At 49.0% G+C, this 127,751-nt stretch overlaps 6 protein-coding genes across 6 annotated transcripts in view; all 6 read right to left on the bottom strand.

The window, feature by feature from the left end:
- Positions 1 to 16,127: 16,127 nt before the first annotated feature.
- LOC140846466 (ral guanine nucleotide dissociation stimulator-like) lies at positions 16,128 to 22,448 on the bottom strand. The gene is made up of 9 exons (XM_073222835.1): positions 22,246 to 22,448; positions 21,805 to 21,908; positions 21,250 to 21,319; positions 20,426 to 20,491; positions 20,009 to 20,089; positions 19,432 to 19,476; positions 19,004 to 19,128; positions 18,793 to 18,896; positions 16,128 to 18,426 (listed from the first exon to the last, which is right to left on the bottom strand). Exons 1-8 carry the CDS (start codon positions 22,399 to 22,401, stop codon positions 18,812 to 18,814), a joined length of 732 nt encoding a protein of 243 aa, XP_073078936.1. The 5' UTR covers positions 22,402 to 22,448; the 3' UTR covers positions 16,128 to 18,426; positions 18,793 to 18,811.
- A 775-nt stretch (positions 22,449 to 23,223) lies between these two features.
- Positions 23,224 to 26,845, bottom strand: LOC140846388 (uncharacterized). Its single transcript, XM_073222403.1, has 7 exons — positions 26,698 to 26,845; positions 25,773 to 25,963; positions 25,102 to 25,191; positions 24,612 to 24,778; positions 24,115 to 24,472; positions 23,727 to 23,893; positions 23,224 to 23,588 (listed from the first exon to the last, which is right to left on the bottom strand). The coding sequence occupies exons 1-7, from the start codon at positions 26,833 to 26,835 to the stop codon at positions 23,224 to 23,226; spliced, it is 1,476 nt and encodes a 491-aa protein (XP_073078504.1). The 5' UTR covers positions 26,836 to 26,845.
- Positions 26,846 to 58,232: 31,387 nt separating this feature from the next.
- LOC140846557 (ral-GDS-related protein-like) lies at positions 58,233 to 63,771 on the bottom strand. Its single transcript, XM_073223424.1, has 10 exons — positions 63,546 to 63,771; positions 62,582 to 62,797; positions 62,141 to 62,244; positions 61,586 to 61,655; positions 60,762 to 60,827; positions 60,345 to 60,425; positions 59,768 to 59,812; positions 59,340 to 59,464; positions 59,129 to 59,232; positions 58,233 to 58,762 (listed from the first exon to the last, which is right to left on the bottom strand). Exons 1-9 carry the CDS (start codon positions 63,717 to 63,719, stop codon positions 59,148 to 59,150), a joined length of 966 nt encoding a protein of 321 aa, XP_073079525.1. The 5' UTR covers positions 63,720 to 63,771; the 3' UTR covers positions 58,233 to 58,762; positions 59,129 to 59,147.
- A 575-nt stretch (positions 63,772 to 64,346) lies between these two features.
- Positions 64,347 to 67,174, bottom strand: LOC140846387 (uncharacterized). Its single transcript, XM_073222402.1, has 5 exons — positions 67,037 to 67,174; positions 66,112 to 66,302; positions 65,440 to 65,529; positions 64,950 to 65,116; positions 64,347 to 64,807 (listed from the first exon to the last, which is right to left on the bottom strand). Exons 1-5 carry the CDS (start codon positions 67,172 to 67,174, stop codon positions 64,347 to 64,349), a joined length of 1,047 nt encoding a protein of 348 aa, XP_073078503.1.
- Positions 67,175 to 89,869: 22,695 nt separating this feature from the next.
- On the bottom strand, positions 89,870 to 95,217 carry LOC140846386 (ral-GDS-related protein-like). Its single transcript, XM_073222401.1, has 10 exons — positions 95,002 to 95,217; positions 94,614 to 94,780; positions 94,099 to 94,475; positions 93,125 to 93,287; positions 92,678 to 92,783; positions 92,123 to 92,192; positions 91,297 to 91,362; positions 90,880 to 90,960; positions 90,302 to 90,346; positions 89,870 to 89,998 (listed from the first exon to the last, which is right to left on the bottom strand). The coding sequence occupies exons 1-10, from the start codon at positions 95,130 to 95,132 to the stop codon at positions 89,870 to 89,872; spliced, it is 1,335 nt and encodes a 444-aa protein (XP_073078502.1). The 5' UTR covers positions 95,133 to 95,217.
- Positions 95,218 to 116,971: 21,754 nt separating this feature from the next.
- LOC140846385 (uncharacterized) overlaps positions 116,972 to 127,751 on the bottom strand; it is an 11,738-nt gene continuing 958 nt past the window's right edge. The window contains exons 2-16 of the mRNA XM_073222400.1: positions 127,647 to 127,751; positions 126,976 to 127,065; positions 126,486 to 126,652; positions 125,989 to 126,346; positions 125,601 to 125,767; positions 125,086 to 125,462; positions 124,122 to 124,337; positions 123,681 to 123,784; positions 123,126 to 123,195; positions 122,302 to 122,367; positions 121,885 to 121,965; positions 121,308 to 121,352; positions 120,880 to 121,004; positions 120,669 to 120,772; positions 116,972 to 120,302 (exon numbers count right to left, since the gene is read on the bottom strand). The exon at positions 127,647 to 127,751 is cut by the window's right edge and continues 86 nt beyond it. Coding sequence (XP_073078501.1) covers positions 120,688 to 120,772; positions 120,880 to 121,004; positions 121,308 to 121,352; positions 121,885 to 121,965; positions 122,302 to 122,367; positions 123,126 to 123,195; positions 123,681 to 123,784; positions 124,122 to 124,337; positions 125,086 to 125,462; positions 125,601 to 125,767; positions 125,989 to 126,346; positions 126,486 to 126,652; positions 126,976 to 127,065; positions 127,647 to 127,751 — 2,056 coding nt within the window. The 3' untranslated portion in view covers positions 116,972 to 120,302; positions 120,669 to 120,687. The remainder of the gene's footprint in view (positions 120,303 to 120,668; positions 120,773 to 120,879; positions 121,005 to 121,307; positions 121,353 to 121,884; positions 121,966 to 122,301; positions 122,368 to 123,125; positions 123,196 to 123,680; positions 123,785 to 124,121; positions 124,338 to 125,085; positions 125,463 to 125,600; positions 125,768 to 125,988; positions 126,347 to 126,485; positions 126,653 to 126,975; positions 127,066 to 127,646) is intronic.

Below are 127,751 nucleotides of genomic sequence, written 5' to 3'. Positions count from 1 at the left end.
GTAATCTCATTTATGAACTATAGTCATGCTAAGATCCTTCCTGCCTAATGATAATCAAATTAGTAACATTCATTGAGTACTTACTGTGTACAGGCACTTTGCTAAAAGCTTTACATGCACTATTTCAATCAGTCTTCACAAGAACCCTATAAGGTAGGTGCTGTCATCTCCTAGAAAGAGAAATTATGGTGTTTTCTCTAGAGTTTTCTCTTTTCTCTTTTTTTTTTTTTTTGTCTAGTGTTTTCTAAATGCACCCTCCTAATTTGATGCAGATATGTTTTGTTGATGTGTGCACCCTGAATGTGGAAGATGAAAATTCCAAGGTCGGTGTTCTTTGCCCCCGAGTTGGGATGGGTGGGAACCTGCAGGAGGGCCATCAGTGGCAGCATGAGGAAAGGGAAAGGCTGTGGCAGAGGGTGGACAGGTGGACGGGACTCAGGCGGAGAGCCGTCATTCTCATGAGCTCGGGATCCCTGATTCAGAATTTACTGTCACTCTTGAAAGCAAGCCTCATTTTAGAAGCCACTGAAGGTGCTGGCAGGGCAGAAAGAATTAAAGCATGGAAGACACCAAGTTAGGAAAGCGAAGGGGAAAAACCCAACCCTGTCCAAAAGTTTGATTAATGGAATATGGTTCCTGGGACTGATGAGGGCTTCGGGAATACCTTGGGGGGAGGGGTGGGCAGGGGAGGAGAAGGGGAGTAATTCTGCAGGGAGATTGGCGGCCTCAGCGGCCGGAGGGAGTGGAGGTCAGCGGTGGAAGGGGGCGGCAGGCGACGGAGTGGGGATGCGGCGGGGGCCGGACGGCCAATTTGATGATCACCTGCCATAAATTTGCTTTCTTATGTCCTGGTTACAAAAATAACAAGTTGACAAAGGTTTTAGTTTCAATGTACCAAATTGATTCTAGCTTGCAAGAGTTAATTTTCACACTGCATTGCTTCATCCACAATTTTTTTTATATACTAATTCTGAGTTCTCTTTTTGTTGCTGCACACTTGTTACCGTTTCTTGAATGAATTTTGTTTTCAGTATAACATTGGATACCTTTCAGTTTAATAAACATTAAAAAAAAAAAAACGCCGGGAAAATCAAACAGGAATGAGTTTCTTTCACTGAACCCAAAGATAAAGCCCAGGAGAAAAGATCACTGGAGTCAAGGCAGAAGAAAGGATGTATATACACCTTTGTGTTTCATGAGCCGGAATAAATGGCAAAGTTCTCTGTGATTTCACTGAGATTATGTGTCATAAACATGCATACCTAAGTAGGTCGGGTGTACATCAATCATATTGTCAAAATTGGAAAATATACCCGTGAGGCAGAAATCGTTAGAGCTTCTATGGAGTCATGCAAAGTGCTTGCCAGAGCGGAAGGCTCACCTAGCTGTTTCTTTGCCTCTCCCACTTGTTGATCTTGGCATGCCAGTTGTTTCAATGTTTCGAGAAGCCAGGAAGATAAAAGTTTATGACTCATTTCCCTTCCCATCCGTTCCCTTCCCTCCCCCTTCTCTTTCTTTCCCTTTTTTCCCCCCTTCCCTACTTTTCCCTTCCTTGTTTTCATTGTCTTCCCTTCTGTTCCCTTTGCTTCCTTCCTCTCTCTCTCTCTCTCTCTCTCTCTCTCTCTTCTCTCTCTCTCTCTCTCTCTCTCTCTCTCTTCTCTCTCTCTCTCTCTCTCTTCTCTCTCTCTCTCTCTCTCCTCTCTCTCTCTCTCTCTCTCTCTCTGTCTCTCTGTCTCTCTCTCTCTCTCTCTTCTCTCCCTCCCCCTCTGTCTTATCATGTATTCTAAGACTGTCGAGGGCAGACATAATGTAGACCAGAAAGGTAGAAGGACTAAATACCCTTTTCCTTATGTTCTGAATTTAAGCATCATGATAAAATAGAACCAACAAGCATAGGTTTTAAGACTCATGTGGCTCTGAGTCCTAGATAAGTTTATGTGACCTTGGATCTGCCACTTACATGCTGAGACTTGTATATTCTCTATTTGTGTACTTTGAAGATTCATGAGAAATAGTGATTGTGTTTACAATGTCTACCATAGGGTTCCATTTGGCAGACAGATACGAGCCAAGAGCATATGGAAATGGAAGCCACCCACACAAACAGCCCGGGGTGCTCAGAGCATCCTGCCCCTTCGCCCACACTAGCCAGACATGCGCAGATGAAGGTACGGGCGGCGGGACATTGACCACGATATGACCTTCCTTTTGGGCGCTCGGCCCTTGAGGACAAAACATCCACATTGGGCATGCGCATGACCTCAGAACTCCAACGGCGGCGCGTGCGCAGCCGCCCACTTACTGCCAAGGAGCCTCGGACGCAGCCGTTAAACGGTCGCGAGCCCTGGGCAGAGTCTTGGAGAGTCAGGGGTGGAGCCTCCTAGAGAGCAGACGTTACAGCCCTATAAAATTCCCGCATCTAGACCCATGCGGGGCACTCAGACCCTCGGGAGTTGGGCGCTTGGACCACTTTCCAGGCGTACTTTCATTTTTCTTATTAAACTCCTGGCTGATTCCACTCACTACTTGGTCTCTGGACTGAATTCTTTCCTCAGGGAAGATGAGAACTGAGAACAAGCGGGAAACCAGTAACATGAGCCACTGGCTCAGGCTGGAGTTAAAGAAATGGTAGCTGGAGGTTGGGACGAAGATGACCGTGGTGGCGGTGGGGATGAAGGTGATGATTGTTACTTGACTTGCCTACAGGGGTTTTAAAATCTTTTGATGACAAATTCAAAGTTGCAAATTCATTGATACCTACGTAGTTGCAAAGGGCTTTTACACATAAAGTAGCCAGCATCTCAGACTTGGAGAAACAAGTCAGAGATGTGGGGGTGGGGTGAGTGTCAGATCAGAACATTATTTAGCTGAGGAAAGAGCCCTAAAACACACTAAAATTAAGTCAGGTCACATTTGAAGAAGAAAGTCACTTAAAGCCAGAATTAGAGACCATGGTGGGGTCACGTTATATTCTTGACATAAGGAGATTAGAAAAATGAAAGAAAGCTGTGAACATTGTCTCCAGGAATCAAAGTCAGAATGAGGGACTGGAGGGGGGCGGTGGCGGGGCGGGGAATTAATTCATTTTCCTTAAATACCTGCTATACAAAAATGGTTTAAAAGATTCCCGGGGAAATCTAGCAGGGAGAAATACGTGACCCTTGATTTGAAGAACTTTCACCATAATACAGAAGAAAGGCTGGATCAAATTCTTTGGCGTATAGTTTGAGAGATACAGAGGCAGAGACTGGGGCTGACTGTTAAAATAACAAGAGTCAGACTTGGGAAAATGAATTGCGTAAAGGGCAGGGAACACCCGTGACCAGTAGAGCACAGCATTAAGCCAGTTGTTCTGCCAACCTTGCCCATGAAGAATTGTAAATTAGGGGAGTCTTAGGCTGAGTAAACTTATGAGTAGGTTAGAAAAAAGACAGCATCTTTTCCCAAAGAAAGCAATTGTTAACAATAGTTTTCATCTTGTTTCTTGTATACACATTAACCAGCATATATATAGCTAATATCTTCAGATACATTGTCTCATTCATTCTTGAGTTCCAGAGTTTTTGAGATTTTATTGAAAACCTTACAACAGTGTCTTCAAAGTTAAATCTCTTCAAAGAAGAGTTTTCACAGTTACATTACCAAACTGAGTTAAATGTGTACCTGTGCAATCATTTATACCATCATAAGTTTCCTCCATCTGAAAATTTCCTCTATCCCCATTCTGAAAAATGAGTATATACTCCAAAGGAATCCATGGTTCAATTAAAATAAAGTAAAACTTAAGTTAATCATATTATTGTTTTTCCTTTAAGGAAACAGATTCTCCTCTGCCATTCTACTTTTTTTCCAGAAAATTTTCTAAAATATTAAATATATTCTGAATATTATGTGTACTTGGAGGCTTATTTTCTGAGATTCACCTTGTTTATGAATTTGCTTTAAAGGTTTGTGTTTTTGTCTTCAGAATACCATGTGTAAGAAAATGACAGTGACTTCTGCCTTCTCTGAATTCTTTGCTCTCTGTGTCCCAGACTCAAATACTAGTTGGGTAGTCTCCTACTTCTTTTTCTATTAATCACATTCTGAGAGTATTATCAGCCGTTCAAGCTGTATTAGTCTAGTAATTCTCCAAAGAGAGGTAAAAAAAACAGTTTAAAATCTTATTTAAAACTTCCTATTCAGCTATACCATTGACTTTTTTATTGAAACATAAATATAGAATCATACTATAAAGTATTGATAGGCTGTATTAACTTCAAGACTGCAGTGAACTATGTCTAATTATAAATCAAGCCTTTTGTTAACAATATGTGCCAGTGAGAAATCACTGCTTGATTTTGGTTTCATAGATTTTTCTATACCATCTTTAATGTTAAAATATAAAAAATTCCCAATCCCAGCCATCCAAATTCAATGCCTGTTATATTTTTTTCACAATCTTTTGTCAAATCACAAGGTACATATGTTAAAACATACAGAATCTAATTAGCTTTTGAAAGAATAAGTGTGATACAAATGTCTTCAACCAACCATAATCCACTCTATTTTTTTAACTCAATTTTAAATGCACTTGTAGTTAAATCTATATAAATAGACATATACTGAGTTATCAAGATGAATATACATTTAGTAATTTCATATGTCTATAATGTAGCTGCATTTCTGCTGGGTCAATATTTAACATATTTAGTCATGCATAGTCTATGGGTGTCTGTCAAATCTTTGTATCCATATTTATCTTCTCTTGGTCATCACCAATTTTCACAACACGTGCTTGTAACAAAAGTGCTGATCAGCTGTGACCACTTTTTCACTGAGGAAAGCTCTGGAGAGGGGAGAGCCACGATGAGGAACATTCTGTTTTCTGAGGAAGATTACAATTGGATTCTTAAGCTTGTGGAATCTGTACTCCTTGGAAGGTTTCAGAATATAATTTAAATTCCTACTTATTTTAATAAATGCTCTACTGTCCTAGAAATGGCAACCATCTGTATTTTTATACTTGGTATATACAGGTACCCCTGCTTTTTGACAGTTTTGGCATGCCACTTCATTTTCACAAAAGACCTACGTTAGTACCTGTTTTTGCTAACCGAAAGAAATCCTAAGATGACTTTTGCATTTACAAAACAGCGAAAAGTGAAAATAGCATTCAGTGTTTGTTGTGCACTGAGCTGCTGCAGAGGCAGCATGTGCCGCAAGCCTGGAGAGCGCCCGCCAGCTCCTTCCCAGGAACTCGGCTCAGTGTCTCAGCATCAAGCTGCCAGGACTTTGAGCTGTGTCTGCGGAGCATCATGCGCTTTATCTCAACTTCTTTTTTGCATCAGTTAGCAAAATGTGTCCAAAGGTACCAGAAAAGCCCAACAGAGGTTATTTTTGGGGTCTGGTAATATTCATAAAATTTTCCATATGAATGAATGGTAATTGCTCCTTCACTTTATGCTGTTTTGGCTTATGAAAGATTTTACAGTGATGCTGTACTTCCCGGTAGCGGGGAAACCTGTATATTGTTCATAGACACCATTTCCTTGGGCCTCTTCATAATGTGGTTGGGCAGGAAACTGGAAGAGTATTTTGGGTATTTTTAAGGTGATACATTGAAAAGCAGCAAGGATCTGCCATAAGGACATAAGCTAGTTTTAGAGCAGGACCTAGAAATAAGTTTTGGGTAAGTGATGAGTGACCTTTCCATTTCTTAGGATCTTAAAGGAGAAAAAAAAATTCGCAAACAAAAAAATAATTCACTTCCCGAATTGTTCCTGATGAGAACTAAAATAATATTCTTTCCCTCCAACTCCGCTTCCCTTTTAATCTTGCTTTATGGCTGACTGACTATTGGATCCACATACTTCACCCCAATTCCACTCTTCTCACTCCATCCTCTGGAATTAAATGTTGCAATGTCCTCATGACCTGACCCTGGTAGTAATTTCCCCCCTTTCTTTAATCTGTTCTCCATATTCCACACAGTTGTTTTTTTCATATGTTAATCACATGGATGTTCCTCATAACTGTTATGATAAAATCCAACCACTCCCTGAATTTCTGAAAACGGATCTGCTATTCACTTTAAAAGAGATCAAATGTCAACTGCATACACACACACACACACACACACACACACACACACACACAGTGTTCCATCTCACAGTAGCAGTGCTACGGAATGAAATGTTTTTTCAGCAAATTTCAATGGGCAAGCCATACACCTGAAGATAATTCAAATTTTATTTTCTAAGACTAGGAAAAAAGAATTTAGAAAAGACAGACCACTATGGTTTTATATTAAATCTTTGATTTGCCAACACTGAATAATAACACCTCATGGTTATTAATTTTAATTACCTGTTACATTAATTATCTAACTTTGATTTATAGAATACATTATGGCTGTTCCATAGTGCTAAATATAAACAATATATTACAAATCTTTTAAATGGCAATTATAAATACTTGACTATTTTCTTGCACATACAAGTACAGTTAACACTATGACAGACTGATAAATCTTTACAGCAACTGCATTTACTGTGCTTAAAACAATAACTTGACTATTTAAAAAATATAGAGCAAACCACGAAGATCAATAAATTAGGTTCAACTGCAAAAGAAACATAATAAATCTTTGTTGAATGATATGTACTATTCCGCATTGTTTTCCTCTTAGAGACTCAAGTCTAAGGGACACAAATGAACAATGAGCTATTCTAAAGCATCTTTCTTCTAGCGGCCAAAATATTACTCCAGCTATTAATTTGTGCATCGACAGAGTACACCAAAAAGGTGTATTAAGTTTCAAAAAATGAGACCAAATTAAACTATTCCTCGTGCCCTTTATGAAATGAAATAATGTGCAAAGAAACAGAAATGGATAATTACATGATTGACTTCTCAACAGAAGAATTTTTTTTATTATGTCTATCCAAAATGAGCCTTGTTTGAGTTTGGGCTGTGGAATAAATGGATCAACAATCTCAAGATTGAGAGAAAACCATCTGGGTTGCCCCTCCTGTCCCCTTTCCCTGGGAAACTAAACTGTCCCATAAACTTTGTAGTGAAAATGTGATGCATCACCCGGATCTCAGCTCAGGAATGACGCACACCTGCTGCCTGGGCAGCCCCCACATTAGCCTACTTCACATACAGGGGTAGAAAAGTCCCTTGCCCACCCTGGTGTTCCTCCCGGGAATGGCCAGCACCCACTGGGTGACTGACAGGGTGCGAACACCCAGCCCACTCAACCAGTGTGAGAGAGCTCTGCAGGGCCACAGCAGCCGCAGAATCCCAGCAAGGGCAGCTGAGGCTTCATATGTATGGGCTGCAGCCATAATTCTCCCCATTGCCAATACTGCTTCCTGCCTGTCCCTTCCAGAGGTGTTTACAAGAACACCTAATTAACTGTGTGCATATTAACCCCCATCATATAGGCTGCTTCCCAGGAACCCAAACAAGAAAACCTATTTGTTATTATTGCATTACACCACAGCCTTATTATGTATAATTCAAAGAATATGTATTTTGAAGTAAGCTATTCCTTCACAATTTTCACTCTGTAGGGCCCTGCAGTTGTAGGTAGTTGCCCCAGGGATACTAAAAGTATTTTTTCTTTCAAAGACAAATTGCCAAAGGAACCATTATTATTATTATTATTCTCCAATACATTGTAGATCTGCTATTAAGTACAGTTGACCCTTGAATAAATAACACAGGATGCCGACCCCTCTGCAGTCAAACATCCATACACAACCGAGTTGTATCTGATTCTAGTTATGGGATTGCTGGTGTATGGGTTCTAGTTATGGGATTGTTACTAACTAAATAAGCACCAAGCTGCTTAATTTATCTGGATTTCCATATTGCCTTCAATAAAAAGAACATTGGAAAACGAAAATAGTGTAAGTCCCCTTTTAAGAAAGGTGTAGCAGGAGAATGATAATTCAGAAAAAAAGAGGTAAATGCACAAAACATGGCCAGATGTCCAATGAAATAATAGTATGTTTCCCTGAATGTCATACAAAGAGGACTGGAGAGTGGTGGGGACAATGGACGCTCCCCTGTGAACGCTGTGACTGACATCTGTCACACAGCATCATCACTGGGAAGCGCTGGGAGCCTTGCCCACTCTCTGGACCAAGTTCCCCAGGCCAAGGGTATCTAGGTTACCTTTGGACATGAGGATCCTTTGAAGGAACGTGGATATTGCACTTGCGGGACCAGGTTTTAAGAAGTGGTGGCCCTTTGGCTAGTGCTCCCTTCCCTCCTGGCTAGATGAAGAGAACAGCGAGGCGCTGGGAGGACATGGGCTCCAGGATGAAAAGGCCCGCGGCCCCTGCACCACGGTGTGGATCCAGGCAGGCTCCCGGCTAGAGGCACTGCCGTCACTCTGTTCTGTGTGTGTGGCAAAGATATTTTTTCTTCTTTTTTTAAATTGAAGGACAGTTGACCTTCAATATTATGTTGTTGTCAGGCATACAACATAGTGATTCTGCAATTAAATGCATTATGAAATGCTCACCAGGATAAGTACAGTTACTGTCACCATACAAAGTTATTATAATGTTATTGACTAAATTCTCTATTCTGTACTTTTTATCCCTGTGACTTACTTATTTTACTTCTGTTGTCACTAATCCACTGTTATTTTATTCTCGTTGGTGATTGCTCCAGTAACAATTATTACTCAAAGTTTAAAACTAATTCATTTCAAATTATTACCCATTTAACTCCTACTCTTCTTTATATTATACCCAGAGACAATCAATTATGTAAAAAACTCAATAATTACCTATAAGCTGCCAAAATAATGCTTTCTTTTTTCTTTTTCATTTGATAATACTCTTTTTATTTCTTTGCTATCATGGCAAGTACTGGAGCCTTGTTGATTTGATTGTATCACTTTTAAAACGTATAGCTCTATAAAAAATTTTGTAACAGTCTTCAGATTATTTCATAAATAATTTTCTATGTCAATACATAAACGACAAAATAAAGTATTGGCACATTTTTCTATTCTGTACATTTGTCATAATTTTTTAAATAAGTCTTCTGAAAATGAATTTTTAAGCTATTTTAAATTTCTAGCTATTATATATATTACCTTAGATTAAGTTTCTTGAACAGCTCTTAAACAATGTTTGGTCAAAGATGATCAGCAGGTTGAATAATAATTAAAATATTAGATAAATTTCACAAAGTTGATTTTGCTTTGAAATCAGAACACTCAACTACATAAATGAAACTGTCTTTAGATAAGTTCTCTAACCAAAGTATCTCTTTTCCTAAGTATGCAGTTGTGTTTTAACTACTCATACGGTGGGCCAATAACATACAAAGTTGTTCAACACTTAAACGTAACTGACCTACAGTTAGAGGCAAAACTGTATCCAATGTATTTTACTCAATGGACTTATATTATTAATTAATAGATGTGTTTATAATCTATGGAATGCCATTAATGAAAAAGACTTAGGAAACTTGCAATTGTGACATCTATAAGAAAAATCTATATCGGAAAACAACTTGTGGGCCTAAATATTTAGAACCAAATTAATAATCTCTCAAGGAATAAACGGTGCGGGATGCGGGCTGTTCTCCCAGAGGTGCGGCCGCCGGCAGCCTCCTCAGACGGGGTGCGGGCTGTTCTCCTCCCAGGGGCGCGACCCCCGGCAGCCTCCTCAGACCGGGTGCGGGCTGTTCTCCTCCCAGGGGCGCGACCCCCGGCAGCCTCCTCAGACGGGGTGCGGGCTGTTCTCCTCCCAGGGGCGCGACCCCCGGCAGCCTCCTCAGACGGGGTGCGGGCTGTTCTCCCAGAGGCGCGACCCCCGGCAGCCTCCTCAGACAGGGTGCGGGCTGTTCTCCCAGAGGCGCGACCCCCAGCAGCCTCCTCAGACGGGGTGCGGGCTGTTCTCCTCCCAGGGGCGCGACCCCCGGCAGCCTCCTCAGACGGGGTGCGGGCTGTTCTCCTCCCAGGGGCGCGACCCCCGGCAGCCTCCTCAGACGGGGTGCGGGCTGTTCTCCTCCCAGGGACGCGGCCGCCGGCAGCCTCCTCAGACGGGGTGCGGGCTGTAATCCCAGGGACGCGGCCGCCGGCAGCCTCCTCAGACGGGGTGCGGGCTGCTGTCTTCCCAGGGGCGCGACCCCCGGCAGCCTCCTCAGACGGGGTGCGGGCTGTTCTCCTCCCAGGGGCGCGACCCCCGGCAGCCTCCTCAGACGGGGTGCGGGCTGTTCTCCTCCCAGGGACGCGGCCGCCGGCAGCCTCCTCAGACGGGGTGCGGGCTGTAATCCCAGGGACGCGGCCGCCGGCAGCCTCCTCAGACGGGGTGCGGGCTGCTGTCTTCCCAGGGGCGCGACCCCCGGCAGCCTCCTCAGACGGGGTGCGGGCTGTTCTCCTCCCAGGGGCGCGACCCCCGGCAGCCTCCTCAGACGGGGTGCGGGCTGTTCTCCCAGGGACGCGGCCGCCGGCAGCCTCCTCAGACGGGGTGCGGACTGTTGTCTTCCCAGGGGCGCGGCCACCCGCAGCCTCCTCAGACGGGGTGCGGGCTGTTCTCCTCCCAGGGGTCCCTACGGCCCCACCGCCTTGTGAGCCTACTCGGCGGACAGGGAAGCAACGTAGCAGCCATACTGGCTGCTGCGCACCGAGCCCCCGGGAGGACCTGCGTCGGCGCTGTGGAAGCGCCGCCTGAGTCCGCGAGGCCGCGCGTACCTCTGAGGAGTGAGGCCCGCGGTGGAAGACGCTGCAAGCGGGCCTGTGACTGCGGCGGCCTCGGCCAACAGCCCCTCGGGCCTGGAGTGGACGCCCCGGGCGGCCCTCAGGCCGAGGCGGGGCGCCGGGTGTGCGCGGTCCCCCGGGACTCGCTTCCAGAGGAGCGCCTGGCGCGCGGCGCCGCGGGCAGGGCCTGCGGAGGCGCAGGGCGGAGGTCGGGCGCAGACCGCGCGCCCGCGGACGCAGGGCCGGATCCCGAGGCTGTGGGGGCAGCTCCGGCAGGTGGGGTCCGGAGGGCGGGCCTAGGCCCCAGCGGAAAGCCCGAGCCCGCCGCCTTCATCCTGCCTTTGACCCACTCGGACTGGCGGAGGGCAGACCGTGTGCCGGACCTGGTATTAATTAGGTCGGGTCTGCAGCTTGTCTGCCTCCCTGGAGGTGGCAGAAGCAGTTTACAGGGGCGCATAAAATAAATGCACACACTTAGCACGCAGCTGTCAGTTTTGACGTGTACGCACGCATGTAACTGTTGTCAGGCAGCTGTCCGGGGAGGTCTCCCTGAGCACTAGGTGAAATCCCCCTGGACAGGGGAGGGCTCTTGACTGAGCAGAAAGAATTCTCAGCAGCTGCACAAGTGCAGGAAGGGAAGGAATTTATTAAAGTGATAGTAATGGTAAATGGCAGCTGCTGAGCAGTCGTTACCGCTCATTGAACTGCTCAAGCATAGGGCAGATCCTTCACCTGCTCCCAAGATGACTTGGCATCCAGTGTCCGCTTGAATTTGCAGGGCGTGGGAACTCAGCCTCTACAGTCCCGGGATTTAGAGGAGCTGTGGCGCCCTGCCTGGATAGAGTGAGATTGTGTTCTGACAACTCTCCAAAGGCAAAGGAAGGAGATTTTCAGGGAGGCTCCTAAAGAGCATAATCCTACAGCCACAGTCCTGTCCGCGTCACCCAGGCAGGCCACAGGAACTTGCGAGCCCAAATCAGAGCTCTCAGTAGTCCCTCCCTGCTTGTCTGTAGTAGAACAGAGAGGGAAGACTTGTGCTTAAGTCTAGAAAATAGAAAGAAATAGCCAGGAACAAAGACACCACTGGAAGAGCAGAGTCTTTAAGGCACAAAGTACACACTCTAAGAAAGGGGAGTGCCGGCAATCTCAGAGAGAAGGCACACTTAGAGGCTTAGGATTCTGTCTTTTAAGGAGTTCAAGAATGGGATAAAGGACAGGACAAGGGGTGGACAGGCTAGACTGTGATCTCATGATGTCTGTCTCTGGTGAGAGATGTCATGTCACCATTCACCATCGGTCCTCTAGATATTCCCTAAGATAAACTTAACACAAGAAATTTCTTGGTCCTGCTCTTCTCCAAGATAGTGGTTACCCTCAAGCAGTGAGGACATATTATTTAGGACTGCTTGCCCAGCCTTAAGATAGGGTTGGTTACTGGCTGATTACCATAAAATATGTTGGGAATCTTAACCTCCTAACTCCCTGGTGTTTAACATGAAATCTTAGCCTTAAGATGGATTTCCTCCTGTTCTTACTAGACTATTTATATCTCAGCATTTTTCATCATAGGCAGGAAAAATTAATCATGACGCTTGTCCCATGTCTTTGCCCCACTCATAATCATTACCCAGAACAAGATAGTAAACATAATTTTTTTTCCTTTTCACCTATTTCACCCAACCCCTCACCCCCCTCCCCTGTAGCTACCATCAGTCTCTCCTCTGTGTCTGTTTTGTCTGTTCATTATGGCATCATATGGCATCATATGGCATTTTGTCTTTCTCTGACTTCACTGAGCATAATACCCTTTTAAGTCCATCCATGTTTTTGCAAATGGCAAGATTCCATTTTTTTTATGGCTGAGTAATATCCCATTGAATATAGGTAGCACATCTTCTTTATCCATTCATCAACAGGACACTTAGGTTGCTTCCATATTTCCACTATTGTAAAGAATGCTTCAATAAACATAGGGATGCATGTGTTACCAAGCACAGCTTGTACCACTCACAGCATGACATGCCGATAAATCAAGAGACAAGGTGTTGGGGAAAGGAAAGCAACTTTATTTGAAGAGCCAGCAGACCAAGAAGATGGTGAACTCGTGTCTTTAAGCTCCATCTTAACTAAGGGTTGTTTGCAAGCTGCTTCTACGCTCATGGAAGGGGGAACAGGAGGGGGAACAGGTTTGGGGGTGAGAAGCCTGCAGACATCTAGGTGCCTGCGACGGTCCAAGGAAAGCTGAGAAACTCTGCATCCTTGGGTAGGGGACTCTTGCTGACTTTGATCTGGTCGGATATTCCTAAAACTCTTTGACAAGACAGTCATTATTTTCATACATATTTCGCTATATCCTGTAGGAGGCAAGCTTCAGGTAAGGGGCTGTTGACAGAAATCTCACCCTGTAAGCCGAATTGCTTTTAAAGATCAGCAAGGCTGTGTGCAGGGCTGCAGCCTGAGCAGAAGCCTTTTTCCTTCTTTTTCCTTTTGGCCCAAAGGTTAAGGCAGCAGAGGAGACAAATACAGTGTGGAGGCAGAGGGGCCACATTGTCACTCGGTTGCACAAATATGATTTCACGAATTACTGATTTTGTTTTCTTTGAGTAAATTCCCCGAAGCGGAATTACTGGGTTGTATGGTATTTCTTTGCAGATTTTTGAGGAATCTAAATACTCTTTTCCATAGCGGATGCGCCAGTTTACATTCCCACCAGCAGTGCACAAGGGTTCCCTTTTCTCCACACCCTCACCAACACTTGTTATTTCTTGTCTTTTGGATAGTGGCCATTCTGACTGGTGGGAAGTGATACCTCGGTGCGGCTTTCATTTGCATTTCCCTGATGATGAGCCATGCGGAGCATCCTTTCATGTGTCTGTTGGCCACCTGTATGTCTCCTTTGGAAAAATGTCTATTCAGGTCCTCTGGCCATTTTTTAATAGGATTATTTGTTGTTGTTATGTTGCTGAGTTGTCTGAGTTCTTTACATATTGGATATTAGCCCTTTGTTTGATATGTCATTTGCAAATATGTCCTTCCATACAGTAAGTTACCTTTTCATTTTGTTGTTGAGGAAACACGTTTTTAAGGCTCTGTTGAGATATAATTCATATACCATATAGTTTGCTTAAAGTATACAGTTCAATGGATATTAGTGTATTTACAGAGTTGCACAGTCATCATCAATATCTAATTTTAGGACTTCATCACCCCAAAAATAAATCCAATCCCTGTTATTAGTCTTCCCCAGTTCTTCTCCCCACCTCCCCACCTACTTTCTATCCATAAGATATGCCTACTCTTGACATTTCATATAAGAGAGCCTTACAGTCTGTGATCCTTTAAGCATGGTTTCTTTCACTTAACATGATGCTTTCAAGGTTCATGCAACTTGGAGCACATGTCAGTACTTCCTTCCCTTTTATTGCTGAATAATATTACATTGTATGGCTATCCTGCATTTTAAATAACTATTTGAATAAACATTTGGGTTGTTTGTACTTTTTGGCTATTGTGAATGAACATTCCTGTACAAGTGTGTGTGTGGATGTATGTTTTCATTTTTCTTGGGTATATGCTTAGGAGTTGCTGGGTCACATGGTAGCTCTGTGTTTAACCTTCAGGAACTGCCAAGCCATTTTCCAAAATGGTTGCACCATTTTTCATCTCTGCTAGCAATTTATGGGGGTCACAGTTTCTCCTGTCCTCGCCAACACTTGCACTGTCTCTTTTTCATTATAGCCACCCTACTGTGTGTGAGGTGTCATCTCGTAGTGGGAAAATGTATTCTTAACGGTTGTTTCCCCATTATAAAAATATTATGGGGATAGTTTGAAATAATCTGAAAAATTACTTTTAATATATTTAAAATGTTATGCATATTGTTAACATTTACACAAGACATAGTCTTAAAAATAAAGGTAAAAACCTTTTGACATTTAATCATAAACATGATATGTTTATGCAAACTCTTCCTACACATCATTTAAAATAGCCAACATTCTCGGAGGTGGATATATCATATTAAGTCGACCATTCCATTTTTCTCTGACATTTAGATGGCTCTCAGGATTTGGTAAGAGACCTGCTTTACATTTTCCTGTATAATTGTTTTTGCTTATGAATTTATTGTATACCAAAAAGCATCAAGATTTTCCTGAATTTTGGGAAAACCCAAGGATGTACTACCCATGGACTGCTGCTCTGTTCTTCCTACAGCCTCCTTAGGTGAGCTATCTGCTCAAGTGCTTAGTTGTCCGTGCTGACTCTTCTGACCTTCAAACTCATAAATTCAAATTATTGTTAAATATTACCAACCTCAGTTACCCACAAGTATCCCAAACCTAAAATCTTGCAAACTTAGTCCGTTATCTTCCTGTGCCCACAACTTGTTTACCAGTATCGTTAACTGACCCCAGCCATCCCAGGAAGAAACCCGGGAGACGCCTTCCCCTTCCATCTTGCACACAGCAAGTCAGGCCCATGCTCCGCTGACTTTGCTCTTTCTCACGTCTGTCTCCTCTCAGTTCTCACCACCACACTGGGCTTCCAAGCCCTCACCGCCTCTCACCTAAGCTGTGCAGTGGCCTCCTACTTGATCTCTCATCCTTCAGTACTACCCACTTAAATTCTTTCCCCTCACTACCGCTAGATGACCTACCTATAAACAAAGTGATCATGGTATTTCCCTGCTCAAAATCATTTTCTGTCCCTGTATTGCCTATGAAATAGAGTCTGCACTTCTTAATAAGGTGCACAGGGCTCTTTTGCACGTTCTGCTTGTCCCTTCTCTAGGGTAAAAATAGCAAACTTAGAATATAGGCATTCTTCAGTGAGATCAGTTAAAGTTCAAGAAGCCAGGAGTAACTGGCCTGGAATGTTTGAATATTCCCCAGATAAAGGAAAGTCACTCAGCACACCCTTGTCTTTATTGCGTTAATGAAATCATGTCATTGTAAGATTCACTTAGCCTGCTAAAAGGCCCAGCTTATTTTTTTAACTTTACCTATATGCTGTTTTTCCATTTCCATCCCCTAATCAAGTAATTTGCAGACTGGACAGTTCATTTAGCAAGCTAGCCCAGCCATAAACACAGCATAGTAAAGACAAGAAAGATTCCATCTTAAAGCTAAGATTGTATTTTAAAACCCAGGAAGTTAAGAAGATTCTTGTCTTGCCAATGGGTTTCATCCCTGGGCAAGTTCACTATGGATTCACTGTGACCAAAGAAGTGACAGTAAAATGTTCTTGGGGTGAAAGGATTATACCCAACTTTATTTTCACGGTGTCAGATCAGTCACTAACATCCTGTTCATTCAGAGCGAGTCTGCATGCAGCAAGCCAGTCTCTGCCTGTAGAGATGGTTTGTGGGAGGTAAATGCTCTCAGCTTTTGCTTATCTGGAAATTTTTTAATCCCTCCTTCAAATTTAAATGATAATCTTGCCAGATAAAGTATTCTTGGTTCAAGGCCCTGTTGCTTCATTGAATTAAATATATCATACCACTCCCTTCTGGCCTCTAAGGTTTCTGCTGAGAAGTCTGATGATAGCCGAAGGGTTTTCCTTTGCATGTGATCTAATTTCTCTCTCTGGCTGCTTTTAGTCTGTTGTTATCTTTGATGTTTGCCACTTTAATTATGTGTCTTGGTGTTGTCCTCCTTGGGTCCCTTGTGTTGGGAGATCTGTGCGCTACCAAGGCCTGAGAGACTATCTTCTTCCCCAGACTGGGGAAGTTTACAGCAATTACTTCCTCAAAGACATTTTCTATCCCTTTTTCTCTCTCCTTTCTCTTATACCCCTATAATACGAATATTGTTCCGTTTGGATTGGGCCACACATTTCCCTCTGTATTCTTTCATTCCTTGAGGGCCTTTTTTCTCTCTGTTCCCCAGCTTCTTTGTATTCCTCTTCCCTAATTTCCATTTCCTTTTTCACATCCTCCGCCGTATCTAACCTTAAAACCTCTGTTGTGCTCTTCAACAATTGGGTCTCTGTCCCAAAATCATTCCTGAGTTCTTGAATATTTTTCTGTACCTTCATGAGTATGTTTATCATTTTCATTTTGAAATCACTTTGAGGAAAATTTATTAATTCAGTCTCACTCGATCCTTTCTCTGGTGTTGAGATTTGGCTTTGTACCAGGTTCCTTTGACATTTCATATTTGTATGTGGTGCCTTCTAGTGCCCAGAAGCTCTACTCTGTGGGGCTGCTCAGCCCCTGGAGTGATGTCGGGCGTCAAAGGGGAGTGGTGCTGGTGCCTGGGGGGAGGAAAGGGCTGTTTCCTGTTTCCTGGTTGACATGCCTGTCTCACCTGCCAGAACCGCTGGCCGAACACACAGGTGTAAGCCTCTGTGCTTTGTGATTGTAGCTGCTGTAGGCAGGGGCTTACCTCTGGCTGGCCTGACGCCAGGGCAGGGGCTGCCGGTTTTCGAGCCAGGTGCAGGCTAGCCGGGAGGAAGACACTGACTGCATATCGCAATGGGGGGCTGTGGAGTTGTGGAGCCAGCCAGTGGGAAGGAGCGCCTGAAGATTGTTTAAATTCCCAACCTGCTGGGCAGAGTGCACCCAGACAATTTTGTCTACCCGTCCTTTTTCCTGAGCAGTAAGCTCTGTGCAATCCTTGCCCCTTTAGCAGCCCTCTTGCTTTTCGGAGGTCTTTCAGACTGCCCGCCCAGATTAGCCAGATATGAATCCGTTTCCCACAAGTATCTGGAATCTCCATCTCTCCAGGTATTGGGCCTGTCTTAGCTTTCCAACCCCACTAATCACCAGGGCACCATGCAATGTAGGTTCGTGCTCCCTGAACAGGTCTCCAGGGCTAGGTGTTCAGCAGTCCCAGGCCTACACTCCCTCCCCGGTCTGTGTCCCTTCCTCCCTCTGATGAGCTGTGGTGGAGGAAAGCCTTGGGTCTGCCACGTCACAGCTTTGGTTTCCATTTCCATGAGATCTGCCCTTTTCTCCAGGTGTACGCAGTCTGGGGCAGTCTTCTTTCCTGGTACTCTTTCAGGATAAGTTCTTTTACTTATATTTTCATAAAATACGTGCTTTCAGGAGGAGGTCTCTATGTCACCTCTCACACCATCTTTAATACCTGGGAGGCTATTCCTCAGGGATGAGGGGAGGAAGTTGCACAGAGGGCTCCCTTGGGAGCAAGCATACCATGAGAACCTATGGCTGCCAGCCACCCGAATCCTCAGAAGCCTCCACTGGGCACACAGGAGGCAGTGGTTCCAGGCAGCACTGTGCCGTGTCTGTGTCCATCCCAGGATAGGCTGGGCCTGGTGAAGACGGCCCCACCTCTCCCTGGAACCCTATGGCTACAACACAGTGGCTGATGGCACCCAGGCAGCACATGGCATCAAACACGGAGGAGGACACATGCACGAATGGTGACATCCAACGCATGGTGGGGCACCTTGCCTCTCTGTGCAGCGGGACACGAGTAGAGGGGGCGACACAGCACAAAGGTAGCCAGGTTGGCCGCAGCTTTGTACAGGTCCTTGAGGATGCAGCGGGATGCTGGAGAGCTGCCCGAGTCTGTCAACAGAGGAGGTACCAGAGCACCTGCCCCGGCAGAGGGTCTGGGATGAGCAGGTAGAGCAAGAGGAGCAGGAAGCAGACTAGGGTCTTGGGGTGCCAGGTGCTGCCTGCCTGAAGCAGAAGCTCTCCTCTGCACGTAGCCAGGGCAGCAGCAGTGTTGCGGGCCCGATGACAGCAGCTGCAGGGCCACACAGGTGAACAGAAGAGGCAGGTTATCCCGGGTTCCCCCCATTATCCTGCTTCCACCCCATCCCCTCTGCCCTCTGTGTTCCTGGCCCTGTACAGAAGGGTCTGGCCATCAGCAGCACCCATGGGTTCCCTGTCACGGAAAGGCTCATGAGCATCGCCTACTCACAGAGAAGGAAACTGGGTCCCAGAGGTGGAGGGGAATCAACCTTCACTCTGAGAGGTCTGGACTGGCAGTGGAGCTGGGATGCCAGCCCCACCTGTCTTTAGGACTCCCCCACACCCAACAGAGCCCAAAGCTTCCCGCAGACTGGGGAACAGCCCACCCCTTGCCAATGGCACCAAGCCAGAAACTCACCTGGCCCTGGCCAGTAAGTTTAACTCTTGTGGGACCTGAAGAAAAACAGTCCCTTTCTGCCAGCCCTCTGGCGTGGGGGCTCCAGCTGGCAGGACAGGCTGTAGCTGCAGGACAGAGGGCCACCTGTGAGCCTCTGGAGCCACACGTCTGGGGCCCTTCTCCAAGAGCCTGCTGGCAGCTGGAGCCCACACCCGCCTCCTGGCAGCCTCACCTCTCCTCTTCATCCATGGGCTCCACGGCCTGGAAAAAGGACTTGAAAAAGTGCTCATCGGGCTCCAGGTAGTACAGCGCGGCCATGCGCTTGTGCATCAAGATCTCACCCAGGACGAGAGTGACCTGGGGCAGAGGAAGGGCAGGATGCAGACAAGGAGGGGAGTGAGGAGTGGGGCAGTGGGATGGTCCTGGATCTTTGCTCACAAAGGAAACCACCTTCCCTCCAATGCCTACCAGCCCTGCCTGTTCCTACTGTTGGGTCTCCAGCTCCTCCTCCAGGAAGGCGGCCTTGATGCCACCCCATCCCCCACTTGACAAAGCCTTCAGTGCCCCCAGCTCTGCATATCTTAACTCTGTCAAGACACGTTAGACCCAGGGAATGGGCCAGACGGGGTCCTGCCCAGGGATCTTGACTCCATTTCTCACCTTATGTGGTACTACACTCAACACTCTCTTGCTCGTCTTGTCACCCTGGAAGGCAGGAAGGCAAACAAAGTGCATCAGTAGCAGTCCCCTGGGCCCAGAACAGGGCCAGAATGTCCCCACTCTTTCTCAAGTTGGAGGACTGCCAGGGCCCTCCAAGGGGCAGGCCTGCCCAGAAATAGCACCCAGACCTACCCCAGCATCGGGGTTACCAAGAACGGGGACTGGACTAGGGAGCTGAGGCCTCAGGCGGGAAGGCACTGCCAGCCCCATGATGTGCTTCCTGCCCTGAAGGAGCAACATCCCCTCGCTAGGGCAGCGCCTGAGCAGGAGGCCAGTCCTGCTCAGATGCTGCCCCCTGTAGCCCTCAGCCCCACCTGCCCAGGGACAGGACCAGGGCTTAGGGGGATCCTTCTGGCAGTCCTCTCCAAGCAGCCCAGCTCGTGAGATGGATGGGAGACTCTCAGGAGAGGGCTGGCCGGGTGCTGCGAGCTCCGGGCTCACTGGGGCCTCTCTCCTCTCTAAAGCTCACCATCCTGCCCCACCCCCCCACCACCCATGCCCCTCTGGGCTCACTCACATCCTCATTATGTTCCGGGAGTTTGTCTACGAGCAGGTCATCCAAGAACAGTCCGAGGAAGGGGACCATGCCCTGTGCCACCTGGGTGTGGAGGTGATGAGTACCCACCTGCCTCACGGGCACCCACAGAGCCTCCCCTGAACCCCACACCTGCAGCCCCCAGCTCCCTTGGACCACCCTTGTGCTGCCTCCCTCCCCTCCCTTCGCCCTGCGCTGCTCTCCTGGTCCCTCCCAGGGCTGGCTTGTGGCCAATCCCAGGACCTGTGGTCCCTGCACCTGTCCTCCAACTTCCCCCTGTACCCAGCTGCTCTCGCCCTCCTCCTGGTCACCCCAGTGCTGGCAGCTCAGGGCTGCTGGCACCAGGAGCAGGTACAAGGTCGCCCCCACCACCCAGGACCCGCGCCACGCCACTCTCACCTGCTGCTTCCTACCCTGGGATCCCCTGGTGGCCCACAGCAGTTTCGTCGCGATGGACTTCGCCTCCTGCAAGGTCCAGGACACTCAAGTGCTCATGCTTCCCTCCCACATGGCCTCCCACCACCAGACCTTGCTTGATGGATGCATTGCCCTCTGAGTCTCCTAGTACCTATGCTGTCCCCACCTCCAACAGGCTCTCAGCCTAGGGCGATCCCAGCTCAAGCACTCACTAATACTCACAGGTGTCTGTGGGCCATGGCTGGACGCCCTAAGGGGTTTCGTCACCTACAGAGTGCCAGGGGAGATCCCTCTGCCTCCCAGGGTGCCCTGAGGACTTACTGTCTGTCACCTGGCTCTCACCAGAGCTCCCCTCACACGAACAGGTGGGATGGGCACAAAGCTGAAGCCCATTTTGTGCTCCCTGGACCCTGCTCACCTGGGAGGCCCACACCCCAAGGTGACAATCCTTGATGACCAGATGAGATGCCCAAGGCTTCAGTGGGGCAGTGACCAGCTCAGGGGACCCAGGGGAGAGGCCGACATTGCTCAGCCATAGGCCCTACCCGTGCTGCTGACCACATGCCAGCCCCAGCCCTGACTGGGGTACCATCCTCTGGTCCTCACTGGTTGTCAGGTCCCCAGTCAAGTGGAGCAAGGGAGGGAGACAAGCAGGACCCTCGGGGTCCTGCTGGACCCTACTTTCCCCATCAGCTACCCCCTCTCACCCCACACACACCTCGAGTCTGCCCCAAGTATGGGCCACAGCACAACAGAGGACTTGCCCCAAGGACCCCCTCCCTTCCAGACCTCTAGCCTCCATTTACCTCGAGGAGCCACTTCCTGTTAATGCCCTTGTCCCTCTTTTTAAGGTTTTTATATATCCTGGAGCTCTTCCTAAGGGGAGGGGAGAGGAAGAGGGAGACACATGGCCAGTAGGTGGAGAGTTGGGGGCAGACCCTTTTCCTGGGGCACCCAGGAGATCCACAAGCCTGCATGAGGCTTTCCACCACAGCCCTGAGCCCTGGGGAATCCGTGGCCTGCGGAGGGGGCTGCATGTTTCCACCCTGGGCCTCCATTCCCAGTCCTCATGGGGGCAAATCTGCTTTGGGCCAGGTCACTGTCCTTGGGGCAGAGACCTCCTGCTGAAGAGCACATGCTCAAAATCTCCAATTGGTTTCAACCCACACCTGACATTGCAGGAAACCGATTCTTCCAGGAGAACCCCTGGCCTAACCCCACAGGGGAATCCGAGAGCCCACGATCCCTGTCCCTAGGCTCTGCTGCCTCCCGGGAAGTCCCAGCCGACTGACGGAAACTACCAAACCTAGGGGTGACCTTATCCTCTTAGGTGCCCTAGTCCTGGGGACAGGACAACCCACCAGGGAACATGTCGCCAGGTGCTCTCCAGACGACGTACAGCTGGGCTCTGCAGGGCCAAGAGAATGGCACGAAGGGACGCGAAATTTTTGAGGGCCAGACACTCCTGGGAGGGAAGACAGAGCTGAGAGAGGGGCCTGCCTCTCTGCTCTGTCACCCCATGTACTCCTTTCCTTAAGGAGACAGACACCCAGGGAGTCCAGCACACCTGGTACCAGGAGAGCAGCCATCCTGGGTGGAAGACTGTAGCTCAACTCAAGAAAGGGGCCAGGTACGGTTGTCCCACCGCTGAGGCCTACAAGTGCAGGTCTGCACACCCCTGGCTCGAGGGACCCAGGGACTGTGCTGGGTCAGATGGCAGCCATCCATCATGATGGCTGGCAAAGGAGGGGAGCAGTTCCCAAGATGCCAGGATGGACCCCATTGGCTGTCCAATGACATACCTTGGCCACCTGGATCCAGAACTTCACCACTCGGGCCCTGTCCCGGGATGTCATGCTCGGGGCACCGAGGCAGGAAGAGGTGACCAAATTAGCCGTGTCACCGCATTGCCTGATGATGCGATGGATGGTGGGGGCCAGGAGCTCAAGGCCTCCCATCTGTGACTGGTGCCAAAAGTAGGCCTGGCATTCAGCATATGCCACCTCGGTGAACAGCACCTGGGGATGACAAGGGGTGTCATCCTGCTGTGCCCCTGGTGCCCATATGCCCAGGCAGAGTTTCTGGTCAGAGCTGGAGCCCACGCAGCTGAGGATGTGCTGTAGGCCTTGTGGCCAACTGGCCTTCGGACCCCATCCACTGAGGCTCCCAGGACCAGATACACAGGACGCCACAGTGGCGAGGAACAGAGGGGCTTTGCTCGCAGACACCCTCACACACCTCCTCCCTGCCACACAAGGCAGCTCACCCTGCCCATCCTGGGGCATCTGCCTTCCATTCTGCAACCCCGTAGATCCAGCTGCCCACTCAGGTGCAGTTTTCCCCAAAACAATTCCACCCAGGGCCTTTCTTGGTGTCTGTGTCTCCCATGCAGTCAGGTCCATGGCAGGGGCCTCTGAAGTGGAGAGTCTGTGGAGGCCTGCCAGGCCAATGGCCTAAGGACCTAAGGCCCTGGCGGCACCTCCCAGAGCATGCCTCCCATTTCCTGCCCCTCCCATCCCAGCCAGGCCCTGCCCACCTTCCCTCCATTCCTCCTCATTGGTCTGCAAGTATCCCTAAGTGCTAGCCATACTGTCCCTGTATGGTCACTGAAGGCTTGTGGGTGAGGAGAGTCTCTCATGACACGGGGTGAGTCCGTGGGGAAGCTGTGGGGACTTGGGCCCAGATCACATGAGTCCATAGCAGGTCTGAGGCAGCCCGTGACACAGGGAAGGCCCACGCCTGACCCAGAGAGCCCGCTCTGCTCACCGCACACATCAGGGTCAGCTGCTCGGCCACCAGGCGAGGGGGGGAAACGCCAGGATGGTCGGCTCCTCCTCCCTCGGCACATCCCAGGTGTTCACGGCACAGGGGCTGGTGGGCTCCAGTACTGCCTCGGGCTCTGCCAGGCCTGGTGCCATTCCATCAAGTGGTCCGGGCACCATGCCTGAGGGCTCATGGGGCTGCAGCTCAGGGCCTGGCACCGGGGTTGCGGCCACAGCTGGGACATCCTCCGGCTCTGCAGGGCCTGAAGCAGGTGACACCGGCCGTAGCTCCAGCACAGGGGTCTCACGGGGATCCTCAACAGGCTCTAGCGATGAATCCGGCCCTCCCTGTGCCTCTGGAGCCATCTGCATCTGCCGTGGTTCTGGAGCAGGACACAGGGACATGGTCACCCCGGGGCTGATTCACCATGCCTTACAATGACAGAAATCCCTCACTGCCTTGAAGGGAACCCCAGTCTGGAAAGCCCACCCTAGATGGTTCCCTGGCTGCAGGCCCTCACCTTCCATCTCTGCCACCGTGGGCCCCACGTGCTCCTCCTGGACCAAGTGGTGAAGGACTCGGCCCTCTGGGATGGATGAAAGCTGGCTGCCATGGAGGACGCTGGGCACATGCTTGGGCTCCCAGGTATGGCACCCAGCCAGTCGCATCCCGGGACTGGGGGTAGGCCTGTGTGTGGAAGTGTTAGAAGCCTGGTCTTTCCAGCTCCACTGCCTTCCCAGCCCAACCTTCTGTAGGACTGGCCACTGGGCATTCCCCTGCCTGTCGAAGCAACTGCTCCTTCCCCTTCAGACACTGTGTGTCTCTCCTGGGACCCCATCCTTTCCCAATCTCCCAAATAGGATGTCCCCAGTCATCAGCCTGCCCATGGGAATCCAAAGATCGCTGACCTGCTGCATTCTGATGGCACATCGGACTCCAGCTCGGGGCATGAGACCACTCCTGGGATATCCCAGGTGTTCACACCACAGGGGCTGATGGACTCTGGACATGGCTCTGGCTCGGCCAGGATCAGTGCCATTCTGGGAAGTACTCCAGGTACCGTGCCTGACGGCTCATGGGGCTCGAGCTCAGGGCCTGGCACCAGGGCTGAGGCCACTGCTGGGATATTCTGCGGCTCTGCAGGGCCTGAAGCAGGTGACACCGGCCGTAGCTCCAGCACAGGGGTCTCACAGGGATCCTCAACAGGCTCTAGTGATGAATCCGGCCCTCCCTGTGCCTCTGGAGCCAGCTGCATCTGCCGTGGTTCTGGAGCAGGACACAGGGACACGGTCACCCCGGGGCTGATTCCCCACACCTTACGATGACAGAAAAGCCCTCACTGCCTTGAAGGGAACCCCAGTCTGGAAAGCCCACCCTAGACGGTCCCCTGGCTGCAGCCCCTCACCTTCCAGCTCAGCCACCGTGGGCCCCAGGTGCTCCTCCTGGACCAAGTGGTGGAGGACTCGGCCCTCTGGGATGGATGAAGGCTGGATGCCATGGAGGACGCTGGGCACATGAGCTGGCTCCCAGGCATGGCGCCTAGCCCGTCGGATACCGGGGTGGGGCTTGGGCCTGGGGGTAGAAGAGTGAGAAGCCTGGTCTTTCCAGCCACACTGCCCTCCCAGCCCACCGTTTTGCGGGCGTGGCCACTGTGCGTTCCCCTGCCTGTCCAGGCACCTGCCCTTCACCTTACAGACCCTGTGTGTCTGTCCTGGGATCCCATCCTTTCCCATCCTCCCAAATAGGACATCCCCTGTCATCAGCTCTCCTGTGGCAATCCAAAGATCGGTGACCTGCTGGGTTCTGCTGAGCTCCCCTGCCCCAAGCCCCAAACTCCTCCTCCGCCGTTTCTGAGCAGATGGACCGTGCCCCCTCTGGACCCAGTGAATGCTCACATTTTCAGATCCTCCTCAGGCCTCTTGTCATGCCCCCTGTTACATGAGGAGGCCATGAGGGCATCGCCCGTGACGCTCTCCGGCCGTGACCTGCGGATGATGCCTGAAGTGACTGCCCGACTCCACATGGGACAGGGTCCCAGTATTCTGTCTGCTTCCTTCACTCAGTTATGCTAAGTGTCCCCAAAGGGCCTGCACAAAGTGAGTGCTTCATACCTATTGTTGCTGAAGGAAGTCCTAACAGAACCTTGCCAGGTACCCCTCTGCTGCCCCCAGGGGTCCTTCATCTGGCCACGGTGAGGACAAGGACCAGGACCAGCCACAGGGAATTGCGAGCCCCCACCTCCCCGTTCCCAAGGCTTCTTTCCATGTGCTTTTCCAAATTGAAGTGCCTGATAGGTAAGGCCAAAGGCTTTTCATCGAGTACAAAAGAGTAATAGCACCAAAGTGGCCCAGCTTGGCCAGGAGTCCTTTCTGCACTGCCCAGGACCAGGGGAGCCCATCTAAGACTCCTCTCGTAATCCCCATGGGCAACCTAACAGGCTGATCACCAGCCACCCTGCCTGTCAGAGGAGCATGTGGCAGCTCAGACACGTGTGGAGACACTCAAGACACACAGCGGGCTGTGGGCAGAGGCCTGACTGTGCCGAGGAGGTGGGGTGGAGGCTCACCGGGGGGGCCGCTGGCCCGTGGTCGGCTGGTCAGCGTCCTCGGGAGGGAGTGTGAACTCAGGAGTGCTCCGGCTGATGTTTATAGCTGGATCCACTCGGGAGGTGCACCTCCTCCACTTCCTCCTCTCACCCGTCCGGGGAGCCGTGCGCTTGGGAACCTCACTCCCATTGACAGTTGACTCATGTTCACGCTGAGGGGGTCAGCAGGGATATAGTCAGTGGGGAACCCAGGAACCTCCAAGACGAGGGAGGTTTGCAACTCACCTGAGAGTCCCCAGACCCCTGGGGTGCGATCAAGAAGAGGGAAGGGGTGCCCCAGGGAATGAGATTCTAGGCCTTCTGGAATGGGACTGTCCTGGGACACTCTCATGGGGAAGCCCTGGGAGGGCCCTGGCAGGTTGCCAGGTTTTGAACAAGGTCCTGGGAGATGGAGTAGGGGAATCCATCCACCAGCTCCAACACGCTCCCCAGGGTGGAGCTCTGAAAAGCCAGCGCCCAGTAGCTTGGGAGGGGCCACCCGGGGCTGCCTGGACCTCCCCTCAGGGGGAGATGTGGGCCTCAAATCCTGCCCCCGACATCAGGCACACAGGGCCATCTGCAATAGAAATCCACTCCGTGAGGGAAGGAGAGGACACCCCCCAGGCTCAGGATTAACAATGTGGGTGGAAGTGCCTGGTCCCTACACTCACCTCCACATCCTGAATGATGAGACCAGAGCTGTGACACTGACTACCCCGCCGGGGGGCCACCACCTCACAACATGCTGCCACCCAGGAATGGCCACCCTCCTCCCCAGACTTCCATCCCACCCATGCCCCACACCCACCACACACACACGGAAGGGGCCGGTGGGAAGGTCAGCCCGGGATGGGTCACACTTGGGGCCTGGCCCTGGAGTGGCCTGCTCTGGGCTGCCCTGTGTTACCTCGGGGCTCCTCGGGAAACACGGACAGAAGCGTTGGAGGTGGGTGCTGAGCCAGCGCCCGCAGCGAGCAGAAAGACTGCTCCTCTTGGCTTCCCTGACTCCCACACCTTCAGAAGGCTCTGCACAACAAGACCGCATGTTGCTCTGTCGAGCGCCTCCGGTCAAGTGAGCAGGACTGGGGTCTGTGACCAGTAAATGGGCACCGGATCACAATTCAGGTTCTACTGGGCGTGTCATCAGAGACATCACTTCCTGAAGGTTCCATTTCCTGGGCCCCTCCCTGCACTCAGACACACCCACATGCCCCTCTGGGCTGCTGACTGCCCACCTTCCTGGCCCTTGCCATGCATGACTACACAAATCTACACCAGAGCCCTCCCCTCGCTCTTTGGCAATGTCACCAGGGTCCCAGCTCTGAGGAGACAAGAGCTGAGCTCAGGCCTCTTTGTCTCACCACTTCTCTGTCCTGCTGAAGCCACGGTACCTCCCAGGAGCTGCCCAACGTCCCAACCTGCACAGGCAGGGTAATGTCAGACATTCCTCCCTGGGGACATCCTCACGATATATGGACGACACCTCCAGCTGTTGGGGCTGCTTGGCATGGAGCGTGGAACACCACGCAAGTCAGACCCAGGTCCGGGCCTTGTGATCTTGGGCAAGTCACTTCCCCTCTACGCCAGTTTCAGTTGTGCACCTTGAAGGGGTGGCAATGAGAGGAGATCCAGGTGGTGTCATCTACTGGCATCCACCTTCCAAAGGTCCAGGCTGCTCTCAAACTAGGTGCTTTTCAGACCAATCAGTGAATGAGTCAGAGTAGCACACTGGAAATGAAGTCTATGCTGCCTCTGAAATCCGAGGTGGTCCACCAGGCTGCTGTGCTCTTTCTTTCTTTGTGAGTAGGGGGAAGCGGAGACCAGATACAGCCTCTTATTCATCACCTTGGAAGTGAGAGCTTGGCAGGTCCACACGATAGACTTCTAGAAACTTCTCTAAGGCAAAAGGCCCCTGAATTTTTGTTGGATTTATTTCCCACCTTCTGACACGTGACTGTGCTATCAATATGCTTAGACAAGTTGTACTTCCTGATCACTGGGTCTAATACGCATAATACCATCAATGGGATGGGCCAGTGTGACATCTTCTGGAAGAGAAAAAGAGATGAAGATTCCTTCTGACTAAATTAGAACCTAAGTTTGGAAATTTGATATACCTCTGAGATAGTTTGTCTCCTTGCTGGCTGAAAGCTAACTGCTCTGCTGGTCTTTCCTAACAGGAAGAGAACAAAGAGCATTTTCCTGATCAATAGTTACACACTAGTTCTTGGGGGTCAAGTGATGAAGCCCCATGTGCAGCAGTAACTGCAATTTGAGACACTGTGATTACATTGACAATCATGCACTGTCATCTCCAAGATTCACCTGTTTTCTGAGTAGGCCAAATGAGTGACTTCTATAAGAGTATGTGGAAATCACCACCCCTACATCTTTCAAATCCCTGGCGGTGACACCGGTTTCTGTAACCTCTCCTGGAATGCATTACTGCTTTCAATACACACTTTAGAGGGAGTCCTAGAGGCTTGTGCTTGACCTGCCACACAGCATGAATTCCTTGCCAGTACAGTCCCCTGTGGCTAGCAAGGAGGAAGGCAGGAGCTCTGCATTCTTCCAGGGCAACTGGGCCCCGTGGCCTCTGGCGCTGAAGGAGCGACACTGAGGGCACTCAGTCGGGGGGCGGATTGGGGGGTGCTACTCCTGATACCTAAACTGGGTCCTCCCTGAAGGCAAATCACAAAACACAATGACAAGGTTTTGGGGTGGGAAAGAACAGTTTACTGACTTGCTGGCAAATGAGGGAGTGAAAAGCTCCTGCCTTAAAAAACTACCGTCCTCCTGACACACAAGCGGTTAGGGCTTTTGGAGGGGAAATCGTGGGAGAGGCTGGGGTGCAGACACATAAAGTAGCAGCTTGCAAGGGGCCAAGCAGACATTCCTGCACGGATTCACTAGCTTTTTGTTTTTCTTTTCTGCTTCTCCTCAGTCCCTGGGGACTGGATGCTTGGGCTTGAAACAAATGAGCTTTCAGCATTATCTCTGACCCTCAGACTCAGAAAACCTGAAGAACAATTAGAAACTGCCCCCCACCCCCACCCCACCACCCCGCCACCCCTGTTAGTGCTTACAAAGTTTCTGGGACTACTTGGGTTCACTTTCCAGTGAATGTTAGTGTTCAGTTTTCAACAAAGATTGGATTCCCCTTTTCTTCTAGTACAAATTCACTTATTCCTGTTTCCCCTGCTGCTGCTGCTGCTGCTGCTGCTGCTGCTGCTGCTGCTGCTGCTGCTGCTGCTGCTGCTGCTGCTGCTACACTTGTTACCACTTTCAGAAATCTACAAGAAAAACACAAAGGCAACTTGGGCCTTACTGACGTTTCTGTTTAGTAAACAGGTGAGGCTACAGATCCTAGGAGTCAGCCTTTCCTGGCCATGGCCCATGGCCCCGCCAGTCCTTCGGGTTATTCTGGGCTGTGAGTACCAGAGCTGGCCCTTCCTGCTGGGAACCTTTCAGCTGATGCTGTTGCCAAGTGCCTATTGCCCTGTGCAGCGGGCTGTGTATGCAGCGGGCTGTGTATGGATCCCACTATGCTGCCCCCTCTCCACACAATACCCTTGGACTCTGATACCACCTTCATGTCTTCTCTCACTCACATTTTTTATTTTAGCCATTCTAATGTGCAGGATCTCATTATGTTTTCCACCTACATTTCACTTCCATTTCCCTCATGAGTCATGTTGTTAAAGAAAAGAAAAGTCAAGCCACACATGGACTTGGGGGCAAATACTTGCAAATCATACCTTCAACAAAGGACATGTACTTACACTATATAAAGGCCTGCTACAGCCCAATAGCAAGAAGACAAGTAACCATTCCTTGTTCCCTGGGAAATGGTAGAAAAGTCAAGTGATGTGTCCCAGGAGTCCCACCAAGCAGGTGAGGGTGATGGCCCCCATCACCACCATTGTCAGCGTGACCTCCATTTCTGCCCTGCCCTGGCCATCCTTCCCTGGACTCCCAAAGTGTCCCCAGCCTGCAGCACAAAGGGGTTGCGTCCCACTCTGATGTAAACCTTTGTGTGGCCTCACCACTCTCAAAGGAAAGAATTGGTGTATGGGTATAGATGTCCTAGAGCCCAGGACAGACTAATGGATGGTGATACTGGGATTTCCTTGCACAAGCAAGCTCACTAAGGTCTGTGCAGGGACCAGCGTACTTATACATCACCTGGGGACAGATCAATGGAGGGGCAGGATGAGCAGTGAGGTAAAAGCTAGGGGAGGGAAGGCCAGGGAGCCGACTGAGGGGAGGGGGCAGTGGTGGTTGCCTGGTTACCAGCCTCTATGACCTCACACCGCTGAAATCATCAGGGTGTCACCTCGCTGCCTGTAAGGTGCACTAAAGTGGGATCCCCCCTCAGGGGGGCAAATATATCAGGCTCTGTTTCCCAAATGTCAAGTGCTTTGCATAGCACTTCACAGTTTTTACTATGTTCGAGTGCCTCTCATACTATTATTTACTTAATATTATTGATCAATAATAGGATATTTATACCCATACAGCAATTCTTTACTTTCCTTGGGAGGAATCATTTTGTATCTTACCACTTTCCTCTCGTGATCTTACTGTCCTTTGGGGCTGTACAAATCTACCTTGCACACATGCCTGCGGCCGCATAACCAATGTTTAAACAATGGTTTAAAATGCACTTAACATTTAAATACATTTGACAATTACCATCACCCTAAGCAATATTGTCCATCACAATTTTGATGTTCTAGTATGTTTTTCCTAATGATCAATAAAAAATGCACCTATTAAACACAGAAATATTTATCCATGTACCACTTAAAATCTTCTGTATCTTCAATAGTTTAAAAAAAAGGAATACCACCTTTTGAGACACAAGTGTAGAAAGTGCTCTAAACTGAGAGCCAGGGGAATCAAGTGCCAATACAAGTTCTACCTTTGAGCTTGTGTTTCTTGGACAGGCCACTTCTCTTCTCAGTTTTCTCAAAAAATGTGAATATTGTATTTTCATCCTCTCTCTTGCAGTTAGGTAATCTCATTTATGAACTATAGTCATGCTAAGATCCTTCCTGCCTAATGATAATCAAATTAGTAACATTCATTGAGTACTTACTGTGTACAGGCACTTTGCTAAAAGCTTTACATGCACTATTTCAATCAGTCTTCACAAGAACCCTATAAGGTAGGTGCTGTCATCTCCTAGAAAGAGAAATTATGGTGTTTTCTCTAGAGTTTTCTCTTTTCTCTTTTTTTTTTTTGTCTAGTGTTTTCTAAATGCACCCTCCTAATTTGATGCAGATATGTTTTGTTGATGTGTGCACCCTGAATGTGGAAGATGAAAATTCCAAGGTCGGTGTTCTTTGCCCCCGAGTTGGGATGGGTGGGAACCTGCAGGAGGGCCATCAGTGGCAGCATGAGGAAAGGGAAAGGCTGTGGCAGAGGGTGGACAGGTGGACGGGACTCAGGCGGAGAGCCGTCATTCTCATGAGCTCGGGATCCCTGATTCAGAATTTACTGTCACTCTTGAAAGCAAGCCTCATTTTAGAAGCCACTGAAGGTGCTGGCAGGGCAGAAAGAATTAAAGCATGGAAGACACCAAGTTAGGAAAGCGAAGGGGAAAAACCCAACCCTGTCCAAAAGTTTGATTAATGGAATATGGTTCCTGGGACTGATGAGGGCTTCGGGAATACCTTGGGGGGAGGGGTGGGCAGGGGAGGAGAAGGGGAGTAATTCTGCAGGGAGATTGGCGGCCTCAGCGGCCGGAGGGAGTGGAGGTCAGCGGTGGAAGGGGGCGGCAGGCGACGGAGTGGGGATGCGGCGGGGGCCGGACGGCCAATTTGATGATCACCTGCCATAAATTTGCTTTCTTATGTCCTGGTTACAAAAATAACAAGTTGACAAAGGTTTTAGTTTCAATGTACCAAATTGATTCTAGCTTGCAAGAGTTAATTTTCACACTGCATTGCTTCATCCACAATTTTTTTTATATACTAATTCTGAGTTCTCTTTTTGTTGCTGCACACTTGTTACCGTTTCTTGAATGAATTTTGTTTTCAGTATAACATTGGATACCTTTCAGTTTAATAAACATTAAAAAAAAAAAAAAACGCCGGGAAAATCAAACAGGAATGAGTTTCTTTCACTGAACCCAAAGATAAAGCCCAGGAGAAAAGATCACTGGAGTCAAGGCAGAAGAAAGGATGTATATACACCTTTGTGTTTCATGAGCCGGAATAAATGGCAAAGTTCTCTGTGATTTCACTGAGATTATGTGTCATAAACATGCATACCTAAGTAGGTCGGGTGTACATCAATCATATTGTCAAAATTGGAAAATATACCCGTGAGGCAGAAATCGTTAGAGCTTCTATGGAGTCATGCAAAGTGCTTGCCAGAGCGGAAGGCTCACCTAGCTGTTTCTTTGCCTCTCCCACTTGTTGATCTTGGCATGCCAGTTGTTTCAATGTTTCGAGAAGCCAGGAAGATAAAAGTTTATGACTCATTTCCCTTCCCATCCGTTCCCTTCCCTCCCCCTTCTCTTTCTTTCCCTTTTTTCCCCCCTTCCCTACTTTTCCCTTCCTTGTTTTCATTGTCTTCCCTTCTGTTCCCTTTGCTTCCTTCCTCTCTCTCTCTCTCTCTCTCTCTCCTCTCTCTCTCTCTCTCTCTCTTCTCTCTCTCTCTCTCCCCCCTCTCTCTCTCTCTCTCCCCTCTCTCTCTCTCTCTCCTCTCTCTCTCTCTCTTCTCTCTCTCTCTCTCTCCCCTCTCTCTCTCTCTCTCTCTCTCTCTCTCTCTCTTCTCTCCCTCCCCCTCTGTCTTATCATGTATTCTAAGACTGTCGAGGGCAGACATAATGTAGACCAGAAAGGTAGAAGGACTAAATACCCTTTTCCTTATGTTCTGAATTTAAGCATCATGATAAAATAGAACCAACAAGCATAGGTTTTAAGACTCATGTGGCTCTGAGTCCTAGATAAGTTTATGTGACCTTGGATCTGCCACTTACATGCTGAGACTTGTATATTCTCTATTTGTGTACTTTGAAGATTCATGAGAAATAGTGATTGTGTTTACAATGTCTACCATAGGGTTCCATTTGGCAGACAGATACGAGCCAAGAGCATATGGAAATGGAAGCCACCCACACAAACAGCCCGGGGTTGCTCAGAGCATCCTGCCCCTTCGCCCACACTAGCCAGACATGCGCAGATGAAGGTACGGGCGGCGGGACATTGACCACGATATGACCTTCCTTTTGGGCGCTCGGCCCTTGAGGACAAAACATCCACATTGGGCATGCGCATGACCTCAGAACTCCAACGGCGGCGCGTGCGCAGCCGCCCACTTACTGCCAAGGAGCCTCGGACGCAGCCGTTAAACGGTCGCGAGCCCTGGGCAGAGTCTTGGAGAGTCAGGGGTGGAGCCTCCTAGAGAGCAGACGTTACAGCCCTATAAAATTCCCGCATCTAGACCCATGCGGGGCACTCAGACCCTCGGGAGTTGGGCGCTTGGACCACTTTCCAGGCGTACTTTCATTTTTCTTATTAAACTCCTGGCTGATTCCACTCACTACTTGGTCTCTGGACTGAATTCTTTCCTCAGGGAAGATGAGAACTGAGAACAAGCGGGAAACCAGTAACATGAGCCACTGGCTCAGGCTGGAGTTAAAGAAATGGTAGCTGGAGGTTGGGACGAAGATGTCCGTGGTGGCGGTGGGGATGAAGGTGATGATTGTTACTTGACTTGCCTACAGGGGTTTTAAAATCTTTTGATGACAAATTCAAAGTTGCAAATTCATTGATACCTACGTAGTTGCAAAGGGCTTTTACACATAAAGTAGCCAGCATCTCAGACTTGGAGAAACAAGTCAGAGATGTGGGGGTGGGGTGAGTGTCAGATCAGAACATTATTTAGCTGAGGAAAGAGCCCTAAAACACACTAAAATTAAGTCAGGTCACATTTGAAGAAGAAAGTCACTTAAAGCCAGAATTAGAGACCATGGTGGGGTCACGTTATATTCTTGACATAAGGAGATTAGAAAAATGAAAGAAAGCTGTGAACATTGTCTCCAGGAATCAAAGTCAGAATGAGGGACTGGAGGGGGGCGGTGGCGGGGCGGGGAATTAATTCATTTTCCTTAAATACCTGCTATACAAAAATGGTTTAAAAGATTCCCGGGGAGGGGCGGAGCCAAGATGGCGGCGTGAGTAGAGCAGTGGAAATCTCCTCTCAAAAACACATAGAGCTATGAAAATATAATAAAGAAAAATCTTCCTAAAATAGAGACCCCAGGACACAGGACAACATCCAGACCACATCCACACCTGCAAGAACCCAGCGCCTTGTGAAGGGGGTAAGATACAAGCCCCAGCCCGGCGGGACCCGAGCGCCCCTCCCCCCGGCTCCCGGCGGGTGGAGAGAAACCGTAGCGGTTTTTTTTTTGGCGAGCGCTTTTTGGAAGCCTTAGAGGGACGGGCCCCCGTTGCTGGGGAAGCAGGGTGGCGGGACCGGTGAGGAGGTGCCTGGGAACGGCGCCGGAGGACAAAGAATATCCCGCGTTTCTCCCTGCGAGACCTGGGGGTGGGTGCCTGAGACCGGTGCCTGAGGACGGAGGAGGTCGCGCGTTTTTCCCCTTTTTTTTTTTTCTCTTTTGGGTGAGCGCTTTTTGGAAGCCTTGAAGGGACGGGGACCCCAGTGCTAGGGAGGCACGGTGGCGGGACTGGTGAGCGGGTGGCTGGGACTGGCGCCTGAGGACAAAGAATATCCCCCGTTTTTCCCTGCGGGACCGGTGGGCGGGTGCCTGAGACCGGCACTTGAGGACAGAGGAAATCGCGCGTTTTTCCCCTTTTTTTTTTCTCTTTTCTGCGAGTGCTTTTTGGAAGCCTAAAAGGGACAGGGACCCCGGTGCTAGGGAGGCAGGGCGGCGGGACTGGTGAGCGGGTGGCTGGGACTGGCGCCTGAGGACAAAGAATATCCCCCGTTTTTCCCTGCGGGACCGGTGGGCGGGTGCCTGAGACCGGCACTTGAGGACAGAGGAAATCGCGCGTTTTTCCCCTTTTTTTTTTCTCTTTTCTGCGAGTGCTTTTTGGAAGCCTAAAAGGGACAGGGACCCCGGTGCTAGGGAGGCAGGGCGGCGGGACTGGTGAGCGGGTGGCTGGGACTGGCGCCTGAGGACAAAGAATATCCCCCGTTTTTCCCTGCGGGACCGGTGGGCGGGTGCCTGAGACCGGCACTTGAGGACAGAGGAAATCGCGCGTTTTTCCCCTTTTTTTTTTCTCTTTTCTGCGAGTGCTTTTTGGAAGCCTAAAAGGGACAGGGACCCCGGTGCTAGGGAGGCAGGGCGGCGGGACTGGTGAGCGGGTGCCTGGGACCGGCACCTGAGGACAAAGAATATCCCGCATTTTTCCCTGAGGGACCGGTGGGTGGGTGCCTGAGACCAGCACCTGAGGACGGAAGAAATCGCGCGTTTTTCCCCTTTTTTTTCTCTCTTTTTGCCGAGTGCTTTTTGGAAGCCTTGAAGGGACAGGGACCCCGGTGCTAGGGAGGCAGGGCGGCGGGACTGGTGAGCGGGTGCGTGGGACCAGTGCCTGAGGACAAAGAATATTGAGCGTTCCTTCCCTGCGGGACCGGTGGGTGGGTGCTTTTTGGAAGCCTTGAAAGGACAGGGACCCTGGTGCTAGGGAGACAGGGCAGCAGGACCAGTGAGCGGGTGCCTGGGACCGGCACCTGAGGACAAAAAAAAAAAAACAAAAAAAATCGCTTGTTTTTTCCTTTTTTTTTCCTTTTTTTTTTTTTCTCTTTCTTTCAGTTCCCTCTCTCATTGTTGCTGTTGTTGTTTTGGTTTGGAGAGTGCTTTTTGGAAATCTTAAAGGGGCAGGACAGGTCACTTAGACCAGAAGCAGGGAATCTGGGGATCTCTGGGCACTCTAACCCCCTGGGCAGCAGGGAGCACAGAGGCCCCTTATGGAGATAAATAGTCTCCTGGCTGCTCCCCCTCCAACGGGGCTCCACCATTTTGGAGGAACAGCCCCAGCCAGGCCAAGCCCACAGCAACAGCGGAGATAAACCCCAAAGCAACTGGGCAGGAAGCAGAAGCCCTGTCTGCGCACAGCTGCCCAGCACAAGCCACTAGAGGTCGCTATTCTCCCAGGAAAAGGCTACAAACCAACAAGAAGGGAAGCTCTTCCAGCGGTCACTTGTACCAGCTCTGCAAACTATCTCTATCACCATGAAAAGGCAAAACTACAGGCAGACAAAGATCACAGAGACAACACCTGAGAAGGAGACAGACCTAACTAGTCCTCCTGAAAAAGAATTCAAAATAAAAATCATGAACATGCTGACAGAGATGCAGAAAAAAATGCAAGAGCAATGGGATGAGATGCAGAGAAAAATGCAAGAGCAGTGGGATGAGATGCAGAGAAAAATGCAAGAGCAGTGGGATGAAGTCCGGAAGGAGATCACAGATGTCAGGAAAGAGATCACAGAAGTGAAACAATCCCTGGAAGGATTTATAAGCAGAATGGATAAGATGCAAGAGGCCATTGAAGGAATAGAAGCCAGAGAACAGGAACGTATAGAAGCTGACAGAGAGAGAGATAAAAGGATCTCCAGGAATGAAACAACACTAAGAGAAATATGTGACCAATACAAAAGGAAAAACATTCGTATTATAGGGATACCAGAAGAGGAAGAAAGAGGAAAAGGGATAGAAAGTGTCTTTGAAGAAATAATTGCTGAAAACTTCCCCAAACTGGGGGAGGAAATAATCGAACAGACCATGGAATTATACAGAACCCCCAACAGAAAGGATCCAAGGAGGACAACACCAAGACACATAATAATTAAAATGGCAAGGATCAAGGACAAGGAAAGAGTTTTAAAGGCAGCTAGAGAGAAAAAGGTCACCTATAAAGGAAAACCCATCAGGCTAACATCAGACTTCTCGACAGAAACCCTACAGGCCAGAAGAGAATGGCATGATATACTTAATGCAATGAAACAGAAGGGCCTTGAACCAAGGATACTGTATCCAGCACGACTATCATTTAAATATGATGGCGGGATTAAACAATTCCCAGACAAGCAAAAGCTGAGGGAATTTGCTTCCCACAAACCACCTCTACAGGGCATCCTACAAGGACTGCTCTAGATGGGAGCACCCCTAAAAAGAGCACAGAACAAAACACACAACATATGAAGAATGGAGGAGGAGGAATAAGAAGGGAGAGAAGAAAAGACTCTCCAGACAGTGTATATAACAGCTCAATAAGCGAGCTAAGTTAGGCAGTAAGATACTAAAGAAGCTAACCTTGAACCTTTGGTAACCACGAATCTAAAGCCTGCAATGGCAATAAGTACATATCTTTCAATAGTCACCCTAAATGTAAATGGACTTAATGCACCAATCAAAAGACATAGAGTAATAGAATGGATAAAAAAGCAAGACCCATCTATATGCTGCTTACAAGAAACTCACCTTAAACCCAAAGATAAGCATAGACTAAAAGTCAAGGGATGGAAAAACATATTTCAGGCAAACAACAGTGAGAAGAAAGCAGGGGTTGCAGTACTAATATCAGACAAAATAGACTTCAAAACAAAGAAAGTAACAAGAGATAAAGAAGGCCACTACATAATGATAAAGGGCTCAGTCCAACAAGAGGATATAACCATTCTAAATATATATGCACCCAATACAGGAGCACCAGCATATGTGAAGCAAATACTAACAGAACTAAAGAGGGAAATAGACTGCAATGCATTCATTGTAGGAGACTTCAACACACCACTCACCCCAAAGGATAGATCCACCGGGCAGAAAATAAGTAAAGACACACAGGCACTGAACAACACACTAGAACAGATGGACCTAATAGACATCTATAGAACTTTACATCCAAAAGCAACAGGATATACATTCTTCTCAAGTGCACATGGAACATTCTCCAGAATAGACCACATACTAGCTCACAAAAAGAGCCTCAGTAAATTCCACAATATTGAAATTCTACCAACCAATTTTTCAGACCACAAAGGTATGAAAGTAGAAATAAATTCTACAAAGAAAACAAAAAGGCTCACAAACACATGGAGGCTTAACAACATGCTACTAAATAATCAATGGATCAATGAACAAATCAAAATAGAGATCAAGGAATATATAGAAACAAATGACAACAACAACACTAAGCCCCAACTTCTGTGGGATGCAGCGAAAGCAGTCTTAAGAGGAAAGTATATAGCAATCCAGGCACACTTGAAGAAGGAAGAACAATCCCAAATGAATAGTCTAACATCACAATTATTTAAACTGGAAAAAGAAGAACAAATGAGGCCTAAAGTCAGCAGAAGGAGGGACATAATAAAGATCAGAGAAGAAATAAACAAAATTGAGAAGAATAAAACAATAGCAAAAATCAACGAAACCAAGAGCTGGTTCTTTGAGAAAATAAACAAAATAGATAAGCCTCTAGCCCAACTTATTAAGAGAAAAAGAGAGTCAACACAAATCAACATAATCAGAAATGAGAATGGAAAAATCACGACAGACTCCACAGAAATACAAAGAATTATTAAAGACTACTATGAAAACCTATATGCCAACAAGCTGGAAAACCTAGAAGAAATGGACAACTTCCTAGAAAAATACAACCTCCCAAGACTGACCAAGGAAGAAACACAAAAGTTAAACAAACCAATTACAAGCAAAGAAATTGAAACAGTAATCAAAAAACTACCCAAGAACAAAACCCCGGGGCCGGACGGATTTACCTCGGAATTTTATCAGACACACAGAGAAGACATAATACCCATTCTCCTTAAAGTGTTCCACAAAATAGAAGAAGAGGGAATACTCCCAAACTCATTCTATGAAGCCAACATCACCCTAATACCAAAACCAGGAAAAGACCCCACCAAAAAAGAAAATTACAGACCAATATCCCTGATGAATGTAGATGCAAAAATACTCAATAAAATATTAGCAAACAGAATTCAACAGTATATAAAAAGGATCATACACCATGACCAAGTGGGGTTCATCCCAGGGATGCAAGGATGGTACAACATTCGAAAATCCATCAACATCATCCACCACATCAACAAAAAGAAAGACAAAAACCACATGATCATCTCCATAGATGCTGAAAAAGCATTTGACAAAATTCAACATCCATTCATGATAAAAACTCTCAGCAAAATGGGAATAGAGGGCAAGTACCTCAACATAATAAAGGCCATATATGATAAACCCACAGCCAGCATTATACTGAACAGCGAGAAGCTTAAAGCATTTCCACTGAGATCGGGAACCAGACAGGGATGCCCACTCTCCCCACTGTTATTCAACATAGTACTGGAGGTCCTAGCCACGGCAATCAGACAAAACAAAGAAATACAAGGAATCCAGATTGGTAAAGAAGAAGTTAAACTGTCACTATTTGCAGATGATATGATACTGTACATAAAAAACCCTAAAGACTCCACTCCAAAACTACTAGAACTGATATCGGAATACAGCAAAGTTGCAGGATACAAAATCAACACACAGAAATCTGTAGCTTTCCTATACACTAACAACGAATCAATAGAAAGAGAAATCAGGAAAACAATTCCATTCACCATTGCATCAAAAAGAATAAAATACCTAGGAATAAACCTAACCAAGGAAGTGAAAGACTTATACTCTGAAAACTACAAGTCACTCTTAAGAGAAATTAAAGGGGACACTAATAAATGGAAACTCATCCCATGCTCATGGCTAGGAAGAATTAATATCGTCAAAATGGCCATCCTGCCGAAAGCAATATACAAATTTGATGCAATCCCTCTCAAATTACCAGCAACATTCTTCAATGAATTGGAACAAATAATTCAAAAATTCATATGGAAACACCAAAGACCCCGAATAGCCAAAGCAATCCTGAAAAAGAAGAATAAAGTAGGGGGGATCTCACTCCCCAACTTCAAGCTCTACTACAAAGCCATAGTAATCAAGACAATTTGGTACTGGCACAAGAACAGAGCCACAGACCAGTGGAACAGATTAGAGACCCCAGAAATTAACCCAAACATATATGGTCAATTAATATTTGATAAAGGAGCCATGGACATACAATGGCAAAATGACAGTCTCTTCAACAGATGGTGCTGGCAAAACTGGACAGCTACATGTAGGAGAATGAAACTGGACCATTGTCTAACCCCATATACAAAGGTAAACTCAAAATGGATCAAAGACCTGAATGTAAGTCACGAAACCATTAAACTCTTGGAAAAAAACATAGGCAAAAACCTCTTAGACATAAACATGAGTGATCTCTTCTTGAACATATCTCCCCGGGCAAGGAAAACAACAGCAAAAATGAGCAAGTGGGACTACATTAAGCTGAAAAGCTTCTGTACAGCGAAAGACACCATCAATAGAACAAAAAGGAACCCTACAGTATGGGAGAATATATTTGAAAATGACAGATCTGATAAAGGCTTGACGTCCAGAATATATAAAGAGCTCACACGCCTCAACAAACAAAAAACAAATAACCCAATTAAAAAATGGGCAGAGGAACTGAACAGACAGTTCTCCAAAAAAGAAATACAGATGGCCAAGAGACACATGAAAAGATGCTCCACATCGCTAATTATCAGAGAAATGCAAATTAAAACTACAATGAGGTATCACCTCACACCAGTAAGGATAGCTGCCATCCAAAAGACAAACAACAACAAATGTTGGCGAGGCTGTGGAGAAAGGGGAACCCTCCTACACTGCTGGTGGGAATGTAAATTAGTACAACCATTGTGGAAAGCAGTATGGAGGTGCATCAAAATGCTCAAAACAGACCTACCATTTGACCCAGGAATTCCACTCCTAGGAATTTACCCTAAGAACGCAGCAATCAAGTTTGAGAAAGACAGATGCACTCCTATGTTTATTGCAGCACTATTTACAATAGCCAAGAATTGGAAGCAACCTAAATGTCCATCTGTAGATGAATGGATAAAGAAGATGTGGTACATATACACAATGGAATACTACTCAGCCATAAGAAGTGGAAAAATCCAACCATTTGCAGCAACATGGATGGAGCTGGAGAGTATTATGCTCAGTGAAATAAGCCAAGCGGAGAAAGAGAAATACCAAATGATTTCACTCATCTGAGGAGTATAGGAACAAAGGAAAAACTGAAGGAACAAAACAGCAGCAGAATTACAGAACCCAAAAATGGACTAACAGGTACCAAAGGGAAAGGAACTGGGGAGGACGGGTGGGCAGGGAGGGATAAGGGGGGAGAAGAAGAAGAGGGGTATTAAGATTAGCATGCATGGGGGGGAGGGAGAAAGGGGAGGGTGGGCTGCACAACACAGAGAGGACAAGTAGTGACTCTACCACATTTTGCTAAGCTGATGGACAGTAACCGTAATGGGGTTGTTAGGGGGGACCTGATATAGGGGAGAGCATAGTAAACATAGTATTCTTCATGTAAGGGTAGATTAAAAATTTAAAAAAAAAAAAAAAAGAAAGAAAGAAAGAAAGAAAAGGGGATTACTCGTTAACAGGATAAAACTATTGGTAAATCAAAGATCAACGCATGCTTTAAATATCCTTAATGTTGATCACTTAAAGGGTGTCAGATGATCAGCTATGGAGGTACTCTTTTCTGATAATATTCCTTTCTCTTAATTAAAAAAAAAAAAAAAAAAAGCAGTTACTGTGTGCTGACCTCCAATGAGTTCTGCACAGTGGTATAGAGGGCATGTCAAAGTGTGGGCAAAGGGTCTGTTTGTTTCTACGCAGAAGATCAAGGCCTAGCTTGGATACCCAGAAAATGAAATAAGATACGATATGAGGAGGAGCTTCCGGCATCAGCACTCTCTGGAGGACTAGTGCCGGGGGATGATCATCAAAAAGCCTCCCCAGGGATCCGGACGATGCTGGGGTTGTGGCTGCATCCAGCCCACCGTCTCCTGGACTTGCCATTAGAAGGAGGAGGGAGATGTCTAGGCTGGCATGTGCATACAGTGAGACAACGAATTTGACTGGATCTGTACTGTTGGAACTCAACCAGGAGTTGGGAGGGGTGCAAGTTGTAGCACTCCAAAATCTTATGGCTATAGACTATCTATGGTTAAAAGAACATATGGGATGTGAACAGATCCCAGAAATGGGCTGCTTTAATTTGTCTGATGGTTCAAGTACAGTTGGAAAATATCCATCATATTATAGATAAATTTTCACAAATGCCTAGGGTGCCTAAATGGTTTTCTTGGTTCACTGGAGATGGCTGGTAATTATAGATTTGCTTTGTTTATGTCACCGTATTCCTATTATGTTAATATGTGTGTGCAAATTAGTTAGTAGTTTAAAACCTATACATACTTAAGGTACTATACAAGAAGATATGTCAAAGAAATAATCAATCCTCCCAAGTTTCCTTCATATGCTACATCTATAGCTTTTCTTCTTCCTTCCTAATTACAAACCTTAAATAGAATTCGTGCCTCATATCGAATTTACCGAGTATCATAATTCCTCCAGGTGGTAAAGATACCTCGAGACAAGTGCTGGGCATAGAAGCCACAGGGCATAAATCTGCAAAGAAGTAAAAAGCTAACCTTTGCAAACAATATGGCTTCTCTCTCACTTACCAACTTTACATTTCCCTGTATGGCCCCGGAAGATGACTGGTTAGCCAGAGACGGGTAAGATTCCTCAAGGGAGGAACAACCTAAGACAGGCACAGTCGCAGGGGGGCCATCAGGTGAGAATTTGGGGATCAACAGAGGTGAGGCTCAGAACCTCACCCCCCCTGCTTTGAGAGAAATCTTCTGCATCCGTGGATGTCTTGCTGCCCTTGTCTAGCCTGGATTAATACTTAGTCCACAGGCACACACCTGATCATCTGATCATCTACATTTGCCTTCTTACAGCACTAAACTATGTTTTCTACCTTTATCTTGCATCTACCTACCACTTCAGCATTTTATTAAAAATAAAAATAATAATAATAATAGGAGAAATGTGGGATCAACATATAAATCAAGTACAAAAATCAAATGAATATTCATATTTGACCTGATGGTTTATAGGTCATATTGCATGATCAAAACCGAAAGTTTCTGTGATGAATGCCCTTGTACTGTTCACCATGTAAGAATTTATTCACTCTGTAAGAATTCGTTCACCATGTAAGAACTTGTTCGTTATGCTTCAGAAGATTGGAGACTGACGAGAATTAGGCTTGAGATGGATTAATGATTGTACATTGAGCATTGACCCCCCTATACTGAATTTTATTGTTGTTAACAACCATTTGATCAATAAATATGAGAGATGCACTCTCAAAAAAAAAAAAAAAAAAAAAAAAGATTCCCAGGGAAATCTAGCAGGGAGAAATACGTGACCCTTGATTTGAAGAACTTTCACCATAATACAGAAGAAAGGCTGGATCAAATTCTTTGGCGTATAGTTTGAGAGATACAGAGGCAGAGACTGGGGCTGACTGTTAAAATAACAAGAGTCAGACTTGGGAAAATGAATTGCGTAAAGGGCAGGGAACACCCGTGACCAGTAGAGCACAGCATTAAGCCAGTTGTTCTGCCAACCTTGCCCATGAAGAATTGTAAATTAGGGGAGTCTTAGGCTGAGTAAACTTATGAGTAGGTTAGAAAAAAGACAGCATCTTTTCCCAAAGAAAGCAATTGTTAACAATAGTTTTCATCTTGTTTCTTGTATACACATTAACCAGCATATATATAGCTAATATCTTCAGATACATTGTCTCATTCATTCTTGAGTTCCAGAGTTTTTGAGATTTTATTGAAAACCTTACAACAGTGTCTTCAAAGTTAAATCTCTTCAAAGAAGAGTTTTCACAGTTACATTACCAAACTGAGTTAAATGTGTACCTGTGCAATCATTTATACCATCATAAGTTTCCTCCATCTGAAAATTTCCTCTATCCCCATTCTGAAAAATGAGTATATACTCCAAAGGAATCCATGGTTCAATTAAAATAAAGTAAAACTTAAGTTAATCATATTATTGTTTTTCCTTTAAGGAAACAGATTCTCCTCTGCCATTCTACTTTTTTTCCAGAAAATTTTCTAAAATATTAAATATATTCTGAATATTATGTGTACTTGGAGGCTTATCTTCTGAGATTCACCTTGTTTATGAATTTGCTTTAAAGGTTTGTGTTTTTGTCTTCAGAATACCATGTGTAAGAAGATGACAGTGACTTCTGCCTTCTCTGAATTCTTTGCTCTCTGTGTCCCAGACTCAAATACTAGTTGGGTAGTCTCCTACTTCTTTTTCTATTAATCACATTCTGAGAGTATTATCAGCCGTTCAAGCTGTATTAGTCTAGTAATTCTCCAAAGAGAGGTTAAAAAAAACAGTTTAAAATCTTATTTAAAACTTCCTATTCAGCTATACCATTGACTTTTTTATTGAAACATAAATATAGAATCATACTATAAAGTATTGATAGGCTGTATTAACTTCAAGACTGCAGTGAACTATGTCTAATTATAAATCAAGTCTTTTGTTAACAATATGTGCCAGTGAGAAATCACTGCTTGATTTTGGTTTCATAGATTTTTCTATACCATCTTTAATGTTAAAATATAAAAAATTCCCAATCCCAGCCATCCAAATTCAATGCCTGTTATATTTTTTTCACAGTCTTTTGTCAAATCACAAGGTACATATGTTAAAACATACAGAATCTAATTAGCTTTTGAAAGAATAAGTGTGATACAAATGTCTTCAACCAACCATAATCCACTCTATTTTTTTAACTCAATTTTAAATGCACTTGTAGTTAAATCTATATAAATAGACATATACTGAGTTATCAAGATGAATATACATTTAGTAATTTCATATGTCTATAATGTAGCTGCATTTCTGCTGGGTCAATATTTAACATATTTAGTCATGCACAGTCTATGGGTGTCTGTCAAATCTTTGTATCCATATTTATCTTCTCTTGGTCATCACCAATTTTCACAACACGTGCTTGTAACAAAAGTGCTGATCAGCTGTGACCACTTTTTCACTGAGGAAAGCTCTGGAGAGGGGAGAGCCACGATGAGGAACATTCTGTTTTCTGAGGAAGATTACAATTGGATTCTTAAGCTTGTGGAATCTGTACTCCTTGGAAGGTTTCAGAATATAATTTAAATTCCTACTTATTTTAATAAATGCTCTACTGTCCTAGAAATGGCAACCATCTGTATTTTTATACTTGGTATATACAGGTACCCCTGCTTTTTGACAGTTTTGGCATGCCACTTCATTTTCACAAAAGACCTACGTTAGTACCTGTTTTTGCTAACCGAAAGAAATCCTAAGATGACTTTTGCATTTACAAAACAGCGAAAAGTGAAAATAGCATTCAGTGTTTGTTGTGCACTGAGCTGCTGCAGAGGCAGCATGTGCTGCAAGCCTGGAGAGCGCCCGCCAGCTCCTTCCCAGGAACTCGGCTCAGTGTCTCAGCATCAAGCTGCCAGGACTTTGAGCTGTGTCTGCGGAGCATCATGCGCTTTATCTCAACTTCTTTTTTGCATCAGTTAGCAAAATGTGTCCAAAGGTACCAGAAAAGCCCAACAGAGGTTATTTTTGGGGTCTGGTAATATTCATAAAATTTTCCATATGAATGAATGGTAATTGCTCCTTCACTTTATGCTGTTTTGGCTTATGAAAGATTTTACAGTGATGCTGTACTTCCCGGTAGCGGGGAAACCTGTATATTGTTCATAGACACCATTTCCTTGGGCCTCTTCATAATGTGGTTGGGCAGGAAACTGGAAGAGTATTTTGGGTATTTTTAAGGTGATACATTGAAAAGCAGCAAGGATCTGCCATAAGGACATAAGCTAGTTTTAGAGCAGGACCTAGAAATAAGTTTTGGGTAAGTGATGAGTGACCTTTCCATTTCTTAGGATCTTAAAGGAGAAAAAAAAATTCGCAAACAAAAAAATAATTCACTTCCCGAATTGTTCCTGATGAGAACTAAAATAATATTCTTTCCCTCCAACTCCGCTTCCCTTTTAATCTTGCTTTATGGCTGACTGACTATTGGATCCACATACTTCACCCCAATTCCACTCTTCTCACTCCATCCTCTGGAATTAAATGTTGCAATGTCCTCATGACCTGACCCTGGTAGTAATTTCCCCCCTTTCTTTAATCTGTTCTCCATATTCCACACAGTTGTTTTTTTCATATGTTAATCACATGGATGTTCCTCATAACTGTTATGATAAAATCCAACCACTCCCTGAATTTCTGAAAACGGATCTGCTATTCACTTTAAAAGAGATCAAATGTCAACTGCATACACACACACACACACACACACACACACACACACACAGTGTTCCATCTCACAGTAGCAGTGCTACGGAATGAAATGTTTTTTCAGCAAATTTCAATGGGCAAGCCATACACCTGAAGATAATTCAAATTTTATTTTCTAAGACTAGGAAAAAAGAATTTAGAAAAGACAGACCACTATGGTTTTATATTAAATCTTTGATTTGCCAACACTGAATAATAACACCTCATGGTTATTAATTTTAATTACCTGTTACATTAATTATCTAACTTTGATTTATAGAATACATTATGGCTGTTCCATAGTGCTAAATATAAACAATATATTACAAATCTTTTAAATGGCAATTATAAATACTTGACTATTTTCTTGCACATACAAGTACAGTTAACACTATGACAGACTGATAAATCTTTACAGCAACTGCATTTACTGTGCTTAAAACAATAACTTGACTATTTAAAAAATATAGAGCAAACCACGAAGATCAATAAATTAGGTTCAACTGCAAAAGAAACATAATAAATCTTTGTTGAATGATATGTACTATTCCGCATTGTTTTCCTCTTAGAGACTCAAGTCTAAGGGACACAAATGAACAATGAGCTATTCTAAAGCATCTTTCTTCTAGCGGCCAAAATATTACTCCAGCTATTAATTTGTGCATCGACAGAGTACACCAAAAAGGTGTATTAAGTTTCAAAAAATGAGACCAAATTAAACTATTCCTCGTGCCCTTTATGAAATGAAATAATGTGCAAAGAAACAGAAATGGATAATTACATGATTGACTTCTCAACAGAAGAATTTCTTTTATTATGTCTATCCAAAATGAGCCTTGTTTGAGTTTGGGCTGTGGAATAAATGGATCAACAATCTCAAGATTGAGAGAAAACCATCTGGGTTGCCCCTCCTGTCCCCTTTCCCTGGGAAACTAAACTGTCCCATAAACTTTGTAGTGAAAATGTGATGCATCACCCGGATCTCAGCTCAGGAATGACGCACACCTGCTGCCTGGGCAGCCCCCACATTAGCCTACTTCACATACAGGGGTAGAAAAGTCCCTTGCCCACCCTGGTGTTCCTCCCGGGAATGGCCAGCACCCACTGGGTGACTGACAGGGTGCGAACACCCAGCCCACTCAACCAGTGTGAGAGAGCTCTGCAGGGCCACAGCACCCGCAGAATCCCAGCAAGGGCAGCTGAGGCTTCATATGTATGGGCTGCAGCCATAATTCTCCCCATTGCCAATACTGCTTCCTGCCTGTCCCTTCCAGAGGTGTTTACAAGAACACCTAATTAACTGTGTGCATATTAACCCCCATCATATAGGCTGCTTCCCAGGAACCCAAACAAGAAAACCTATTTTGTATTATTGCATTACACCACAGCCTTATTATGTATAATTCAAAGAATATGTATTTTGAAGTAAGCTACTCCTTCACAATTTTCACTCTGTAGGGCCCTGCAGTTGTAGGTAGTTGCCCCAGGGATACTAAAAGTATTTTTTCTTTCAAAGACAAATTGCCAAAGGAACCATTATTATTATTATTATTCTCCAATACATTGTAGATCTGCTATTAAGTACAGTTGACCCTTGAATAAATAACACAGGATGCCGACCCCTCTGCAGTCAAACATCCATACACAACCGAGTTGTATCTGATTCTAGTTATGGGATTGCTGGTGTATGGGTTCTAGTTATGGGATTGTTACTAACTAAATAAGCACCAAGCTGCTTAATTTATCTGGATTTCCATATTGCCTTCAATAAAAAGAACATTGGAAAACGAAAATAGTGTAAGTCCCCTTTTAAGAAAGGTGTAGCAGGAGAATGATAATTCAGAAAAAAAGAGGTAAATGCACAAAACATGGCCAGATGTCCAATGAAATAATAGTATGTTTCCCTGAATGTCATACAAAGAGGACTGGAGAGTGGTGGGGACAATGGACGCTCCCCTGTGAACGCTGTGACTGACATCTGTCACACAGCATCATCACTGGGAAGCGCTGGGAGCCTTGCCCACTCTCTGGACCAAGTTCCCCAGGCCAAGGGTATCTAGGTTACCTTTGGACATGAGGATCCTTTGAAGGAACGTGGATATTGCACTTGCGGGACCAGGTTTTAAGAAGTGGTGGCCCTTTGGCTAGTGCTCCCTTCCCTCCTGGCTAGATGAAGAGAACAGCGAGGCGCTGGGAGGACATGGGCTCCAGGATGAAAAGGCCCGCGGCCCCTGCACCACGGTGTGGATCCAGGCAGGCTCCCGGCTAGAGGCACTGCCGTCACTCTGTTCTGTGTGTGTGGCAAAGATATTTTTTCTTCTTTTTTTAAATTGAAGGACAGTTGACCTTCAATATTATGTTGTTGTCAGGCATACAACATAGTGATTCTGCAATTAAATGCATTATGAAATGCTCACCAGGATAAGTACAGTTACTGTCACCATACAAAGTTATTATAATGTTATTGACTAAATTCTCTATTCTGTACTTTTTATCCCTGTGACTTACTTATTTTACTTCTGTTGTCACTAATCCACTGTTATTTTATTCTCGTTGGTGATTGCTCCAGTAACAATTATTACTCAAAGTTTAAAACTAATTCATTTCAAATTATTACCCATTTAACTCCTACTCTTCTTTATATTATACCCAGAGACAATCAATTATGTAAAAAACTCAATAATTACCTATAAGCTGCCAAAATAATGCTTTCTTTTTTCTTTTTCATTTGATAATACTCTTTTTATTTCTTTGCTATCATGGCAAGTACTGGAGCCTTGTTGATTTGATTGTATCACTTTTAAAACGTATAGCTCTATAAAAAATTTTGTAACAGTCTTCAGATTATTTCATAAATAATTTTCTATGTCAATACATAAACGACAAAATAAAGTATTGGCACATTTTTCTATTCTGTACATTTGTCATAATTTTTTAAATAAGTCTTCTGAAAATGAATTTTTAAGCTATTTTAAATTTCTAGCTATTATATATATTACCTTAGATTAAGTTTCTTGAACAGCTCTTAAACAATGTTTGGTCAAAGATGATCAGCAGGTTGAATAATAATTAAAATATTAGATAAATTTCACAAAGTTGATTTTGCTTTGAAATCAGAACACTCAACTACATAAATGAAACTGTCTTTAGATAAGTTCTCTAACCAAAGTATCTCTTTTCCTAAGTATGCAGTTGTGTTTTAACTACTCATACGGTGGGCCAATAACATACAAAGTTGTTCAACACTTAAACGTAACTGACCTACAGTTAGAGGCAAAACTGTATCCAATGTATTTTACTCAATGGACTTATATTATTAATTAATAGATGTGTTTATAATCTATGGAATGCCATTAATGAAAAAGACTTAGGAAACTTGCAATTGTGACATCTATAAGAAAAATCTATATCGGAAAACAACTTGTGGGCCTAAATATTTAGAACCAAATTAATAATCTCTCAAGGAATAAACGGTGCGGGATGCGGGCTGTTCTCCCAGAGGCGCGGCCGCCGGCAGCCTCCTCAGACGGGGTGCGGGCTGTTCTCCTCCCAGGGGCGCGACCCCCGGCAGCCTCCTCAGACGGGGTGCGGGCTGTTCTCCCAGAGGCGCGACCCCCGGCAGCCTCCTCAGACGGGGTGCGGGCTGTTCTCCTCCCAGGGGCGCGACCCCCGGCAGCCTCCTCAGACGGGGTGCGGGCTGTTCTCCTCCCAGGGGCGCGACCCCCGGCAGCCTCCTCAGACGGGGTGCGGGCTGTTCTCCTCCCAGGGACGCGGCCGCCGGCAGCCTCCTCAGACGGGGTGCGGGCTGTAATCCCAGGGACGCGGCCGCCGGCAGCCTCCTCAGACGGGGTGCGGGCTGCTGTCTTCCCAGGGGCGCGACCCCCGGCAGCCTCCTCAGACGGGGTGCGGGCTGTTCTCCTCCCAGGGGCGCGACCCCCGGCAGCCTCCTCAGACGGGGTGCGGGCTGTTCTCCCAGGGACGCGGCCGCCGGCAGCCTCCTCAGACGGGGTGCGGGCTGTTCTCCCAGAGGCGCGACCCCCAGCAGCCTCCTCAGACGGGGTGCGGGCTGTTCTCCTCCCAGGGGCGCGACCCCCGGCAGCCTCCTCAGACGGGGTGCGGGCTGTTCTCCTCCCAGGGGCGCGACCCCCGGCAGCCTCCTCAGACGGGGTGCGGGCTGTTCTCCTCCCAGGGGCGCGACCCCCGGCAGCCTCCTCAGACGGGGTGCGGGCTGTTCTCCTCCCAGGGACGCGGCCGCCGGCAGCCTCCTCAGACGGGGTGCGGGCTGTAATCCCAGGGACGCGGCCGCCGCAGCCTCCTCAGACGGGGTGCGGGCTGCTGTCTTCCCAGGGGCGCGACCCCCGGCAGCCTCCTCAGACGGGGTGCGGGCTGTTCTCCTCCCAGGGGCGCGACCCCCGGCAGCCTCCTCAGACGGGGTGCGGGCTGTTCTCCCAGGGACGCGGCCGCCGGCAGCCTCCTCAGACGGGGTGCGGGCTGTTCTCCCAGAGGCGCGACCCCCAGCAGCCTCCTCAGACGGGGTGCGGGCTGTTCTCCTCCCAGGGGCGCGACCCCCGGCAGCCTCCTCAGACGGGGTGCGGGCTGTTCTCCTCCCAGGGGCGCGACCCCCGGCAGCCTCCTCAGACGGGGTGCGGGCTGTTCTCCCAGGGACGCGGCCGCCGGCAGCCTCCTCAGACGGGGTGCGGGCTGTTGTCTTCCCAGGGGCGCGGCCGCCCGCAGCCTCCTCAGACGGGGTGCGGGCTGTTCTCCTCCCAGGGGTCCCTACGGCCCCACCGCCTTGTGAGCCTACTCGGCGGACAGGGAAGCAACGTAGCAGCCATACTGGCTGCTGCGCACCGAGCCCCCGGGAGGACCTGCGTCGGCGCTGTGGAAGCGCCGCCTGAGTCCGCGAGGCCGCGCGTACCTCTGAGGAGTGAGGCCCGCGGTGGAAGACGCTGCAAGCGGGCCTGTGACTGCGGCGGCCTCGGCCAACAGCCCCTCGGGCCTGGAGTGGACGCCCCGGGCGGCCCTCAGGCCGAGGCGGGGCGCCGGGTGTGCGCGGTCCCCCGGGACTCGCTTCCAGAGGAGCGCCTGGCGCGCGGCGCCGCGGGCAGGGCCTGCGGAGGCGCAGGGCGGAGGTCGGGCGCAGACCGCGCGCCCGCGGACGCAGGGCCGGATCCCGAGGCTGTGGGGGCAGCTCCGGCAGGTGGGGTCCGGAGGGCGGGCCTAGGCCCCAGCGGAAAGCCCGAGCCCGCCGCCTTCATCCTGCCTTTGACCCACTCGGACTGGCGGAGGGCAGACCGTGTGCCGGACCTGGTATTAATTAGGTCGGGTCTGCAGCTTGTCTGCCTCCCTGGAGGTGGCAGAAGCAGTTTACAGGGGCGCATAAAATAAATGCACACACTTAGCACGCAGCTGTCAGTTTTGACGTGTACGCACGCATGTAACTGTTGTCAGGCAGCTGTCCGGGGAGGTCTCCCTGAGCACTAGGTGAAATCCCCCTGGACAGGGGAGGGCTCTTGACTGAGCAGAAAGAATTCTCAGCAGCTGCACAAGTGCAGGAAGGGAAGGAATTTATTAAAGTGATAGTAATGGTAAATGGCAGCTGCTGAGCAGTCGTTACCGCTCATTGAACTGCTCAAGCATAGGGCAGATCCTTCACCTGCTCCCAAGATGACTTGGCATCCAGTGTCCGCTTGAATTTGCAGGGCGTGGGAACTCAGCCTCTACAGTCCCGGGATTTAGAGGAGCTGTGGCGCCCTGCCTGGATAGAGTGAGATTGTGTTCTGACAACTCTCCAAAGGCAAAGGAAGGAGATTTTCAGGGAGGCTCCTAAAGAGCATAATCCTACAGCCACAGTCCTGTCCGCGTCACCCAGGCAGGCCACAGGAACTTGCGAGCCCAAATCAGAGCTCTCAGTAGTCCCTCCCTGCTTGTCTGTAGTAGAACAGAGAGGGAAGACTTGTGCTTAAGTCTAGAAAATAGAAAGAAATAGCCAGGAACAAAGACACCACTGGAAGAGCAGAGTCTTTAAGGCACAAAGTACACACTCTAAGAAAGGGGAGTGCCGGCAATCTCAGAGAGAAGGCACACTTAGAGGCTTAGGATTCTGTCTTTTAAGGAGTTCAAGAATGGGATAAAGGACAGGACAAGGGGTGGACAGGCTAGACTGTGATCTCATGATGTCTGTCTCTGGTGAGAGATGTCATGTCACCATTCACCATCGGTCCTCTAGATATTCCCTAAGATAAACTTAACACAAGAAATTTCTTGGTCCTGCTCTTCTCCAAGATAGTGGTTACCCTCAAGCAGTGAGGACATATTATTTAGGACTGCTTGCCCAGCCTTAAGATAGGGTTGGTTACTGGCTGATTACCATAAAATATGTTGGGAATCTTAACCTCCTAACTCCCTGGTGTTTAACATGAAATCTTAGCCTTAAGATGGATTTCCTCCTGTTCTTACTAGACTATTTATATCTCAGCATTTTTCATCATAGGCAGGAAAAATTAATCATGACGCTTGTCCCATGTCTTTGCCCCACTCATAATCATTACCCAGAACAAGATAGTAAACATAATTTTTTTTCCTTTTCACCTATTTCACCCAACCCCTCACCCCCCTCCCCTGTAGCTACCATCAGTCTCTCCTCTGTGTCTGTTTTGTCTGTTCATTATGGCATCATATGGCATCATATGGCATTTTGTCTTTCTCTGACTTCACTGAGCATAATACCCTTTTAAGTCCATCCATGTTTTTGCAAATGGCAAGATTCCATTTTTTTTATGGCTGAGTAATATCCCATTGAATATAGGTAGCACATCTTCTTTATCCATTCATCAACAGGACACTTAGGTTGCTTCCATATTTCCACTATTGTAAAGAATGCTTCAATAAACATAGGGATGCATGTGTTACCAAGCACAGCTTGTACCACTCACAGCATGACATGCCGATAAATCAAGAGACAAGGTGTTGGGGAAAGGAAAGCAACTTTATTTGAAGAGCCAGCAGACCAAGAAGATGGTGAACTCGTGTCTTTAAGCTCCATCTTAACTAAGGGTTGTTTGCAAGCTGCTTCTACGCTCATGGAAGGGGGAACAGGAGGGGGAACAGGTTTGGGGGTGAGAAGCCTGCAGACATCTAGGTGCCTGCGACGGTCCAAGGAAAGCTGAGAAACTCTGCATCCTTGGGTAGGGGACTCTTGCTGACTTTGATCTGGTCGGATATTCCTAAAACTCTTTGACAAGACAGTCATTATTTTCATACATATTTCGCTATATCCTGTAGGAGGCAAGCTTCAGGTAAGGGGCTGTTGACAGAAATCTCACCCTGTAAGCCGAATTGCTTTTAAAGATCAGCAAGGCTGTGTGCAGGGCTGCAGCCTGAGCAGAAGCCTTTTTCCTTCTTTTTCCTTTTGGCCCAAAGGTTAAGGCAGCAGAGGAGACAAATACAGTGTGGAGGCAGAGGGGCCACATTGTCACTCGGTTGCACAAATATGATTTCACGAATTACTGATTTTGTTTTCTTTGAGTAAATTCCCCGAAGCGGAATTACTGGGTTGTATGGTATTTCTTTGCAGATTTTTGAGGAATCTAAATACTCTTTTCCATAGCGGATGCGCCAGTTTACATTCCCACCAGCAGTGCACAAGGGTTCCCTTTTCTCCACACCCTCACCAACACTTGTTATTTCTTGTCTTTTGGATAGTGGCCATTCTGACTGGTGGGAAGTGATACCTCGGTGCGGCTTTCATTTGCATTTCCCTGATGATGAGCCATGCGGAGCATCCTTTCATGTGTCTGTTGGCCACCTGTATGTCTCCTTTGGAAAAATGTCTATTCAGGTCCTCTGGCCATTTTTTAATAGGATTATTTGTTGTTGTTATGTTGCTGAGTTGTCTGAGTTCTTTACATATTGGATATTAGCCCTTTGTTTGATATGTCATTTGCAAATATGTCCTTCCATACAGTAAGTTACCTTTTCATTTTGTTGTTGAGGAAACACGTTTTTAAGGCTCTGTTGAGATATAATTCATATACCATATAGTTTGCTTAAAGTATACAGTTCAATGGATATTAGTGTATTTACAGAGTTGCACAGTCATCATCAATATCTAATTTTAGGACTTCATCACCCCAAAAATAAATCCAATCCCTGTTATTAGTCTTCCCCAGTTCTTCTCCCCACCTCCCCACCTACTTTCTATCCATAAGATATGCCTACTCTTGACATTTCATATAAGAGAGCCTTACAGTCTGTGATCCTTTAAGCATGGTTTCTTTCACTTAACATGATGCTTTCAAGGTTCATGCAACTTGGAGCACATGTCAGTACTTCCTTCCCTTTTATTGCTGAATAATATTACATTGTATGGCTATCCTGCATTTTAAATAACTATTTGAATAAACATTTGGGTTGTTTGTACATTTTGGCTATTGTGAATGAACATTCCTGTACAAGTGTGTGTGTGGATGTATGTTTTCATTTTTCTTGGGTATATGCTTAGGAGTTGCTGGGTCACATGGTAGCTCTGTGTTTAACCTTCAGGAACTGCCAAGCCATTTTCCAAAATGGTTGCACCATTTTTCATCTCTGCTAGCAATTTATGGGGGTCACAGTTTCTCCTGTCCTCGCCAACACTTGCACTGTCTCTTTTTCATTATAGCCACCCTACTGTGTGTGAGGTGTCATCTCGTAGTGGGAAAATGTATTCTTAACGGTTGTTTCCCCATTATAAAAATATTATGGGGATAGTTTGAAATAATCTGAAAAATTACTTTTAATATATTTAAAATGTTATGCATATTGTTAACATTTACACAAGACATAGTCTTAAAAATAAAGGTAAAAACCTTTTGACATTTAATCATAAACATGATATGTTTATGCAAACTCTTCCTACACATCATTTAAAATAGCCAACATTCTCGGAGGTGGATATATCATATTAAGTCGACCATTCCATTTTTCTCTGACATTTAGATGGCTCTCAGGATTTGGTAAGAGACCTGCTTTACATTTTCCTGTATAATTGTTTTTGCTTATGAATTTATTGTATACCAAAAAGCATCAAGATTTTCCTGAATTTTGGGAAAACCCAAGGATGTACTACCCATGGACTGCTGCTCTGTTCTTCCTACAGCCTCCTTAGGTGAGCTATCTGCTCAAGTGCTTAGTTGTCCGTGCTGACTCTTCTGACCTTCAAACTCATAAATTCAAATTATTGTTAAATATTACCAACCTCAGTTACCCACAAGTATCCCAAACCTAAAATCTTGCAAACTTAGTCCGTTATCTTCCTGTGCCCACAACTTGTTTACCAGTATCGTTAACTGACCCCAGCCATCCCAGGAAGAAACCCGGGAGACGCCTTCCCCTTCCATCTTGCACACAGCAAGTCAGGCCCATGCTCCGCTGACTTTGCTCTTTCTCACGTCTGTCTCCTCTCAGTTCTCACCACCACACTGGGCTTCCAAGCCCTCACCGCCTCTCACCTAAGCTGTGCAGTGGCCTCCTACTTGATCTCTCATCCTTCAGTACTACCCACTTAAATTCTTTCCCCTCACTACCGCTAGATGACCTACCTATAAACAAAGTGATCATGGTATTTCCCTGCTCAAAATCATTTTCTGTCCCTGTATTGCCTATGAAATAGAGTCTGCACTTCTTAATAAGGTGCACAGGGCTCTTTTGCACGTTCTGCTTGTCCCTTCTCTAGGGTAAAAATAGCAAACTTAGAATATAGGCATTCTTCAGTGAGATCAGTTAAAGTTCAAGAAGCCAGGAGTAACTGGCCTGGAATGTTTGAATATTCCCCAGATAAAGGAAAGTCACTCAGCACACCCTTGTCTTTATTGCGTTAATGAAATCATGTCATTGTAAGATTCACTTAGCCTGCTAAAAGGCCCAGCTTATTTTTTTAACTTTACCTATATGCTGTTTTTCCATTTCCATCCCCTAATCAAGTAATTTGCAGACTGGACAGTTCATTTAGCAAGCTAGCCCAGCCATAAACACAGCATAGTAAAGACAAGAAAGATTCCATCTTAAAGCTAAGATTGTATTTTAAAACCCAGGAAGTTAAGAAGATTCTTGTCTTGCCAATGGGTTTCATCCCTGGGCAAGTTCACTATGGATTCACTGTGACCAAAGAAGTGACAGTAAAATGTTCTTGGGGTGAAAGGATTATACCCAACTTTATTTTCACGGTGTCAGATCAGTCACTAACATCCTGTTCATTCAGAGCGAGTCTGCATGCAGCAAGCCAGTCTCTGCCTGTAGAGATGGTTTGTGGGAGGTAAATGCTCTCAGCTTTTGCTTATCTGGAAATTTTTTAATCCCTCCTTCAAATTTAAATGATAATCTTGCCAGATAAAGTATTCTTGGTTCAAGGCCCTGTTGCTTCATTGAATTAAATATATCATACCACTCCCTTCTGGCCTCTAAGGTTTCTGCTGAGAAGTCTGATGATAGCCGAAGGGTTTTCCTTTGCATGTGATCTAATTTCTCTCTCTGGCTGCTTTTAGTCTGTTGTTATCTTTGATGTTTGCCACTTTAATTATGTGTCTTGGTGTTGTCCTCCTTGGGTCCCTTGTGTTGGGAGATCTGTGCGCTACCAAGGCCTGAGAGACTATCTTCTTCCCCAGACTGGGGAAGTTTACAGCAATTACTTCCTCAAAGACATTTTCTATCCCTTTTTCTCTCTCCTTTCTCTTATACCCCTATAATACGAATATTGTTCCGTTTGGATTGGGCCACACATTTCCCTCTGTATTCTTTCATTCCTTGAGGGCCTTTTTTCTCTCTGTTCCCCAGCTTCTTTGTATTCCTCTTCCCTAATTTCCATTTCCTTTTTCACATCCTCCGCCGTATCTAACCTTAAAACCTCTGTTGTGCTCTTCAACAATTGGGTCTCTGTCCCAAAAATCATTCCTGAGTTCTTGAATATTTTTCTGTACCTTCATGAGTATGTTTATCATTTTCATTTTGAAATCACTTTGAGGAAAATTTATTAATTCAGTCTCACTCGATCCTTTCTCTGGTGTTGAGATTTGGCTTTGTACCAGGTTCCTTTGACATTTCATATTTGTATGTGGTGCCTTCTAGTGCCCAGAAGCTCTACTCTGTGGGGCTGCTCAGCCCCTGGAGTGATGTCGGGCGTCAAAGGGGAGTGGTGCTGGTGCCTGGGGGGAGGAAAGGGCTGTTTCCTGTTTCCTGGTTGACATGCCTGTCTCACCTGCCAGAACCGCTGGCCGAACACACAGGTGTAAGCCTCTGTGCTTTGTGATTGTAGCTGCTGTAGGCAGGGGCTTACCTCTGGCTGGCCTGACGCCAGGGCAGGGGCTGCCGGTTTTCGAGCCAGGTGCAGGCTAGCCGGGAGGAAGACACTGACTGCATATCGCAATGGGGGGCTGTGGAGTTGTGGAGCCAGCCAGTGGGAAGGAGCGCCTGAAGATTGTTTAAATTCCCAACCTGCTGGGCAGAGTGCACCCAGACAATTTTGTCTACCCGTCCTTTTTCCTGAGCAGTAAGCTCTGTGGAATCCTTGCCCCTTTAGCAGCCCTCTTGCTTTTCGGAGGTCTTTCAGACTGCCCGCCCAGATTAGCCAGATATGAATCCGTTTCCCACAAGTATCTGGAATCTCCATCTCTCCAGGTATTGGGCCTGTCTTAGCTTTCCAACCCCACTAATCACCAGGGCACCATGCAATGTAGGTTCGTGCTCCCTGAACAGGTCTCCAGGGCTAGGTGTTCAGCAGTCCCAGGCCTACACTCCCTCCCCGGTCTGTGTCCCTTCCTCCCTCTGATGAGCTGTGGTGGAGGAAAGCCTTGGGTCTGCCACGTCACAGCTTTGGTTTCCATTTCCATGAGATCTGCCCTTTTCTCCAGGTGTACGCAGTCTGGGGCAGTCTTCTTTCCTGGTACTCTTTCAGGATAAGTTCTTTTACTTATATTTTCATAAAATACGTGCTTTCAGGAGGAGGTCTCTATGTCACCTCTCACACCATCTTTAATACCTGGGAGGCTATTCCTCAGGGATGAGGGGAGGAAGTTGCATAGAGGGCTCCCTTGGGAGCAAGCATACCATGAGAACCTATGGCTGCCAGCCACCCGAATCCTCAGAAGCCTCCACTGGGCACACAGGAGGCAGTGGTTCCAGGCAGCACTGTGCCGTGTCTGTGTCCATCCCAGGATAGGCTGGGCCTGGTGAAGACGGCCCCACCTCTCCCTGGAACCCTATGGCTACAACACAGTGGCTGATGGCACCCAGGCAGCACATGGCATCAAACACGGAGGAGGACACATGCACGAATGGTGACATCCAACGCATGGTGGGGCACCTTGCCTCTCTGTGCAGCGGGACACGAGTAGAGGGGGCGACACAGCACAAAGGTAGCCAGGTTGGCCGCAGCTTTGTACAGGTCCTTGAGGATGCAGCGGGATGCTGGAGAGCTGCCCGAGTCTGTCAACAGAGGAGGTACCAGAGCACCTGCCCCGGCAGAGGGTCTGGGATGAGCAGGTAGAGCAAGAGGAGCAGGAAGCAGACTAGGGTCTTGGGGTGCCAGGTGCTGCCTGCCTGAAGCAGAAGCTCTCCTCTGCACGTAGCCAGGGCAGCAGCAGTGTTGCGGGCCCGATGACAGCAGCTGCAGGGCCACACAGGTGAACAGAAGAGGCAGGTTATCCCGGGTTCCCCCCATTATCCTGCTTCCACCCCATCCCCTCTGCCCTCTGTGTTCCTGGCCCTGTACAGAAGGGTCTGGCCATCAGCAGCACCCATGGGTTCCCTGTCACGGAAAGGCTCATGAGCATCGCCTACTCACAGAGAAGGAAACTGGGTCCCAGAGGTGGAGGGGAATCAACCTTCACTCTGAGAGGTCTGGACTGGCAGTGGAGCTGGGATGCCAGCCCCACCTGTCTTTAGGACTCCCCCACACCCAACAGAGCCCAAAGCTTCCCGCAGACTGGGGAACAGCCCACCCCTTGCCAATGGCACCAAGCCAGAAACTCACCTGGCCCTGGCCAGTAAGTTTAACTCTTGTGGGACCTGAAGAAAAACAGTCCCTTTCTGCCAGCCCTCTGGCGTGGGGGCTCCAGCTGGCAGGACAGGCTGTAGCTGCAGGACAGAGGGCCACCTGTGAGCCTCTGGAGCCACACGTCTGGGGCCCTTCTCCAAGAGCCTGCTGGCAGCTGGAGCCCACACCCGCCTCCTGGCAGCCTCACCTCTCCTCTTCATCCATGGGCTCCACGGCCTGGAAAAAGGACTTGAAAAAGTGCTCATCGGGCTCCAGGTAGTACAGCGCGGCCATGCGCTTGTGCATCAAGATCTCACCCAGGACGAGAGTGACCTGGGGCAGAGGAAGGGCAGGATGCAGACAAGGAGGGGAGTGAGGAGTGGGGCAGTGGGATGGTCCTGGATCTTTGCTCACAAAGGAAACCACCTTCCCTCCAATGCCTACCAGCCCTGCCTGTTCCTACTGTTGGGTCTCCAGCTCCTCCTCCAGGAAGGCGGCCTTGATGCCACCCCATCCCCCACTTGACAAAGCCTTCAGTGCCCCCAGCTCTGCATATCTTAACTCTGTCAAGACACGTTAGACCCAGGGAATGGGCCAGACGGGGTCCTGCCCAGGGATCTTGACTCCATTTCTCACCTTATGTGGTACTACACTCAACACTCTCTTGCTCGTCTTGTCACCCTGGAAGGCAGGAAGGCAAACAAAGTGCATCAGTAGCAGTCCCCTGGGCCCAGAACAGGGCCAGAATGTCCCCACTCTTTCTCAAGTTGGAGGACTGCCAGGGCCCTCCAAGGGGCAGGCCTGCCCAGAAATAGCACCCAGACCTACCCCAGCATCGGGGTTACCAAGAACGGGGACTGGACTAGGGAGCTGAGGCCTCAGGCGGGAAGGCACTGCCAGCCCCATGATGTGCTTCCTGCCCTGAAGGAGCAACATCCCCTCGCTAGGGCAGCGCCTGAGCAGGAGGCCAGTCCTGCTCAGATGCTGCCCCCTGTAGCCCTCAGCCCCACCTGCCCAGGGACAGGACCAGGGCTTAGGGGGATCCTTCTGGCAGTCCTCTCCAAGCAGCCCAGCTCGTGAGATGGATGGGAGACTCTCAGGAGAGGGCTGGCCGGGTGCTGCGAGCTCCGGGCTCACTGGGGCCTCTCTCCTCTCTAAAGCTCACCATCCTGCCCCACCCCCCCACCACCCATGCCCCTCTGGGCTCACTCACATCCTCATTATGTTCCGGGAGTTTGTCTACGAGCAGGTCATCCAAGAACAGTCCGAGGAAGGGGACCATGCCCTGTGCCACCTGGGTGTGGAGGTGATGAGTACCCACCTGCCTCACGGGCACCCACAGAGCCTCCCCTGAACCCCACACCTGCAGCCCCCAGCTCCCTTGGACCACCCTTGTGCTGCCTCCCTCCCCTCCCTTCGCCCTGCGCTGCTCTCCTGGTCCCTCCCAGGGCTGGCTTGTGGCCAATCCCAGGACCTGTGGTCCCTGCACCTGTCCTCCAACTTCCCCCTGTACCCAGCTGCTCTCGCCCTCCTCCTGGTCACCCCAGTGCTGGCAGCTCAGGGCTGCTGGCACCAGGAGCAGGTACAAGGTCGCCCCCACCACCCAGGACCCGCGCCACGCCACTCTCACCTGCTGCTTCCTACCCTGGGATCCCCTGGTGGCCCACAGCAGTTTCGTCGCGATGGACTTCGCCTCCTGCAAGGTCCAGGACACTCAAGTGCTCATGCTTCCCTCCCACATGGCCTCCCACCACCAGACCTTGCTTGATGGATGCATTGCCCTCTGAGTCTCCTAGTACCTATGCTGTCCCCACCTCCAACAGGCTCTCAGCCTAGGGCGATCCCAGCTCAAGCACTCACTAATACTCACAGGTGTCTGTGGGCCATGGCTGGACGCCCTAAGGGGTTTCGTCACCTACAGAGTGCCAGGGGAGATCCCTCTGCCTCCCAGGGTGCCCTGAGGACTTACTGTCTGTCACCTGGCTCTCACCAGAGCTCCCCTCACACGAACAGGTGGGATGGGCACAAAGCTGAAGCCCATTTTGTGCTCCCTGGACCCTGCTCACCTGGGAGGCCCACACCCCAAGGTGACAATCCTTGATGACCAGATGAGATGCCCAAGGCTTCAGTGGGGCAGTGACCAGCTCAGGGGACCCAGGGGAGAGGCCGACATTGCTCAGCCATAGGCCCTACCCGTGCTGCTGACCACATGCCAGCCCCAGCCCTGACTGGGGTACCATCCTCTGGTCCTCACTGGTTGTCAGGTCCCCAGTCAAGTGGAGCAAGGGAGGGAGACAAGCAGGACCCTCGGGGTCCTGCTGGACCCTACTTTCCCCATCAGCTACCCCCTCTCACCCCACACACACCTCGAGTCTGCCCCAAGTATGGGCCACAGCACAACAGAGGACTTGCCCCAAGGACCCCCTCCCTTCCAGACCTCTAGCCTCCATTTACCTCGAGGAGCCACTTCCTGTTAATGCCCTTGTCCCTCTTTTTAAGGTTTTTATATATCCTGGAGCTCTTCCTAAGGGGAGGGGAGAGGAAGAGGGAGACACATGGCCAGTAGGTGGAGAGTTGGGGGCAGACCCTTTTCCTGGGGCACCCAGGAGATCCACAAGCCTGCATGAGGCTTTCCACCACAGCCCTGAGCCCTGGGGAATCCGTGGCCTGCGGAGGGGGCTGCATGTTTCCACCCTGGGCCTCCATTCCCAGTCCTCATGGGGGCAAATCTGCTTTGGGCCAGGTCACTGTCCTTGGGGCAGAGACCTCCTGCTGAAGAGCACATGCTCAAAATCTCCAATTGGTTTCAACCCACACCTGACATTGCAGGAAACCGATTCTTCCAGGAGAACCCCTGGCCTAACCCCACAGGGGAATCCGAGAGCCCACGATCCCTGTCCCTAGGCTCTGCTGCCTCCCGGGAAGTCCCAGCCGACTGACGGAAACTACCAAACCTAGGGGTGACCTTATCCTCTTAGGTGCCCTAGTCCTGGGGACAGGACAACCCACCAGGGAACATGTCGCCAGGTGCTCTCCAGACGACGTACAGCTGGGCTCTGCAGGGCCAAGAGAATGGCACGAAGGGACGCGAAATTTTTGAGGGCCAGACACTCCTGGGAGGGAAGACAGAGCTGAGAGAGGGGCCTGCCTCTCTGCTCTGTCACCCCATGTACTCCTTTCCTTAAGGAGACAGACACCCAGGGAGTCCAGCACACCTGGTACCAGGAGAGCAGCCATCCTGGGTGGAAGACTGTAGCTCAACTCAAGAAAGGGGCCAGGTACGGTTGTCCCACCGCTGAGGCCTACAAGTGCAGGTCTGCACACCCCTGGCTCGAGGGACCCAGGGACTGTGCTGGGTCAGATGGCAGCCATCCATCATGATGGCTGGCAAAGGAGGGGAGCAGTTCCCAAGATGCCAGGATGGACCCCATTGGCTGTCCAATGACATACCTTGGCCACCTGGATCCAGAACTTCACCACTCGGGCCCTGTCCCGGGATGTCATGCTCGGGGCACCGAGGCAGGAAGAGGTGACCAAATTAGCCGTGTCACCGCATTGCCTGATGATGCGATGGATGGTGGGGGCCAGGAGCTCAAGGCCTCCCATCTGTGACTGGTGCCAAAAGTAGGCCTGGCATTCAGCATATGCCACCTCGGTGAACAGCACCTGGGGATGACAAGGGGTGTCATCCTGCTGTGCCCCTGGTGCCCATATGCCCAGGCAGAGTTTCTGGTCAGAGCTGGAGCCCACGCAGCTGAGGATGTGCTGTAGGCCTTGTGGCCAACTGGCCTTCGGACCCCATCCACTGAGGCTCCCAGGACCAGATACACAGGACGCCACAGTGGCGAGGAACAGAGGGGCTTTGCTCGCAGACACCCTCACACACCTCCTCCCTGCCACACAAGGCAGCTCACCCTGCCCATCCTGGGGCATCTGCCTTCCATTCTGCAACCCCGTAGATCCAGCTGCCCACTCAGGTGCAGTTTTCCCCAAAACAATTCCACCCAGGGCCTTTCTTGGTGTCTGTGTCTCCCATGCAGTCAGGTCCATGGCAGGGGCCTCTGAAGTGGAGAGTCTGTGGAGGCCTGCCAGGCCAATGGCCTAAGGACCTAAGGCCCTGGCGGCACCTCCCAGAGCATGCCTCCCATTTCCTGCCCCTCCCATCCCAGCCAGGCCCTGCCCACCTTCCCTCCATTCCTCCTCATTGGTCTGCAAGTATCCCTAAGTGCTAGCCATACTGTCCCTGTATGGTCACTGAAGGCTTGTGGGTGAGGAGAGTCTCTCATGACACGGGGTGAGTCCGTGGGGAAGCTGTGGGGACTTGGGCCCAGATCACATGAGTCCATAGCAGGTCTGAGGCAGCCCGTGACACAGGGAAGGCCCACGCCTGACCCAGAGAGCCCGCTCTGCTCACCGCACACATCAGGGTCAGCTGCTCGGCCACCAGGCGAGGGGGAAACGCCAGGATGGTCGGCTCCTCCTCCCTCGGCACATCCCAGGTGTTCACGGCACAGGGGCTGGTGGGCTCCAGTACTGCCTCGGGCTCTGCCAGGCCTGGTGCCATTCCATCAAGTGGTCCGGGCACCATGCCTGAGGGCTCATGGGGCTGCAGCTCAGGGCCTGGCACCGGGGTTGCGGCCACAGCTGGGACATCCTCCGGCTCTGCAGGGCCTGAAGCAGGTGACACCGGCCGTAGCTCCAGCACAGGGGTCTCACGGGGATCCTCAACAGGCTCTAGCGATGAATCCGGCCCTCCCTGTGCCTCTGGAGCCATCTGCATCTGCCGTGGTTCTGGAGCAGGACACAGGGACATGGTCACCCCGGGGCTGATTCACCATGCCTTACAATGACAGAAATCCCTCACTGCCTTGAAGGGAACCCCAGTCTGGAAAGCCCACCCTAGATGGTTCCCTGGCTGCAGGCCCTCACCTTCCATCTCTGCCACCGTGGGCCCCACGTGCTCCTCCTGGACCAAGTGGTGAAGGACTCGGCCCTCTGGGATGGATGAAAGCTGGCTGCCATGGAGGACGCTGGGCACATGCTTGGGCTCCCAGGTATGGCACCCAGCCAGTCGCATCCCGGGACTGGGGGTAGGCCTGTGTGTGGAAGTGTTAGAAGCCTGGTCTTTCCAGCTCCACTGCCTTCCCAGCCCAACCTTCTGTAGGACTGGCCACTGGGCATTCCCCTGCCTGTCGAAGCAACTGCTCCTTCCCCTTCAGACACTGTGTGTCTCTCCTGGGACCCCATCCTTTCCCAATCTCCCAAATAGGATGTCCCCAGTCATCAGCCTGCCCATGGGAATCCAAAGATCGCTGACCTGCTGCATTCTGATGGCACATCGGACTCCAGCTCGGGGCATGAGACCACTCCTGGGGATATCCCAGGTGTTCACACCACAGGGGCTGATGGACTCTGGACATGGCTCTGGCTCGGCCAGGATCAGTGCCATTCTGGGAAGTACTCCAGGTACCGTGCCTGACGGCTCATGGGGCTCGAGCTCAGGGCCTGGCACCAGGGCTGAGGCCACTGCTGGGATATTCTGCGGCTCTGCAGGGCCTGAAGCAGGTGACACCGGCCGTAGCTCCAGCACAGGGGTCTCACAGGGATCCTCAACAGGCTCTAGTGATGAATCCGGCCCTCCCTGTGCCTCTGGAGCCAGCTGCATCTGCCGTGGTTCTGGAGCAGGACACAGGGACATACGGTCACCCCGGGGCTGATTCCCCACACCTTACGATGACAGAAAAGCCCTCACTGCCTTGAAGGGAACCCCAGTCTGGAAAGCCCACCCCTAGACGGTCCCCTGGCTGCAGCCCCTCACCTTCCAGCTCAGCCACCGTGGGCCCCAGGTGCTCCTCCTGGACCAAGTGGTGGAGGACTCGGCCCTCTGGGATGGATGAAGGCTGGATGCCATGGAGGACGCTGGGCACATGAGCTGGCTCCCAGGCATGGCGCCTAGCCCGTCGGATACCGGGGTGGGGCTTGGGCCTGGGGGTAGAAGAGTGAGAAGCCTGGTCTTTCCAGCCACACTGCCCTCCCAGCCCACCGTTTTGCGGGCGTGGCCACTGTGCGTTCCCCTGCCTGTCCAGGCACCTGCCCTTCACCTTACAGACCCTGTGTGTCTGTCCTGGGATCCCATCCTTTCCCATCCTCCCAAATAGGACATCCCCTGTCATCAGCTCTCCTGTGGCAATCCAAAGATCGGTGACCTGCTGGGTTCTGCTGAGCTCCCCTGCCCCAAGCCCCAAACTCCTCCTCCGCCGTTTCTGAGCAGATGGACCGTGCCCCCTCTGGACCCAGTGAATGCTCACATTTTCAGATCCTCCTCAGGCCTCTTGTCATGCCCCCTGTTACATGAGGAGGCCATGAGGGCATCGCCCGTGACGCTCTCCGGCCGTGACCTGCGGATGATGCCTGAAGTGACTGCCCGACTCCACATGGGACAGGGTCCCAGTATTCTGTCTGCTTCCTTCACTCAGTTATGCTAAGTGTCCCCAAAGGGCCTGCACAAAGTGAGTGCTTCATACCTATTGTTGCTGAAGGAAGTCCTAACAGAACCTTGCCAGGTACCCCTCTGCTGCCCCCAGGGGTCCTTCATCTGGCCACGGTGAGGACAAGGACCAGGACCAGCCACAGGGAATTGCGAGCCCCCACCTCCCCGTTCCCAAGGCTTCTTTCCATGTGCTTTTCCAAATTGAAGTGCCTGATAGGTAAGGCCAAAGGCTTTTCATCGAGTACAAAAGAGTAATAGCACCAAAAGTGGCCCAGCTTGGCCGGGAGTCCTTTCTGCACTGCCCAGGACCAGGGGAGCCCATCTAAGACTCCTCTCGTAATCCCCATGGGCAACCTAACAGGCTGATCACCAGCCACCCTGCCTGTCAGAGGAGCATGTGGCAGCTCAGACACGTGTGGAGACACTCAAGACACACAGCGGGCTGTGGGCAGAGGCCTGACTGTGCCGAGGAGGTGGGGTGGAGGCTCACCGGGGGGGCCGCTGGCCCGTGGTCGGCTGGTCAGCGTCCTCGGGAGGGAGTGTGAACTCAGGAGTGCTCCGGCTGATGTTTATAGCTGGATCCACTCGGGAGGTGCACCTCCTCCACTTCCTCCTCTCACCCGTCCGGGGAGCCGTGCGCTTGGGAACCTCACTCCCATTGACAGTTGACTCATGTTCACGCTGAGGGGGTCAGCAGGGATATAGTCAGTGGGGAACCCAGGAACCTCCAAGACAAGGGAGGTTTGCAACTCACCTGAGAGTCCCCAGACCCCTGGGGTGTGATCAAGAAGAGGGAAGGGGTGCCCCAGGGAATGAGATTCTAGGCCTTCTGGAATGGGACTGTCCTGGGACACTCTCATGGGGAAGCCCTGGGAGGGCCCTGGCAGGTTGCCAGGTTTTGAACAAGGTCCTGGGAGATGGAGTAGGGGAATCCATCCACCAGCTCCAACACGCTCCCCAGGGTGGAGCTCTGAAAAGCCAGCGCCCAGTAGCTTGGGAGGGGCCACCCGGGGCTGCCTGGACCTCCCCTCAGGGGGAGATGTGGGCCTCAAATCCTGCCCCCGACATCAGGCACACAGGGCCATCTGCAATAGAAATCCACTCCGTGAGGGAAGGAGAGGACACCCCCCAGGCTCAGGATTAACAATGTGGGTGGAAGTGCCTGGTCCCTACACTCACCTCCACATCCTGAATGATGAGACCAGAGCTGTGACACTGACTACCCCGCCGGGGGGCCACCACCTCACAACATGCTGCCACCCAGGAATGGCCACCCTCCTCCCCAGACTTCCATCCCACCCATGCCCCACACCCACCACACACACACGGAAGGGGCCGGTGGGAAGGTCAGCCCGGGATGGGTCACACTTGGGGCCTGGCCCTGGAGTGGCCTGCTCTGGGCTGCCCTGTGTTACCTCGGGGCTCCTCGGGAAACACGGACAGAAGCGTTGGAGGTGGGTGCTGAGCCAGCGCCCGCAGCGAGCAGAAAGACTGCTCCTCTTGGCTTCCCTGACTCCCACACCTTCAGAATGCTCTGCACAACAAGACCGCATGTTGCTCTGTCGAGCGCCTCCGGTCAAGTGAGCAGGACTGGGGTCTGTGACCAGTAAATGGGCACCGGATCACAATTCAGGTTCTACTGGGCGTGTCATCAGAGACATCACTTCCTGAAGGTTCCATTTCCTGGGCCCCTCCCTGCACTCAGACACACCCACATGCCCCTCTGGGCTGCTGACTGCCCACCTTCCTGGCCCTTGCCATGCATGACTACACAAATCTACACCAGAGCCCTCCCCTCGCTCTTTGGCAATGTCACCAGGGTCCCAGCTCTGAGGAAACAAGAGCTGAGCTCAGGCCTCTTTGTCTCACCACTTCTCTGTCCTGCTGAAGCCACGGTACCTCCCAGGAGCTGCCCAACGTCCCAACCTGCACAGGCAGGGTAATGTCAGACATTCCTCCCTGGGGACATCCTCACGATATATGGACGACACCTCCAGCTGTTGGGGCTGCTTGGCATGGAGCGTGGAACACCACGCAAGTCAGACCCAGGTCCGGGCCTTGTGATCTTGGGCAAGTCACTTCCCCTCTACGCCAGTTTCAGTTGTGCACCTTGAAGGGGTGGCAATGAGAGGAGATCCAGGTGGTGTCATCTACTGGCATCCACCTTCCAAAGGTCCAGGCTGCTCTCAAACTAGGTGCTTTTCAGACCAATCAGTGAATGAGTCAGAGTAGCACACTGGAAATGAAGTCTATGCTGCCTCTGAAATCCGAGGTGGTCCACCAGGCTGCTGTGCTCTTTCTTTCTTTGTGAGTAGGGGGAAGCGGAGACCAGATACAGCCTCTTATTCATCACCTTGGAAGTGAGAGCTTGGCAGGTCCACACGATAGACTTCTAGAAACTTCTCTAAGGCAAAAGGCCCCTGAATTTTTGTTGGATTTATTTCCCACCTTCTGACACGTGACTGTGCTATCAATATGCTTAGACAAGTTGTACTTCCTGATCACTGGGTCTAATACGCATAATACCATCAATGGGATGGGCCAGTGTGACATCTTCTGGAAGAGAAAAAGAGATGAAGATTCCTTCTGACTAAATTAGAACCTAAGTTTGGAAATTTGATATACCTCTGAGATAGTTTGTCTCCTTGCTGGCTGAAAGCTAACTGCTCTGCTGGTCTTTCCTAACAGGAAGAGAACAAAGAGCATTTTCCTGATCAATAGTTACACACTAGTTCTTGGGGGTCAAGTGATGAAGCCCCATGTGCAGCAGTAACTGCAATTTGAGACACTGTGATTACATTGACAATCATGCACTGTCATCTCCAAGATTCACCTGTTTTCTGAGTAGGCCAAATGAGTGACTTCTATAAGAGTATGTGGAAATCACCACCCCTACATCTTTCAAATCCCTGGCGGTGACACCGGTTTCTGTAACCTCTCCTGGAATGCATTACTGCTTTCAATACACACTTTAGAGGGAGTCCTAGAGGCTTGTGCTTGACCTGCCACACAGCATGAATTCCTTGCCAGTACAGTCCCCTGTGGCTAGCAAGGAGGAAGGCAGGAGCTCTGCATTCTTCCAGGGCAACTGGGCCCCGTGGCCTCTGGCGCTGAAGGAGCGACACTGAGGGCACTCAGTCGGGGGGCGGATTGGGGGGTGCTACTCCTGATACCTAAACTGGGTCCTCCCTGAAGGCAAATCACAAAACACAATGACAAGGTTTTGGGGTGGGAAAGAACAGTTTACTGACTTGCTGGCAAATGAGGGAGTGAAAAGCTCCTGCCTTAAAAAACTACCGTCCTCCTGACACACAAGCGGTTAGGGCTTTTGGAGGGGAAATCGTGGGAGAGGCTGGGGTGCAGACACATAAAGTAGCAGCTTGCAAGGGGCCAAGCAGACATTCCTGCACGGATTCACTAGCTTTTTGTTTTTCTTTTCTGCTTCTCCTCAGTCCCTGGGGACTGGATGCTTGGGCTTGAAACAAATGAGCTTTCAGCATTATCTCTGACCCTCAGACTCAGAAAACCTGAAGAACAATTAGAAACTGCCCCCCACCCCCACCCCACCACCCCGCCACCCCTGTTAGTGCTTACAAAGTTTCTGGGACTACTTGGGTTCACTTTCCAGTGAATGTTAGTGTTCAGTTTTCAACAAAGATTGGATTCCCCTTTTCTTCTAGTACAAATTCACTTATTCCTGTTTCCCCTGCTGCTGCTGCTGCTGCTGCTACACTTGTTACCACTTTCAGAAATCTACAAGAAAAACACAAAGGCAACTTGGGCCTTACTGACGTTTCTGTTTAGTAAACAGGTGAGGCTACAGATCCTAGGAGTCAGCCTTTCCTGGCCATGGCCCATGGCCCCGCCAGTCCTTCGGGTCATTCTGGGCTGTGAGTACCAGAGCTGGCCCTTCCTGCTGGGAACCTTTCAGCTGATGCTGTTGCCAAGTGCCTATTGCCCTGTGCAGCGGGCTGTGTATGCAGCGGGCTGTGTATGGATCCCACTATGCTGCCCCCTCTCCACACAATACCCTTGGACTCTGATACCACCTTCATGTCTTCTCTCACTCACATTTTTTATTTTAGCCATTCTAATGTGCAGGATCTCATTATGTTTTCCACCTACATTTCACTTCCATTTCCCTCATGAGTCATGTTGTTAAAGAAAAGAAAAGTCAAGCCACACATGGACTTGGGGGCAAATACTTGCAAATCATACCTTCAACAAAGGACATGTACTTACACTATATAAAGGCCTGCTACAGCCCAATAGCAAGAAGACAAGTAACCATTCCTTGTTCCCTGGGAAATGGTAGAAAAGTCAAGTGATGTGTCCCAGGAGTCCCACCAAGCAGGTGAGGGTGATGGCCCCCATCACCACCATTGTCAGCGTGACCTCCATTTCTGCCCTGCCCTGGCCATCCTTCCCTGGACTCCCAAAGTGTCCCCAGCCTGCAGCACAAAGGGGTTGCGTCCCACTCTGATGTAAACCTTTGTGTGGCCTCACCACTCTCAAAGGAAAGAATTGGTGTATGGGTATAGATGTCCTAGAGCCCAGGACAGACTAATGGATGGTGATACTGGGATTTCCTTGCACAAGCAAGCTCACTAAGGTCTGTGCAGGGACCAGCGTACTTATACATCACCTGGGGACAGATCAATGGAGGGGCAGGATGAGCAGTGAGGTAAAAGCTAGGGGAGGGAAGGCCAGGGAGCCGACTGAGGGGAGGGGGCAGTGGTGGTTGCCTGGTTACCAGCCTCTATGACCTCACACCGCTGAAATCATCAGGGTGTCACCTCGCTGCCTGTAAGGTGCACTAAAGTGGGATCCCCCCTCAGGGGGGCAAATATATCAGGCTCTGTTTCCCAAATGTCAAGTGCTTTGCATAGCACTTCACAGTTTTTACTATGTTCGAGTGCCTCTCATACTATTATTTACTTAATATTATTGATCAATAATAGGATATTTATACCCATACAGCAATTCTTTACTTTCCTTGGGAGGAATCATTTTGTATCTTACCACTTTCCTCTCGTGATCTTACTGTCCTTTGGGGCTGTACAAATCTACCTTGCACACATGCCTGCGGCCGCATAACCAATGTTTAAACAATGGTTTAAAATGCACTTAACATTTAAATACATTTGACAATTACCATCACCCTAAGCAATATTGTCCATCACAATTTTGATGTTCTAGTATGTTTTTCCTAATGATCAATAAAAAATGCACCTATTAAACACAGAAATATTTATCCATGTACCACTTAAAATCTTCTGTATCTTCAATAGTTTAAAAAAAAGGAATACCACCTTTTGAGACACAAGTGTAGAAAGTGCTCTAAACTGAGAGCCAGGGGAATCAAGTGCCAATACAAGTTCTACCTTTGAGCTTGTGTTTCTTGGACAGGCCACTTCTCTTCTCAGTTTTCTCAAAAAATGTGAATATTGTATTTTGATCCTCTCTCTTGCAGTTAGGTAATCTCATTTATGAACTATAGTCATGCTAAGATCCTTCCTGCCTAATGATAATCAAATTAGTAACATTCATTGAGTACTTACTGTGTACAGGCACTTTGCTAAAAGCTTTACATGCACTATTTCAATCAGTCTTCACAAGAACCCTATAAGGTAGGTGCTGTCATCTCCTAGAAAGAGAAATTATGGTGTTTTCTCTAGAGTTTTCTCTTTTCTCTTTTTTTTTTTTTGTCTAGTGTTTTCTAAATGCACCCTCCTAATTTGATGCAGATATGTTTTGTTGATGTGTGCACCCTGAATGTGGAAGATGAAAATTCCAAGGTCGGTGTTCTTTGCCCCCGAGTTGGGATGGGTGGGAACCTGCAGGAGGGCCATCAGTGGCAGCATGAGGAAAGGGAAAGGCTGTGGCAGAGGGTGGACAGGTGGACGGGACTCAGGCGGAGAGCCGTCATTCTCATGAGCTCGGGATCCCTGATTCAGAATTTACTGTCACTCTTGAAAGCAAGCCTCATTTTAGAAGCCACTGAAGGTGCTGGCAGGGCAGAAAGAATTAAAGCATGGAAGACACCAAGTTAGGAAAGCGAAGGGGAAAAACCCAACCCTGTCCAAAAGTTTGATTAATGGAATATGGTTCCTGGGACTGATGAGGGCTTCGGGAATACCTTGGGGGGAGGGGTGGGCAGGGGAGGAGAAGGGGAGTAATTCTGCAGGGAGATTGGCGGCCTCAGCGGCCGGAGGGAGTGGAGGTCAGCGGTGGAAGGGGGCGGCAGGCGACGGAGTGGGGATGCGGCGGGGGCCGGACGGCCAATTTGATGATCACCTGCCATAAATTTGCTTTCTTATGTCCTGGTTACAAAAATAACAAGTTGACAAAGGTTTTAGTTTCAATGTACCAAATTGATTCTAGCTTGCAAGAGTTAATTTTCACACTGCATTGCTTCATCCACAATTTTTTTTATATACTAATTCTGAGTTGTCTTTTTGTTGCTGCACACTTGTTACCGTTTCTTGAATGAATTTTGTTTTCAGTATAACATTGGATACCTTTCAGTTTAATAAACATTAAAAAAAAAAAATGCCGGGAAAATCAAACAGGAATGAGTTTCTTTCACTGAACCCAAAGATAAAGCCCAGGAGAAAAGATCACTGGAGTCAAGGCAGAAGAAAGGATGTATATACACCTTTGTGTTTCATGAGCCGGAATAAATGGCAAAGTTCTCTGTGATTTCACTGAGATTATGTGTCATAAACATGCATACCTAAGTAGGTCGGGTGTACATCAATCATATTGTCAAAATTGGAAAATATACCCGTGAGGCAGAAATCGTTAGAGCTTCTATGGAGTCATGCAAAGTGCTTGCCAGAGCGGAAGGCTCACCTAGCTGTTTCTTTGCCTCTCCCACTTGTTGATCTTGGCATGCCAGTTGTTTCAATGTTTCGAGAAGCCAGGAAGATAAAAGTTTATGACTCATTTCCCTTCCCATCCGTTCCCTTCCCTCCCCCTTCTCTTTCTTTCCCTTTTTTCCCCCCTTCCCTACTTTTCCCTTCCTTGTTTTCATTGTCTTCCCTTCTGTTCCCTTTGCTTCCTTCCTCTCTCTCTCTCTCTCTCTCTCTCTCTCTCTCTCTCTCTCTCTCTCTCTCTCTCTTCTCTCTCTCTCTCTCTCTCTCTCTCTCTCTCTCTCTCTCTCTCTCTCTCTCTCTCTCTCTCTCTCTCTCTCTCTCTCTCTCTCTCTCTCTCTCTCTCTCTCTCTCTGTCTCTCTCTCTCTCTCTCTTCTCTCCCTCCCCCTCTCTGTCTTATCATGTATTCTAAGACTGTCGAGGGCAGACATAATGTAGACCAGAAAGGTAGAAGGACTAAATACCCTTTTCCTTATGTTCTGAATTTAAGCATCATGATAAAATAGAACCAACAAGCATAGGTTTTAAGACTCATGTGGCTCTGAGTCCTAGATAAGTTTATGTGACCTTGGATCTGCCACTTACATGCTGAGACTTGTATATTCTCTATTTGTGTACTTTGAAGATTCATGAGAAATAGTGATTGTGTTTACAATGTCTACCATAGGGTTCCATTTGGCAGACAGATACGAGCCAAGAGCATATGGAAATGGAAGCCACCCACACAAACAGCCCGGGGTGCTCAGAGCATCCTGCCCCTTCGCCCACACTAGCCAGACATGCGCAGATGAAGGTACGGGCGGCGGGACATTGACCACGATATGACCTTCCTTTTGGGCGCTCGGCCCTTGAGGACAAAACATCCACATTGGGCATGCGCATGACCTCAGAACTCCAACGGCGGCGCGTGCGCAGCCGCCCACTTACTGCCAAGGAGCCTCGGACGCAGCCGTTAAACGGTCGCGAGCCCTGGGCAGAGTCTTGGAGAGTCAGGGGTGGAGCCTCCTAGAGAGCAGACGTTACAGCCCTATAAAATTCCCGCATCTAGACCCATGCGGGGCACTCAGACCCTCGGGAGTTGGGCGCTTGGACCACTTTCCAGGCGTACTTTCATTTTTCTTATTAAACTCCTGGCTGATTCCACTCACTACTTGGTCTCTGGACTGAATTCTTTCCTCAGGGAAGATGAGAACTGAGAACAAGCGGGAAACCAGTAACATGAGCCACTGGCTCAGGCTGGAGTTAAAGAAATGGTAGCTGGAGGTTGGGACGAAGATGACCGTGGTGGCGGTGGGGATGAAGGTGATGATTGTTACTTGACTTGCCTACAGGGGTTTTAAAATCTTTTGATGACAAATTCAAAGTTGCAAATTCATTGATACCTACGTAGTTGCAAAGGGCTTTTACACATAAAGTAGCCAGCATCTCAGACTTGGAGAAACAAGTCAGAGATGTGGGGGTGGGGTGAGTGTCAGATCAGAACATTATTTAGCTGAGGAAAGAGCCCTAAAACACACTAAAATTAAGTCAGGTCACATTTGAAGAAGAAAGTCACTTAAAGCCAGAATTAGAGACCATGGTGGGGTCACGTTATATTCTTGACATAAGGAGATTAGAAAAATGAAAGAAAGCTGTGAACATTGTCTCCAGGAATCAAAGTCAGAATGAGGGACTGGAGGGGGGCGGTGGCGGGGCGGGGAATTAATTCATTTTCCTTAAATACCTGCTATACAAAAATGGTTTAAAAGATTCCCGGGGAAATCTAGCAGGGAGAAATACGTGACCCTTGATTTGAAGAACTTTCACCATAATACAGAAGAAAGGCTGGATCAAATTCTTTGGCGTATAGTTTGAGAGATACAGAGGCAGAGACTGGGGCTGACTGTTAAAATAACAAGAGTCAGACTTGGGAAAATGAATTGCGTAAAGGGCAGGGAACACCCGTGACCAGTAGAGCACAGCATTAAGCCAGTTGTTCTGCCAACCTTGCCCATGAAGAATTGTAAATTAGGGGAGTCTTAGGCTGAGTAAACTTATGAGTAGGTTAGAAAAAAGACAGCATCTTTTCCCAAAGAAAGCAATTGTTAACAATAGTTTTCATCTTGTTTCTTGTATACACATTAACCAGCATATATATAGCTAATATCTTCAGATACATTGTCTCATTCATTCTTGAGTTCCAGAGTTTTTGAGATTTTATTGAAAACCTTACAACAGTGTCTTCAAAGTTAAATCTCTTCAAAGAAGAGTTTTCACAGTTACATTACCAAACTGAGTTAAATGTGTACCTGTGCAATCATTTATACCATCATAAGTTTCCTCCATCTGAAAATTTCCTCTATCCCCATTCTGAAAAATGAGTATATACTCCAAAGGAATCCATGGTTCAATTAAAATAAAGTAAAACTTAAGTTAATCATATTATTGTTTTTCCTTTAAGGAAACAGATTCTCCTCTGCCATTCTACTTTTTTTCCAGAAAATTTTCTAAAATATTAAATATATTCTGAATATTATGTGTACTTGGAGGCTTATTTTCTGAGATTCACCTTGTTTATGAATTTGCTTTAAAGGTTTGTGTTTTTGTCTTCAGAATACCATGTGTAAGAAAATGACAGTGACTTCTGCCTTCTCTGAATTCTTTGCTCTCTGTGTCCCAGACTCAAATACTAGTTGGGTAGTCTCCTACTTCTTTTTCTATTAATCACATTCTGAGAGTATTATCAGCCGTTCAAGCTGTATTAGTCTAGTAATTCTCCAAAGAGAGGTAAAAAAAACAGTTTAAAATCTTATTTAAAACTTCCTATTCAGCTATACCATTGACTTTTTTATTGAAACATAAATATAGAATCATACTATAAAGTATTGATAGGCTGTATTAACTTCAAGACTGCAGTGAACTATGTCTAATTATAAATCAAGCCTTTTGTTAACAATATGTGCCAGTGAGAAATCACTGCTTGATTTTGGTTTCATAGATTTTTCTATACCATCTTTAATGTTAAAATATAAAAAATTCCCAATCCCAGCCATCCAAATTCAATGCCTGTTATATTTTTTTCACAATCTTTTGTCAAATCACAAGGTACATATGTTAAAACATACAGAATCTAATTAGCTTTTGAAAGAATAAGTGTGATACAAATGTCTTCAACCAACCATAATCCACTCTATTTTTTTAACTCAATTTTAAATGCACTTGTAGTTAAATCTATATAAATAGACATATACTGAGTTATCAAGATGAATATACATTTAGTAATTTCATATGTCTATAATGTAGCTGCATTTCTGCTGGGTCAATATTTAACATATTTAGTCATGCATAGTCTATGGGTGTCTGTCAAATCTTTGTATCCATATTTATCTTCTCTTGGTCATCACCAATTTTCACAACACGTGCTTGTAACAAAAGTGCTGATCAGCTGTGACCACTTTTTCACTGAGGAAAGCTCTGGAGAGGGGAGAGCCACGATGAGGAACATTCTGTTTTCTGAGGAAGATTACAATTGGATTCTTAAGCTTGTGGAATCTGTACTCCTTGGAAGGTTTCAGAATATAATTTAAATTCCTACTTATTTTAATAAATGCTCTACTGTCCTAGAAATGGCAACCATCTGTATTTTTATACTTGGTATATACAGGTACCCCTGCTTTTTGACAGTTTTGGCATGCCACTTCATTTTCACAAAAGACCTACGTTAGTACCTGTTTTTGCTAACCGAAAGAAATCCTAAGATGACTTTTGCATTTACAAAACAGCGAAAAGTGAAAATAGCATTCAGTGTTTGTTGTGCACTGAGCTGCTGCAGAGGCAGCATGTGCCGCAAGCCTGGAGAGCGCCCGCCAGCTCCTTCCCAGGAACTCGGCTCAGTGTCTCAGCATCAAGCTGCCAGGACTTTGAGCTGTGTCTGCGGAGCATCATGCGCTTTATCTCAACTTCTTTTTTGCATCAGTTAGCAAAATGTGTCCAAAGGTACCAGAAAAGCCCAACAGAGGTTATTTTTGGGGTCTGGTAATATTCATAAAATTTTCCATATGAATGAATGGTAATTGCTCCTTCACTTTATGCTGTTTTGGCTTATGAAAGATTTTACAGTGATGCTGTACTTCCCGGTAGCGGGGAAACCTGTATATTGTTCATAGACACCATTTCCTTGGGCCTCTTCATAATGTGGTTGGGCAGGAAACTGGAAGAGTATTTTGGGTATTTTTAAGGTGATACATTGAAAAGCAGCAAGGATCTGCCATAAGGACATAAGCTAGTTTTAGAGCAGGACCTAGAAATAAGTTTTGGGTAAGTGATGAGTGACCTTTCCATTTCTTAGGATCTTAAAGGAGAAAAAAAAATTCGCAAACAAAAAAATAATTCACTTCCCGAATTGTTCCTGATGAGAACTAAAATAATATTCTTTCCCTCCAACTCCGCTTCCCTTTTAATCTTGCTTTATGGCTGACTGACTATTGGATCCACATACTTCACCCCAATTCCACTCTTCTCACTCCATCCTCTGGAATTAAATGTTGCAATGTCCTCATGACCTGACCCTGGTAGTAATTTCCCCCCTTTCTTTAATCTGTTCTCCATATTCCACACAGTTGTTTTTTTCATATGTTAATCACATGGATGTTCCTCATAACTGTTATGATAAAATCCAACCACTCCCTGAATTTCTGAAAACGGATCTGCTATTCACTTTAAAAGAGATCAAATGTCAACTGCATACACACACACACACACACACACACACACACACACACACAGTGTTCCATCTCACAGTAGCAGTGCTACGGAATGAAATGTTTTTTCAGCAAATTTCAATGGGCAAGCCATACACCTGAAGATAATTCAAATTTTATTTTCTAAGACTAGGAAAAAAGAATTTAGAAAAGACAGACCACTATGGTTTTATATTAAATCTTTGATTTGCCAACACTGAATAATAACACCTCATGGTTATTAATTTTAATTACCTGTTACATTAATTATCTAACTTTGATTTATAGAATACATTATGGCTGTTCCATAGTGCTAAATATAAACAATATATTACAAATCTTTTAAATGGCAATTATAAATACTTGACTATTTTCTTGCACATACAAGTACAGTTAACACTATGACAGACTGATAAATCTTTACAGCAACTGCATTTACTGTGCTTAAAACAATAACTTGACTATTTAAAAAATATAGAGCAAACCACGAAGATCAATAAATTAGGTTCAACTGCAAAAGAAACATAATAAATCTTTGTTGAATGATATGTACTATTCCGCATTGTTTTCCTCTTAGAGACTCAAGTCTAAGGGACACAAATGAACAATGAGCTATTCTAAAGCATCTTTCTTCTAGCGGCCAAAATATTACTCCAGCTATTAATTTGTGCATCGACAGAGTACACCAAAAAGGTGTATTAAGTTTCAAAAAATGAGACCAAATTAAACTATTCCTCGTGCCCTTTATGAAATGAAATAATGTGCAAAGAAACAGAAATGGATAATTACATGATTGACTTCTCAACAGAAGAATTTTTTTTATTATGTCTATCCAAAATGAGCCTTGTTTGAGTTTGGGCTGTGGAATAAATGGATCAACAATCTCAAGATTGAGAGAAAACCATCTGGGTTGCCCCTCCTGTCCCCTTTCCCTGGGAAACTAAACTGTCCCATAAACTTTGTAGTGAAAATGTGATGCATCACCCGGATCTCAGCTCAGGAATGACGCACACCTGCTGCCTGGGCAGCCCCCACATTAGCCTACTTCACATACAGGGGTAGAAAAGTCCCTTGCCCACCCTGGTGTTCCTCCCGGGAATGGCCAGCACCCACTGGGTGACTGACAGGGTGCGAACACCCAGCCCACTCAACCAGTGTGAGAGAGCTCTGCAGGGCCACAGCAGCCACAGAATCCCAGCAAGGGCAGCTGAGGCTTCATATGTATGGGCTGCAGCCATAATTCTCCCCATTGCCAATACTGCTTCCTGCCTGTCCCTTCCAGAGGTGTTTACAAGAACACCTAATTAACTGTGTGCATATTAACCCCCATCATATAGGCTGCTTCCCAGGAACCCAAACAAGAAAACCTATTTTGTATTATTGCATTACACCACAGCCTTATTATGTATAATTCAAAGAATATGTATTTTGAAGTAAGCTACTCCTTCACAATTTTCACTCTGTAGGGCCCTGCAGTTGTAGGTAGTTGCCCCAGGGATACTAAAAGTATTTTTTCTTTCAAAGACAAATTGCCAAAGGAACCATTATTATTATTATTATTCTCCAATACATTGTAGATCTGCTATTAAGTACAGTTGACCCTTGAATAAATAACACAGGATGCCGACCCCTCTGCAGTCAAACATCCATACACAACCGAGTTGTATCTGATTCTAGTTATGGGATTGCTGGTGTATGGGTTCTAGTTATGGGATTGTTACTAACTAAATAAGCACCAAGCTGCTTAATTTATCTGGATTTCCATATTGCCTTCAATAAAAAGAACATTGGAAAACGAAAATAGTGTAAGTCCCCTTTTAAGAAAGGTGTAGCAGGAGAATGATAATTCAGAAAAAAAGAGGTAAATGCACAAAACATGGCCAGATGTCCAATGAAATAATAGTATGTTTCCCTGAATGTCATACAAAGAGGACTGGAGAGTGGTGGGGACAATGGACGCTCCCCTGTGAACGCTGTGACTGACATCTGTCACACAGCATCATCACTGGGAAGCGCTGGGAGCCTTGCCCACTCTCTGGACCAAGTTCCCCAGGCCAAGGGTATCTAGGTTACCTTTGGACATGAGGATCCTTTGAAGGAACGTGGATATTGCACTTGTGGGACCAGGTTTTAAGAAGTGGTGGCCCTTTGGCTAGTGCTCCCTTCCCTCCTGGCTAGATGAAGAGAACAGCGAGGCGCTGGGAGGACATGGGCTCCAGGATGAAAAGGCCCGCGGCCCCTGCACCACGGTGTGGATCCAGGCAGGCTCCCGGCTAGAGGCACTGCCGTCACTCTGTTCTGTGTGTGTGGCAAAGATATTTTTTCTTCTTTTTTTAAATTGAAGGACAGTTGACCTTCAATATTATGTTGTTGTCAGGCATACAACATAGTGATTCTGCAATTAAATGCATTATGAAATGCTCACCAGGATAAGTACAGTTACTGTCACCATACAAAGTTATTATAATGTTATTGACTAAATTCTCTATTCTGTACTTTTTATCCCTGTGACTTACTTATTTTACTTCTGTTGTCACTAATCCACTGTTATTTTATTCTCGTTGGTGATTGCTCCAGTAACAATTATTACTCAAAGTTTAAAACTAATTCATTTCAAATTATTACCCATTTAACTCCTACTCTTCTTTATATTATACCCAGAGACAATCAATTATGTAAAAAACTCAATAATTACCTATAAGCTGCCAAAATAATGCTTTCTTTTTTCTTTTTCATTTGATAATACTCTTTTTATTTCTTTGCTATCATGGCAAGTACTGGAGCCTTGTTGATTTGATTGTATCACTTTTAAAACGTATAGCTCTATAAAAAATTTTGTAACAGTCTTCAGATTATTTCATAAATAATTTTCTATGTCAATACATAAACGACAAAATAAAGTATTGGCACATTTTTCTATTCTGTACATTTGTCATAATTTTTTAAATAAGTCTTCTGAAAATGAATTTTTAAGCTATTTTAAATTTCTAGCTATTATATATATTACCTTAGATTAAGTTTCTTGAACAGCTCTTAAACAATGTTTGGTCAAAGATGATCAGCAGGTTGAATAATAATTAAAATATTAGATAAATTTCACAAAGTTGATTTTGCTTTGAAATCAGAACACTCAACTACATAAATGAAACTGTCTTTAGATAAGTTCTCTAACCAAAGTATCTCTTTTCCTAAGTATGCAGTTGTGTTTTAACTACTCATACGGTGGGCCAATAACATACAAAGTTGTTCAACACTTAAACGTAACTGACCTACAGTTAGAGGCAAAACTGTATCCAATGTATTTTACTCAATGGACTTATATTATTAATTAATAGATGCGTTTATAATCTATGGAATGCCATTAATGAAAAAGACTTAGGAAACTTGCAATTGTGACATCTATAAGAAAAATCTATTTCGGAAAACAACTTGTGGGCCTAAATATTTAGAACCAAATTAATAATCTCTCAAGGAATAAACGGTGCGGGATGCGGGCTGTTCTCCCAGAGGCGCGGCCGCCGGCAGCCTCCTCAGACGGGGTGCGGGCTGTTCTCCTCCCAGGGGCGCGACCCCCGGCAGCCTCCTCAGACCGGGTGCGGGCTGTTCTCCCAGGGACGCGGCCGCCGGCAGCCTCCTCAGACGGGGTGCGGGCTGTTCTCCTCCCAGGGGCGCGACCCCCGGCAGCCTCCTCAGACGGGGTGCGGGCTGTTCTCCTCCCAGGGGCGCGACCCCCGGCAGCCTCCTCAGACGGGGTGCGGGCTGTTCTCCTCCTCCCAGGGGCGCGACCCCCGGCAGCCTCCTCAGACGGGGTGCGGGCTGTTCTCCTCCCAGGGGCGCGACCCCCGGCAGCCTCCTCAGACCGGGTGCGGGCTGTTCTCCCAGGGACGCGGCCGCCGGCAGCCTCCTCAGACGGGGTGCGGGCTGTAATCCCAGGGACGCGGCCGCCGGCAGCCTCCTCAGACGGGGTGCGGGCTGCTGTCTTCCCAGGGGCGCGACCCCCGGCAGCCTCCTCAGACGGGGTGCGGGCTGTTGTCTTCCAAGGGGCGCGGCCGCCCGCAGCCTCCTCAGACGGGGTGCGGGCTGTTCTCCTCCCAGGGGCGCGACCCCCGGCAGCCTCCTCAGACGGGGTGCGGGCTGTTGTCTTCCCAGGGGCGCGGCCGCCCGCAGCCTCCTCAGACGGGGTGCGGGCTGTTCTCCTCCCAGGGGTCCCTACGGCCCCACCGCCTTGTGAGCCTACTCGGCGGACAGGGAAGCAACGTAGCAGCCATACTGGCTGCTGCGCACCGAGCCCCCGGGAGGACCTGCGTCGGCGCTGTGGAAGCGCCGCCTGAGTCCGCGAGGCCGCGCGTACCTCTGAGGAGTGAGGCCCGCGGTGGAAGACGCTGCAAGCGGGCCTGTGACTGCGGCGGCCTCGGCCAACAGCCCCTCCGGCCTGGAGAGGACGCCCCGGGCGGCCCTCAGGCCGAGGCGGGGCGCCGGGTGTGCGCGGTCCCCCGGGACTCGCTTCCAGAGGAGCGCCTGGCGCGCGGCGCCGCGGGCAGGGCCTGCGGAGGCGCAGGGCGGAGGTCGGGCGCAGACCGCGCGCCCGCGGACGCAGGGCCGGATCCCGAGGCTGTGGGGGCAGCTCCGGCAGGTGGGGTCCGGAGGGCGGGCCTAGGCCCCAGCGGAAAGCCCGAGCCCGCCGCCTTCATCCTGCCTTTGACCCACTCGGACTGGCGGAGGGCAGACCGTGTGCCGGACCTGGTATTAATTAGGTCGGGTCTGCAGCTTGTCTGCCTCCCTGGAGGTGGCAGAAGCAGTTTACAGGGGCGCATAAAATAAATGCACACACTTAGCACGCAGCTGTCAGTTTTGACGTGTACGCACGCATGTAACTGTTGTCAGGCAGCTGTCCGGGGAGGTCTCCCTGAGCACTAGGTGAAATCCCCCTGGACAGGGGAGGGCTCTTGACTGAGCAGAAAGAATTCTCAGCAGCTGCACAAGTGCAGGAAGGGAAGGAATTTATTAAAGTGATAGTAATGGTAAATGGCAGCTGCTGAGCAGTCGTTACCGCTCATTGAACTGCTCAAGCATAGGGCAGATCCTTCACCTGCTCCCAAGATGACTTGGCATCCAGTGTCCGCTTGAATTTGCAGGGCGTGGGAACTCAGCCTCTACAGTCCCGGGATTTAGAGGAGCTGTGGCGCCCTGCCTGGATAGAGTGAGATTGTGTTCTGACAACTCTCCAAAGGCAAAGGAAGGAGATTTTCAGGGAGGCTCCTAAAGAGCATAATCCTACAGGCCACAGTCCTGTCCGCGTCACCCAGGCAGGCCACAGGAACTTGCGAGCCCAAATCAGAGCTCTCAGTAGTCCCCTCCCTGCTTGTCTGTAGTAGAACAGAGAGGGGAAGACTTGTGCTTAAGTCTAGAAAATAGAAAGAAATAGCCAGGAACAAAGACACCACTGGAAGAGCAGAGTCTTTAAGGCACAAAGTACACACTCTAAGAAAGGGGGAGTGCCGGCAATCTCAGAGAGAAGGCACACTTAGAGGCTTAGGATTCTGTCTTTTAAGGAGTTCAAGAATGGGATAAAGGACAGGACAAGGGGTGGACAGGCTAGACTGTGATCTCATGATGTCTGTCTCTGGTGAGAGATGTCATGTCACCATTCACCATCGGTCCTCTAGATATTCCCTAAGATAAACTTAACACAAGAAATTTCTTGGTCCTGCTCTTCTCCAAGATAGTGGTTACCCTCAAGCAGTGAGGACATATTATTTAGGACTGCTTGCCCAGCCTTAAGATAGGGTTGGTTACTGGCTGATTACCATAAAATATGTTTGGAATCTTAACCTCCTAACTCCCTGGTGTTTAACATGAAATCTTAGCCTTAAGATGGATTTCCTCCTGTTCTTACTAGACTATTTATATCTCAGCATTTTTCATCATAGGCAGGAAAAATTAATCATGACGCTTGTCCCATGTCTTTGCCCCACTCATAATCATTACCCAGAACAAGATAGTAAACATAATTTTTTTTCCTTTTCACCTATTTCACCCAACCCCTCACCCCCCTCCCCTGTAGCTACCATCAGTCTCTCCTCTGTGTCTGTTTTGTCTGTTCATTATGGCATCATATGGCATCATATGGCATTTTGTCTTTCTCTGACTTCACTGAGCATAATACCCTTTTAAGTCCATCCATGTTTTTGCAAATGGCAAGATTCCATTTTTTTTATGGCTGAGTAATATCCCATTGAATATAGGTAGCACATCTTCTTTATCCATTCATCAACAGGACACTTAGGTTGCTTCCATATTTCCACTATTGTAAAGAATGCTTCAATAAACATAGGGATGCATGTGTTACCAAGCACAGCTTGTACCACTCACAGCATGACATGCCGATAAATCAAGAGACAAGGTGTTGGGGAAAGGAAAGCAACTTTATTTGAAGAGCCAGCAGACCAAGAAGATGGTGAACTCGTGTCTTTAAGCTCCATCTTAACTAAGGGTTGTTTGCAAGCTGCTTCTACGCTCATGGAAGGGGGAACAGGAGGGGGGAACAGGTTTGGGGGTGAGAAGCCTGCAGACATCTAGGTGCCTGCGACGGTCCAAGGAAAGCTGAGAAACTCTGCATCCTTGGGTAGGGGACTCTTGCTGACTTTGATCTGGTCGGATATTCCTAAAACTCTTTGACAAGACAGTCATTATTTTCATACATATTTCGCTATATCCTGTAGGAGGCAAGCTTCAGGTAAGGGGCTGTTGACAGAAATCTCACCCTGTAAGCCGAATTGCTTTTAAAGATCAGCAAGGCTGTGTGCAGGGCTGCAGCCTGAGCAGAAGCCTTTTTCCTTCTTTTTCCTTTTGGCCCAAAGGTTAAGGCAGCAGAGGAGACAAATACAGTGTGGAGGCAGAGGGGCCACATTGTCACTCGGTTGCACAAATATGATTTCACGAATTACTGATTTTGTTTTCTTTGAGTAAATTCCCCGAAGCGGAATTACTGGGTTGTATGGTATTTCTTTGCAGATTTTTGAGGAATCTAAATACTCTTTTCCATAGCGGATGCGCCAGTTTACATTCCCACCAGCAGTGCACAAGGGTTCCCTTTTCTCCACACCCTCACCAACACTTGTTATTTCTTGTCTTTTGGATAGTGGCCATTCTGACTGGTGGGAAGTGATACCTCGGTGCGGCTTTCATTTGCATTTCCCTGATGATGAGCCATGCGGAGCATCCTTTCATGTGTCTGTTGGCCACCTGTATGTCTCCTTTGGAAAAATGTCTATTCAGGTCCTCTGGCCATTTTTTAATAGGATTATTTGTTGTTGTTATGTTGCTGAGTTGTCTGAGTTCTTTACATATTGGATATTAGCCCTTTGTTTGATATGTCATTTGCAAATATGTCCTTCCATACAGTAAGTTACCTTTTCATTTTGTTGTTGAGGAAACACGTTTTTAAGGCTCTGTTGAGATATAATTCATATACCATATAGTTTGCTTAAAGTATACAGTTCAATGGATATTAGTGTATTTACAGAGTTGCACAGTCATCATCAATATCTAATTTTAGGACTTCATCACCCCAAAAATAAATCCAATCCCTGTTATTAGTCTTCCCCAGTTCTTCTCCCCACCTCCCCACCTACTTTCTATCCATAAGATATGCCTACTCTTGACATTTCATATAAGAGAGCCTTACAGTCTGTGATCCTTTAAGCATGGTTTCTTTCACTTAACATGATGCTTTCAAGGTTCATGCAACTTGGAGCACATGTCAGTACTTCCTTCCCTTTTATTGCTGAATAATATTACATTGTATGGCTATCCTGCATTTTAAATAACTATTTGAATAAACATTTGGGTTGTTTGTACTTTTTGGCTATTGTGAATGAACATTCCTGTACAAGTGTGTGTGTGGATGTATGTTTTCATTTTTCTTGGGTATATGCTTAGGAGTTGCTGGGTCACATGGTAGCTCTGTGTTTAACCTTCAGGAACTGCCAAGCCATTTTCCAAAATGGTTGCACCATTTTTCATCTCTGCTAGCAATTTATGGGGGTCACAGTTTCTCCTGTCCTCGCCAACACTTGCACTGTCTCTTTTTCATTATAGCCACCCTACTGTGTGTGAGGTGTCATCTCGTAGTGGGAAAATGTATTCTTAACGGTTGTTTCCCCATTATAAAAATATTATGGGGATAGTTTGAAATAATCTGAAAAATTACTTTTAATATATTTAAAATGTTATGCATATTGTTAACATTTACACAAGACATAGTCTTAAAAATAAAGGTAAAAACCTTTTGACATTTAATCATAAACATGATATGTTTATGCAAACTCTTCCTACACATCATTTAAAATAGCCAACATTCTCGGAGGTGGATATATCATATTAAGTCGACCATTCCATTTTTCTCTGACATTTAGATGGCTCTCAGGATTTGGTAAGAGACCTGCTTTACATTTTCCTGTATAATTGTTTTTGCTTATGAATTTATTGTATACCAAAAAGCATCAAGATTTTCCTGAATTTTGGGAAAACCCAAGGATGTACTACCCATGGACTGCTGCTCTGTTCTTCCTACAGCCTCCTTAGGTGAGCTATCTGCTCAAGTGCTTAGTTGTCCGTGCTGACTCTTCTGACCTTCAAACTCATAAATTCAAATTATTGTTAAATATTACCAACCTCAGTTACCCACAAGTATCCCAAACCTAAAATCTTGCAAACTTAGTCCGTTATCTTCCTGTGCCCACAACTTGTTTACCAGTATCGTTAACTGACCCCAGCCATCCCAGGAAGAAACCCGGGAGACGCCTTCCCCTTCCATCTTGCACACAGCAAGTCAGGCCCATGCTCCGCTGACTTTGCTCTTTCTCACGTCTGTCTCCTCTCAGTTCTCACCACCACACTGGGCTTCCAAGCCCTCACCGCCTCTCACCTAAGCTGTGCAGTGGCCTCCTACTTGATCTCTCATCCTTCAGTACTACCCACTTAAATTCTTTCCCCTCACTACCGCTAGATGACCTACCTATAAACAAAGTGATCATGGTATTTCCCCTCTCAAAACCAATTTCTGTCCCTGTATTGCCTATGAAATAGAGTCTGCACTTCTTAATAAGGTGCACAGGGCTCTTTTGCACGTTCTGCTTGTCCCTTCTCTAGGGTAAAAATAGCAAACTTAGAATATAGGCATTCTTCAGTGAGATCAGTTAAAGTTCAAGAAGCCAGGAGTAACTGGCCTGGAATGTTTGAATATTCCCCAGATAAAGGAAAGTCACTCAGCACACCCTTGTCTTTATTGCGTTAATGAAATCATGTCATTGTAAGATTCACTTAGCCTGCTAAAAGGCCCAGCTTATTTTTTTAACTTTACCTATATGCTGTTTTTCCATTTCCATCCCCTAATCAAGTAATTTGCAGACTGGACAGTTCATTTAGCAAGCTAGCCCAGCCATAAACACAGCATAGTAAAGACAAGAAAGATTCCATCTTAAAGCTAAGATTGTATTTTAAAACCCAGGAAGTTAAGAAGATTCTTGTCTTGCCAATGGGTTTCATCCCTGGGCAAGTTCACTATGGATTCACTGTGACCAAAGAAGTGACAGTAAAATGTTCTTGGGGTGAAAGGATTATACCCAACTTTATTTTCACGGTGTCAGATCAGTCACTAACATCCTGTTCATTCAGAGCGAGTCTGCATGCAGCAAGCCAGTCTCTGCCTGTAGAGATGGTTTGTGGGAGGTAAATGCTCTCAGCTTTTGCTTATCTGGAAATTGTTTAATCCCTCCTTCAAATTTAAATGATAATCTTGCCAGATAAAGTATTCTTGGTTCAAGGCCCTGTTGCTTCATTGAATTAAATATATCATACCACTCCCTTCTGGCCTCTAAGGTTTCTGCTGAGAAGTCTGATGATAGCCGAAGGGTTTTCCTTTGCATGTGATCTAATTTCTCTCTCTGGCTGCTTTTAGTCTGTTGTTATCTTTGATGTTTGCCACTTTAATTATGTGTCTTGGTGTTGTCCTCCTTGGGTCCCTTGTGTTGGGAGATCTGTGCGCTACCAAGGCCTGAGAGACTATCTTCTTCCCCAGACTGGGGAAGTTTACAGCAATTACTTCCTCAAAGACATTTTCTATCCCTTTTTCTCTCTCCTTTCTCTTATACCCCTATAATACGAATATTGTTCCGTTTGGATTGGGCCACACATTTCCCTCTGTATTCTTTCATTCCTTGAGGGCCTTTTTTCTCTCTGTTCCCCAGCTTCTTTGTATTCCTCTTCCCCTAATTTCCATTTCCTTTTTCACATCCTCCGCCGTATCTAACCTTAAAACCTCTGTTGTGCTCTTCAACAATTGGGTCTCTGTCCCAAAATCATTCCTGAGTTCTTGAATATTTTTCTGTACCTTCATGAGTATGTTTATCATTTTCATTTTGAAATCACTTTGAGGAAAATTTATTAATTCAGTCTCACTCGATCCTTTCTCTGGTGTTGAGATTTGGCTTTGTACCAGGTTCCTTTGACATTTCATATTTGTATGTGGTGCCTTCTAGTGCCCAGAAGCTCTACTCTGTGGGGCTGCTCAGCCCCTGGAGTGATGTCGGGCGTCAAAGGGGAGTGGTGCTGGTGCCTGGGGGGAGGAAAGGGCTGTTTCCTGTTTCCTGGTTGACATGCCTGTCTCACCTGCCAGAACCGCTGGCCGAACACACAGGTGTAAGCCTCTGTGCTTTGTGATTGTAGCTGCTGTAGGCAGGGGCTTACCTCTGGCTGGCCTGACGCCAGGGCAGGGGCTGCCGGTTTTCGAGCCAGGTGCAGGCTAGCCGGGAGGAAGACACTGACTGCATATCGCAATGGGGGGCTGTGGAGTTGTGGAGCCAGCCAGTGGGAAGGAGCGCCTGAAGATTGTTTAAATTCCCAACCTGCTGGGCAGAGTGCACCCAGACAATTTTGTCTACCCGTCCTTTTTCCTGAGCAGTAAGCTCTGTGCAATCCTTGCCCCTTTAGCAGCCCTCTTGCTTTTCGGAGGTCTTTCAGACTGCCCGCCCAGATTAGCCAGATATGAATCCGTTTCCCACAAGTATCTGGAATCTCCATCTCTCCAGGTATTGGGCCTGTCTTAGCTTTCCAACCCCACTAATCACCAGGGCACCATGCAATGTAGGTTCGTGCTCCCTGAACAGGTCTCCAGGGCTAGGTGTTCAGCAGTCCCAGGCCTACACTCCCTCCCCGGTCTGTGTCCCTTCCTCCCTCTGATGAGCTGTGGTGGAGGAAAGCCTTGGGTCTGCCACGTCACAGCTTTGGTTTCCATTTCCATGAGATCTGCCCTTTTCTCCAGGTGTACGCAGTCTGGGGCAGTCTTCTTTCCTGGTACTCTTTCAGGATAAGTTCTTTTACTTATATTTTCATAAAATACGTGCTTTCAGGAGGAGGTCTCTATGTCACCTCTCACACCATCTTTAATACCTGGGAGGCTATTCCTCAGGGATGAGGGGAGGAAGTTGCACAGAGGGCTCCCTTGGGAGCAAGCATACCATGAGAACCTATGGCTGCCAGCCACCCGAATCCTCAGAAGCCTCCACTGGGCACACAGGAGGCAGTGGTTCCAGGCAGCACTGTGCCGTGTCTGTGTCCATCCCAGGATAGGCTGGGCCTGGTGAAGACGGCCCCACCTCTCCCTGGAACCCTATGGCTACAACACAGTGGCTGATGGCACCCAGGCAGCACATGGCATCAAACACGGAGGAGGACACATGCACGAATGGTGACATCCAACGCATGGTGGGGCACCTTGCCTCTCTGTGCAGCGGGACACGAGTAGAGGGGGCGACACAGCACAAAGGTAGCCAGGTTGGCCGCAGCTTTGTACAGGTCCTTGAGGATGCAGCGGGATGCTGGAGAGCTGCCCGAGTCTGTCAACAGAGGAGGTACCAGAGCACCTGCCCCGGCAGAGGGTCTGGGATGAGCAGGTAGAGCAAGAGGAGCAGGAAGCAGACTAGGGTCTTGGGGTGCCAGGTGCTGCCTGCCTGAAGCAGAAGCTCTCCTCTGCACGTAGCCAGGGCAGCAGCAGTGTTGCGGGCCCGATGACAGCAGCTGCAGGGCCACACAGGTGAACAGAAGAGGCAGGTTATCCCGGGTTCCCCCCATTATCCTGCTTCCACCCCATCCCCTCTGCCCTCTGTGTTCCTGGCCCTGTACAGAAGGGGTCTGGCCATCAGCAGCACCCATGGGTTCCCTGTCACGGAAAGGCTCATGAGCATCGCCTACTCACAGAGAAGGAAACTGGGTCCCAGAGGTGGAGGGGAATCAACCTTCACTCTGAGAGGTCTGGACTGGCAGTGGAGCTGGGATGCCAGCCCCACCTGTCTTTAGGACTCCCCCCACACCCAACAGAGCCCAAAGCTTCCCGCAGACTGGGGAACAGCCCACCCCTTGCCAATGGCACCAAGCCAGAAACTCACCTGGCCCTGGCCAGTAAGTTTAACTCTTGTGGGACCTGAAGAAAAACAGTCCCTTTCTGCCAGCCCTCTGGCGTGGGGGGCTCCAGCTGGCAGGACAGGCTGTAGCTGCAGGACAGAGGGCCACCTGTGAGCCTCTGGAGCCACACGTCTGGGGCCCTTCTCCAAGAGCCTGCTGGCAGCTGGAGCCCACACCCGCCTCCTGGCAGCCTCACCTCTCCTCTTCATCCATGGGCTCCACGGCCTGGAAAAAGGACTTGAAAAAGTGCTCATCGGGCTCCAGGTAGTACAGCGCGGCCATGCGCTTGTGCATCAAGATCTCACCCAGGACGAGAGTGACCTGGGGCAGAGGAAGGGCAGGATGCAGACAAGGAGGGGAGTGAGGAGTGGGGCAGTGGGATGGTCCTGGATCTTTGCTCACAAAGGAAACCACCTTCCCTCCAATGCCTACCAGCCCTGCCTGTTCCTACTGTTGGGTCTCCAGCTCCTCCTCCAGGAAGGCGGCCTTGATGCCACCCCATCCCCCACTTGACAAAGCCTTCAGTGCCCCCAGCTCTGCATATCTTAACTCTGTCAAGACACGTTAGACCCAGGGAATGGGCCAGACGGGGTCCTGCCCAGGGATCTTGACTCCATTTCTCACCTTATGTGGTACTACACTCAACACTCTCTTGCTCGTCTTGTCACCCTGGAAGGCAGGAAGGCAAACAAAGTGCATCAGTAGCAGTCCCCTGGGCCCAGAACAGGGCCAGAATGTCCCCACTCTTTCTCAAGTTGGAGGACTGCCAGGGCCCTCCAAGGGGCAGGCCTGCCCAGAAATAGCACCCAGACCTACCCCCAGCATCGGGGTTACCAAGAACGGGGACTGGACTAGGGAGCTGAGGCCTCAGGCGGGAAGGCACTGCCAGCCCCATGATGTGCTTCCTGCCCTGAAGGAGCAACATCCCCTCGCTAGGGCAGCGCCTGAGCAGGAGGCCAGTCCTGCTCAGATGCTGCCCCCTGTAGCCCTCAGCCCCACCTGCCCAGGGACAGGACCAGGGCTTAGGGGGATCCTTCTGGCAGTCCTCTCCAAGCAGCCCAGCTCGTGAGATGGATGGGAGACTCTCAGGAGAGGGCTGGCCGGGTGCTGCGAGCTCCGGGCTCACTGGGGCCTCTCTCCTCTCTAAAGCTCACCATCCTGCCCCACCCCCCCACCACCCATGCCCCTCTGGGCTCACTCACATCCTCATTATGTTCCGGGAGTTTGTCTACGAGCAGGTCATCCAAGAACAGTCCGAGGAAGGGGACCATGCCCTGTGCCACCTGGGTGTGGAGGTGATGAGTACCCACCTGCCTCACGGGCACCCACAGAGCCTCCCCTGAACCCCACACCTGCAGCCCCCAGCTCCCTTGGACCACCCTTGTGCTGCCTCCCTCCCCTCCCTTCGCCCTGCGCTGCTCTCCTGGTCCCTCCCAGGGCTGGCTTGTGGCCAATCCCAGGACCTGTGGTCCCTGCACCTGTCCTCCAACTTCCCCCTGTACCCAGCTGCTCTCGCCCTCCTCCTGGTCACCCCAGTGCTGGCAGCTCAGGGCTGCTGGCACCAGGAGCAGGTACAAGGTCGCCCCCACCACCCAGGACCCGCGCCACGCCACTCTCACCTGCTGCTTCCTACCCTGGGATCCCCTGGTGGCCCACAGCAGTTTCGTCGCGATGGACTTCGCCTCCTGCAAGGTCCAGGACACTCAAGTGCTCATGCTTCCCTCCCACATGGCCTCCCACCACCAGACCTTGCTTGATGGATGCATTGCCCTCTGAGTCTCCTAGTACCTATGCTGTCCCCACCTCCAACAGGCTCTCAGCCTAGGGCGATCCCAGCTCAAGCACTCACTAATACTCACAGGTGTCTGTGGGCCATGGCTGGACGCCCTAAGGGGTTTCGTCACCTACAGAGTGCCAGGGGAGATCCCTCTGCCTCCCAGGGTGCCCTGAGGACTTACTGTCTGTCACCTGGCTCTCACCAGAGCTCCCCTCACACGAACAGGTGGGATGGGCACAAAGCTGAAGCCCATTTTGTGCTCCCTGGACCCTGCTCACCTGGGAGGCCCACACCCCAAGGTGACAATCCTTGATGACCAGATGAGATGCCCAAGGCTTCAGTGGGGGCAGTGACCAGCTCAGGGGGACCCAGGGGAGAGGCCGACATTGCTCAGCCATAGGCCCTACCCGTGCTGCTGACCACATGCCAGCCCCAGCCCTGACTGGGGTACCATCCTCTGGTCCTCACTGGTTGTCAGGTCCCCAGTCAAGTGGAGCAAGGGAGGGAGACAAGCAGGACCCTCGGGGTCCTGCTGGACCCTACTTTCCCCATCAGCTACCCCCTCTCACCCCACACACACCTCGAGTCTGCCCCAAGTATGGGCCACAGCACAACAGAGGACTTGCCCCAAGGACCCCCTCCCTTCCAGACCTCTAGCCTCCATTTACCTCGAGGAGCCACTTCCTGTTAATGCCCTTGTCCCTCTTTTTAAGGTTTTTATATATCCTGGAGCTCTTCCTAAGGGGAGGGGAGAGGAAGAGGGAGACACATGGCCAGTAGGTGGAGAGTTGGGGGCAGACCCTTTTCCTGGGGCACCCAGGAGATCCACAAGCCTGCATGAGGCTTTCCACCACAGCCCTGAGCCCTGGGGAATCCGTGGCCTGCGGAGGGGGCTGCATGTTTCCACCCTGGGCCTCCATTCCCAGTCCTCATGGGGGCAAATCTGCTTTGGGCCAGGTCACTGTCCTTGGGGCAGAGACCTCCTGCTGAAGAACACATGCTCAAAATCTCCAATTGGTTTCAACCCACACCTGACATTGCAGGAAACCGATTCTTCCAGGAGAACCCCTGGCCTAACCCCACAGGGGAATCCGAGAGCCCACGATCCCTGTCCCTAGGCTCTGCTGCCTCCCGGGAAGTCCCAGCCGACTGACGGAAACTACCAAACCTAGGGGTGACCTTATCCTCTTAGGTGCCCTAGGCCTGGGGACAGGACAACCCACCAGGGAACATGTCGCCAGGTGCTCTCCAGACGACGTACAGCTGGGCTCTGCAGGGCCAAGAGAATGGCACGAAGGGACGCGAAATTTTTTGAGGGGCCAGACACTCCTGGGAGGGAAGACAGAGCTGAGAGAGGGGCCTGCCTCTCTGCTCTGTCACCCCATGTACTCCTTTCCTTAAGGAGACAGACACCCAGGGAGTCCCAGCACACCTGGTACCAGGAGAGCAGCCATCCTGGGTGGAAGACTGTAGCTCAACTCAAGAAAGGGGCCAGGTACGGTTGTCCCACCGCTGAGGCCTACAAGTGCAGGTCTGCACACCCCTGGCTCGAGGGGACCCAGGGACTGTGCTGGGGTCAGATGGCAGCCATCCACTCATGATGGCTGGCAAAGGAGGGGAGCAGTTCCCAAGATGCCAGGATGGACCCCATTGGCTGTCCAATGACATACCTTGGCCACCTGGATCCAGAACTTCACCACTCGGGCCCTTGTCCCTGGATGTCATGCTCGGGGCACCGAGGCAGGAAGAGGTGACCAAATTAGCCGTGTCACCGCATTGCCTGATGATGCGATGGATGGTGGGGGCCAGGAGCTCAAGGCCTCCCATCTGTGACTGGTGCCAAAAGTAGGCCTGGCATTCAGCATATGCCACCTTCGGTGAACAGCACCTGGGGATGACAAGGGGTGTCATCCTGCTGTGCCCCTGGTGCCCATATGCCCAGGCAGAGTTTTCTGGTCAGAGCTGGAGCCCACGCAGCTGAGGATGTGCTGTAGGCCCTTGTGGCCAACTGGCCTTCGGACCCCATCCACTGAGGCTCCCCAGGACCAGATACACAGGACGCCCACAGTGGCGAGGAACAGAGGGGCTTTGCTCGCAGACACCCTCACACACCTCCTCCCTGCCACACAAGGCAGCTCACCCTGCCCATCCTGGGGCATCTGCCTTCCATTCTGCAACCCCGTAGATCCAGCTGCCCACTCAGGTGCAGGTTTTCCCCCAAAACAATTCCACCCAGGGCCTTTCTTGGTGTCTGTGTCTCCCATGCAGTCAGGTCCATGGCAGGGGCCTCTGAAGTGGAGAGTCTGTGGAGGCCTGCCAGGCCAATGGCCTAAGGACCTAAGGCCCTGGCGGCACCTCCCAGAGCATGCCTCCCATTTCCTGCCCCTCCCATCCCAGCCAGGCCCTGCCCACCTTCCCTCCATTCCTCCTCATTGGTCTGCAAGTATCCCTAAGTGCTAGCCATACTGTCACCTGTATGGTCACTGAAGGCTTTGTGGGTGAGGAGAGTCTCTCATGACACGGGGTGAGTCCGTGGGGAAGCTGTGGGGACTTGGGCCCAGATCACATGAGTCCATAGCAGGTCTGAGGCAGCCCGTGACACAGGGAAGGCCCACGCCTGACCCAGAGAGCCCGCTCTGCTCACCGCACACATCAGGGTCAGCTGCTCGGCCACCAGGCGAGGGGGAAACGCCAGGATGGTCGGCTCCTCCTCCCTCGGCACATCCCAGGTGTTCACGGCACAGGGGCTGGTGGGCTCCAGTACTGCCTCGGGCTCTGCCAGGCCTGGTGCCATTCCATCAAGTGGTCCGGGCACCATGCCTGAGGGCTCATGGGGCTGCAGCTCAGGGCCTGGCACCGGGGTTGCGGCCACAGCTGGGACATCCTCTGGCTCTGCAGGGCCTGAAGCAGGTGACACCGGCCGTAGCTCCAGCACAGGGGTCTCACGGGGATCCTCAACAGGCTCTAGCGATGAATCCGGCCCTCCCTGTGCCTCTGGAGCCATCTGCATCTGCCGTGGTTCTGGAGCAGGACACAGGGACATGGTCACCCCGGGGCTGATTCACCATGCCTTACAATGACAGAAATCCCTCACTGCCTTGAAGGGAACCCCAGTCTGGAAAGCCCACCCTAGATGGTTCCCTGGCTGCAGGCCCTCACCTTCCATCTCTGCCACCGTGGGCCCCACGTGCTCCTCCTGGACCAAGTGGTGAAGGACTCGGCCCTCTGGGATGGATGAAAGCTGGCTGCCATGGAGGACGCTGGGCACATGCTTGGGCTCCCAGGTATGGCACCCAGCCAGTCGCATCCCGGGACTGGGGGTAGGCCTGTGTGTGGAAGTGTTAGAAGCCTGGTCTTTCCAGCTCCACTGCCTTCCCAGCCCAACCTTCTGTAGGACTGGCCACTGGGCATTCCCCTGCCTGTCGAAGCAACTGCTCCTTCCCCTTCAGACACTGTGTGTCTCTCCTGGGACCCCATCCTTTCCCAATCTCCCAAATAGGATGTCCCCAGTCATCAGCCTGCCCATGGGAATCCAAAGATCGCTGACCTGCTGCATTCTGATGGCACATCGGACTCCAGCTCGGGGCATGAGACCACTCCTGGGATATCCCAGGTGTTCACACCACAGGGGCTGATGGACTCTGGACATGGCTCTGGCTCGGCCAGGATCAGTGCCATTCTGGGAAGTACTCCAGGTACCGTGCCTGACGGCTCATGGGGCTCGAGCTCAGGGCCTGGCACCAGGGCTGAGGCCACTGCTGGGATATTCTGCGGCTCTGCAGGGCCTGAAGCAGGTGACACCGGCCGTAGCTCCAGCACAGGGGTCTCACGGGGATCCTCAACAGGCTCTAGTGATGAATCCGGCCCTCCCTGTGCCTCTGGAGCCAGCTGCATCTGCCGTGGTTCTGGAGCAGGACACAGGGACACGGTCACCCCGGGGCTGATTCCCCACACCTTACGATGACAGAAAAGCCCTCACTGCCTTGAAGGGAACCCCAGTCTGGAAAGCCCACCCTAGACGGTCCCCTGGCTGCAGCCCCTCACCTTCCAGCTCAGCCACCGTGGGCCCCAGGTGCTCCTCCTGGACCAAGTGGTGGAGGACTCGGCCCTCTGGGATGGATGAAGGCTGGATGCCATGGAGGACGCTGGGCACATGAGCTGGCTCCCAGGCATGGCGCCTAGCCCGTCGGATCCGGGGGTGGGGCTTGGGCCTGGGGGTAGAAGAGTGAGAAGCCTGGTCTTTCCAGCCACACTGCCCTCCCAGCCCACCGTTTTGCGGGCGTGGCCACTGTGCGTTCCCCTGCCTGTCCAGGCACCTGCCCTTCACCTTACAGACCCTGTGTGTCTGTCCTGGGATCCCATCCTTTCCCATCCTCCCAAATAGGACATCCCCTGTCATCAGCTCTCCTGTGGCAATCCAAAGATCGGTGACCTGCTGGGTTCTGCTGAGCTCCCCTGCCCCAAGCCCCAAACTCCTCCTCCGCCGTTTCTGAGCAGATGGACCGTGCCCCCTCTGGACCCAGTGAATGCTCACATTTTCAGATCCTCCTCAGGCCTCTTGTCATGCCCCCTGTTACATGAGGAGGCCATGAGGGCATCGCCCGTGACGCTCTCCGGCCGTGACCTGCGGATGATGCCTGAAGTGACTGCCCGACTCCACATGGGACAGGGTCCCAGTATTCTGTCTGCTTCCTTCACTCAGTTATGCTAAGTGTCCCCAAAGGGCCTGCACAAAGTGAGTGCTTCATACCTATTGTTGCTGAAGGAAGTCCTAACAGAACCTTGCCAGGTACCCCTCTGCTGCCCCCAGGGGTCCTTCATCTGGCCACGGTGAGGACAAGGACCAGGACCAGCCACAGGGAATTGCGAGCCCCCCACCTCCCCGTTCCCAAGGCTTCTTTCCATGTGCTTTTCCAAATTGAAGTGCCTGATAGGTAAGGCCAAAGGCTTTTCATCGAGTACAAAAGAGTAATAGCACCAAAGTGGCCCAGCTTGGCCGGGAGTCCTTTCTGCACTGCCCAGGACCAGGGGAGCCCATCTAAGACTCCTCTCGTAATCCCCATGGGCAACCTAACAGGCTGATCACCAGCCACCCTGCCTGTCAGAGGAGCATGTGGCAGCTCAGACACGTGTGGAGACACTCAAGACACACAGCGGGCTGCGGGCAGAGGCCTGACTGTGCCGAGGAGGTGGGGTGGAGGCTCACCGGGGGGGCCGCTGGCCCGTGGTCGGCTGGTCAGCGTCCTCGGGAGGGAGTGTGAACTCAGGAGTGCTCCGGCTGATGTTTATAGCTGGATCCACTCGGGAGGTGCACCTCCTCCACTTCCTCCTCTCACCCGTCCGGGGAGCCGTGCGCTTGGGAACCTCACTCCCATTGACAGTTGACTCATGTTCACGCTGAGGGGGTCAGCAGGGATATAGTCAGTGGGGAACCCAGGAACCTCCAAGACGAGGGAGGTTTGCAACTCACCTGAGAGTCCCCAGACCCCTGGGGTGCGATCAAGAAGAGGGAAGGGGTGCCCCAGGGAATGAGATTCTAGGCCTTCTGGAATGGGACTGTCCTGGGACACTCTCATGGGGAAGCCCTGGGAGGGCCCTGGCAGGTTGCCAGGTTTTGAACAAGGTCCTGGGAGATGGAGTAGGGGAATCCATCCACCAGCTCCAACACGCTCCCCAGGGTGGAGCTCTGAAAAGCCAGCGCCCAGTAGCTTGGGAGGGGCCACCCGGGGCTGCCTGGACCTCCCCTCAGGGGGAGATGTGGGCCTCAAATCCTGCCCCCGACATCAGGCACACAGGGCCATCTGCAATAGAAATCCACTCCGTGAGGGAAGGAGAGGACACCCCCCCAGGCTCAGGATTAACATGTGGGTGGAAGTGCCTGGTCCCTACACTCACCTCCACATCCTGAATGATGAGACCAGAGCTGTGACACTGACTACCCCGCCGGGGGGCCACCACCTCACAACATGCTGCCACCCAGGAATGGCCACCCTCCTCCCCAGACTTCCGTCCCACCCATGCCCCACACCCACCACACACACACGGAAGGGGCCGGTGGGAAGGTCAGCCCGGGATGGGTCACACTTGGGGCCTGGCCCTGGAGTGGCCTGCTCTGGGCTGCCCTGTGTTACCTCGGGGCTCCTCGGGAAACACGGACAGAGGCGTTGGAGGTGGGTGCTGAGCCAGCGCCCGCAGCGAGCAGAAAGACTGCTCCTCTCGGCTTCCCTGACTCCCACACCTTCAGAATGCTCTGCACAACAAGACCGCATGTTGCTCTGTCGAGCGCCTCCGGTCAAGTGAGCAGGACTGGGGTCTGTGACCAGTAAATGGGCACCGGATCACAATTCAGGTTCTACTGGGCGTGTCATCAGAGACATCACTTCCTGAAGGTTCCATTTCCTGGGCCCCTCCCTGCACTCAGACACACCCACATGCCCCTCTGGGCTGCTGACTGCCCACCTTCCTGGCCCTTGCCATGCATGACTACACAAATCTACACCAGAGCCCTCCCCTCGCTCTTTGGCAATGTCACCAGGGTCCCAGCTCTGAGGAAACAAGAGCTGAGCTCAGGCCTCTTTGTCTCACCACTTCTCTGTCCTGCTGAAGCCACGGTACCTCCCAGGAGCTGCCCAACGTCCCAACCTGCACAGGCAGGGTAATGTCAGACATTCCTCCCTGGGGACATCCTCACGATATATGGACGACACCTCCAGCTGTTGGGGCTGCTTGGCATGGAGCGTGGAACACCACGCAAGTCAGACCCAGGTCCGGGCCTTGTGATCTTGGGCAAGTCACTTCCCCTCTACGCCAGTTTCAGTTGTGCACCTTGAAGGGGTGGCAATGAGAGGAGATCCAGGTGGTGTCATCTACTGGCATCCACCTTCCAAAGGTCCAGGCTGCTCTCAAACTAGGTGCTTTTCAGACCAATCAGTGAATGAGTCAGAGTAGCACACTGGAAATGAAGTCTATGCTGCCTCTGAAATCCGAGGTGGTCCACCAGGCTGCTGTGCTCTTTCTTTCTTTGTGAGTAGGGGGAAGCAGAGACCAGATACAGCCTCTTATTCATCACCTTGGAAGTGAGAGCTTGGCAGGTCCACACGATAGACTTCTAGAAACTTCTCTAAGGCAAAAGGCCCCTGAATTTTTGTTGGATTTATTTCCCACCTTCTGACACGTGACTGTGCTATCAATATGCTTAGACAAGTTGTACTTCCTGATCACTGGGTCTAATACGCATAATACCATCAATGGGATGGGCCAGTGTGACATCTTCTGGAAGAGAAAAAGAGATGAAGATTCCTTCTGACTAAATTAGAACCTAAGTTTGGAAATTTGATATACCTCTGAGATAGTTTGTCTCCTTGCTGGCTGAAAGCTAACTGCTCTGCTGGTCTTTCCTAACAGGAAGAGAACAAAGAGCATTTTCCTGATCAATAGTTACACACTAGTTCTTGGGGGTCAAGTGATGAAGCCCCATGTGCAGCAGTAACTGCAATTTGAGACACTGTGATTACATTGACAATCATGCACTGTCATCTCCAAGATTCACCTGTTTTCTGAGTAGGCCAAATGAGTGACTTCTATAAGAGTATGTGGAAATCACCACCCCTACATCTTTCAAATCCCTGGCGGTGACACCGGTTTCTGTAACCTCTCCTGGAATGCATTACTGCTTTCAATACACACTTTAGAGGGAGTCCTAGAGGCTTGTGCTTGACCTGCCACACAGCATGAATTCCTTGCCAGTACAGTCCCCTGTGGCTAGCAAGGAGGAAGGCAGGAGCTCTGCATTCTTCCAGGGCAACTGGGCCCCGTGGCCTCTGGCGCTGAAGGAGCGACACTGAGGGCACTCAGTCGGGGGGCGGATTGGGGGGTGCTACTCCTGATACCTAAACTGGGTCCTCCCTGAAGGCAAATCACAAAACACAATGACAAGGTTTTGGGGTGGGAAAGAACAGTTTACTGACTTGCTGGCAAATGAGGGAGTGAAAAGCTCCTGCCTTAAAAAACTACCGTCCTCCTGACACACAAGCGGTTAGGGCTTTTGGAGGGGAAATCGTGGGAGAGGCTGGGGTGCAGACACATAAAGTAGCAGCTTGCAAGGGGCCAAGCAGACATTCCTGCACGGATTCACTAGCTTTTTGTTTTTCTTTTCTGCTTCTCCTCAGTCCCTGGGGACTGGATGCTTGGGCTTGAAACAAATGAGCTTTCAGCATTATCTCTGACCCTCAGACTCAGAAAACCTGAAGAACAATTAGAAACTGCCCCCCACCCCCACCCCACCACCCCGCCACCCCTGTTAGTGCTTACAAAGTTTCTGGGACTACTTGGGTTCACTTTCCAGTGAATGTTAGTGTTCAGTTTTCAACAAAGATTGGATTCCCCTTTTCTTCTAGTACAAATTCACTTATTCCTGTTTCCCCTGCTGCTGCTGCTGCTGCTGCTGCTGCTGCTACACTTGTTACCACTTTCAGAAATCTACAAGAAAAACACAACGGCAACTTGGGCCTTACTGACGTTTCTGTTTAGTAAACAGGTGAGGCTACAGATCCTAGGAGTCAGCCTTTCCTGGCCATGGCCCATGGCCCCGCCAGTCCTTCGGGTTATTCTGGGCTGTGAGTACCAGAGCTGGCCCTTCCTGCTGGGAACCTTTCAGCTGATGCTGTTGCCAAGTGCCTATTGCCCTGTGCAGCGGGCTGTGTATGCAGCGGGCTGTGTATGGATCCCACTATGCTGCCCCCTCTCCACACAATACCCTTGGACTCTGATACCACCTTCATGTCTTCTCTCACTCACATTTTTTATTTTAGCCATTCTAATGTGCAGGATCTCATTATGTTTTCCACCTACATTTCACTTCCATTTCCCTCATGAGTCATGTTGTTAAAGAAAAGAAAAGTCAAGCCACACATGGACTTGGGGGCAAATACTTGCAAATCATACCTTCAACAAAGGACATGTACTTACACTATATAAAGGCCTGCTACAGCCCAATAGCAAGAAGACAAGTAACCATTCCTTGTTCCCTGGGAAATGGTAGAAAAGTCAAGTGATGTGTCCCAGGAGTCCCACCAAGCAGGTGAGGGTGATGGCCCCCATCACCACTATTGTCAGCGTGACCTCCATTTCTGCCCTGCCCTGGCCATCCTTCCCTGGACTCCCAAAGTGTCCCCAGCCTGCAGCACAAAGGGGTTGCGTCCCACTCTGATGTAAACCTTTGTGTGGCCTCACCACTCTCAAAGGAAAGAATTGGTGTATGGGTATAGATGTCCTAGAGCCCAGGACAGACTAATGGATGGTGATACTGGGATTTCCTTGCACAAGCAAGCTCACTAAGGTCTGTGCAGGGACCAGCGTACTTATACATCACCTGGGGACAGATCAATGGAGGGGCAGGATGAGCAGTGAGGTAAAAGCTAGGGGAGGGAAGGCCAGGGAGCCGACTGAGGGGAGGGGGCAGTGGTGGTTGCCTGGTTACCAGCCTCTATGACCTCACACCGCTGAAATCATCAGGGTGTCACCTCACTGCCTGTAAGGTGCACTAAAGTGGGATCCCCCCTCAGGGGGGCAAATATATCAGGCTCTGTTTCCCAAATGTCAAGTGCTTTGCATAGCACTTCACAGTTTTTACTATGTTCGAGTGCCTCTCATACTATTATTTACTTAATATTATTGATCAATAATAGGATATTTATACCCATACAGCAATTCTTTACTTTCCTTGGGAGGAATCATTTTGTATCTTACCACTTTCCTCTCGTGATCTTACTGTCCTTTGGGGCTGTACAAATCTACCTTGCACACATGCCTGCGGCCGCATAACCAATGTTTAAACAATGGTTTAAAATGCACTTAACATTTAAATACATTTGACAATTACCATCACCCTAAGCAATATTGTCCATCACAATTTTGATGTTCTAGTATGTTTTTCCTAATGATCAATAAAAAATGCACCTATTAAACACAGAAATATTTATCCATGTACCACTTAAAATCTTCTGTATCTTCAATAGTTTAAAAAAAAGGAATACCACCTTTTGAGACACAAGTGTAGAAAGTGCTCTAAACTGAGAGCCAGGGGAATCAAGTGCCAATACAAGTTCTACCTTTGAGCTTGTGTTTCTTGGACAGGCCACTTCTCTTCTCAGTTTTCTCAAAAAATGTGAATATTGTATTTTGATCCTCTCTCTTGCAGTTAGGTAATCTCATTTATGAACTATAGTCATGCTAAGATCCTTCCTGCCTAATGATAATCAAATTAGTAACATTCATTGAGTACTTACTGTGTACAGGCACTTTGCTAAAAGCTTTACATGCACTATTTCAATCAGTCTTCACAAGAACCCTATAAGGTAGGTGCTGTCATCTCCTAGAAAGAGAAATTATGGTGTTTTCTCTAGAGTTTTCTCTTTTCTCTTTTTTTTTTTTTTGTCTAGTGTTTTCTAAATGCACCCTCCTAATTTGATGCAGATATGTTTTGTTGATGTGTGCACCCTGAATGTGGAAGATGAAAATTCCAAGGTCGGTGTTCTTTGCCCCCGAGTTGGGATGGGTGGGAACCTGCAGGAGGGCCATCAGTGGCAGCATGAGGAAAGGGAAAGGCTGTGGCAGAGGGTGGACAGGTGGACGGGACTCAGGCGGAGAGCCGTCATTCTCATGAGCTCGGGATCCCTGATTCAGAATTTACTGTCACTCTTGAAAGCAAGCCTCATTTTAGAAGCCACTGAAGGTGCTGGCAGGGCAGAAAGAATTAAAGCATGGAAGACACCAAGTTAGGAAAGCGAAGGGGAAAAACCCAACCCTGTCCAAAAGTTTGATTAATGGAATATGGTTCCTGGGACTGATGAGGGCTTCGGAATACCTTGGGGGGAGGGGTGGGCAGGGGAGGAGAAGGGGAGTAATTCTGCAGGGAGATTGGCGGCCTCAGCGGCCGGAGGGAGTGGAGGTCAGCGTGGAAGGGGGCGGCAGGCGACGGAGTGGGGATGCGGCGGGGGCCGGACGGCCAATTTGATGATCACCTGCCATAAATTTGCTTTCTTATGTCCTGGTTACAAAAATAACAAGTTGACAAAGGTTTTAGTTTCAATGTACCAAACTGATTCTAGCTTGCAAGAGTTAATTTTCACACTGCATTGCTTCATCCACAATTTTTTTTATATACTAATTCTGAGTTCTCTTTTTGTTGCTGCACACTTGTTACCGTTTCTTGAATGAATTTTGTTTTCAGTATAACATTGGATACCTTTCAGTTTAATAAACATTAAAAAAAAAAAAACGCCGGGAAAATCAAACAGGAATGAGTTTCTTTCACTGAACCCAAAGATAAAGCCCAGGAGAAAAGATCACTGGAGTCAAGGCAGAAGAAAGGATGTATATACACCTTTGTGTTTCATGAGCCGGAATAAATGGCAAAGTTCTCTGTGATTTCACTGAGATTATGTGTCATAAACATGCATACCTAAGTAGGTCGGGTGTACATCAATCATATTGTCAAAATTGGAAAATATACCCGTGAGGCAGAAATCGTTAGAGCTTCTATGGAGTCATGCAAAGTGCTTGCCAGAGCGGAAGGCTCACCTAGCTGTTTCTTTGCCTCTCCCACTTGTTGATCTTGGCATGCCAGTTGTTTCAATGTTTCGAGAAGCCAGGAAGATAAAAGTTTATGACTCATTTCCCTTCCCATCCGTTCCCTTCCCTCCCCCTTGTCTTTCTTTCCTTTTTCCCCCCTTCCCTACTTTTCCCTTCCTTGTTTTCATTGTCTTCCCTTCTGTTCCCTTTGCTTCCTTCCTCTCTCTCTCTCTCTCTCTCTCTCTCTCCTCTCTCTCTCTCTCTCTCTCTCTCCTCTCTCTCCTCTCTCTCTCTCTCTCTCTCTCTCTCTCTCTCTCTCTTCTCTTCTCTCTCTCTCTCCTCTCTCTCTCTCTCTCTCCTCTCTCTCTCTCTCTCTCTCTCTCTCTCTCTCACTCTCTCTCTCTCTCTCTCTCTTCTCTCTCTCTCTCTCTCCTCTCTCTCTCTCTCTCTCTCTGTCTCTCTCTCTCTCTCTTCTCTCCCTCCCCCTCTGTCTTATCATGTATTCTAAGACTGTCGAGGGCAGACATAATGTAGACCAGAAAGGTAGAAGGACTAAATACCCTTTTCCTTATGTTCTGAATTTAAGCATCATGATAAAATAGAACCAACAAGCATAGGTTTTAAGACTCATGTGGCTCTGAGTCCTAGATAAGTTTATGTGACCTTGGATCTGCCACTTACATGCTGAGACTTGTATATTCTCTATTTGTGTACTTTGAAGATTCATGAGAAATAGTGATTGTGTTTACAATGTCTACCATAGGGTTCCATTTGGCAGACAGATACGAGCCAAGAGCATATGGAAATGGAAGCCACCCACACAAACAGCCCGGGGTGCTCAGAGCATCCTGCCCCTTCGCCCACACTAGCCAGACATGCGCAGATGAAGGTACGGGCGGCGGGACATTGACCACGATATGACCTTCCTTTTGGGCGCTCGGCCCTTGAGGACAAAACATCCACATTGGGCATGCGCATGACCTCAGAACTCCAACGGCGGCGCGTGCGCAGCCGCCCACTTACTGCCAAGGAGCCTCGGACGCAGCCGTTAAACGGTCGCGAGCCCTGGGCAGAGTCTTGGAGAGTCAGGGGTGGAGCCTCCTAGAGAGCAGACGTTACAGCCCTATAAAATTCCCGCATCTAGACCCATGCGGGGCACTCAGACCCTCGGGAGTTGGGCGCTTGGACCACTTTCCAGGCGTACTTTCATTTTTCTTATTAAACTCCTGGCTGATTCCACTCACTACTTGGTCTCTGGACTGAATTCTTTCCTCAGGGAAGATGAGAACTGAGAACAAGCGGGAAACCAGTAACATGAGCCACTGGCTCAGGCTGGAGTTAAAGAAATGGTAGCTGGAGGTTGGGACGAAGATGTCCGTGGTGGCGGTGGGGATGAAGGTGATGATTGTTACTTGACTTGCCTACAGGGGTTTTAAAATCTTTTGATGACAAATTCAAAGTTGCAAATTCATTGATACCTACGTAGTTGCAAAGGGCTTTTACACATAAAGTAGCCAGCATCTCAGACTTGGAGAAACAAGTCAGAGATGTGGGGGTGGGGTGAGTGTCAGATCAGAACATTATTTAGCTGAGGAAAGAGCCCTAAAACACACTAAAATTAAGTCAGGTCACATTTGAAGAAGAAAGTCACTTAAAGCCAGAATTAGAGACCATGGTGGGGTCACGTTATATTCTTGACATAAGGAGATTAGAAAAATGAAAGAAAGCTGTGAACATTGTCTCCAGGAATCAAAGTCAGAATGAGGGACTGGAGGGGGGCGGTGGCGGGGCGGGGAATTAATTCATTTTCCTTAAATACCTGCTATACAAAAATGGTTTAAAAGATTCCCGGGGAAATCTAGCAGGGAGAAATACGTGACCCTTGATTTGAAGAACTTTCACCATAATACAGAAGAAAGGCTGGATCAAATTCTTTGGCGTATAGTTTGAGAGATACAGAGGCAGAGACTGGGGCTGACTGTTAAAATAACAAGAGTCAGACTTGGGAAAATGAATTGCGTAAAGGGCAGGGAACACCCGTGACCAGTAGAGCACAGCATTAAGCCAGTTGTTCTGCCAACCTTGCCCATGAAGAATTGTAAATTAGGGGAGTCTTAGGCTGAGTAAACTTATGAGTAGGTTAGAAAAAAGACAGCATCTTTTCCCAAAGAAAGCAATTGTTAACAATAGTTTTCATCTTGTTTCTTGTATACACATTAACCAGCATATATATAGCTAATATCTTCAGATACATTGTCTCATTCATTCTTGAGTTCCAGAGTTTTTGAGATTTTATTGAAAACCTTACAACAGTGTCTTCAAAGTTAAATCTCTTCAAAGAAGAGTTTTCACAGTTACATTACCAAACTGAGTTAAATGTGTACCTGTGCAATCATTTATACCATCATAAGTTTCCTCCATCTGAAAATTTCCTCTATCCCCATTCTGAAAAATGAGTATATACTCCAAAGGAATCCATGGTTCAATTAAAATAAAGTAAAACTTAAGTTAATCATATTATTGTTTTTCCTTTAAGGAAACAGATTCTCCTCTGCCATTCTACTTTTTTTCCAGAAAATTTTCTAAAATATTAAATATATTCTGAATATTATGTGTACTTGGAGGCTTATCTTCTGAGATTCACCTTGTTTATGAATTTGCTTTAAAGGTTTGTGTTTTTGTCTTCAGAATACCATGTGTAAGAAAATGACAGTGACTTCTGCCTTCTCTGAATTCTTTGCTCTCTGTGTCCCAGACTCAAATACTAGTTGGGTAGTCTCCTACTTCTTTTTCTATTAATCACATTCTGAGAGTATTATCAGCCGTTCAAGCTGTATTAGTCTAGTAATTCTCCAAAGAGAGGTAAAAAAAACAGTTTAAAATCTTATTTAAAACTTCCTATTCAGCTATACCATTGACTTTTTTATTGAAACATAAATATAGAATCATACTATAAAGTATTGATAGGCTGTATTAACTTCAAGACTGCAGTGAACTATGTCTAATTATAAATCAAGCCTTTTGTTAACAATATGTGCCAGTGAGAAATCACTGCTTGATTTTGGTTTCATAGATTTTTCTATACCATCTTTAATGTTAAAATATAAAAAATTCCCAATCCCAGCCATCCAAATTCAATGCCTGTTATATTTTTTTCACAATCTTTTGTCAAATCACAAGGTACATATGTTAAAACATACAGAATCTAATTAGCTTTTGAAAGAATAAGTGTGATACAAATGTCTTCAACCAACCATAATCCACTCTATTTTTTTAACTCAATTTTAAATGCACTTGTAGTTAAATCTATATAAATAGACATATACTGAGTTATCAAGATGAATATACATTTAGTAATTTCATATGTCTATAATGTAGCTGCATTTCTGCTGGGTCAATATTTAACATATTTAGTCATGCATAGTCTATGGGTGTCTGTCAAATCTTTGTATCCATATTTATCTTCTCTTGGTCATCACCAATTTTCACAACACGTGCTTGTAACAAAAGTGCTGATCAGCTGTGACCACTTTTTCACTGAGGAAAGCTCTGGAGAGGGGAGAGCCACGATGAGGAACATTCTGTTTTCTGAGGAAGATTACAATTGGATTCTTAAGCTTGTGGAATCTGTACTCCTTGGAAGGTTTCAGAATATAATTTAAATTCCTACTTATTTTAATAAATGCTCTACTGTCCTAGAAATGGCAACCATCTGTATTTTTATACTTGGTATATACAGGTACCCCTGCTTTTTGACAGTTTTGGCATGCCACTTCATTTTCACAAAAGACCTACGTTAGTACCTGTTTTTGCTAACCGAAAGAAATCCTAAGATGACTTTTGCATTTACAAAACAGCGAAAAGTGAAAATAGCATTCAGTGTTTGTTGTGCACTGAGCTGCTGCAGAGGCAGCATGTGCCGCAAGCCTGGAGAGCGCCCGCCAGCTCCTTCCCAGGAACTCGGCTCAGTGTCTCAGCATCAAGCTGCCAGGACTTTGAGCTGTGTCTGCGGAGCATCATGCGCTTTATCTCAACTTCTTTTTTGCATCAGTTAGCAAAATGTGTCCAAAGGTACCAGAAAAGCCCAACAGAGGTTATTTTTGGGGTCTGGTAATATTCATAAAATTTTCCATATGAATGAATGGTAATTGCTCCTTCACTTTATGCTGTTTTGGCTTATGAAAGATTTTACAGTGATGCTGTACTTCCCGGTAGCGGGGAAACCTGTATATTGTTCATAGACACCATTTCCTTGGGCCTCTTCATAATGTGGTTGGGCAGGAAACTGGAAGAGTATTTTGGGTATTTTTAAGGTGATACATTGAAAAGCAGCAAGGATCTGCCATAAGGACATAAGCTAGTTTTAGAGCAGGACCTAGAAATAAGTTTTGGGTAAGTGATGAGTGACCTTTCCATTTCTTAGGATCTTAAAGGAGAAAAAAAAATTCGCAAACAAAAAAATAATTCACTTCCCGAATTGTTCCTGATGAGAACTAAAATAATATTCTTTCCCTCCAACTCCGCTTCCCTTTTAATCTTGCTTTATGGCTGACTGACTATTGGATCCACATACTTCACCCCAATTCCACTCTTCTCACTCCATCCTCTGGAATTAAATGTTGCAATGTCCTCATGACCTGACCCTGGTAGTAATTTCCCCCCTTTCTTTAATCTGTTCTCCATATTCCACACAGTTGTTTTTTTCATATGTTAATCACATGGATGTTCCTCATAACTGTTATGATAAAATCCAACCACTCCCTGAATTTCTGAAAACGGATCTGCTATTCACTTTAAAAGAGATCAAATGTCAACTGCATACACACACACACACACACACACACACACACACACACACAGTGTTCCATCTCACAGTAGCAGTGCTACGGAATGAAATGTTTTTTCAGCAAATTTCAATGGGCAAGCCATACACCTGAAGATAATTCAAATTTTATTTTCTAAGACTAGGAAAAAAGAATTTAGAAAAGACAGACCACTATGGTTTTATATTAAATCTTTGATTTGCCAACACTGAATAATAACACCTCATGGTTATTAATTTTAATTACCTGTTACATTAATTATCTAACTTTGATTTATAGAATACATTATGGCTGTTCCATAGTGCTAAATATAAACAATATATTACAAATCTTTTAAATGGCAATTATAAATACTTGACTATTTTCTTGCACATACAAGTACAGTTAACACTATGACAGACTGATAAATCTTTACAGCAACTGCATTTACTGTGCTTAAAACAATAACTTGACTATTTAAAAAATATAGAGCAAACCACGAAGATCAATAAATTAGGTTCAACTGCAAAAGAAACATAATAAATCTTTGTTGAATGATATGTACTATTCCGCATTGTTTTCCTCTTAGAGACTCAAGTCTAAGGGACACAAATGAACAATGAGCTATTCTAAAGCATCTTTCTTCTAGCGGCCAAAATATTACTCCAGCTATTAATTTGTGCATCGACAGAGTACACCAAAAAGGTGTATTAAGTTTCAAAAAATGAGACCAAATTAAACTATTCCTCGTGCCCTTTATGAAATGAAATAATGTGCAAAGAAACAGAAATGGATAATTACATGATTGACTTCTCAACAGAAGAATTTTTTTTATTATGTCTATCCAAAATGAGCCTTGTTTGAGTTTGGGCTGTGGAATAAATGGATCAACAATCTCAAGATTGAGAGAAAACCATCTGGGTTGCCCCTCCTGTCCCCTTTCCCTGGGAAACTAAACTGTCCCATAAACTTTGTAGTGAAAATGTGATGCATCACCCGGATCTCAGCTCAGGAATGACGCACACCTGCTGCCTGGGCAGCCCCCACATTAGCCTACTTCACATACAGGGGTAGAAAAGTCCCTTGCCCACCCTGGTGTTCCTCCCGGGAATGGCCAGCACCCACTGGGTGACTGACAGGGTGCGAACACCCAGCCCACTCAACCAGTGTGAGAGAGCTCTGCAGGGCCACAGCAGCCACAGAATCCCAGCAAGGGCAGCTGAGGCTTCATATGTATGGGCTGCAGCCATAATTCTCCCCATTGCCAATACTGCTTCCTGCCTGTCCCTTCCAGAGGTGTTTACAAGAACACCTAATTAACTGTGTGCATATTAACCCCCATCATATAGGCTGCTTCCCAGGAACCCAAACAAGAAAACCTATTTTGTATTATTGCATTACACCACAGCCTTATTATGTATAATTCAAAGAATATGTATTTTGAAGTAAGCTACTCCTTCACAATTTTCACTCTGTAGGGCCCTGCAGTTGTAGGTAGTTGCCCCAGGGATACTAAAAGTATTTTTTCTTTCAAAGACAAATTGCCAAAGGAACCATTATTATTATTATTATTCTCCAATACATTGTAGATCTGCTATTAAGTACAGTTGACCCTTGAATAAATAACACAGGATGCCGACCCCTCTGCAGTCAAACATCCATACACAACCGAGTTGTATCTGATTCTAGTTATGGGATTGCTGGTGTATGGGTTCTAGTTATGGGATTGTTACTAACTAAATAAGCACCAAGCTGCTTAATTTATCTGGATTTCCATATTGCCTTCAATAAAAAGAACATTGGAAAACGAAAATAGTGTAAGTCCCCTTTTAAGAAAGGTGTAGCAGGAGAATGATAATTCAGAAAAAAAGAGGTAAATGCACAAAACATGGCCAGATGTCCAATGAAATAATAGTATGTTTCCCTGAATGTCATACAAAGAGGACTGGAGAGTGGTGGGGACAATGGACGCTCCCCTGTGAACGCTGTGACTGACATCTGTCACACAGCATCATCACTGGGAAGCGCTGGGAGCCTTGCCCACTCTCTGGACCAAGTTCCCCAGGCCAAGGGTATCTAGGTTACCTTTGGACATGAGGATCCTTTGAAGGAACGTGGATATTGCACTTGTGGGACCAGGTTTTAAGAAGTGGTGGCCCTTTGGCTAGTGCTCCCTTCCCTCCTGGCTAGATGAAGAGAACAGCGAGGCGCTGGGAGGACATGGGCTCCAGGATGAAAAGGCCCGCGGCCCCTGCACCACGGTGTGGATCCAGGCAGGCTCCCGGCTAGAGGCACTGCCGTCACTCTGTTCTGTGTGTGTGGCAAAGATATTTTTTCTTCTTTTTTTAAATTGAAGGACAGTTGACCTTCAATATTATGTTGTTGTCAGGCATACAACATAGTGATTCTGCAATTAAATGCATTATGAAATGCTCACCAGGATAAGTACAGTTACTGTCACCATACAAAGTTATTATAATGTTATTGACTAAATTCTCTATTCTGTACTTTTTATCCCTGTGACTTACTTATTTTACTTCTGTTGTCACTAATCCACTGTTATTTTATTCTCGTTGGTGATTGCTCCAGTAACAATTATTACTCAAAGTTTAAAACTAATTCATTTCAAATTATTACCCATTTAACTCCTACTCTTCTTTATATTATACCCAGAGACAATCAATTATGTAAAAAACTCAATAATTACCTATAAGCTGCCAAAATAATGCTTTCTTTTTTCTTTTTCATTTGATAATACTCTTTTTATTTCTTTGCTATCATGGCAAGTACTGGAGCCTTGTTGATTTGATTGTATCACTTTTAAAACGTATAGCTCTATAAAAAATTTTGTAACAGTCTTCAGATTATTTCATAAATAATTTTCTATGTCAATACATAAACGACAAAATAAAGTATTGGCACATTTTTCTATTCTGTACATTTGTCATAATTTTTTAAATAAGTCTTCTGAAAATGAATTTTTAAGCTATTTTAAATTTCTAGCTATTATATATATTACCTTAGATTAAGTTTCTTGAACAGCTCTTAAACAATGTTTGGTCAAAGATGATCAGCAGGTTGAATAATAATTAAAATATTAGATAAATTTCACAAAGTTGATTTTGCTTTGAAATCAGAACACTCAACTACATAAATGAAACTGTCTTTAGATAAGTTCTCTAACCAAAGTATCTCTTTTCCTAAGTATGCAGTTGTGTTTTAACTACTCATACGGTGGGCCAATAACATACAAAGTTGTTCAACACTTAAACGTAACTGACCTACAGTTAGAGGCAAAACTGTATCCAATGTATTTTACTCAATGGACTTATATTATTAATTAATAGATGCGTTTATAATCTATGGAATGCCATTAATGAAAAAGACTTAGGAAACTTGCAATTGTGACATCTATAAGAAAAATCTATTTCGGAAAACAACTTGTGGGCCTAAATATTTAGAACCAAATTAATAATCTCTCAAGGAATAAACGGTGCGGGATGCGGGCTGTTCTCCCAGAGGCGCGGCCGCCGGCAGCCTCCTCAGACGGGGTGCGGGCTGTTCTCCTCCCAGGGGCGCGACCCCCGGCAGCCTCCTCAGACCGGGTGCGGGCTGTTCTCCCAGGGACGCGGCCGCCGGCAGCCTCCTCAGACGGGGTGCGGGCTGTTCTCCTCCCAGGGGCGCGACCCCCGGCAGCCTCCTCAGACGGGGTGCGGGCTGTTCTCCTCCCAGGGGCGCGACCCCCGGCAGCCTCCTCAGACGGGGTGCGGGCTGTTCTCCTCCTCCTCAGACAGGGTGCGGGCTGTTCTCCCAGAGGCGCGACCCCCAGCAGCCTCCTCAGACGGGGTGCGGGCTGTTCTCCTCCCAGGGGCGCGACCCCCGGCAGCCTCCTCAGACGGGGTGCGGGCTGTTCTCCTCCCAGGGGCGCGACCCCCGGCAGCCTCCTCAGACGGGGTGCGGGCTGTTCTCCTCCCAGGGACGCGGCCGCCGGCAGCCTCCTCAGACGGGGTGCGGGCTGTTCGGGGCGCGGCCGCCGGCAGCCTCCTCAGACGGGGTGCGGGCTGTTCTCCTCCCAGGGGCGCGACCCCCGGCAGCCTCCTCAGACGGGGTGCGGGCTGTTCTCCTCCCAGGGGCGCGACCCCCGGCAGCCTCCTCAGACGGGGTGCGGGCTGTTCTCCTCCCAGGGGCGCGACCCGGCAGCCTCCTCAGACGGGGTGCGGGCTGTTCTCCCAGGGGGTGCGCGTAATCCCAGGGACCGGCAGCCTCCTCAGACGGGGTGCGGGCTGTGTCTTCCCAGGGGCGCGACCCCCGGCGCCTCCTCAGACGGGGTGCGGGCTGTTCTCCTCCCAGGGGCGCGACCCCTCAGACGGGGTGCGGGCTGCTGTCTTCCCAGGGGCGCGACCCCCGGCAGCCTCCTCAGACGGGGTGCGGGCTGTTCTCCTCCCAGGGGCGCGACCCCCGGCAGCCTCCTCAGACGGGGTGCGGGCTGTTCTCCCAGGGACGCGGCCGCCGGCAGCCTCCTCAGACGGGGTGCGGGCTGTTGTCTTCCCAGGGGCGCGGCCGCCCGCAGCCTCCTCAGACGGGGTGCGGGCTGTTCTCCTCCCAGGGGTCCCTACGGCCCCACCGCCTTGTGAGCCTACTCGGCGGACAGGGAAGCAACGTAGCAGCCATACTGGCTGCTGCGCACCGAGCCCCCGGGAGGACCTGCGTCGGCGCTGTGGAAGCGCCGCCTGAGTCCGCGAGGCCGCGCGTACCTCTGAGGAGTGAGGCCCGCGGTGGAAGACGCTGCAAGCGGGCCTGTGACTGCGGCGGCCTCGGCCAACAGCCCCTCGGGCCTGGAGGGGGCGCCCCGGGCGGCCCTCAGGCCGAGGCGGGGCGCCGGGTGTGCGCGGTCCCCCGGGACTCGCTTCCAGAGGAGCGCCTGGCGCGCGGCGCCGCGGGCAGGGCCTGCGGAGGCGCAGGGCGGAGGTCGGGCGCAGACCGCGCGCCCGCGGACGCAGGGCCGGATCCCGAGGCTGTGGGGGCAGCTCCGGCAGGTGGGGTCCGGAGGGCGGGCCTAGGCCCCAGCGGAAAGCCCGAGCCCGCCGCCTTCATCCTGCCTTTGACCCACTCGGACTGGCGGAGGGCAGACCGTGTGCCGGACCTGGTATTAATTAGGTCGGGTCTGCAGCTTGTCTGCCTCCCTGGAGGTGGCAGAAGCAGTTTACAGGGGCGCATAAAATAAATGCACACACTTAGCACGCAGCTGTCAGTTTTGACGTGTACGCACGCATGTAACTGTTGTCAGGCAGCTGTCCGGGGAGGTCTCCCTGAGCACTAGGTGAAATCCCCCTGGACAGGGGAGGGCTCTTGACTGAGCAGAAAGAATTCTCAGCAGCTGCACAAGTGCAGGAAGGGAAGGAATTTATTAAAGTGATAGTAATGGTAAATGGCAGCTGCTGAGCAGTCGTTACCGCTCATTGAACTGCTCAAGCATAGGGCAGATCCTTCACCTGCTCCCAAGATGACTTGGCATCCAGTGTCCGCTTGAATTTGCAGGGCGTGGGAACTCAGCCTCTACAGTCCCGGGATTTAGAGGAGCTGTGGCGCCCTGCCTGGATAGAGTGAGATTGTGTTCTGACAACTCTCCAAAGGCAAAGGAAGGAGATTTTCAGGGAGGCTCCTAAAGAGCATAATCCTACAGCCACAGTCCTGTCCGCGTCACCCAGGCAGGCCACAGGAACTTGCGAGCCCAAATCAGAGCTCTCAGTAGTCCCTCCCTGCTTGTCTGTAGTAGAACAGAGAGGGAAGACTTGTGCTTAAGTCTAGAAAATAGAAAGAAATAGCCAGGAACAAAGACACCACTGGAAGAGCAGAGTCTTTAAGGCACAAAGTACACACTCTAAGAAAGGGGAGTGCCGGCAATCTCAGAGAGAAGGCACACTTAGAGGCTTAGGATTCTGTCTTTTAAGGAGTTCAAGAATGGGATAAAGGACAGGACAAGGGGTGGACAGGCTAGACTGTGATCTCATGATGTCTGTCTCTGGTGAGAGATGTCATGTCACCATTCACCATCGGTCCTCTAGATATTCCCTAAGATAAACTTAACACAAGAAATTTCTTGGTCCTGCTCTTCTCCAAGATAGTGGTTACCCTCAAGCAGTGAGGACATATTATTTAGGACTGCTTGCCCAGCCTTAAGATAGGGTTGGTTACTGGCTGATTACCATAAAATATGTTGGGAATCTTAACCTCCTAACTCCCTGGTGTTTAACATGAAATCTTAGCCTTAAGATGGATTTCCTCCTGTTCTTACTAGACTATTTATATCTCAGCATTTTTCATCATAGGCAGGAAAAATTAATCATGACGCTTGTCCCATGTCTTTGCCCCACTCATAATCATTACCCAGAACAAGATAGTAAACATAATTTTTTTTCCTTTTCACCTATTTCACCCAACCCCTCACCCCCCTCCCCTGTAGCTACCATCAGTCTCTCCTCTGTGTCTGTTTTGTCTGTTCATTATGGCATCATATGGCATCATATGGCATTTTGTCTTTCTCTGACTTCACTGAGCATAATACCCTTTTAAGTCCATCCATGTTTTTGCAAATGGCAAGATTCCATTTTTTTTATGGCTGAGTAATATCCCATTGAATATAGGTAGCACATCTTCTTTATCCATTCATCAACAGGACACTTAGGTTGCTTCCATATTTCCACTATTGTAAAGAATGCTTCAATAAACATAGGGATGCATGTGTTACCAAGCACAGCTTGTACCACTCACAGCATGACATGCTGATAAATCAAGAGACAAGGTGTTGGGGAAAGGAAAGCAACTTTATTTGAAGAGCCAGCAGACCAAGAAGATGGTGAACTCGTGTCTTTAAGCTCCATCTTAACTAAGGGTTGTTTGCAAGCTGCTTCTACGCTCATGGAAGGGGGAACAGGAGGGGGAACAGGTTTGGGGGTGAGAAGCCTGCAGACATCTAGGTGCCTGCGAGGGTCCAAGGAAAGCTGAGAAACTCTGCATCCTTGGGTAGGGGACTCTTGCTGACTTTGATCTGGTCGGATATTCCTAAAACTCTTTGACAAGACAGTCATTATTTTCATACATATTTCGCTATATCCTGTAGGAGGCAAGCTTCAGGTAAGGGGCTGTTGACAGAAATCTCACCCTGTAAGCCGAATTGCTTTTAAAGATCAGCAAGGCTGTGTGCAGGGCTGCAGCCTGAGCAGAAGCCTTTTTCCTTCTTTTTCCTTTTGGCCCAAAGGTTAAGGCAGCAGAGGAGACAAATACAGTGTGGAGGCAGAGGGGCCACATTGTCACTCGGTTGCACAAATATGATTTCACGAATTACTGATTTTGTTTTCTTTGAGTAAATTCCCCGAAGCGGAATTACTGGGTTGTATGGTATTTCTTTGCAGATTTTTGAGGAATCTAAATACTCTTTTCCATAGCGGATGCGCCAGTTTACATTCCCACCAGCAGTGCACAAGGGTTCCCTTTTCTCCACACCCTCACCAACACTTGTTATTTCTTGTCTTTTGGATAGTGGCCATTCTGACTGGTGGGAAGTGATACCTCGGTGCGGCTTTCATTTGCATTTCCCTGATGATGAGCCATGCGGAGCATCCTTTCATGTGTCTGTTGGCCACCTGTATGTCTCCTTTGGAAAAATGTCTATTCAGGTCCTCTGGCCATTTTTTAATAGGATTATTTGTTGTTGTTATGTTGCTGAGTTGTCTGAGTTCTTTACATATTGGATATTAGCCCTTTGTTTGATATGTCATTTGCAAATATGTCCTTCCATACAGTAAGTTACCTTTTCATTTTGTTGTTGAGGAAACACGTTTTTAAGGCTCTGTTGAGATATAATTCATATACCATATAGTTTGCTTAAAGTATACAGTTCAATGGATATTAGTGTATTTACAGAGTTGCACAGTCATCATCAATATCTAATTTTAGGACTTCATCACCCCAAAAATAAATCCAATCCCTGTTATTAGTCTTCCCCAGTTCTTCTCCCCACCTCCCCACCTACTTTCTATCCATAAGATATGCCTACTCTTGACATTTCATATAAGAGAGCCTTACAGTCTGTGATCCTTTAAGCATGGTTTCTTTCACTTAACATGATGCTTTCAAGGTTCATGCAACTTGGAGCACATGTCAGTACTTCCTTCCCTTTTATTGCTGAATAATATTACATTGTATGGCTATCCTGCATTTTAAATAACTATTTGAATAAACATTTGGGTTGTTTGTACTTTTTGGCTATTGTGAATGAACATTCCTGTACAAGTGTGTGTGTGGATGTATGTTTTCATTTTTCTTGGGTATATGCTTAGGAGTTGCTGGGTCACATGGTAGCTCTGTGTTTAACCTTCAGGAACTGCCAAGCCATTTTCCAAAATGGTTGCACCATTTTTCATCTCTGCTAGCAATTTATGGGGGTCACAGTTTCTCCTGTCCTCGCCAACACTTGCACTGTCTCTTTTTCATTATAGCCACCCTACTGTGTGTGAGGTGTCATCTCGTAGTGGGAAAATGTATTCTTAACGGTTGTTTCCCCATTATAAAAATATTATGGGGATAGTTTGAAATAATCTGAAAAATTACTTTTAATATATTTAAAATGTTATGCATATTGTTAACATTTACACAAGACATAGTCTTAAAAATAAAGGTAAAAACCTTTTGACATTTAATCATAAACATGATATGTTTATGCAAACTCTTCCTACACATCATTTAAAATAGCCAACATTCTCGGAGGTGGATATATCATATTAAGTCGACCATTCCATTTTTCTCTGACATTTAGATGGCTCTCAGGATTTGGTAAGAGACCTGCTTTACATTTTCCTGTATAATTGTTTTTGCTTATGAATTTATTGTATACCAAAAAGCATCAAGATTTTCCTGAATTTTGGGAAAACCCAAGGATGTACTACCCATGGACTGCTGCTCTGTTCTTCCTACAGCCTCCTTAGGTGAGCTATCTGCTCAAGTGCTTAGTTGTCCGTGCTGACTCTTCTGACCTTCAAACTCATAAATTCAAATTATTGTTAAATATTACCAACCTCAGTTACCCACAAGTATCCCAAACCTAAAATCTTGCAAACTTAGTCCGTTATCTTCCTGTGCCCACAACTTGTTTACCAGTATCGTTAACTGACCCCAGCCATCCCAGGAAGAAACCCGGGAGACGCCTTCCCCTTCCATCTTGCACACAGCAAGTCAGGCCCATGCTCCGCTGACTTTGCTCTTTCTCACGTCTGTCTCCTCTCAGTTCTCACCACCACACTGGGCTTCCAAGCCCTCACCGCCTCTCACCTAAGCTGTGCAGTGGCCTCCTACTTGATCTCTCATCCTTCAGTACTACCCACTTAAATTCTTTCCCCTCACTACCGCTAGATGACCTACCTATAAACAAAGTGATCATGGTATTTCCCTGCTCAAAATCATTTTCTGTCCCTGTATTGCCTATGAAATAGAGTCTGCACTTCTTAATAAGGTGCACAGGGCTCTTTTGCACGTTCTGCTTGTCCCTTCTCTAGGGTAAAAATAGCAAACTTAGAATATAGGCATTCTTCAGTGAGATCAGTTAAAGTTCAAGAAGCCAGGAGTAACTGGCCTGGAATGTTTGAATATTCCCCAGATAAAGGAAAGTCACTCAGCACACCCTTGTCTTTATTGCGTTAATGAAATCATGTCATTGTAAGATTCACTTAGCCTGCTAAAAGGCCCAGCTTATTTTTTTAACTTTACCTATATGCTGTTTTTCCATTTCCATCCCCTAATCAAGTAATTTGCAGACTGGACAGTTCATTTAGCAAGCTAGCCCAGCCATAAACACAGCATAGTAAAGACAAGAAAGATTCCATCTTAAAGCTAAGATTGTATTTTAAAACCCAGGAAGTTAAGAAGATTCTTGTCTTGCCAATGGGTTTCATCCCTGGGCAAGTTCACTATGGATTCACTGTGACCAAAGAAGTGACAGTAAAATGTTCTTGGGGTGAAAGGATTATACCCAACTTTATTTTCACGGTGTCAGATCAGTCACTAACATCCTGTTCATTCAGAGCGAGTCTGCATGCAGCAAGCCAGTCTCTGCCTGTAGAGATGGTTTGTGGGAGGTAAATGCTCTCAGCTTTTGCTTATCTGGAAATTGTTTAATCCCTCCTTCAAATTTAAATGATAATCTTGCCAGATAAAGTATTCTTGGTTCAAGGCCCTGTTGCTTCATTGAATTAAATATATCATACCACTCCCTTCTGGCCTCTAAGGTTTCTGCTGAGAAGTCTGATGATAGCCGAAGGGTTTTCCTTTGCATGTGATCTAATTTCTCTCTCTGGCTGCTTTTAGTCTGTTGTTATCTTTGATGTTTGCCACTTTAATTATGTGTCTTGGTGTTGTCCTCCTTGGGTCCCTTGTGTTGGGAGATCTGTGCGCTACCAAGGCCTGAGAGACTATCTTCTTCCCCAGACTGGGGAAGTTTACAGCAATTACTTCCTCAAAGACATTTTCTATCCCTTTTTCTCTCTCCTTTCTCTTATACCCCTATAATACGAATATTGTTCCGTTTGGATTGGGCCACACATTTCCCTCTGTATTCTTTCATTCCTTGAGGGCCTTTTTTCTCTCTGTTCCCCAGCTTCTTTGTATTCCTCTTCCCTAATTTCCATTTCCTTTTTCACATCCTCCGCCGTATCTAACCTTAAAACCTCTGTTGTGCTCTTCAACAATTGGGTCTCTGTCCCAAAATCATTCCTGAGTTCTTGAATATTTTTCTGTACCTTCATGAGTATGTTTATCATTTTCATTTTGAAATCACTTTGAGGAAAATTTATTAATTCAGTCTCACTCGATCCTTTCTCTGGTGTTGAGATTTGGCTTTGTACCAGGTTCCTTTGACATTTCATATTTGTATGTGGTGCCTTCTAGTGCCCAGAAGCTCTACTCTGTGGGGCTGCTCAGCCCCTGGAGTGATGTCGGGCGTCAAAGGGGAGTGGTGCTGGTGCCTGGGGGGAGGAAAGGGCTGTTTCCTGTTTCCTGGTTGACATGCCTGTCTCACCTGCCAGAACCGCTGGCCGAACACACAGGTGTAAGCCTCTGTGCTTTGTGATTGTAGCTGCTGTAGGCAGGGGCTTACCTCTGGCTGGCCTGACGCCAGGGCAGGGGCTGCCGGTTTTCGAGCCAGGTGCAGGCTAGCCGGGAGGAAGACACTGACTGCATATCGCAATGGGGGGCTGTGGAGTTGTGGAGCCAGCCAGTGGGAAGGAGCGCCTGAAGATTGTTTAAATTCCCAACCTGCTGGGCAGAGTGCACCCAGACAATTTTGTCTACCCGTCCTTTTTCCTGAGCAGTAAGCTCTGTGCAATCCTTGCCCCTTTAGCAGCCCTCTTGCTTTTCGGAGGTCTTTCAGACTGCCCGCCCAGATTAGCCAGATATGAATCCGTTTCCCACAAGTATCTGGAATCTCCATCTCTCCAGGTATTGGGCCTGTCTTAGCTTTCCAACCCCACTAATCACCAGGGCACCATGCAATGTAGGTTCGTGCTCCCTGAACAGGTCTCCAGGGCTAGGTGTTCAGCAGTCCCAGGCCTACACTCCCTCCCCGGTCTGTGTCCCTTCCTCCCTCTGATGAGCTGTGGTGGAGGAAAGCCTTGGGTCTGCCACGTCACAGCTTTGGTTTCCATTTCCATGAGATCTGCCCTTTTCTCCAGGTGTACGCAGTCTGGGGCAGTCTTCTTTCCTGGTACTCTTTCAGGATAAGTTCTTTTACTTATATTTTCATAAAATACGTGCTTTCAGGAGGAGGTCTCTATGTCACCTCTCACACCATCTTTAATACCTGGGAGGCTATTCCTCAGGGATGAGGGGAGGAAGTTGCACAGAGGGCTCCCTTGGGAGCAAGCATACCATGAGAACCTATGGCTGCCAGCCACCCGAATCCTCAGAAGCCTCCACTGGGCACACAGGAGGCAGTGGTTCCAGGCAGCACTGTGCCGTGTCTGTGTCCATCCCAGGATAGGCTGGGCCTGGTGAAGACGGCCCCACCTCTCCCTGGAACCCTATGGCTACAACACAGTGGCTGATGGCACCCAGGCAGCACATGGCATCAAACACGGAGGAGGACACATGCACGAATGGTGACATCCAACGCATGGTGGGGCACCTTGCCTCTCTGTGCAGCGGGACACGAGTAGAGGGGGCGACACAGCACAAAGGTAGCCAGGTTGGCCGCAGCTTTGTACAGGTCCTTGAGGATGCAGCGGGATGCTGGAGAGCTGCCCGAGTCTGTCAACAGAGGAGGTACCAGAGCACCTGCCCCGGCAGAGGGTCTGGGATGAGCAGGTAGAGCAAGAGGAGCAGGAAGCAGACTAGGGTCTTGGGGTGCCAGGTGCTGCCTGCCTGAAGCAGAAGCTCTCCTCTGCACGTAGCCAGGGCAGCAGCAGTGTTGCGGGCCCGATGACAGCAGCTGCAGGGCCACACAGGTGAACAGAAGAGGCAGGTTATCCCGGGTTCCCCCCATTATCCTGCTTCCACCCCATCCCCTCTGCCCTCTGTGTTCCTGGCCCTGTACAGAAGGGTCTGGCCATCAGCAGCACCCATGGGTTCCCTGTCACGGAAAGGCTCATGAGCATCGCCTACTCACAGAGAAGGAAACTGGGTCCCAGAGGTGGAGGGGAATCAACCTTCACTCTGAGAGGTCTGGACTGGCAGTGGAGCTGGGATGCCAGCCCCACCTGTCTTTAGGACTCCCCCACACCCAACAGAGCCCAAAGCTTCCCGCAGACTGGGGAACAGCCCACCCCTTGCCAATGGCACCAAGCCAGAAACTCACCTGGCCCTGGCCAGTAAGTTTAACTCTTGTGGGACCTGAAGAAAAACAGTCCCTTTCTGCCAGCCCTCTGGCGTGGGGGCTCCAGCTGGCAGGACAGGCTGTAGCTGCAGGACAGAGGGCCACCTGTGAGCCTCTGGAGCCACACGTCTGGGGCCCTTCTCCAAGAGCCTGCTGGCAGCTGGAGCCCACACCCGCCTCCTGGCAGCCTCACCTCTCCTCTTCATCCATGGGCTCCACGGCCTGGAAAAAGGACTTGAAAAAGTGCTCATCGGGCTCCAGGTAGTACAGCGCGGCCATGCGCTTGTGCATCAAGATCTCACCCAGGACGAGAGTGACCTGGGGCAGAGGAAGGGCAGGATGCAGACAAGGAGGGGAGTGAGGAGTGGGGCAGTGGGATGGTCCTGGATCTTTGCTCACAAAGGAAACCACCTTCCCTCCAATGCCTACCAGCCCTGCCTGTTCCTACTGTTGGGTCTCCAGCTCCTCCTCCAGGAAGGCGGCCTTGATGCCACCCCATCCCCCACTTGACAAAGCCTTCAGTGCCCCCAGCTCTGCATATCTTAACTCTGTCAAGACACGTTAGACCCAGGGAATGGGCCAGACGGGGTCCTGCCCAGGGATCTTGACTCCATTTCTCACCTTATGTGGTACTACACTCAACACTCTCTTGCTCGTCTTGTCACCCTGGAAGGCAGGAAGGCAAACAAAGTGCATCAGTAGCAGTCCCCTGGGCCCAGAACAGGGCCAGAATGTCCCCACTCTTTCTCAAGTTGGAGGACTGCCAGGGCCCTCCAAGGGGCAGGCCTGCCGAGAAATAGCACCCAGACCTACCCCAGCATCGGGGTTACCAAGAACGGGGACTGGACTAGGGAGCTGAGGCCTCAGGCGGGAAGGCACTGCCAGCCCCATGATGTGCTTCCTGCCCTGAAGGAGCAACATCCCCTCGCTAGGGCAGCGCCTGAGCAGGAGGCCAGTCCTGCTCAGATGCTGCCCCCTGTAGCCCTCAGCCCCACCTGCCCAGGGACAGGACCAGGGCTTAGGGGGATCCTTCTGGCAGTCCTCTCCAAGCAGCCCAGCTCGTGAGATGGATGGGAGACTCTCAGGAGAGGGCTGGCCGGGTGCTGCGAGCTCCGGGCTCACTGGGGCCTCTCTCCTCTCTAAAGCTCACCATCCTGCCCCACCCCCCCACCACCCATGCCCCTCTGGGCTCACTCACATCCTCATTATGTTCCGGGAGTTTGTCTACGAGCAGGTCATCCAAGAACAGTCCGAGGAAGGGGACCATGCCCTGTGCCACCTGGGTGTGGAGGTGATGAGTACCCACCTGCCTCACGGGCACCCACAGAGCCTCCCCTGAACCCCACACCTGCAGCCCCCAGCTCCCTTGGACCACCCTTGTGCTGCCTCCCTCCCCTCCCTTCGCCCTGCGCTGCTCTCCTGGTCCCTCCCAGGGCTGGCTTGTGGCCAATCCCAGGACCTGTGGTCCCTGCACCTGTCCTCCAACTTCCCCCTGTACCCAGCTGCTCTCGCCCTCCTCCTGGTCACCCCAGTGCTGGCAGCTCAGGGCTGCTGGCACCAGGAGCAGGTACAAGGTCGCCCCCACCACCCAGGACCCGCGCCACGCCACTCTCACCTGCTGCTTCCTACCCTGGGATCCCCTGGTGGCCCACAGCAGTTTCGTCGCGATGGACTTCGCCTCCTGCAAGGTCCAGGACACTCAAGTGCTCATGCTTCCCTCCCACATGGCCTCCCACCACCAGACCTTGCTTGATGGATGCATTGCCCTCTGAGTCTCCTAGTACCTATGCTGTCCCCACCTCCAACAGGCTCTCAGCCTAGGGCGATCCCAGCTCAAGCACTCACTAATACTCACAGGTGTCTGTGGGCCATGGCTGGACGCCCTAAGGGGTTTCGTCACCTACAGAGTGCCAGGGGAGATCCCTCTGCCTCCCAGGGTGCCCTGAGGACTTACTGTCTGTCACCTGGCTCTCACCAGAGCTCCCCTCACACGAACAGGTGGGATGGGCACAAAGCTGAAGCCCATTTTGTGCTCCCTGGACCCTGCTCACCTGGGAGGCCCACACCCCAAGGTGACAATCCTTGATGACCAGATGAGATGCCCAAGGCTTCAGTGGGGCAGTGACCAGCTCAGGGGACCCAGGGGAGAGGCCGACATTGCTCAGCCATAGGCCCTACCCGTGCTGCTGACCACATGCCAGCCCCAGCCCTGACTGGGGTACCATCCTCTGGTCCTCACTGGTTGTCAGGTCCCCAGTCAAGTGGAGCAAGGGAGGGAGACAAGCAGGACCCTCGGGGTCCTGCTGGACCCTACTTTCCCCATCAGCTACCCCCTCTCACCCCACACACACCTCGAGTCTGCCCCAAGTATGGGCCACAGCACAACAGAGGACTTGCCCCAAGGACCCCCTCCCTTCCAGACCTCTAGCCTCCATTTACCTCGAGGAGCCACTTCCTGTTAATGCCCTTGTCCCTCTTTTTAAGGTTTTTATATATCCTGGAGCTCTTCCTAAGGGGAGGGGAGAGGAAGAGGGAGACACATGGCCAGTAGGTGGAGAGTTGGGGGCAGACCCTTTTCCTGGGGCACCCAGGAGATCCACAAGCCTGCATGAGGCTTTCCACCACAGCCCTGAGCCCTGGGGAATCCGTGGCCTGCGGAGGGGGCTGCATGTTTCCACCCTGGGCCTCCATTCCCAGTCCTCATGGGGGCAAATCTGCTTTGGGCCAGGTCACTGTCCTTGGGGCAGAGACCTCCTGCTGAAGAGCACATGCTCAAAATCTCCAATTGGTTTCAACCCACACCTGACATTGCAGGAAACCGATTCTTCCAGGAGAACCCCTGGCCTAACCCCACAGGGGAATCCGAGAGCCCACGATCCCTGTCCCTAGGCTCTGCTGCCTCCCGGGAAGTCCCAGCCGACTGACGGAAACTACCAAACCTAGGGGTGACCTTATCCTCTTAGGTGCCCTAGTCCTGGGGACAGGACAACCCACCAGGGAACATGTCGCCAGGTGCTCTCCAGACGACGTACAGCTGGGCTCTGCAGGGCCAAGAGAATGGCACGAAGGGACGCGAAATTTTTGAGGGCCAGACACTCCTGGGAGGGAAGACAGAGCTGAGAGAGGGGCCTGCCTCTCTGCTCTGTCACCCCATGTACTCCTTTCCTTAAGGAGACAGACACCCAGGGAGTCCAGCACACCTGGTACCAGGAGAGCAGCCATCCTGGGTGGAAGACTGTAGCTCAACTCAAGAAAGGGGCCAGGTACGGTTGTCCCACCGCTGAGGCCTACAAGTGCAGGTCTGCACACCCCTGGCTCGAGGGACCCAGGGACTGTGCTGGGTCAGATGGCAGCCATCCATCATGATGGCTGGCAAAGGAGGGGAGCAGTTCCCAAGATGCCAGGATGGACCCCATTGGCTGTCCAATGACATACCTTGGCCACCTGGATCCAGAACTTCACCACTCGGGCCCTGTCCCGGGATGTCATGCTCGGGGCACCGAGGCAGGAAGAGGTGACCAAATTAGCCGTGTCACCGCATTGCCTGATGATGCGATGGATGGTGGGGGCCAGGAGCTCAAGGCCTCCCATCTGTGACTGGTGCCAAAAGTAGGCCTGGCATTCAGCATATGCCACCTCGGTGAACAGCACCTGGGGATGACAAGGGGTGTCATCCTGCTGTGCCCCTGGTGCCCATATGCCCAGGCAGAGTTTCTGGTCAGAGCTGGAGCCCACGCAGCTGAGGATGTGCTGTAGGCCTTGTGGCCAACTGGCCTTCGGACCCCATCCACTGAGGCTCCCAGGACCAGATACACAGGACGCCACAGTGGCGAGGAACAGAGGGGCTTTGCTCGCAGACACCCTCACACACCTCCTCCCTGCCACACAAGGCAGCTCACCCTGCCCATCCTGGGGCATCTGCCTTCCATTCTGCAACCCCGTAGATCCAGCTGCCCACTCAGGTGCAGTTTTCCCCAAAACAATTCCACCCAGGGCCTTTCTTGGTGTCTGTGTCTCCCATGCAGTCAGGTCCATGGCAGGGGCCTCTGAAGTGGAGAGTCTGTGGAGGCCTGCCAGGCCAATGGCCTAAGGACCTAAGGCCCTGGCGGCACCTCCCAGAGCATGCCTCCCATTTCCTGCCCCTCCCATCCCAGCCAGGCCCTGCCCACCTTCCCTCCATTCCTCCTCATTGGTCTGCAAGTATCCCTAAGTGCTAGCCATACTGTCCCTGTATGGTCACTGAAGGCTTGTGGGTGAGGAGAGTCTCTCATGACACGGGGTGAGTCCGTGGGGAAGCTGTGGGGACTTGGGCCCAGATCACATGAGTCCATAGCAGGTCTGAGGCAGCCCGTGACACAGGGAAGGCCCACGCCTGACCCAGAGAGCCCGCTCTGCTCACCGCACACATCAGGGTCAGCTGCTCGGCCACCAGGCGAGGGGGAAACGCCAGGATGGTCGGCTCCTCCTCCCTCGGCACATCCCAGGTGTTCACGGCACAGGGGCTGGTGGGCTCCAGTACTGCCTCGGGCTCTGCCAGGCCTGGTGCCATTCCATCAAGTGGTCCGGGCACCATGCCTGAGGGCTCATGGGGCTGCAGCTCAGGGCCTGGCACCGGGGTTGCGGCCACAGCTGGGACATCCTCTGGCTCTGCAGGGCCTGAAGCAGGTGACACCGGCCGTAGCTCCAGCACAGGGGTCTCACGGGGATCCTCAACAGGCTCTAGCGATGAATCCGGCCCTCCCTGTGCCTCTGGAGCCATCTGCATCTGCCGTGGTTCTGGAGCAGGACACAGGGACATGGTCACCCCGGGGCTGATTCACCATGCCTTACAATGACAGAAATCCCTCACTGCCTTGAAGGGAACCCCAGTCTGGAAAGCCCACCCTAGATGGTTCCCTGGCTGCAGGCCCTCACCTTCCATCTCTGCCACCGTGGGCCCCACGTGCTCCTCCTGGACCAAGTGGTGAAGGACTCGGCCCTCTGGGATGGATGAAAGCTGGCTGCCATGGAGGACGCTGGGCACATGCTTGGGCTCCCAGGTATGGCACCCAGCCAGTCGCATCCCGGGACTGGGGGTAGGCCTGTGTGTGGAAGTGTTAGAAGCCTGGTCTTTCCAGCTCCACTGCCTTCCCAGCCCAACCTTCTGTAGGACTGGCCACTGGGCATTCCCCTGCCTGTCGAAGCAACTGCTCCTTCCCCTTCAGACACTGTGTGTCTCTCCTGGGACCCCATCCTTTCCCAATCTCCCAAATAGGATGTCCCCAGTCATCAGCCTGCCCATGGGAATCCAAAGATCGCTGACCTGCTGCATTCTGATGGCACATCGGACTCCAGCTCGGGGCATGAGACCACTCCTGGGATATCCCAGGTGTTCACACCACAGGGGCTGATGGACTCTGGACATGGCTCTGGCTCGGCCAGGATCAGTGCCATTCTGGGAAGTACTCCAGGTACCGTGCCTGACGGCTCATGGGGCTCGAGCTCAGGGCCTGGCACCAGGGCTGAGGCCACTGCTGGGATATTCTGCGGCTCTGCAGGGCCTGAAGCAGGTGACACCGGCCGTAGCTCCAGCACAGGGGTCTCACAGGGATCCTCAACAGGCTCTAGTGATGAATCCGGCCCTCCCTGTGCCTCTGGAGCCAGCTGCATCTGCCGTGGTTCTGGAGCAGGACACAGGGACACGGTCACCCCGGGGCTGATTCCCCACACCTTACGATGACAGAAAAGCCCTCACTGCCTTGAAGGGAACCCCAGTCTGGAAAGCCCACCCTAGACGGTCCCCTGGCTGCAGCCCCTCACCTTCCAGCTCAGCCACCGTGGGCCCCAGGTGCTCCTCCTGGACCAAGTGGTGGAGGACTCGGCCCTCTGGGATGGATGAAGGCTGGATGCCATGGAGGACGCTGGGCACATGAGCTGGCTCCCAGGCATGGCGCCTAGCCCGTCGGATACCGGGGTGGGGCTTGGGCCTGGGGGTAGAAGAGTGAGAAGCCTGGTCTTTCCAGCCACACTGCCCTCCCAGCCCACCGTTTTGCGGGCGTGGCCACTGTGCGTTCCCCTGCCTGTCCAGGCACCTGCCCTTCACCTTACAGACCCTGTGTGTCTGTCCTGGGATCCCATCCTTTCCCATCCTCCCAAATAGGACATCCCCTGTCATCAGCTCTCCTGTGGCAATCCAAAGATCGGTGACCTGCTGGGTTCTGCTGAGCTCCCCTGCCCCAAGCCCCAAACTCCTCCTCCGCCGTTTCTGAGCAGATGGACCGTGCCCCCTCTGGACCCAGTGAATGCTCACATTTTCAGATCCTCCTCAGGCCTCTTGTCATGCCCCCTGTTACATGAGGAGGCCATGAGGGCATCGCCCGTGACGCTCTCCGGCCGTGACCTGCGGATGATGCCTGAAGTGACTGCCCGACTCCACATGGGACAGGGTCCCAGTATTCTGTCTGCTTCCTTCACTCAGTTATGCTAAGTGTCCCCAAAGGGCCTGCACAAAGTGAGTGCTTCATACCTATTGTTGCTGAAGGAAGTCCTAACAGAACCTTGCCAGGTACCCCTCTGCTGCCCCCAGGGGTCCTTCATCTGGCCACGGTGAGGACAAGGACCAGGACCAGCCACAGGGAATTGCGAGCCCCCACCTCCCCGTTCCCAAGGCTTCTTTCCATGTGCTTTTCCAAATTGAAGTGCCTGATAGGTAAGGCCAAAGGCTTTTCATCGAGTACAAAAGAGTAATAGCACCAAAGTGGCCCAGCTTGGCCAGGAGTCCTTTCTGCACTGCCCAGGACCAGGGGAGCCCATCTAAGACTCCTCTCGTAATCCCCATGGGCAACCTAACAGGCTGATCACCAGCCACCCTGCCTGTCAGAGGAGCATGTGGCAGCTCAGACACGTGTGGAGACACTCAAGACACACAGCGGGCTGCGGGCAGAGGCCTGACTGTGCCGAGGAGGTGGGGTGGAGGCTCACCGGGGGGGCCGCTGGCCCGTGGTCGGCTGGTCAGCGTCCTCGGGAGGGAGTGTGAACTCAGGAGTGCTCCGGCTGATGTTTATAGCTGGATCCACTCGGGAGGTG

This window comes from Manis javanica, chromosome 15 (genome assembly GCF_040802235.1).
Source record: "Manis javanica isolate MJ-LG chromosome 15, MJ_LKY, whole genome shotgun sequence".
Taxonomy (NCBI): domain Eukaryota; kingdom Metazoa; phylum Chordata; class Mammalia; order Pholidota; family Manidae; genus Manis; species Manis javanica.
Note: the sequence above shows the minus strand (reverse complement) of the source record. Positions and strands in the feature narration are given on the sequence as shown.

Bases quoted from the DNA above. Each gene is read 5' to 3' on its own strand.
- LOC140846466 (XM_073222835.1), bottom strand. From the start codon at position 22,401: ATGGGAGGCCTTGAGCTCCTGGCCCCCACCATCCATCGCATCATCAGG. The intron at 19,129-19,431 runs GTGAGAAATGGA...CCTCTGCCCCAG, and splicing joins TGAGTGTAGTACCACATAAG to GTCACTCTCGTCCTGGGTGA. The intron at 18,897-19,003 runs GTGAGGCTGCCA...TCTGTCCTGCAG, and splicing joins CCCATGGATGAAGAGGAGAG to CTACAGCCTGTCCTGCCAGC.
- LOC140846388 (XM_073222403.1), bottom strand. From the start codon at position 26,835: ATGCGGTCTTGTTGTGCAGAGCCTTCTGAAGGTGTGGGAGTCAGGGAA. The intron at 25,964-26,697 runs GTAACACAGGGC...TGACCCCCTCAG, and splicing joins GTTTCCCGAGGAGCCCCGAG to CGTGAACATGAGTCAACTGT. The intron at 24,473-24,611 runs GTGAGGGGCTGC...GTCCTGCTCCAG, and splicing joins CACGGTGGCTGAGCTGGAAG to AACCACGGCAGATGCAGCTG.
- LOC140846557 (XM_073223424.1), bottom strand. From the start codon at position 63,719: ATGGTGCCCGGACCACTTGATGGAATGGCACCAGGCCTGGCAGAGCCC. The intron at 61,656-62,140 runs GTGGGTTGTCCT...CCCTCCCCTTAG, and splicing joins ACCTGGCGACATGTTCCCTG to GAAGAGCTCCAGGATATATA. The intron at 59,813-60,344 runs GTGAGTGAGCCC...CCTGCCTTCCAG, and splicing joins TCCCGGAACATAATGAGGAT to GGTGACAAGACGAGCAAGAG.
- LOC140846387 (XM_073222402.1), bottom strand. From the start codon at position 67,174: ATGCGGTCTTGTTGTGCAGAGCATTCTGAAGGTGTGGGAGTCAGGGAA. The intron at 65,530-66,111 runs GTGAGCCTCCAC...CATCATCCGCAG, and splicing joins ACGGGCCAGCGGCCCCCCCG to GTCACGGCCGGAGAGCGTCA. The intron at 65,117-65,439 runs GTGAGCATTCAC...TTCTACCCCCAG, and splicing joins CCTGAGGAGGATCTGAAAAT to GCCCAAGCCCCACCCCGGTA.
- LOC140846386 (XM_073222401.1), bottom strand. From the start codon at position 95,132: ATGGCACTGATCCTGGCCGAGCCAGAGCCATGTCCAGAGTCCATCAGC. The intron at 94,476-94,613 runs GTGAGGGCCTGC...GTCCTGCTCCAG, and splicing joins CACGGTGGCAGAGATGGAAG to AACCACGGCAGATGCAGATG. The intron at 90,347-90,879 runs GTGAGTGAGCCC...CCTGCCTTCCAG, and splicing joins TCCCGGAACATAATGAGGAT to GGTGACAAGACGAGCAAGAG.